At 50.3% G+C, this 103,378-nt stretch overlaps 3 protein-coding genes and 2 long non-coding RNA genes across 20 annotated transcripts; 3 read left to right on the top strand and 2 right to left on the bottom strand.

The window, feature by feature from the left end:
* Nucleotides 1-7,336: 7,336 nt before the first annotated feature.
* Nucleotides 7,337-10,730, bottom strand: LOC144369024 (uncharacterized). 4 transcript variants are annotated; one of them, XR_013428434.1, is made up of 5 exons: nucleotides 10,640-10,730; nucleotides 9,690-10,508; nucleotides 8,445-9,597; nucleotides 8,241-8,334; nucleotides 7,337-8,111 (listed from the first exon to the last, which is right to left on the bottom strand). It is a non-coding gene; the product is annotated as an uncharacterized LOC144369024 (long non-coding RNA). The 4 variants fall into 4 exon arrangements; XR_013428436.1 differs by having other exon boundaries at nucleotides 8,241-9,063; nucleotides 9,484-9,597; XR_013428435.1 differs by having other exon boundaries at nucleotides 8,241-8,562; nucleotides 9,484-9,597.
* A 5,513-nt stretch (nucleotides 10,731-16,243) lies between these two features.
* Nucleotides 16,244-72,024, top strand: LOC144369022 (small ribosomal subunit protein uS5m-like). Of its 4 annotated transcripts, none has more exons than XM_078028089.1 (10): nucleotides 16,244-16,337; nucleotides 55,535-55,615; nucleotides 59,700-59,837; nucleotides 60,450-60,575; nucleotides 62,624-62,857; nucleotides 64,444-64,478; nucleotides 66,271-66,351; nucleotides 68,916-68,973; nucleotides 69,257-69,321; nucleotides 71,022-72,024. In XM_078028089.1, the coding sequence occupies exons 1-9, from the start codon at nucleotides 16,259-16,261 to the stop codon at nucleotides 69,304-69,306; spliced, it is 882 nt and encodes a 293-aa protein (XP_077884215.1). In that variant the 5' UTR covers nucleotides 16,244-16,258; the 3' UTR covers nucleotides 69,307-69,321; nucleotides 71,022-72,024. The 4 variants fall into 4 exon arrangements, with proteins under 4 accessions (XP_077884215.1, XP_077884216.1, XP_077884217.1 ...); XM_078028090.1 differs by lacking the exon at nucleotides 71,022-72,024 and adding an exon at nucleotides 70,526-70,978; XM_078028091.1 differs by lacking the exon at nucleotides 71,022-72,024 and adding an exon at nucleotides 68,623-68,669 and having other exon boundaries at nucleotides 69,257-69,301.
* LOC144369491 (uncharacterized) lies at nucleotides 16,362-26,151 on the top strand. Its single transcript, XM_078029777.1, has 3 exons — nucleotides 16,362-16,395; nucleotides 16,478-17,428; nucleotides 26,016-26,151. Exons 1-2 carry the CDS (start codon nucleotides 16,362-16,364, stop codon nucleotides 17,185-17,187), a joined length of 744 nt encoding a protein of 247 aa, XP_077885903.1. The 3' UTR covers nucleotides 17,188-17,428; nucleotides 26,016-26,151.
* Nucleotides 36,653-49,970, bottom strand: LOC144369017 (uncharacterized). The gene is made up of 2 exons (XR_013428429.1): nucleotides 42,442-49,970; nucleotides 36,653-39,444 (listed from the first exon to the last, which is right to left on the bottom strand). It is a non-coding gene; the product is annotated as an uncharacterized LOC144369017 (long non-coding RNA).
* LOC144369020 (uncharacterized) lies at nucleotides 71,022-103,003 on the top strand. Of its 10 annotated transcripts, none has more exons than XM_078028074.1 (17): nucleotides 71,022-71,158; nucleotides 72,144-72,466; nucleotides 74,514-74,671; nucleotides 74,762-74,848; nucleotides 78,038-78,221; nucleotides 85,810-86,022; nucleotides 90,866-91,053; nucleotides 92,020-92,225; nucleotides 92,462-92,667; nucleotides 93,741-93,855; nucleotides 95,241-95,356; nucleotides 95,522-95,752; nucleotides 96,847-96,961; nucleotides 99,266-99,366; nucleotides 99,533-99,649; nucleotides 100,624-100,738; nucleotides 102,634-103,003. In XM_078028074.1, the coding sequence occupies exons 6-17, from the start codon at nucleotides 85,981-85,983 to the stop codon at nucleotides 102,837-102,839; spliced, it is 1,758 nt and encodes a 585-aa protein (XP_077884200.1). In that variant the 5' UTR covers nucleotides 71,022-71,158; nucleotides 72,144-72,466; nucleotides 74,514-74,671; nucleotides 74,762-74,848; nucleotides 78,038-78,221; nucleotides 85,810-85,980; the 3' UTR covers nucleotides 102,840-103,003. The 10 variants fall into 10 exon arrangements, with proteins under 10 accessions (XP_077884200.1, XP_077884202.1, XP_077884201.1 ...); XM_078028076.1 differs by adding an exon at nucleotides 73,184-73,284 and having other exon boundaries at nucleotides 74,514-74,848; XM_078028075.1 differs by lacking the exon at nucleotides 78,038-78,221.
* The last annotated feature ends 375 nt before the right edge of the window (nucleotides 103,004-103,378 follow it).

Here is a 103,378-nt window from a genome sequence, read left to right as displayed (position 1 = left end):
GCACAGCTGACACGGCTGTTGCAGCCTTGGTCCCCGACACTGACCGGATCCTCCACGTAAGTTTCTCTCCCGAGCCCTGCCTGCTGCTGATGGGAGGCAGGACACGAGGCGGGTCTGGGCTGGGACGCCCTCCAGGCTCTGCCCCCACAGGTGTGAGTGACGAGCACCCCGTCCAGTTTGGAGACCGAGCCGCTGCCCCAGGAGAAGAAGGTCACGTCCCCACCCCCACATGACTGGCCACCGAGGAGGGGCCAGTGTCACTTACCACTGAGGCCCGTCACTCACAGACTGGCACCGCGAGGGCAGCAGGGCAATCCGTCCAGACTCCCAGCAGGAGGGCTTGCCAGGGCATCCACGGCGATCACTGTCCATGCTCTAATTCCAGCAGCTTCCGGCAGGAGACGTGACGGCCCAGAGCCGACCTGCAGCTCCCTCCACCGCAGCTGCCGGGCCTCTAAGTGAGTCCGTAAACACGACCTTCTGGTGGGAGTCTACCTTCATTCACTGCTGTGCTTTTATTGAGCGCCTACTAGGTGCCCCGCAGAGTGAACTGTGCAGGGAGTATCTTCTGGGTCTGCCCATGTGGTCCGGGAGGGAGCGGGAGACTGAGCCTGCTTCCTGTTCCCCTCACAGGACACTGGCAGGGCCAGCTGAGGAGGCAGGTCTCCTCTGGCTCCGGGGTTCAGAGGCTCCAGTGCATATGGTCCCCTTTGCTTTGGGACAGTGGCAGCCTGGTTCATCATGGCAGGAGTGTGGTGGAGGCCTGTCCACCTCAGGGCCGCCTGGAGGAAAGAGAAAGGAAGAGCTGGGGTCTCAATGTCCCCTCCAAGGTCACCCCAATGACCTGACTTCTCCCAGCGGACCCGTGGCCTAAAGCTTCCACCACCTCCAACAGAGCCACAGGCTGGGGACTGAGTCACATGGGTTTCGGGGGACCTTCCGGACCCCAGGAGCTGCTGAGGGTCCCTAGCCTGGTCCTGAGAGCTGGTCAGGGAGGGCTCCCGAGGGGACAGCCCTGTGCTGCAGGGTCTGGGAGCAGAGCCCAGGGTGTGACCGTGAGAGCCAGGCTGCAGGAGCAGGGATGGGAGGCAGGCGGGCGGGCGAGGGCGCGGTGCCCAGCATGCGGCGCCAAGGTGGGCAGTGTTGGCTGAGCATGGGGTCCCTGCCTGTGGGTCAGGGGAGGACACAAGGCTTGCCCCCCAGAAGGCAGAGCCCGGTCGAGAGAAAGTGAAGGCGAGCAGCGGTCTGGCTGCTGGTGAGGATGGCCACGGTGCCCGCGTCCAGGGCTCTTGGAGGCTTCCAGGGGTGGGCAGGCAGGGGGCAGGCAGCAGGCAGGCAGGGCTTCCCGAGCTGTGCTCCAGGGGCGGCAGGAACCGCCTGATGCAGCATTTACACCACGGGCATCGGCAGAGTTTCCTCATCTCTGAATGGGAGCCATGTCCACCCAGGGAGGAGGCTGACCCCTGGCTAGCGCTGACGGAGGCACAGCACGGGACCCCAACCCTTGCACTGAGTGGCAGCCAGGAGGGGCCTTCCTGGTTTCCCCAGATGCAGAAGATCATCTGGAGTGGGCTGTCCAGGAGCAGGGGCAGGATGGCGAGGGGAGGTGACCGCTAATGCTGACCAGGGCAGCTTCAGAAGAACTTGGCCTCTGGAGGAGAGGCCTGGCTCAAGGAGGGTTCAAGTGGGAGTGCAGGGCGGAGGCACAGAAGGTAGCCATGCGGGTGGAGTCCAGAGGAGGTCGCGCCAGCCAGGCCAGGGTGGGAGGGTCCGGCAGGCAGCTGGCAGGGTGAGCAGGCTGGAGGGGCCAGGCTGCCCAGGGCTGGGGACAGAGCAGGGCCTGGGGACGGTGACAGGACTGTTTTTGAAAGGGGCAGAGGAAGGGCCAGGCCAGAACCTCTGGCTCTCAAGGAGGGGCCCACACAGGGAAGGACAAGCCCAGGTCATGGAAGCAAGGGTGGACAGCTAAGGGCAGTCTGCGGGCTCCCCTTGGTTCATGGTGGTGACCGTGGGAGCTGAGAACCTGGGGTTGTCAGCAGAGAGCTTCTCTCCTCTCCAGACCAGCTGGCCATGGCTGCGACCCCCAACACGAAGGTCACAAGAAAGCCCGAGCCTTGGGACCATCCCTGATAACAGACCCCAAGCGCCCGCTAGGGCTGGAGCGCCAAGGGAACTGGCTGAACTTACCCACAGTCCTCTGCACATTTGCACAAGACAGGTTATCAGGAGGGCCAATGCAAGGCATCTTCCTGACCCCATGAGGACCTTGTGTTGAGCAATGAAGAAATGACCAGGTTGCAAATTGGTAGGGCCCCGTTGAAACCCAGCAGAGTGATTACACCCAGATGCTGTGTGGCCTCAGGCTAGTGTGTCTGCTTCTCTGTGCCTTGAGGCCTCAACTTAATATTTACTAACTTGGAAACTGTGGGCAGAATTAAGTGGTCCCCGGAGGACGGTTCGGCCCTGGACGTGGGTCATCTCACAGCTTCCCATGAGCTGCTGCTTGTCTTTCATTTAGTTTGTGTTTTCTTACATTGGTGAAGGTCCCAGCAGAGCTGCCGCCCAATGACTCTAGTAAATAAACCAATTACTACGTCCAGGGACAGGCCAGGCGAGGGGGACCCGGGCACCATGCTGCAGGTCTGGGAAACACATGTCCGTGGGCAGCCCTGGGCGTCCCTCTGGTGTGACCACCCTGCTCTCAGCCAGGAAGCCCAGCAGAGCCAGGGGCCTCCGTGACCCCAAGGTTCTGGTGAAGGACTTGACCACAAGGAAGGCACCGTGTAGGCCCTGGGCTCGCCCAGAGGGGCCCAGCCCTGGTCAGGGCTTCAGGGTGCTACTGGCCAGTGAATCCACCAGGTGGCCCCGGGGACTTACCTGCAGGACAAAGGGGGGCTGTAGCCTTGGTGGGAATGAGCCAGGCTGCCCGCTGCCCGAGCACCGTCCATCTCCCCCTCGCCCACTGTCCATTCTGTGGACAGCTGCTCAGGCATCCCGATGCTGGGCCTGCAGTGACCTCTGAAGCACCTCAGCACTGCCCACGATGCCTAGCCACATCTTCAGGCTGGTCATCCCCCAGGGCCAGGGGGCGGTCCCCAGGAAGGTGCCTGGGCATCAGCAAGGACCTGACGCCAGAGGACAGTTGCAAGTCCTGCCCTGGAGGAAATGGTGGCCCAGGGGGACGAGGAAGAAAGAAGAAAGAGGAAGAGCAGGGGGAGGGGAAGCAAGGTGGGGGAGGGGGATGGAGAGCAGGGGGCAGGGGAGGGGGCAGGGGGCGGGGGAGGAAGGGGGAGAGAGGAGGAGGAGGGGGAGGAGGGGGGTGGGGGAGACCCAGCCAGGGCAGCAGGGAAGGCGAGACTTCTGGGCGGGGGGCAGGGGGGGGTGCGGGTAGGAGACCCAGAGGACCAGGCCACTCTGGCCAAGGACGTGAGAGCAAGGAGGGAGAGCTCCCGAGAGGGACCTGGCCAGCTCAGGGGGACATGGCCAGCACAGGGCCCAGAGCGAGTGAGGGCAGGGACCCTGGGCCGTGTAGGACCCATGACAAGTGTGCAGGGCAATGGCAGAGTTGGGGACGAGGTGCACCGAGTGCAGGTCCATGAGGAGGGGATGAGGGCGGCAGAGAAGGGCCAGGCCAGGTCAGATTTTCACCAAGGAATGACATCACCACACTGTGCCTGGCTGTCGTCAGTTATCAAGTGACCGCTGTATGCCAACGCTATTCCAGGGCAGGCCTGTGACAATCCGCATGGTAGGCACACAAGAGCTGAAAACTTTAGTAACTCCCTTTTATGGAAGGGAAATTGAGGCTCAGAAAGGTTAAGTAATTTGCCCAAGGACACACAGCTGCAATCTCAGGAGCAAGCAAGGTCTGGGCCCAGCAGTCTGGCAAAGCTTGTTTCAGCAGAGCCACTTTGCCTGGGACTTTCGACTGATCCTGCTGCCCTGTGCAGAGGGCGGGCATGAGGGGGACAGAGTGGCCCCAGGATCTCAGAAGTGTGGACACCCACGGTCCCCCTCCTGCTGAGCCTCTGGCCTCAGGGTCTGGCCCCCACTTAATGACACATCCCTTCTCCAGGGCGTCCAGGGCCCATTAACCACTGGGCAGAACCCAGTCTCTTCCACGTGGAGTCTGCGAGCTCCATTTCAAAGGTGGCGCCTTGGTCCCAGGGAGCAGTGTGTCCCCCGGAGAAGCCCTCTTGAAACCCTGGGGGGCAGGGCCGCCGCTCAGAGGGCGCTGAAGGCAGGAATGACGGCAGTGACCGTGACCTCGGGGGACCTGGGGCCTGGTGCAGAGGAGCCTTCTCCTGCCTCTCACCTCCCACCGGGTGAGGCCTGGCCGGAGCTCTGCAGGGTCCCAGCAACAGTGGCCCTGGGACCCAGGACGCCCAGGACCATCTTGGGGCTGGGCCGCCTGTCCATTCCACGCTGCTCTTCTTGGGAGGCGGTCACCCTGTCTGCCCCACTGCGGGAGCCCCTCCTTGGAGGGCAAGTGTTAAGTGTGGAAAGAGCCGTGAGCTCCCGCCACCAGGCCCAGCCCCAGGCTGCGTCCTCCTCCCGCTGCTGAAGGTCAGCTTCCACTTCTCGCTGGGCGCGTGGGAAGCTGCTGGGCAGGCTGGCCGGGAGGGGATCGCCAGATGCCCACCTCAGAGGACCGTCCTGGCCGAGCTGCGGGAAATAAGGGGGAACCCAGAGCAAGGAAAGGCCGGGAGGAGCGGGTGGGATGGGCTGTGCTCTCTGCCCTCCTGTGCGCTCACCAGGGAGAGCCGCCGCGGAGGGACCCTCAATCCCCCGCCTCCGCCCCTTCCCGTCTGGGGCAGGCTCAGGGTGGCAGTGTCCCAGGGGCCCTGAGAGAATGACCTGGGGTTTCCCAGGAGTCTGGGTGCTGAACAAAGGGGAAAAGACAGGCCTGCAGGAAGCTCTGCGAATCCCTGACCGGGTGCCATGGCCGCATGGGCAGCTGTCTGCTGGCCTCCTTGCCCTGGAGAAGCCCCTTCCTGAGCAGGCCTCGGCTGCCGGAGGGCCTGGCTTGGGCTCCGGTTAGCGAGGGGTGCACTGCAGCACACCGGGGTTCCTGAGCTTCAGAAAACCCTCACACGGAGTCTCTACATGGGAGGACAGCGTGACCTTTACCTGCAGCCGGGGGCTCTCTACACGGTGCTGCCTCGGCTCAGGGCGCAGAGGGAATGCAGATGAGGGGACCGCGACCCGGCAGCCCCGCGCGCCCTGCAGCCCCGCACCCCTCCTTCCGAGTTCCTCCTTCTGCCAACCTTGGTTGCTCAGTGTCATTAACCTTTCCTCTGGTTGGGGGACCTACCACCCATGCCTGTTCCTCTTCGTAACTGCTGTCACTGCTGCTGTGAGGCACGGGGCCCTCCCAGGAGTCCGGGCACTCCACGCCCAGAGCGGCCACTTGCAGGCCCCTCCACACTTCCCGGGATTCTGTGCTTCTCTCTCCTTCCTTAAAAGTGGTGGCCTGGTGTCCCTGGGATGCCCAAGCACACGCGGAATCTTGTTTCCTGTGCAGCTTTTATTAGGTAAGGAATCTCGTGCTGCAGGCCGTCTGTCTCGGTGCCTGCGATCCGGTTGTGCTCCACTCTACCTGATTACTTGCGGGCCTGGGGTCCCCCGTGCAGTGCCTGCTCCTGAGCTTCTGTGGGCTGCTCCTTGGGGGTCTCCTGGCCCTCGGGGCCGCTGCTCCTCCATTCTGTGTTGGGGCCACCTCCCGAGCTGTGGCCTGTCTTCCCTCTCTGGAAGGGACTCTGACATCAATCTTACTGCGGCCGACATATCGGCTTTCCTCTTCTGTCAGTGCCCAGTGTGGTTAGTTCAGGACCTGTCCCCCGGGCAGGGCCTGCGGTCTGAGGGCGCTCCACGGCTGCCAGCGGTGCGAGGCGGGGTCCCACTTCACACTCTCCTCCGGGGATCACTGTCTTTCCAGCTTTGCTGATTGGTCACCCTGTCCTCCCCTCGGTCCCCAGCACTGGGTCAGCTGTGACTTCGATGAGCTTCAGCCCTCAGTGTTCAGGTGTTGGCAGGTGAACCCCTGGTCACAGCCTCCCCAGCATGGTGCGCTCCCAGTGCTGGGGACCCTCAGTCCCTCGGGGCCCCACCCCGTGGCCATACAGGGTTCAGAGGCCCCCACGGGGCAACCCTGGCCTCCTCCTGAGCAGCAGGGCACGGAGGCCGCCGCGGGGCTGTAACTCCCACCCCACGGGGATGCGTCCTGCCCGAACTGGGTCAGAAGAGGAGGTGTCCAGATCCGACCCCACTGGCTGGGCCCTGCCACGCCTCTGGCCACCCTCAGAGGTGCTCCAGGTGTCCCCGGGAGGGGCATGCGCATCCCTAACCAGTCCCCGAGACCTGCGCCTCAGCTCTGGGCGCCCACCGGGAAGCATGAGAACGGGGCGGATGTCCCCTCCACAGTCACTGCGAAGCCTTGGCACCAGCTCCACATCCTGCCCAGGACCTGCCCCCGAGGAGGACACAGGCCAGAGCCGTGGAGGCAAGAGGCTGTGCCTCCTGCCCGGGGCCTCTCAAGGGCAGAGTCTGGACAGCAGTGGCCGACTCTGGCTCCCAGGATGGTGATATTCCTGCTTCACCGGGTGCCGGGGGGTCGGTGGCCCCATACAGTGGCTAGTTTGATGGGATCAGCTTGTGCTAATACCATCGCCGTCACCGTCACAAGTGCTCGCCCGCCTTTTGCAGCTGGCCTGGGGCCCGAGGCCTGCCCACTTCGCCCCAGCCCGTGCCCAGCCTGGGAGGCTCCGCTTGTTCCTTGTTCTTCTGTTTTTTATCCATGTTCTCAAATGACGGTTTTTATTGAAAATAACATTTCCAAATTGGAAAGAGGCCGTGCGGGGCTCTGGGCTCCTCTATGCTGCTTCCTTCAACCTTCTGCCATGTGTCATCCGGGTGGAAGGACGTGGAGAACACTCGGCCTCCCTCGTGCACGTAGCTGGGAGCGGCTGAGTGGCGTGGTGGCTTTGGGACGATGGCCGTGCCCCGCCTGGCTCTGCATCACAGGACCGCGTGGCCCTCCTCCAGGTCGGCCACAGTGGAGCGGTGCTGCTGGAATCCGGGCTCATCTCCCGAGGCGTGGGGGTCTCCACACCTGCGTGATTCCCTGCAGCCTCATGGAGTCTGACCCACTCTCTGAGATTCCCCGTTAGACACGCCATTCAACACATGGAGCAGACTTTCCATCCACAGTTAGGTGTGGCCGGCACCAAAGCCAACCATGGAAATCACTGCCAAGAGAAGCTGTACCTACTACCCCCCGCTGTCCCCCAGCCACCTCCCCCGTCCCTGCCAACCCCCTGGGATCAGGTGGCCTCGACCATGTCATCATCTGCAGCTTCTGTCTGGTTTCGTTCGCTCAGTGAGTCTTCAAGTCTATCCACGCCGCAGCCTGGGTCGGATAACACTCCACCACAGGCAGGGACCACGTGCGGCCCACCTGGCCACCCACCTGTGGACACTCTGGTGGTGTCCACCTCCTGGCTCTGGTCAACAGGAGTGCAAGTCTCCTGTGGCTCTCACTAGGCTTCAGACCCCTGTGGCTGGAATCTCTGTGGTGCTGAGGCTTCGCTGCAGGAGAGCGTGGTGGACGGGTCAGGGCTCTGGACCGCACTCACGCTCCCTGACTTCCGTCTGTGAAGCCCTGGGCTGTGGACTGCACCTGGAGACAGGGTCCCTGAGGAGATTACCCAGGCTGAAGGAAGGGCAGGGCCCTCATGGGCAGGGTGTGGCCTCATCACCAGAGGAGGACACACTGGGGTCCCCTGCAGAGGCCAGACCACCGAGGACCCCTGAGAAGAGACCATTTGGATGCCAAGGTCAGGGCTGCGGAGGAGCCCACCTGCCAGGCCTGCTCCTGGGCCCCCAGGTCTGGGAGAAGATAAGCAGCCGATGGCCGAGCCGCCCCAGGGGATTGAGTTACAGTGGCCTCAGAGAGCCAAGGTGGCCCGTGTCCGTCTGTTCTGCATCTCCACGTGCCACGCCCGAGGCCCGGTGTTGTGGGGAAGAGAGGTTTACGCTGCTCCAGGTTCAGAGGCCAAACGTCCAAACAGCAGGGGGCCAGCTCCGGCGAGGGCCACCTTGACCCCATCCACCTGCAGTGAACAGTGTCATGGATGGAACTTGAGTGTGGGGACAGCACAGGGTGAGACAGGAAGCCAAAGAACGGGGGGCCCGCCAGAGCTCCTGACCCCTCCAAGCCAGCCTCCCCGGTGACCTCTCACCAGACTCTGCTTCTTGGGTTCCAGGGGCCACAGAGCCACCCCAGGACCAAGCTCCCAACACGGACCACCTCCAAAACACAGGGTCACTGCAGACCTACGGGCCATGGAGGGATGTTCTGAGAAGTCAAGGGAGGCAGCAGCCCCAGGCAGCATGTCCAGGGTGACCGGAGCCTCCCCCGGGGTCCGTCCCAGACGGGCCATCACCTGAGGCACTGTGTGGCTGAAGCTGCGTGACCCTGGCCTGCTCCAGCAGCAGTCAGACCTGGCGTCCAGGCACAGGATGCCAAGCACTGTCCCATCTGGGTGTGTCCCTGGGTGCTGCCTGTCAGCCATGGTGACAGGAGAGGGCCACAGTTCCTTGACGGGGGCCTTCCCCACCAAGGCCGGTCCCTCTCAGACTCGCCCAGCTGTGGACTGAGCACGTGCCGAGGCCTTTCCTGACAGCATGGCTGCCAGCTCCTTAGGAGACCTGGACCGTGCGTGAGGCATCAGAGTCACCTGGAGAGGATCTCAAGTCTGCAGAGACTTGGCGGGTTCTAGGCGGGGACTCGGGCTTCCCGGGGTCAGGCGACCCAGGGTGTCCTGGACCCTTCCCGGGGGCGACGAGGGGCAGCAGTGATTTCCTCCCGCTTCCCGGAGGGAATCGTGGCCCGTGAGGTGACCCTCTGAGATGGCAGCTGGTAAGCAGTGGGACAGGACGGGGGACTCGCTTCGTTCCCCACCCCCAACACGCAAGTGGCACCAACTCTCCCCGATGCTGTGAGCTGCTTTTGCTGGGGACAAACCCCTGTGCTGACCTCTCCTGTCCTTCAGCTGGGCTGCCCTGGGGGAGGGGAGGGGAGGCAGAGGGGAGTGTCCCAATCGCTCTCCTTGCTTCATGTCCCCTGAATAAGGGGACCCGCCACTCCTTCGGGAGCTGTGGCCTGAGTGAGTTTCTACAATCTGCTCAGACCTGGGGGCTCCCTGCCCTCTCCAGGGCCTCTTCAGGTGCCCCCAGGCCAGATGCCACAGTCCCGTGGGACTCAGCATTGACCTCCTCCTTCAGTGAAGTTTCCCTGAAGATGAGGGTGGGGGCGTGGGGGGGGACCTGGAATTCCTGCCCGATGCGGAAACCGCCAGGAGTGGGTGTGGAGCTCGGAGAGGCAGGCGGGGGACCACAGGGACCTCGGGGACAGCACAGCACCGAGGGGCATCTCCCCGTTCAGACTTTTGATCCCAACCCACGACGTCACAGGGCCCTGACCTTCCTGTCCTGCAGCTCAGGCTCTCGACACACCACTTCCCTCGCAGACCTGCCACCTCATGGTGATGGTCTCCTTGCTCCATCTCCTGCCTCCCCTCTGCATCCCAGGTAGGGCTTGGGAAGGTAAAGAAGGTAAAAGTGTGAGCCAGAGGTTCAGCCCCTCCTTCAGAGTTTGCCAGATGTCCCTCCAAGTCACTTCAGCTTACCACCGTTGGCCATAGCTGCTCTTGAAAAGCAGAGCCTTCCGTGGGTCCCATTTACCACGCGATGTCCCCACCAGTCTTGTTGGCAAGGAGGAGGTGTCGCACTGCGGTGGCAGTGTGTGCCAGGAGGGGTGAATGAGCCCACGTCCAAGGTGAACCTGGGCCAGCTTAACCGAGCACTGGGGAGCCCCCACCCAGCAGCTGGCAGAGTGGCTGGCCCTGCCCTGGGCACACACTGCCATCAGGGTCCCGCTCTGTAACAGACTCAGGGAGCAGGGTGTGAGTGGGGTGGGAGGTGCTTGTCCCTGGGGTGTCCTCCACAGTGCACCTAAAGAGGCCATGACCCCAGCCAGGCCACAGCTGACCCCACCACAGTCTCTTTCCCGCCAAGAGACCTGGACAGCCCTCTTGCACATCAGCAGGCGGTCCCTCAGCCACACCGATCGTTGGCAGACAGCCAGGCCCCGCCTAGCTCCACTCACCCCAACACAGGGTTCCACTCTGACCCCTGGGATGGCTCTCAGTCCAGGAAAAGCGACTGTTGCTGGCCCTGTGGGCATGGCCACCCTCCGCTCCAGAGCCCGCTGTATTGGTGACAAACATTTGGAACATTAGACCCAGCGGGGATGTCACTGCAAAGCCCTCTGGCCTTGCGGAGGCTGAGCAAGACCACACACGCACACCTCGCCCCGAAGACTGACTCAGGGACTGGGCCGAACCGCAGACCTCACCAGGCACTGGGAGATGTCTGTCCCGCATCAGGCTGCTCAGTTAGTGACACATCCCCCTCCTCCTCAGCATGTTCCGGAAGCCTCTTCCAGCCTGAGGATAGAGGCGCAGACAAGGCATCGTTAGAGAAAGTGGCTTTTCCACTCCATTACTCTCTAGATTGGCAGCAAACAGCCCGGATGCCACCAGTGCCCCTGCTTGGGAAGATGGGGTTTGAGAATTACCGGCCCAGAAGGGGCTGTGGAGGGGCAGCTGCTTGCTGGTGCGTGGACAACAGTCCTCTCCACATGGTCTGGGCTCCAGTGGAAGGTGAGAAATTGATGATGGTGATGATAATGATGATGTGGGTAAGGATGATGGGGTGGTGACGGAGGTGAGGATGGTGGTGATGGTGGTGGTGATGGAGGTGAGGATGGTGGTGATGTGGTGGTGACGGAGGTGAGGATGTGGTGATGGTGGTGGTGATGGAAGTGAGGATGTGGTGGTAGTGATGGAGGTGAGGATGTGGTGGTAGTGATGGAGGTGAGAATGTGGTGGTGGTGATGGAGGTGAGGATGTGGTGGTAGTGATGGAGGTGAGGATGTGGTGGTAGTGATGGAGGTGATAGAGGTGAGGATGGTGGTGTTGGTGGAGGTGAGAGTAATGGGGGTGATAGTGGTGGTGATAGTGATGGATAGTGGTAGTGATGAAAGTGGTGATGGAGGTGAGGATGGTGATGGTAACGGAGATGAGCGTGGTGAGGATAATTGATAGTGCTGGTGATGGAGGTGAAAGTGATAATGGAGGTGGGGGTGATGGTGGTGGTGATGGAGGTAAGGGTAGTGGTGATGGTGATAATGGAGCTGATGGAGGTGAGGATGTGGTGGTAGTGATGGACATGATAGAGGTGAGGATGGTAGTGTTGATGGAAGTGAGGGTAATGGGGATGTTGGTGTTGGTGATGGACACTGGTAGTGATGGAGGTGAGGACGATAATGGTGATGGGCATGAGGGTAATGGAGGTGATGGTGGTGGTGATGATGGTGATGATATTAATGATGGATGGTGGTAGTGATGGAGGTGGTGATGAAGGTGAGAATAGTGATGGTGATGGAGATTGGGGGGTGAGGATAATTGATAGTGGTGGTGATGGAGGTGAGAGTATTAATGGAGGTGAGGATGATGGTGTTGGTGATGGTGGTGATGGAGGTGATGGTGGTGGTGATGATGGAGGAGACAGGACAATGGTGGTGGAGATGAGGATGGTGATGGTCTTTTCCTGACTGGTCTCAGCTTCCTCCCTAGATAGAAGCAAAGTGCTGGCCATCTCAGAGCTAGAGGTGGACCACTCACCCCATGCCCACTGCCCTGACCATCTGTCTCTGCTCTCCTGCATGGCAGGCAGGCACCTGGGCAGAGGTGAGCTCTGTTCTGGAATCCCCCAGCTTTGGGTTCTCAGGGTCTCTGTCGGGGCTGCAGGCAGAAGAAGGTCTCAGCTCAGCCCCTGAGGAGAACTTCCCTCCCACAGATCCCATGCTGAGCGGCTCCGGGAGAAGACAGAGATTCTGCTGCGAGTTGCTGGCGTTGGGGAGCATGAAGCCAGCACGGCTGTCCCCAGAGCTGCCTGTCCCACCTGGGGCAAGGTTTCCTTCCTCACCCACCAGCACTGGTTGGCCAAGTGACTTGCTTTGGCCACCGAGATGTGCAGCAGTGGCACACCCCTCCCAGCAGGGCCATCTCCTGACGCCTGTCCTTGGCTGTGTGAGTGACCCAGTGTTCAGCGAGGAAGCTCCTCCAGGTCTGGCTCAGACGAAGACACCAAGGGCAAGGCCGACGGGCTGTCGATGGCTGTTGCCATGCCCATGCCACGGGCCTGGCTGAGCGACACCGCCCGGCTCTGGGCGTGTTTGTTGATACAACATAATCCGGTCCTTGCTGACCTGTGTGGTTCATGAGCTGATCCAGGAGAGATCGATAGTGCAGACTCTGGGCACACTCTGCCTTTTCTGCCTGCAGCCGAGGGTCTCCGGACCCTGTGGGCCTCCCTCACCCTCTGCTGAGAGCCAGCCACGGCCCCTTGGCCTCCTCTCCGCCCTCCTCTGACAGGTCATGCCTGTTCCCAGGGGTCCTCTTAGGGGTCTTTCCTCCAGGCCCTCATCTGGGTCAGTGCCAGAGTGCCTATGCCCCCCTCCACTTCCAGTGGACGTCACAGTGGAGTGAAGGCCATGGATGCTCACCGCCACTTATAGCCTAATAATCTGCCCAGAGCCCAACCGAGAACGGTGTGCAGTCCACCTCCCTGCTGTCCCCAGCTCCAGGGGGCCCTTCCCCCCTCGGCCTTCCTGCCTGGTCACATATCCTAGTCCCTCTTGGAGCCTTCTACCACTGCTGTTGTCCCCTGCTGCTGTCCACGGTCAAGACCCTGCCCCCCTGCTGTAGCACAGGAAAGTTGAAGTCCTGGAAGACTGTGAAGTGGACAGACCGTAACTCCAGCAGGAGCCCTAGATCTGGGTCCTTGTCACAGGTATGAGAAAGTCCCTGTGGCCCCTCCTTGGGATTCCTCAGCCTCCAACTAGGCTTCCCTGTCTTCCTCTGCCCGGCCTCTGCTGGGACGTACCCTCTCCCTCCAGCTTCCTGCCCAGCACCTCTCCAGCAGGCCACCTGGGGCCAGAGAACCACTTTCAAATTGTGCCCCCAACTTCACCAGGCGGATGGGTCCTCCTCTTCGCCCCTCAACCCAGACCTGGGAAAGCCTGGAAAGGAGAACCTCCCTGTGGCCAGGGCCAGACGGAGTCCTCGGGCAGCCCTCCTACCTGCTGCGTGGGAGTCCACCGCCACCCAGAGCCAGCAGCGGCCCCTGGGCCTCCCTCTCCCCCAGGTGGACTCCGGCAGGTCGCAGGGCCTGGAGTGGGCCCCTCGGGTGGCCCTGGGCTGTGGGGTGGTTGTCCTGGTCGGCTGCTTTCTGCGGGGGCTCTCTCAGCTCCTTGCTCTCACCTGTGACCCAGCCAAGGGCAGGCCCCCAAGCCCCCAGCAGCAGCCTCCCCGGGAGGGAAAGCAAGCAGGAGAGGCCGGGGAGACGTCAGCGCGTCAGCGCGGAGGCTGTAAAGAAACTCGTAATAATTTTAATCAGCAATTCCCTCCCATTTAAAACCCAAAACTCTGCTACTTAATCAAACGTCATGCTTAAGCCACATTTACCTCCTTGAGAGAAAAATGAACAATGGCAGCTCAATTTGGCTTTGGATGGGTTTTAAAAATAGTCGAGTCTGTGAAGGCCATTAGGTAAATGGCCTCGGAGAGCCTCGGGGAGGGCCTCCCGTGGGGCCGGCCAGCTCCTTTGTCGAGAAAATAGGAAGGCCAGAGATGAGGCGACCGGCCCACCCTGCCACGGTGGACGGTGGGCCTGGCGTGATGTCTCCCAGGTGGGCACGGCCAGCCAGACGGGCCAGCGGAGCTGCAGGCTGCCTGGCATGCCGGGTCCTCTGAGCAGCTGGCCTTTGTGCCCGCGGAAGCGGGTGGGTGTGATCAAGGGTGCATGCGTGCGTGTGAAGGCATGTGGTGTGCATGTGCGTCGAGAGGGAGCATGCGTGTGTGTGTGCATGGGGGACGCATATCCCCAGGTTGTGTTTTTCATTTCACAATATATAAAACAAATGGCCATGTGGTCATCGAGTCGGTGGGCACTGCCTCGAGGACAGCTGGCCGAGAGCTACCTCGGGAAGGTCCAGCCAGTCCTCCCCACCTGCCCAGCAGTGGAGGAGCCGCCAGCCACGGTGCGGTCCTTCCTCGCCGCCATCCCGTGGTGACTCCTGCTGCCACTTGTCCCTGTTGTTGGTCCCAGAAAAACACTTCATCTGTTATCTCCTTATTCCGGGGACCCCCAGGACCTGGGCGTGGAATTCAAGGGGCCTGTTTAAGCTTGTTTGGGGGATAACAGCATCTTTATTTTTGCTAACCTCAGTGAACTCGATCATGTCCTTCCCTAAGTGTGAGTGACAGATGACAGTGGCGGGACAGTACTCGTGACAGTCTGACCTCGAAACCACGGCCATCTCCACAAGATACTACAGGACCTGCAGGTATCTCCACTCATCTTGGCATCAAAACTGTGGTATTTTGGGATCTGCCAATTGCTTATTTAATGCATTAATAAAGAGGAAAGCTCACTGCCCTCCGCAAGTGTGTGCCCTTAATCTTCCTGGGCCCTGCTGGGGATGGAACCCAGGGCCTCTCTCGCATGCTGTGCACACACACCACCCCTGAGCTGCACCCCGCCCGCTAGGCTGATCTTTTGATAATTCATTTTGATGTCAGTGTCTATGATCTTGTGTGTTGTAATCTGTGCACTTAAAATGTTCTGAAACAGGCTAGCAGCTTCCATGAGGCTGTGGACGGGGTCCCCAGCACAGACCCAGTCAAGCCTGCCCTCTCCCAGCCCAGCTGGCCCCAGACTGTCAAGCCCCGCTCTTCCGGGACCATATTATATTCCAGCTGCAGAAAAGGCCTGTCAGTGCAGCACCCGGCTTCTGCCACCGCTAGGTGGCAGCAGTGCGGGCACTGAGCCTCTGCTGGTGCCCCTGGGTCCAGCTTGTTCTTGGCAGGACCTCCTTGTCTCCCTGGCCGCTTAATAGAATCCCTTCAGATGAGGGTTCTGGGGGAAGAAGACCCGGGAGATCTGGGCACACAAAGTGCTGACTCACCGCTGTCTGTCTGGGGTGACTGGCACACAGACCATAACAGTCACACTGTGTGGGAGGTCAACTCCTTCAGTCCTTGCAAAAATCCCTATGTCGAAGGAAATAGGAAACCATCTTACAGACGGGGAGACTGAGGGTCTGGGAGGTGAAGATAATGGACCCAGGACTCCAGTCAGTAAATGTGCACCTGGTCTACCCATGTCCAGGCTCCTCCCAGCATGCTTCAATGTCACCCGCCACTTCCTAGAAATCTTGGTAGGGCAGCAGGTGGGTCCCTCCTTCCGGCTGGATGCAGGCTGGAAGCCTCTGGGTGAGAGGCCTCCTGGGATATGACAAGTCCCAGCCCAGCTGGCCTGGCTCTGCCTGCCCACTGGCTGCCCCTCCCAGGGAGGCCTCACCTGCAAAGCAGGCTGTGCTGACCGATCCCTCCTGTGTGCGGGAGCGCAGGGGGAGGCCCTAGCTAGACTCTCCTTGTGGTCCTCGTCTGGCTTCTCCTCTACTGCATGTTTCCGTGCTCAGCCTTGATTTCTGAGATTCCTGATTTTGTATTTCCCCCAGCAACATGGAGAGTTGGAAGTAGGCTCTGTCCAAACAGTTCGAGGAGCTGGCAGATCCGGCCTTCAATGGACGGTTATCTCTGACAGAAGGGACCCTCAGAAGCTGTCAGCCTCTACTCACACTCTTGCAGATACAGCTCCCTGGGGTAGACACCAAGGAAGCCCTGGGGTGGGGAAGGAACTGGTGGAGAGTCGAGGAGGCCCAGGTTCCCTGGAACTCTTGGTGGCTCCAGAGTTGGGGCCTGGCCAGGCAGCAGCTGCTGGAGAGCCAGGAGGGCTGCCCAGGGACTGTTGGATAATCGGGTCAGAAACACTAAAGCTCCAACCAGGAACTCAGCGAGTCGGCGGCACACGCAGCCCTAGAACGAATCGCTAGCAGGACCCAACCCAGCCTCCTCGGCAGCCTTCTGCGCAGCGCTCGCTCGGTCAGCTCCCGCGGAAGGAAACTTTTCGCACAGCCCCCGCTCCCCGCTCCACGCGTCAGTCCTCCCTCGAGGACGCCTTTAATCAGCCTCGAGGACGCCTTTAATCAGGAGGACATTTTAATCAGCGCTCTGAGTCCACTGGGCGTACTCCTAACCGGGTCGGAACTGTAACTGCTTCGCATGCCATGCGGTTACCGTGGCAACACCATCCGGCGTCGCCAGCGGTCCAATCGGAGCCTGCGGCCTCTCTCGAGCCTTTCCAAGGTGGGGACCGGGACAAGGCCAGGAATGGGAACGGGGGAGACCCAGGCCCCCCGGCAGAGTCGCCCAGGCTGGGCACAGACCCCCGCGGCGAGCAGCGCTACAGCGAGGCGTGGTGGTGAACTAGAGCCGGGGCCGGCCAGGGGCTCGGCCTCCTGTTCGAGGGGCGGGTAAGGCGGGTGACGTGAGCCCGGCCGGGTGGGCTGAGTTGGGACCGGCTCGAGGAGGCGGGGGCGAGCGCGCGGAGAGGCAGACGCGCGAGGGAGGCGGCCGAGCGGCGCTGGCGGCTCTGCGGAGGGCGCGGTGGGCGCGGGCGGCGGGGCCCCGGGATCCCCGCGCGCCTCCTCCTCGCGGCGCCGCCGCCGCGCGTCCCCACGCCCCGCGCTCCACGGCGCCCTCGCTCCGCGCGCCTCCCTTGCCCGCCTCTTGCCAGCCTCCGGGCCGCGGCCGTCTGCAGAGCGAGCGCTCAGACGGAGCTCCCGGGCAACTTGAGCAGCGCCGGTGGGCGGCGGAGCCCTGGACCGAGCCCCCTGACCCTGAGGCGAGTGAGCGGACTCTCGTCCGCCGGAGTGACAGTCGTCCAAATCAGCGGTCAACGCCGACTCTTCGGCGCCGGGCTCCGGCTGGAGGCAAAGCCGCGCACCGCGAGACTCGTACCGCTCGTGGCGGGGCCGCCGGCCTCTTCCCCGCCGCCCGGGAGGGCGAAGCCGCGCCTTTTCAGACTCTCGCTTCGCAGCTACAGCACCGGAACGCGCCCCGCCTCGCCGCCACCTTCGCTGTGTCGCCCCTGGAGGGGGCCACAGCCCCGCGCCCCGGCCAGAGGATGTGCGTCCCCGCGGGCCGGCCCGCTTGAGCCATGCGCCCCAACGGCGGCGGCGCGCCGGCCGGCATGGAGCCCCGCGCGGCCGCGCTCTGACTCGCTGTGCTCCCCGCGGCCGGCGGGCGGCGGCGGACCGAGAGCCGGAGACCGGCGCCACGGGACCGCGACTGAAGCGAGCGGGCGCGGGCGCCGCGCAGATGGCCGGGGCGAGCAAGGTCTGAGGCTCTGCTCCCCGAAACGTGACCATGTGGATTCAACATCTTTTAGGACTCAGGTGAGCAACCCGGCTGACAACACGGTGCGTGTGGGTGCGTGGGTGACGGGCTGGGCTGAAGCAGCGCTTTCCTCCATGTTGCAAATAAAGAGACACCCCCCCCCCCCCGCGCGCGCTTCCCGAAAGCGGCCAGCTGGGCGCACCGGGGCGGTAGGGCGGCCGCTTGGAGACCAGAGCCCCGCGGCCCCGCAGGGAGCGGCCGGTTTTCCTAGATCCCTTGTGTCCCAGGGTCCGGGCAGCGGCGTTCGCCCCAACAACCTGGGCAGCGGAGCTGGCCGGGTGCGCCCGCAGTTGCCGGCGCCAGCAGCGCAGTGTCCTGGCCGGCCGCCCCAGCGCGCCTCCTCTCCGGAGCCCAGGGCGAGGCATGGGCTGCTGGGCGCGGCGGCGGGCGCAGAAACGGGGCTTCTAGGGAAAGCCAGCGCTCCTGGCTCCCGGGGAGAGCGCTGCAGGTGGAGTCGGAGGAAAGCTGAACCAGCCGCTCCACCCGCCCTTCTCTCTTCCTCTGGCCCGGGACTGAACCGGAGCCTCCTAGGATCCCAGCTGACGACCCAGCTGTGTTTGGGTGACCTCCGAGCGGACTGTCGCACACAGCTGGCGGGCAACTGAGACTGGAGAGCCCCGGGTTCTGGGGGAGCAACAGCAGGCAGCCTTCCGAACCACTCACATGCACACACTCCGCGTGGGTGAGCCAGGGTGCTGGTCTGTGTCCCCGACTCCAGGGCCCGCTCAAACAGGGTTCTAGCCCAGACACTGTGACGGGAGCTTTCAGAAGGACCCTTCTCAGCAAACTTTGCCCACCCACCCGGGTACTCTGACTCCATCGGCCCCTGCTTTGGGGGCCCCAGGGCCAACCAGAACGCACTTGTCCCCTTTAGAGCTATCTTCTACCCCTCTCGCTCCAGCCAGGGTCTCCTGCAGAGCTGGTGCTTTGGGGTCCGGGATGGAGCCCAGAGCCAAGAGGACTTAAGGTGGAGGCGGAGAAAACCTGCTTGCGGTACTCGAGTTTGTCCACTGGGATGCACTGCGCTCCCACGATGGGGCTGAAGGGGGTCAGCAGTTGCTAGAACAGGCTGCCTCCGCCGCCCCCACTTGGCGTGAAGCTGGGGGGAGTGGGGCAAAGGGAGGGAGGACGAGTGCGCGTCCTGATTTTGAGAAATGGAAAGGGGACTAGCCTGCCAAGGGTTTTCTAGCTACCCTTGATTTATGAGTCGATTTGGCACGCAGGGGTAAATGCTGTTTAACACATCTCATGAAAATTGTCAAATGTTCTCATTGGCATCCCTTTGCCTGTCCACGGGACTTAATTGTGGCAGTGGGATTTAAGAGGTTAATCATGAAGCTGATCCTGTGAGGTGCTGGTTGTTGCTGGGCCTGGATCAACTGATTGGTGTGCTTGGGCTAGATAAGGTTTGGGCTTGGGGTGTCGGCAAAAGGGAGCAAGGACAGCTTTGCCCAGATGACCCGGATCCAGGTGCCCTGCCAGCCTGCAGTATGCGCTTCAGCTCTGGATTGTCCCGGGTCTCTGCCAGACCCCATGGGCCTGGTGAATGACCAAACAGTTCTCCACCCTGCCCGGCAGTCGCCTTTAGCTCCTGAATGCTTCCGGAGCTGCCTCCTGCCACTAGGTTGCTGATGGCAACTTACTTGAACAGGCTCAGGCTTTTTTTTTTTTTTATTGCTAAGTTACTAGATTGAAAGATGAATACATTTTGATAAGGGAAGAGGAGAACAAATATTATGCACAGAAACCTCTCTTTTGATTCAAAATTCTCTAAAACAATTCCTTTACAGCATCCCCACCTAAGAGCTTCCTGAGGTTTTGCTTTCAGAAATAGTTCTGTTGGTGATTTTGAAGTATGACCTTTAGTTTTTCCCCATCAATGTGAGCACGGGAGATATTCTGTAAATGTGCCTCTACGGATGAGCCGTCACCTCTCCACGATCTTGATGGCAGAGCTCTCGGTCATATTTGCTAGTGCCGACTCCTGGCTAGGGTGAGAGGCCTGAGCCAGGGGGTCTGGTGGCTGCACATCTCTCTGGAGGCACAGGGGCTGGGAACAAGGGTTTCTTGCTCATGATCTGGAGGTGCACTTTTCCTTTCCAGAAAGCCCTGGGCCTCTGCTTGCAGGTTTGCTGCCTGGCTCTCCAGGTGAGCACTGAGCATCTTGCTACCGAGCTTGGAGGCTGATTCGGACAGGTAGAGGCTGAACCTCCCGTGGAGGCCACAGAAGACAGTGCAAGCTCTGCCTGGAAGAGTCTCCTTTAACCTGGGGGAGGGGCTTCTCAGCTCCAAGGCGAAGTCTGGGCTTGGTTATTTCCTTTTGTGTTGGAGCTGAGCTGTACTTGGAGCCTTGACTTTTTAGGAGAGAGAAGCAGATGGAGTCTAATCGATCTACTTTTCTGGTTGTTTTTTTTTTTTTTTTTTTTGGTGGTGGTGGTGCTAATTGCATCCAAATGCAAAGCTACTTCCCAGCACAGGGAAGGGCAGCCCTTGAAGGAGACTCTGGAGCAGCAGCCCAGAGGGTGTGCTTACTCAGCAGGCTACCCCGAGTTCTGAGTTTGGCTGCCTGGTGGCAAGCGGAGCTTCCCACGTCCATCCCAGCCTGCTCAGGACTGCGACCCCTTGCAGAGGGCCCGTGCTCACTCCCAGGCTGTGTGCCTCGGGGTTACTCGTCTCTTCTCACCCCCGAGGCTCCACTGCCTCTTTCTCTCTGGGCCCCGGGCATGTCTAACCATATAATTCGGTTCCTCAAGTCCTCAGTGTGCCTGCTGTCATGTGCCCGGGCCTCCCGCAGGGACCCGCGGAGCTGGCTCACACTGTCCCTGACTAAAGTCCCCCAGCAGCTGGAGCTGAAGAGCCCGACGGATGGAGTCCAACACTCTGTCCACAGTGCCGCGCCCCCGGTGAATCCTGGCTGGTGCCGACTTCCAGCTGCTGCTACTAAATTGATTGCCACTGGAATCTGTGTAGTGTCAGCCTCTGTGACACCCATCAGGGACAATAATGCTCGAATAAATCACAAATTTAGGAGGCAGCTCAAATCTTCAGCAACATGAGTCCGTCCTCCTTAAGCTCGGCCCTTGTTGGGGATCTGCGGTCCTGCTGGGGAGCAGGGGGGGGGGTGGACCCCTCCCAGCCGCCTCTGGTCTCTGTTGTCTATTTATTTTAATCACTTCGTCCTTTGCCTCTGTGCATTGGAGAGCGAAGCAGGCCAGGCAGCACAGGAGCTGAGCTGAGATAGCTCTGCGCCTCCCTGGGGCGTCTGTCTGTGGGTCCCTGGAGAAGGATCAGCTTGCTTTCCCCTCTGTGTGCCTCAGCCTTCTGGCAGGGGTGGCTCTGGGGATGGCCGTGCCCCACCCCAGACACATCACCCTGGTCCCAGCCTCTGTCTCTGACACAAACTAGGCATGTGGAAGATGTGGCTCTGTGCCCCCTGTGCCCTGTGCCCCTGAGCCTGGGTGGGAGCCCACCAGACACCTGGAGGGTGTGGAAGAAAGCTGCTCCCTGGGTCCCCATGAGGTGGGTGGGCCCAGAGCTCAGCTGCAGTCTGCATGGAGCCCAGAGAGCCAGGGCTCCTCCCGGGGGTGGCGTTGGAGTCATCTGCTTTAAATATGGAGCTGCCAAGTTTTCTTCAAAGGGTTACAAGTCAGTAGAGACCAAATTGATGTAAAGATTAGCTTGGAAAGCCAAATATATCCTTGATCTAGATTTCCACATTTGAAGTCTGGCTTGAGAGGGCTGCTCCTGCCCAGTGCCAGTCAGACAGGAGGGGAAGGTGGGAGCAGGGGCTCGCTGGGGCCAGAGCAGACAAACAGGGTGTGCCTGACCCTGCTCTTTGTTCCTGGGAGACCCCTTCCAGGAATTCAAAGGGACTGGTGACTCATGAGGCCACCGAGTGGGGAGTGGTGGTTACATAACTCAGATTAACTCTCAGTTAAAATGCTGCGAGCAGCAAGTCGGGCCGGAGTGTGCCCATGGCAGAGTCAGGACTTCAGGGTGCCCTGGGCCCTCTGGATTCCATCCCTGTCGGGGCTGTGGCCAGACCCAGGTGGAGGAGGGCAGCTGCTACCCCTCGTCAGGGCCACGACCTGAACCCCACCATAACCAACCAGGGGTGGTGGGTGCTGCTTCAGTGCCAGATCGCCAAAGCCCCTCCAGGACTCAGGCAAAGACGGGCCTGTCCTGCTGCTGGGGAGCTTGGCACCTGCCTGATTGTCGATGGCCCGAGGTAACTAGGACAGGCAGGCACAGAGAAGTGGCCTGAGCGCTATGCCACCCCTCCCCCACCTGCTGGCCAAGAGCTCCTCCAATGACAGATGACAGGACCAGGATCCTACCATTGGTCCCTGGGATCTTAAAGTTGGTGAATATTAACAGTAAAACCAGAGGAGCCCCAGGGGAGCACAGTGTGCCCCAAGTCGTGTGTCTGCAGAGGACCTAGGAGTTCCGACAGCTGGACGGGAGGCCCAGAGAGAGGAATCAGGGCCGTCTGCATCTGTGTCCAGGTGGGAGCTCTGGAAAAGGCCACACCTTTTTTTTTTCTTTTTTCCCCTGTGGTCTAGGGATGGAATCCGGGGCCTGGCACATTTGCAGCAAGCTCTCTACTACGAGCTGCATCTCCAGACCAACTTGGTTTCTTTATCATCCCCCAAAAGTCTGGTGGCTCAAAGCTGAATTCTCCTGTGCTTCACATCCTGTGGCCTGTGCCTTCTGAGCTCACCCTAGACTGCCCTTGTGTGGTCTGCTCCCTGGACTTCAACTGTTCATGGTGCTTTCCCTTGGTACAGGCCCAGGAGGGGGGCCAGGCGGGACCCCACCTGTCTGCCTTCCCGTCTTTGCCAGCCCTGTGGGCAGTTCCCTGAGCCAATGGGCTCTGCTGCCCATTGTCCTAGGGAAGTCACGCTGCTCCCTGACTCTGCTGGCCTGTGACCTCTGGGGCAGCTCGAAGGGGTCGCCACTGCGGCAGCAGCAGCAGGAACGTGAACCTGGCTGTGAGAGCAGGGGCTGTGTTGGTTGGGAACGCACAGGACCTTGGTGCAAGGCTCCTGTTCTGCCCTGGAGCAGAGTGCAGGGTCCCGGCCGAGCGTCCCTGTGGGCAGTGCCATGGAGGGTCTGGCACTAGGAGACGCTGGGGTGTCTGTGGACGGAAAGTGTGTTGCCGTGGCACAGTGCCCCTGTTTCATCGAGTCACGGGTTGTGCCCGGCTGCGCACGGAGATCCAAGAACGCGCTCGCAGCCTCAGGCTTGGGTGCTCTCCTGCCCCAGATAGAGGCTGGCTCTTCAGCCTGGCTCCCTGCTCCGTGCTCTCAATCCTACCCACAGCGACGGCTCCTGGGGCTCGAGGATTTTGTCACGATGAGAGTACAGAGGTGCTCAGGAGAAACCATGCCACCAGCTCTGCCGTCATTGTCAGTTCAGGAGGAGTGACAGTGTCAGACCTTCAGCTGCCTGGAGGGAGGGGGTGCCGTGGGCGGGAACGGGGGGGGGGGTGCGGTGCAGGCCTGGCTGTGGGTGAGGGAGCAGAGCTGCTGCTGGCCGTGGCAGAGGGGGCGGAAGACCCTGCCTGCAGCCCTGGTGGGGACTGGAGCAGTCGCTGCCCTGGGGAAAGGGGTTGGAGGCAGGTCAGGTGCCTCTGAGAGAGAGAGAGGCCTCGGCTTCCATCCTGGGCAGGGAGCGCTGGGTGTGTGTGTCCGACCTGCTCGGGTTTTACTCTGAACTGCCGGTTCCCGGGCCCCGCAGGAGCCTCAGAAGTCACTTTGGACAAGGGGCTGCCCTCCATGTCCCCCGTCCTGGGGACTGGCCTCTGCTCTCAGCCTCATCCTCCCCTGCGTTCTTCCTCGGTGCTCGGGTGGGGGCACCCACCATCCTCAGCAGACGCACGGCAGACGCACGGGCCAGCCGGTCTCTGCCCTCAGGGAGGGGACAGTCTTCCTCCCCGGGGAGAGACCAGCACTCCCTGCAGACAGAGACACAAGCCGTCGGTGCTTCCCAACTCTCAGGAGCTGCATGAGAACACAGATGGAAAAGACTGGAAATGTGTCTAATCTAACCCAATCCCACCCAACTGTGGTCATTTCGATGTGAACCTAGGAGAAACGGTGTTATTGGGCTTGAGTGTCCACTGTCACTCGCTGCCTTGGGATCAGGTGTGTGACTTATTCTTAGAATACATCTGCGTTTCCGGTTTCCTGATTGCCACTCGGGACTGGTGACTGTTGGGTCAGTTCAGACATTTCCGAGGGAAACCCAGAAGCGGTGTCTTTAGGACCAGTGATTTCTTGAGACACCCCCGAGTGTCTGCCTTCAGCACTGTCCCTGTCCAGCGTGGGCGCTGGAGGCCACCAGGGCAGCTTCCTTCCTTACCCGCTGGGGTGACTGTGAGCACCAGTGCTATCCAGGGTGTGCCAGCACCAGAGCAGCACAGCAAGGGGAGCTGTGGCTGCTATCTTTGAGGCCTGTGGCCCAGAGAGCTGTGCCAGCTGAGCATTTGCACCCTCTGGGCACCTCTCCCACCAGTGTGTAAGGAGCATAGCCGCAGGATCCTGGGGTGGGGGGTGGAAGACTGCTCAGTGTAATAGGCTTCCTGAAGTCAGGAGGGAGGGGTCAGGTGGCTGACAGTGAGACCAGCAGGTGCAAAGGTGGGTCAGAGGCTGGGCTGGCTGCCAAAGGAGAGCTGGCCTCTCAGAGGGCACGTGTGCTCCCCTGGGCATCGCAGGCAGCACTGGGCCTGCACTACACAGTTCCTGAGTGGATGCCCCAGGGGTCAGATGTCCCAGGGTCTCTGAGCTTCATCTGCACAGGCTCAGCTTTGTCCTGTCCCCTGCACCCAGCACGTCACAGAGGCCCAGAGACTCCCATGTGGGGCCTCCAGGAGGAGGAGACGTGGCAAAGGGGCACAGAGGCCTGGTTTGAATGTCAGCTCCTGAGAGCCTGCGCCAGGAACTTGGTCGGGCACTTTTTTGTACGTGTGAGTGTGCCCGTGTGTTGTGTGTGAGTGTGTGGGGGGGCAGGTGAGCATGTCGTGTGAGGAGCTGGGGTCTGGGGATGGAATCCGGGGCCTGGCACATTTGCAGCAAGCTCTCTACTATGAGCTGCATCTCCAGACCAACTTGGTTTCTTTATCATCCCCCAAAAGTTTGGTGGCTCAAAGCTGAATTCTCCTGTGCTTCACATCCTGTGGCCTGTGCCTTCTGAGCTCACCCTAGACTGCCCTTGTGTGGTCTGCTCCCTGGACTTCAACTGTTCATGGTGCTTTCCCTTGGTACAGGCCCAGGAGGGGGGCCAGGCGGGACAGGACGGGGGACTCGCTTCGTTCCCCACCCCCAACACGCAAGTGGCACCAACTCTCCCCGATGCTGTGAGCTGCTTTTGCTGGGGACAAGCCTCTATGCTGACCTCTCCTATCCTTCAGCTGGGCTGCCCTGGGGGAGGGGAGGGGAGGCAGAGGGGAGTGTCCCAATCACTCTCCTTGCTTCATGTCTATGGAAGAGGAAGTTTGTCTGGGGCCTTGGTAGCCTAAGAAATTCATAGCAGAGATCCCCACATCCAACCCAGAAGGGATGGAGAACAGGCTTTAGGTTAGAGGAGGGAGACAGTAAAGAGGTGTTCAGAGGAAGGAGAAGCTGGCTGTTGTATTCCCTCACTCAAGGTCATGGCACCACTGGGCCATACACCATGTCGGAGGGAAGCAGTCCCTTTGCTGGTCTTTGGAATCATTGTTCTCAGGAGGGCAGCATTTGGAATGTGGCCTCCATTCTCAGAAGCCTGGTTCACATAGAGGCAGGCTCCACCAACGCAGAAGCGTGGTTCTAATGTGGTATCCGTGCTGGTCAGCCTGTCCTCACTGTGGCCATACTTGAGAATCCTAGGCCTTTTCTCTGGGTTTCACAACTTTCTCTTTGGTTGTGCACTGAGGCTGTCCATAAAGCTCTAGTGTGTGGCAGTGGAGAGCTCCTCAGCCCTTGCCACAAAGGCATAGACTGGGAGAGAGAGAACAAGGCTGGGAGAGAGGGAGAGAGAGAAAGACAGAGAGGAGAAGGAGGACCTCTACTTGGAGAATGAGGATTCAGTGGAGCCAACAGGGACAAGGTACTGTTGCACAGGGTGCACCCCTGTTTAGGTCTTCCTCCAACCATGCTCAACCTTTCTTCCAGTCCCTCCCACCCCCCAGTAGTGGATTTATCTTGAATGAGAATTTCATGTTGACATCAGAGGACTCACCATCCAATGCTTCCCTCCAAACCCACCTGTGAAGATGGTTCATGTAGGGTCTGAATCTTCGGCACAAGAGCCTTTTTGGGAGATTTCAGATGCAAACCCTAGTGGTGTGCTTTGGCAGATGCAAGAGGACCTGGGATGTTTTGGAGTCCAAAGCCTTTGGTAATAACAGATATTAGGTCTGTTGAAGTGCTCTGCCTAGTTTTTCCTCAGGGAGGACTGTGGAGGCTGTCTTGTTGGTATTGGTGCTGAATTGGAGAGCTCTCAGGTGTGTGGCTCAGTTCGTTTCTGGCACAGGCTCTCAGATGTTGGGGTGTCCCAGGGAGCACCTCCTGAGCCACTTTATTTTGTACACCCCTCTCTCCCCAGAGCTGAGGATTCCAGCGCAGGCCAACGTATTTTACGCAAAGAACCCTCACACAAAACCCAACTTCGTGCTGAGGAAAAGGAGCCTCTCCCAAAAGAATGATGAGTGGATCCAGCCTCAACCTCCCTCTCGTCCTGCAAAGAAGGCTCCAGCCCTCCTGAGGATGCTTGCAAAACCATTCTGCTGCTGTGTGCCTGGGCGGGGCTGAGGCAGCCCATGAATATTTACATTGATTACTATTTGCTTCAAAGTTTGAATGTATAGTTTGCCATTGTCTTTGACCTTGTTTAGTAACACAGTTGTTACTCTATCCTGTATTTGTTGTTCCCACTAATATATTATTATTTTAAAATATATATGTTTTTGTTACCTGATCTACTGTGATGATTTGTTACCTGATCTACTGTGATGGTTTTTGATCAAAATTGTGCATTTGATGATAATGAATGCCATGCATTTAGGAACCTGTAGACTCTAGACAATGAATGAGTGTCTACTGTTGCATGGACTGGTCTGCAGAGTCCTGTAGCATTTGAGCTTGTGTGAGGGCTTCATAGGGCTTGCAAAAAGTCCAGGTCAGATGGTCCTGCATGAAGCTTAGCTCCTAGTGGTCTCCTCCACAGCATAAGGGCCAAGGAGAAACCCACTTCCACACAGAAGATGGGAAGCTACCTTATGAAGGTGATCGTAGGTGTGGGACCCTCTTGCTAGGACCCTTTTTCTATTGGGCCAAAACTGTGCTCTGAATGTGCTTGCTGAGAAGAGCTTGGAATTTCCTGATTGAAACAGTTCATGCAAGCTGCTTCCACTTGCAGGAACAAAGTGTGTTCTCGTTGAGCACTTTGGGGTGTCCCAGGTTGCACTAGAGTGTGTCAGAAGCACTTGTAATGATTGGCATTCACGGTTTCACATTGAAGCCTCTGTGCCATCTGTCAACCACTGATGGCTGCAAGTGGGTATCCTGCCTTTCAATGAGTTTTCTGAAAAAGTAGGAGTTTTGAAGAACTGATCTTCTCAGCATTCCCCTTGCCTTCCCAAGTTGGGTGATGTCAATTATACAGGCTTCCTTGGGAGCACACATTTTATATTGAGTTGGAATTGGACTCTGGATGCTATTCCTAAAAATAGCTAGGGAATGGGAGAATGGAAGCTGTTTGCTGCAAGCAGTTTCAATTTGCTTTGTTGATTAACTTTGTTGTAAGTGAGCACATGCTATTTTTTTTTCTGTGGACCTAGAAGAATTCAAAACTGCTTCTTACAGGTGACAGGCATGCTTACACATTGAAGCCTCTGTGCCAATGATAAAAAAACTGTTCACTCATGTGGGCACCTGCACTTCAAGTGAATGTTGTAAACAAGTGTGACAAATGGATGTCAGTGAGACTTTGGAGAACTGATCTTCTCAGCTGGTCCTCTTTTTTCCTGAAAGTTGGTGATGCTAGATTCAAGAGAACTCCTTCCGGCACCCTTCGTGTTTCATGCCTGAACTGTGCTCTGAAAGCTCTTGAGGAGAACAGCTTAGAAGTGCAGAAGTGAAGCTGTTTGTTGAAGCAGCTTCAAGTGGCACAAGCTAACTTGTTCTCAGTGAGCACCTGGGGATTTTCCCTGGTTGAAGCAGCGTGAATGAGAATGGCTTCTCAGAGCTGGTAGGCATGTTTGCATTTGGCAAACTTTGCCATCTGTCACCCAGAGTTCCTTGCATGAAACCTACATTTCCAGTGTTTTCAGAAAGGTGTGATGAGTGGGTTTCCATGGAATTTTTTGGAATTGATCTTTTCAGGCACTCCTCATTGCCTTCTTAAAATTGTTGATCCTGGTGCAAGGGCTCTCTTGTCAGCCAACATTGTATTTTGGGCCTGACCTCGGCTCTGAATGTACTTGCTGTACTTCCCATCTTTCCTCTCTCTGGTCCACTCCTCAGATTTCATCCTCCTTTCAATAGGGCCTCATCCAGGAAGCCTGCCCATGTGCCTCCCACTTGATTTCAACTTCTCCAGTGCACTTATTGTCAAAGCAGGACTCCCAGGAGAGAGTGCTCTCCATTCTGCACACTGAAATTTCTCACCAGGGAGGACTCCTCCATGCTTGGATAGCAGGGCTGCAATCACCTGGAAGGTGGAAATAGGAGGCTGGTGGTGTTCCTAGCCAGGATGCTGGTGACTGCAGTGCATTTAATCTATGGCCCTCAAGGAGGTTTATGCTGCAGATTTGTGTACTTCTGCATCTGTATGCACACAGTTCTTCATGTGGGGAAAAAAGCAATGTTCTCAAAGTTTGCTTTATATTATACTCAACTGGTAATTTACAAACCCCAGTGTCCCATCTTAGCCCAGAGCCATTCCATCAGCCCAGGGCCAGTGGGTGGTCCAGCGGTCAGTACTATGCACAGCTCCCAGGTGGCTCCAGTGTGTAGCTGAATTTGAGAGCCAGTGTACTGTAGGATTTGCCCTTGAGGTTAGAATTCATTGACTTCCTCTTATGTCATTTCACTGGTTCAGGATATTTTTTGTCTCATGAACTATTCTGTGAAATCTTCAAGTTAGCCATCTCTGGTCATTTCTTCCCTTTGATGGCACCTGGTTCAACAGCTTGTTCTTGGGTGGGGTCGGTCATGGGCAGTCCTGGGTCACAGAGAGGAACAGGAAGACCATAATGTGGAATGGTGGTGTAGAGAGTAAGGGTGGGGCCAGAGCCCACACTATGGTTTGGGTAGGGAAGGGATCTGAAGAGACTACCTTGACAGCGAGCTCTGGCTGCAGTTAACCAGGAATCAGGGCCTGGAAATGGAAGCCATGACAGGGCTTCTGACTAGAAAGGACACATCTTTCTGGGCTCAGTTGGAGGTCCATCGAGGCAGAGGAAAATATAGAGGATGCAGGAGAGGGGGATGGTCTAGATCACAGAGCAGCTCCATCATCATATCTTAGACAATGGATTATTTTCTTCCAGTTGTTGTTAAATGCTAATTCATTCACGTGTTACATTCACATCCACCTTGTCCATTGGAAAGGCCGCTCAACCACCACAGGCAGTGGTATCTTGGTGGATGTGTGCATTCTAAAAGGAGGTGAGGTTGGCGCCAATCGAGTGTGTGGGCGCTCAGGCATTGGCAAGCTTGCTTTGGAGAGTGAATCCTCTAAATGTTATTGGGCTGTTTTTGAAAGATCGTGTGGTTTGGCTAGACCTAGAATGCTTCCACACAATTTAGCATGGTGTATATTTTAGAGAGCATGATCACTGAGGGGCAGGTTGCTGGTGTGAAGCCGTGAGCATTAACATCTATCAAGTTTCTCACCTGGAGTTGACTACCTACAACTGGTGACAGTGTTTTGCTCCTACTGAGCAATACTGAACAAGTCTCTGGGCCAGTAATCCATTGCTGAACTACATCACCAACAAAAAGACACTGAGTGAAGGTGAGGACCAGAAGAGCCCGGGAACCACCTGACAGCAGCCCTGAAGTCCTGAGCTCTGGCACATCATATGCCAACTCAACTGGGTATCAACCTCTTCCTGGGCTCATTAGAACTGTGTGCTTCAACTTTCAGAAGCAAATGCAGAATGACAGAATCTTCTCTGAGGACACTTTTCTAAGTCTTGTTTGCAGCACGTGTTCTCTGTCTTATTTGCAGCATGTCTTCACTGGAATGAGTAGTCATTTGGCATTCTGTTGTACTTAAAATTTCATGAGATTCTACTCCTACTTGGTAGGTTCTGTGAAAGTGTCTCGGCCTGAATGCATTTTACATCCCAAAATATGGCTTGTCTTTTCTCCTAAACCTATCAGGGCAATCAGAGCAGCCAAGGAGTACTATAAATTCAGGCACAAAATGGCCAGATAGACTGGGATCACTGTATATCTTTCTAGAACCTTCTTTCATGCTCTGGCTTCCCTGAGGGAAAGTGTGGAGACTCTGTGATCCAGATTTGTTAGCAAGTAGTTTTCTTGGGAGGTGAGTCTAGAAAACTCCAGGTGGGAACAGGAAGTGATTAGGAACTGGAAGACAGGGTGTACCAGCCAGTTGTTGCCACTGAGTGACTAAGCACAATCCTGATAAGGAGTACTGGGGGTCCATGTAGATCATGCTACTAGTAGAAGCCCTCCTAAGGGTGAGAGAGCTGGGGTGTTCTCCACCCACTCCTGTCAGCCATGACGGGAAGATGTTGCTGGCCTTCACTGTAGGCAAATGGGCCATGGTGTTGGGGGCTGGAGGTCAGCTGGGGTATGAAGAAATGGCATAGTGCTGAACAATGTCATCCAGCTTTGAATCCCCAGACTGGGATCTTTAGCAGGGCAAGGTCAGAGACTGTGCTCAGTGCAGCGTCTACTTCTCAGCATAGTGCCAGGCACACAGCAGAGCTTCATCAATACCCGTGGAATTCTCTTGCTCGCCCCAGCCCTTCTCTAGGCCTCTCAGCTGGGCTCTGTCTGCTGATCCTGGCTGTTCTACTATATTCAGCTCTTGCTTCTTCGTATTTCGCTTTCCTGAATTATGTCCTCTTTTTCCACACTCCTGTGGTCACTCTTTCTCTACACTCCTGTGGTCCCAAATGGCTGTGTGGCAGGGCTGTGGCAGAGAGATCTCATTACTACCAGAGATGGAGTTTTTAAGCCAAATAAGACACGTGCTCTGCTGCTAAGGATGGTCTTCAGCATAACGTGAGGTAGAAGGTTTGAAATTAGGATTGTCCTCCCAATCTTAAGGCATGTAATCCCTGTGTGCAGACCAGGAAGTTCCCTGGGAAGAAAGGCAGGTATGGGTTTGGAATCAGAGACCAGCATGAGAAGAACACTTTTACTGCTTACTGGACAATGACCTTGGGCATGTTCTGTAACCTCTTGGGACCTCAGTGTTTGCATATCTGAAATGGGGATAGTTGTATGACTGACTTCAGGAGGTGGGTAGAGAGAATCCTAGAAGTAGAGGAAGAAAACACACAGCGTCTGTGAAGCTCCCCGCCCCCACCTTTAGTCTTTCCATGATTTTCTAAGCGTGTGTTGATTGACTGTTGGTTACAGCATGCCTTTAGATCTACCTGAGGGCCCGTCTAATTTTGCCCAGTTGCCACATTTGCAAGGACACCTTCTAATAGAATCGGATCTAGGAAGCTGGGGTCCCTTTGCAGAACATACAGGATCCACAGCAAATTCAAGCCCCTGAGACAGAGGGCTTCTGCTGTTGTCCTCATGTCCTCATGGGCACTGCAATGCCTTTCTCCACTGATGTTCATTGAGAGCCTGGTCCAGGCCAGGCAGGGCTCCCTCAACACAGGTGACTTTCCCCCTCCCCTCGAGTCATTTGACAATGCCTAGAGACCTTTTGAGTTATCACAAGTCTGGGGTGCTGGTGCAAAACTCAGGTAGAGGCCATGGGTGCTGCTGAATGTCTACACTGCATGAGGAAGACCTCTACAGACTAAGAAGGATATGGCCTGATGGGCCAAGGGCGCCAAGATGAGGAACCCAGTGTGGAGTACAAGCACATGAGCTTGGGTGTGTTCAGGTATGGCCTCGGGGCTTGTTTCAAATGTGGCTTCTGTCAGTGCAAAACTCCAGCACATCTGAGTGGCAGCGTTTCTGACAAGCTCTGAACAGCAGTGTATTCTGAAATTTTTTTGTATACATATAATTTTACCCATTTTCACAATTATTTGATAGGTGTCATGAATGTTTTAATTGTTAGAATTTGTGTGTGTGTGTGTGTGTGTGTATGAGGTTTGGAAACAGGGCATAAAATTGGCCTTCTTCATGGGCCATATTAGTATACACAACTGCTAACAGATGCTTAGCAGTAATTATAAGTCACATTTCCTTCCTTTAATCTTTCCATGAAGATGTGCCTTTTATGTGTAAAAACAAGTGTTTTCAAAATTTTCTCTCTGGACAGATCTTTGGGCTCAGGTGTCAGTGTTCCAAACTGTGCCAGAAAACACCAAATCTGATTTTACAGGCTGGGCTGTCCTTAGCTCTGGCCTCCAAATTCATTCCCCTTCCTGGCTGAACAACCCATGAGACTTGCCAGAAAGGAAGAGCCATGGAAGATTTTAAGGAGGACAGCCACAGGATCCTCTTTGCTCCTAGCCTCTTGAGAAAATAATAAAAACAATCACATCAAGCAAACACATGGTCTAGAACCTTCTTCTGTAAATAATTAGTATTTACCATATTGATATGTGTGCCATGGTCCAAATTGTATTTCAGAGAGAGAGAGAGAAAGAGAGAGAGAGAGAGAGAGAGAGAGAGAGAGAGAGAGAGAGAGAGAGAGAGAGAGAGAGAGAATGTGTGTGTGTGGTTGATTCTGAAGAATCAAAGCCAGAGAACAGAGATAATTCTATTAGCTGCATCTGGATAGCACTTGGCCTCCTTTCCTAGCAGGGAAGGACCTGAAGTCAATGGCAGAGCTTGTTCATGGTGTAGCCAAGTTGTCTCTGCAGCATTTTCAATGCTAGAGCATCTGTTCTGAGAATTTTAGTATAGCACCTAATTTTTTTATCTTTGCAGGAACTTGCAGATGTGGGTGTTGAATGAGGGGTATCCATCAGAGGAGAAAAGTTCTTGTTTTGGAGATGGGGAATGTCTAAAGGCTTGTTAGAATGAGTGGAATGAGGTCACTTAAGACTTCAATGAGAGATAGCAAAAGCAGGGGTAGGGGATGGGGTTATGGCTCAGAGGTAGAGCACTCACCTCACATGTGCAAGGCCCTGGGTTCAATCTTCAGCACCACATAAATAAATAAATAAATAAATAAATAAAGTTATTAAAAAGAAAGGCAGGGGTGAGGGTGGATATACAACAAGCCTCTGAGATGTTCTTTCCATGTCAGGAGGTAGCAGGACATTGGAGCAATGCCTGTGCATCCACTGCTCAGTTCCATCTTGGGGGCAGACCCAGCACTGCAAGCTGATGAGGAACAGGACATAGGAAAGCCATTTACTGCAGATGACACGATTGAGCATCTGGCTCATCCCAGAGGATGGGGGGAGGCAGATGCAAGCCAGGCTTGGAGGACCCCATGGAGTACCACCAGGTGACCAACAGCCAGTTCAAAACTCTATTGTTCCTTAGAAAACTTGGATTAGAACCACCATTTGGCCCAACTACCCCACTCCTCGGTCTATATCCAAAGGACTTAATATCAGCATACTGTAGAAAGGCAGCCACATCAATGTTTATAGCAACTCAATTCACTATAGCTAAACTGTGGAAGCAACCTAGATGTTCTGCTGTGGATACAAAAATATTATCCTATATAAACACAATGGACTAATGTTCAGCATTAAAAGAAAATATAATGATACCATTTGCAGGTAAATGAATGGAGACTATCATGCTAAGTGAAGTAAGCCAATCCCATAAACCCAGAGGCTGAATGTTCTCTCTTAAGAACTAGATGCTGATCCAAAATGGGGGGGAATGTGAGAAATGGAGAAATTTTGATCAAATGGGAGGGAGGAGAGGGAAGGATGTATGGGGCAGGATAGATGGTGGAATGAGATGGACATTATTCCCCCAGGTACATGGATGAGTAACATAGGGTGCAATGCTACATCATGTCCAATTAGGTAAATGAAATTTGTGTTGCAATAGTGTACAGTGAATCCAAATGCATTCTTCCCGGGGTCCTGCCCTAGTGGGGTCCAGGGAATCCTGAACGATGAGTGGCATCGGCGAAAAGATGAGACAGGAGTCGTTCCATTGGAGCAATCTCCAGAGAGAGATGCAGCTTTCTCTGGGTCATCTTTTATTACAATTTTTCTCATCATTATAGATTCAGAATACGTCATTGATTATATAATTTAAAACTTTGCCGAGACATGACATTTCCTTAACCATGATTGGGGGTACAAAAAAATGTAACATTAATTTACATTTTTCCAGGATATGACCTTCAGTTGTGTAATTATTAAAAGTACAGAATCATTAATAAAATACGTCACTAATTTACATTTTTCAGATTTTCCCAGGATTTACTATTTTTCCCGAGATATGTTATATTCTTATTAACTAATGCCAAGCTACGTAACCAGACTCTAAGTCTCCTAACCAATCATTAACCTAAAGTACACTTGTACTTTATTTCTAATCTAAAATTCCCATCTAAAAAAGTCCCTTTAAATCTTATATTTAAAATATCCTAAAGTTTATGAAGCATATGTGAGGCCCTAGGTTTCATCCCCAGTATCAAAACAAATAAAATAAAAATCCCAAAGCCATATACCCTTTGAAAGATGGAGGTGTGGATGTGGCAAGCGGTCATCAGGGGTCACCCCTTATTACACATCAGAGAATTCATACTGGAGAGAACCTTGGGGTATGTGTGTCGGGGGTGGAGCCATCCCTTCAGAAGCCAGAGAGCTCCCCCTGCTGGTTACAACCCTGGAATGTGGACCATGTGGGGAGCCTCTGCTGGCTCTTCTGCTCTTTGTTATACTGGATAATTTGTAGAACAGTCACCTTTTAGGCAAGTGGGTCTATCAAGCTCCTAGTCTACCATGCTAGAAGTTAGTATTATTAAGATTTTTGTTTTGAGATGGGATCCTGCTGTTTTGCCCATGCTGGTCTTGAATTCCAGCAATCCTCCTGCCTCAGTGTGTGGGACTACAGGTGCATGCCATTGTGCCTAACTCTAGAGCAACTCTTTGAATTTGGTAAAACTGAGAAAACACACTAGTATAACTCAGAACTCAACATACATCAATTCTTCACCCCAGAGAAAAACCCTGGGAGCTGAAGGAATGTGAGGAAAATTCCTTTCAGATTTGAAATCCACCACATGAGCTGAAAGGAAGCTGAAAATGGCCTGCCCGGTGCCTTCTACCTGCAGAGGCCAGTGTTTAACTGTGCCTGTCCTTGGTCACCACATCCTGTGGATCACGGGGACTGGTGTCACAGGTGCCAGAGTGACAAGGCTGAGCAGGTGGACAGCCATCAGTGACCTAGCCCAGCCATGATTAGGCTAAGGAGATGGATCTTTAGAGAGCATTGCCCTGCAGACCTTCCTGGGCTGGCCTCCTCCCGTGGGTTCAGCTGTAGTTTGGGGATGAGACTGAAGGCCCTTGACATAGGACACCCTTTGTCCTTGTTTCTCTGTAGCACATTACCTTCTCTGTGAGGCCACAAGTAGTCTGTATCTGAGCAAGAAGCAATTTCCATTGCAACTGCATGCTACTAGATTTGGAATTTTTGGAATGAAATCTTCTTTTAAGATGAAAACCACTAAAATATGGCTGTCATAAAAAATAAAAACCTCAAAAACATTATTCTAAATGAAAGACGGCAGATATCAGAGTCCATATTATATGGTTTTATCCTTAGGAAATGTCCAGAAAAGGACATTTTTCAGAGACAAATGAGATTTAGTGGTGTCCTGAGAATGGCAAATGAGAGTGACCACAATGTTATGGGGACGGGGGGGGGGTTCTAAAACTGAATTACGGAGATGATTCAATGTTTTGGTAAATTACTAAATCTCTAAAGTGTGGAGAGCCACAATGAATGACCACACCTTCCAGAGGTTCTCTGGTCTTGTGATAACCATTTAAGTAATTTTCTGTTCATCATCTCACCACTCTTATCAGTTGCTGAAGGTCATGTCTCATGCTTCCTCTGAGAAGGGAGCTTCCAGTGGGTTCTCACCAGTTGGGAGTTACTTTGAAAAAAGAATTTGACTTTCTCACGTTTTCTCAGTGCACCTGGCTGATTTCATATTTTTGTACTAGTTGAAAAGCTTTCCTTCTAGAAAACTGCCAATTAAACTTTTCCTTAGAAAAATGTAATGGTGCCTCCTGTTTTTCAAATTCAGAAATAGATTAGCATAGTTTCATCTTTAGGATAGTGTGGTGTGTTTTTGTGTGTGTGTAATAGAAATTGAGTGCTTTTAGATTTTGCACTGTAATAGTTTCTGATGCCAACTGCTCAGAATTGGGATAAACTTCATGGGTTAAAAACATGGTAGTTTACAAGGCTGACCTCACAGATTGAGGAGTCCCCAGACCACCTTCACTTCTGAGAGCTGGCTACAAATTCAGGGCTCCCCACTACCCCTGTATGTTAGATAACTCACTAGAATGATTCTCAGAACTCAGGACAAAGGGCTATGTTTTTGTTGCTTGTTTTTGGTACCAGGGATTGAACCCAGGTGTGCTTAACCACTGAGTCACATCCCCAACCCAATTCTTTTTTATTTTTCATCAGAGACAGGATCTCTCTAAGCTGCTTAGGGCCTTTCTAAGATGCTGAGTCTGCCTTTGAACTTGAGAACCTCCTTCCTCAGCCTCTGGAGTCACTGGATCATGGATATGCACCACCATACAATATTACATTGTCATCATAAATTTAATGATAGCTAAAAGAGACCCAGTAGTACCAGCCTAAGGAAGAGATGTAAATTGTGCAAGGTCTAGGAACTTCCAAATGCAAAGCTCCTGTCATTTCCCAGGAGCACATTAGGCTACCTGCACACTTATGTGTGACAATACACAGAGTACTGCCAACCAGGGAGGCTCACCTGAGCATCAGTGTCCAGGGTTTTAATTGGACTTTCATTACACAGATATAGTGGATTCTATCCTTGACCCCTCAGTTGAACCCAGTCACTGTCACGACCCCCTTGCCCGCAAGGAAGACGCGACTCAGGAATCTTCTTTCAGCAGTTTATTCAGGCCCCTGATATTCTTCTAATGATTCTTCTACTACCCGGAATAATAATTGGATGCCCCTCCCAGCCTTAATAAAGCACCTCGAACCCCAATGCAAAGCTGCCACGTGTACCCTTCTCACAGGGTGCTAGAAAATGACACGCCAACTTTCTCTGATAAGGAGCTGGGAACACGCCAACTCTCTTTGATATGGAGTTGTCCTTCACAGACCACAACGGAGCCAGCGCCATCATGTAATGGCGACCACAGTCCACAGGAACGGCTCACCACAGCTCCCCCTTTTTGTTTCACTAAGACAATACAGGCGAGAGTAGAGGTCCTATCCCACTGTGCAAAAGTGGCTGCATAGTATGGGCCAGCCCCAGGGGGCGCCTTCCCCAGACCTGACACCATATCAGCCGACGCCTTTTTTCGTGGGGCGGGGCGGAGACACGTCAAACCCGCATGCAATAGGACATGCTCCCCTTGAGGTCCCTCTTCTCAATGGATCACTCAAGTGCAGTGCCTTGCCTCGCATCCTGTATCGTGACGATGGTGAGTAAGAGGGAATAGCTGAGGTTGAACTGTGGCCATGCAGAGGTACAACTACAAACAAGTTGGCAGCACCCTGAAAGAAAGGCACGGACTTTAAAGTGATAGATAAAGACCAGTGTGGAAACCCTTCTGCGTGCAATGGCAACAAGACCCGCAGAGTGCAAGGGCTTTCCAGCACTAAGAGAAAGACAAAAGAAGGACATGTCGTACCCAGTGCAATGTTATAATAACTTGGGGTGCAACGACCATGTCAAAGGCACTAGTGTAGAAACCCATCTGCGTGCAATGGTAGCAAGACCGGCAGAGTGCAAGGGCTTTCTGACACTAAGAGAATAACGAGGAAAGACATGTCAATCCCAGTGCAATGTTATAATAACTTGGGGTGCAATGACCATGTCAAAAGTTTAGTGCTTAAGATGCGCAAGCCAGACCTGTGGCGAGTTGCCAGTTTCTAAAGCAGCAAGAGCTTGTATGATCATAGCCTTATCTTGAGCACTGCGGGCCTTAAGGCGACAGAGAAACCACAAACAGAGGAACATACCAAAACAACACAGTGCACCAAAAATGCCTACTCCCACCCACTCTTTAAAAAAGGAAAAAGCAGAAGATATCCAATTGGTGAATTGACCCAGAGTCACGGGATCGACACGGGTACTATTCAAGACAGCTATCTGGGTTAGTTGAGACTGGATCATGTCTTCCGCTTCCATGGACCAATTCCCGGCCAGATATCCACCAATGATGTGGGAAGCATTCCTGGAATCATTAAATCTGACAGAGGTTATACATAAATGTGCACGTTGGTCAATGCAGCCTAAAAGTACTAGGTCAGCCAATTCTTCTACCTGAGCTTGAAGAAAATCTATTCTTTGGTTGGTAGCTAAAATCCCTGACAAAATATGTTGATTAATTGCATTTTGCGATTCAAGTATAGTGGACGTTTGTTGAACAACTTGATTAATAGTGGCAGCAGTTTGTACTTGACTGGCCATGGCTACTCCGGCCGTAACTGCTGCAGCAGCAGATGCCGCCATGGCTGTCACTATAGCTGCTGTGATTCCAAAATCTCTGCGGACTCTAAGTAGCTCTACAATAGGAAATTTATCTGGATCCGCAGTGACTGGGATTGGGACAAAAGTTGGAATTTTCATAATTACTGCTACAGTCCAAGAACCATTCCAACACTCAGATAAGAAACAGGTAATAATAGAACAATCCAGCATCCCCGATGAGGTGTGATTAGCTAAAAGGAACAGGAACGGGGATTGGATACAGACCATTGCAGGAGGCAATGTGGCATAATGTAACAGAGAGTTGAACGAAACAGATGTAAGCCTATTACCTCGTTCACTCTCCTTAGTAGTGCCAGAAACATTAGCCAGCCAACTTTTGGCTCCTAGTAATTGAGCCAATGCGGAAATATCGGCTGAAGCCCCCTTCTCATTGGAAATTAGCCATTGAAACCAGGACCAACCTGTTCCTGTAGAGGAGTTGGCATTGTTGTTAAAGTTATAAACATATCTCTTCAGAGGGGGGGAAAAGGAGAAACCTTTAGCAACTTGATATTTCTCCCAAGAATGATCCTGACAAGGCGTAAATGTCGGGGGAAAACCAAAATTAGGGGTACAGTAGGGAGAGGCCTTGAAATGAGTGGCATAGCAAGTACTATTAGAAGAAGGAGGCATTGGGATTAATACCTCGGAGATAATAGCTAAAGTAGTTATGTTTAAAACAGAGCTAGTTGTGGGGGTCCCTGAGCCTGATTGCTTCCCTGAAACTACTTGGCTCAATACAGCACTGAGAATACTCCCTGAGACTCGACTGGACCGCAATGGGTCCTCCCAGTTAGTCAAATTTTTGGTCTTAAGGCTAATACAATTAGTGTTCCCAAGACTGAAACAAAAAACTCCTGTGAGATTAACTTGAGACTGATTAAAAATATTTTCCATGTCCCCTCTAGGAGAGGTACAAGGAGCAGACATCTCACATGAGGTAGAAAAAAGAGTGGGGAGGACACTAGAATTACTATGAACTGGCATTGGCATTGGCCATGCCCGTGCCACTGCCCACCACTGCATTGGTGCCATCTGTACCGTTGGCACCAGCATCAGAGCCAGAGCACTCATCAGAATGAAGCTCCTCATCATGGGGCTGTTGTGGCACCTCCTGCTGCTGGTTAGTAGATCTCGAGACTCTTCTTGTCAGGCGTTCAGGGATCCACAGCGGCTCCGTGCGATCCTGGGGAAAAACACATACAGATCCTCGTGCCCATGTCAGCACGGGGTCAGGGCTGTTCCATTGGCCCGTAAGAACATCCTTCCACTTAACATAGCCAGTAACAGAGGGCTGAGGGGACACATGTCTATCGGCCGCAAAGCGGCCATGAATATCCAAATTCAAAAAATTAATGGTAAAAAGAGCTAAGGACAGGCGTTCTTTAGGAGTGTGGTCAACTCCTATTCCCCCTTTTGTTTTTCTAAGGTTTCTTTTAAGGTGCGGTGGGCACGTTCAACAATGCCTTGCCCTTGAGGATTGTAAGGCAACCCATGAGCAAGTTGTACTCCCATAGTAGAACAAAAAGATGTAAACTGTCTGCCAGTATAAGCAGGTCCATTATCAGTCTTAAGGGATGCAGGTGCACCCCATGCTGCCCATGCCTCTAAGCAATGAGTAATAACATTATGTGCCTTTTCTCCCGATAAAGCAGAAGCATGAATAATTCCAGAGTATGTGTCAATAGAAACATGTACATATTTGAGGTTACCAAAGTCAGGCACGTGAGTTACGTCCATTTGCCAGACGACCAATGGCTTCAATCCTCGTGGGTTTACACCATAAGTAGGAGGATGAAGAAATGTGACACAATGGGGACATTGTAATACTATCTGACGAGCATCTGCTCTGGAGATGGAAAAACGTCTGCGCAGTGTCATAGCATTGACATGAAAGTTGTGGTGAAACAATTTAGCTTCTTCTAAGGAGGAGGCCAAGCATACCAACTGGCTTCTAGTTGCCGAGTCAGCACAGGCATTACCCTGTGATAACGGGCCAGGAAGAGAGGTGTGAGCCCGAATGTGCATTGGATAGAAGGGGGCAGTACGGCTACGGATAAGCTGTTGAAGCTGATTAAAGTAAGCAGACACAGCATGGGTGTCACTAATAGCTCCTACAGCCTCCAGAATTTTGAGCGCCTGCACCACATAGATGGAGTCCGAAATGAGATTGAACGGAAAAGAACACTGTTTAAAAACTTTAATGACAATTTGTAGTTCTACCCATTGTGGATTTCCAGGAGCAAATTGATGCTGGACAGGGGGAGAGTCATTAATCACATAAGCTCCCATTTCAGACTTAGAGCCATCAGTAAAAATATTAACAGCCCCTGGAATTGGAGTGGGTGAAGTTACTTTAGGGAAAATGATAGGATGCTCTTTAACAAAATGGAGTAATGGATGAGAAGGGTAATGATTATCAATATGCCCTTGAAACGAGCAACACAGAATAGCCCAGTTGTCTAGAGTAGCACACAAAACATTAAGTTGAACTTTAGAATAGGGTATGATAAGAGAAGAAGGTGCTTGTCCAAAAAATTGAATGCTCTGTTGAATCCCTCTAAGTGCTAACGCTGCAACAGCATCAGGATAGTATTCTAAAGATTTTCCTGGGGATACATGTGGGTGGATCCATAGTAAAGGCCCATCTTGCCACAGTACTCCAGTAGGCTGCCGCATAGTGGCAAGCACACATAACTGGAAAGGTTTATCACTCTGGAGCCTGCATAGAGTAGCATGTTGTATAGCTTCTTCTACTTTTATAAGGGCCGCTCTGGCCTCTTTAGTGAGGGTACGAGGGGAAGTAAGATCTGGATCACCCTTAAGAATAGCATACAAAGGCTGGAGCACGATATTAGGAATATGTAAATAACCTCTTATCCAATTAATATCTCCCAACAGTTTTTGAAAATCATTTAAAGTTTGGAGATTTTGAGTTCTTATAGTAACTTTTTGTGGTTTTAACACGTCATTTCCAATCGTCGCTCCCAAATACCGAATAGAATCCCCTGTTTGAACCTTCTCAGGTGCAATATGTAATCCATACTGAGCTAACAACTTCACCAAGTCTTTATAGGCCTCATAAACTGACTGTTGTAATTTGGCTGCCAATAATACATCATCCATATAATGAATAATCTTAATGGAAGGATATTGTTGTCTGAGAGGTGCGAGTGCCTTCCCTACATACATCTGACAAATCGTAGGACTGTTAGACATTCCCTGTGGTAAAACGACCCACTCAAACCTTTGATCTGGTTCCTCGTGATTACACGAGGGAAGGGTGAAGGCAAAACGCTGTGAGTCTTTAGGATGTAAAGGAATAGAAAAGAAACAGTCTTTAATGTCAATAGCAATGATATGCCAGCCCTGAGGAACAGAGGAAAGCAGCAGCAGCCTGAAACACCCCCGCCATACGGAGGCGGATCGGGAGGCCGCCCGTTCTTGAGCCCTTGCTTATCTCTGTTCCCTGTACCTAAACTCCCTAACTGCCGAGACAGCGTCTCCAGCTCCTCCTCTTCATTATCTTCTACCTCTGACCCACTTTCGCATGGGGGCGTGCGCAGCACACTGAGATCTGGATACAGTCTCCTCCCGTTCTCCACGCCCCGCACACTCCCCTCTTCCTGAGACACTTCGCTCTCTGTTGTTTCTGATTTTTCTTCATGCAATTGTTCTAAAACCTCCTGCCCTTTAACAAGCGCTTCTTGGCATCGGCCATCCGTAAGACAACTACGGACCATCTTCCAGAGGGGTATCACCCCGCCCTCTAGCATGCCCTGCTCACGAGCAAAGTCAAGGTCTTTGCCTAATTTATCCCAGCTGGGTGTAGTGAGGCTGCCTGAAAATGCAAACCACGGTGCAGCTGTATCTACCCTCTGTAAAAATTTCTCTAAGGTACTGCGTTTCACCTCCAGTCCCTTGGAACGTAAAAGGCCATCGAGGGCTAGAAGGAGTGGACTTGAAGTCACAGCACCCATAACGCAACACAAGAAAACACAGAAATCGAAAGTGAAAGTACACAAAACAAAACGAACATACACAGAAAACAAAAACGAAAATACAGAGTGCAATTGCTATGAGATGTAACGCCCTCTCTTTTTACAGAGGAGCAGGTACCTTTTAATGCTCCCTCTTTATGTATAGAGGAGCCTCCGCTTTTTAACAGCGGGTCCCACCTTACCTGGGACTTACCGGCGCGCCTCCCTGACTGCTGAAAGTTCTGGTTCCTGGGTGTTTCTTTGTTTCTTTTCTCCCGGGTCTCGGCACCACTTGTCACGACCCCCTTGCCCGCAAGGAAGACGCGACTCAGGAATCTTCTTTCAGCAGTTTATTCAGGCCCCTGATATTCTTCTAATGATTCTTCTACTACCCGGAATAATAATTGGATGCCCCTCCCAGCCTTAATAAAGCACCTCGAACCCCAATGCAAAGCTGCCACGTGTACCCTTCTCACAGGGTGCTAGAAAATGACACGCCAACTTTCTCTGATAAGGAGCTGGGAACACGCCAACTCTCTTTGATATGGAGTTGTCCTTCACAGACCACAACGGAGCCAGCGCCATCATGTAATGGCGACCACAGTCCACAGGAACGGCTCACCACAAGTCACCAGCCCCCTTCCTTTCCCTAGAGGATGGACTGATACCACATGGCTCAAAGCCCCAACCCTCGAATCATTTGGTTGGTAATTCTGGCAAGGCCAGGCTGCCACTCTGCATATCATTCATGGTCCAAGGGCTCTCTTGTTGCTCAGGAAATTCCAAGGAACCAGCAACAAGGATCGGTCAAATACTTTATTACATAGCACCCACCTTAAAACAAATCAGTCAAAAATCCTTCTTCACTTATTATTCAACTAAACATGTACCGCAGTCTGTCTGGGCCAAATAACTGGGAGGTGACAAGCAACTTGAAGGTTGAAGCGGGAACTGCTTCATTTCGGGAAAACTCAGCGGGAACTGAGCTGGAACTCAAGATAGTGGGCACCCAAGGTAGTAAGAGCCACTTTATTGCAGAACCTCAGAGGTATACATACCTAACTGATTACACACAGCTCGACTCAATTAGCATTATCTAGATACAACAGTCAGCCAATAAGGAATCCCCACCAACTTAATGGCTTGGTGGCGTTGTCTTACAAACCACTCCTCCTGGTAAACTGCCAGGCGCCATCTTGATTTGCGGTCCCCAACAAATATGTAACAAACATGAAGATTACAGACATTCCTCAATAAACAACTGCAGTGTATCACTCCTGCTTACAGACTCCCTGTTGAGGAGACTGGAAACCAAAGTCTTTGTCTAACACAGCAGGAGTGAGCTCAGCTACAATTACTAAGGAAGAAGAGGGGGACAGGAATCTGTGCCAAATACTCCAAGACATTTGGAGGTCACCTCAATGACCTTCTCTGGGACTTGGTTTTCTTCTCTAGAAGAGGAAGGGCTTTGCCCATGTGGAAATAAAGGCCTTTCAAATAAGAGCAGTCAGAGATGATTCAGAGGTTCCTATAACCAAGTCATCAGCCACCTCCACCTGCAGCAGACATCCAAATGCATGCAGGGAGTGAGACACCTTTACAATGGAAAAAAATAATAATAAAAGGAAGCTCAGGTGTGCCCCAGGTTGACAGCTGTGGGCGTGGAAAACTGGGCTGACCTAGCTGGGAGCAGGACATCTCATGTGGCTGCTTCAGGGAGATATGTGACTTTCCATGGTTGGTCCTGAGTTGGTAGTGGGGGCAAAAGACAGAGGAGCTGCAGTGATTGACCAAGTTCAGGCCATGTCTGAGATGACTGCTGCACACGTCACCTTCTGGCTTCCAGGATGGTTGCTGAAGAAGTGTGAGCCAGACCTGTGGCTCAGTGGTGTGGCTATCTTCCGCTTGTGTGCTTATGGATCCCCCTTCTGCTCATTCTCTTGCTGGAGAGAGGCTGGCCAATTCAGGGACCACTAGAGATGCTATCTTCACCACGTGGGGAATGTTCCATTGTTCATGTACACCATAGCACATGATCTTGTTATATCATCTTCATAATATCTGATAAGAAATGGTAGCCGTGCAGAAGAATGGAGCAAATTGTTCTCTTTAATGTGATGTCTAGCCTGTTCATTGATCCAAGTTCAGAAAGAAGCGCAGATGCCACCACGTCAAGCCAATGAGAAATCCAGAGCAATGCAGCAGCCCATCACTTCCTGTGCCAACGCACAGACACAGATCTGTATCCCAGGGAGAGCTGCTGTCAATAACTTATTCCAGAGTTAGTGATACTTTTGTTAGTGGTTCCTTGAAAGGTCCTTTGCAAGGAGGTTCAACCTTTCCCCTGTGACTCTTAATAGACAAAATCTTGTGGTTTAATGTAACAAAGAGGGTCTTTAGGAAGATGCTGTGGGAAGGATCTAGACCCAAGTCCTTTGCAGTACTTTTCCATGCCTGAGAATAGCAGTGTAGATTTATCATTGGAGGCAAAACTCCTAAGTAAGTGGGCCTTACTGTACCAGTTCTCAGGGGAAGAACTGATGTGTCCCAAGTGAGTGAATCTTATGGCCATAAGGAATTCTGTGAGTAAAACCTTTAGCTAGGAGTTCAAGGGTTTCTGAAAAATTTGCTCATTTTAATTTAAGAATAATGTTGGTTCTTTCAAGCTTTCTGGGAGATTATGTATGGTAAAAACAGTGTCATTTTTAAACATGGGGTAATGCCTTATGGAGTTCTAATGATTCCTGTAAAATATGTGCCTTGATCACTTGATATGAAAGTTAGGAGCCTCAGGTTGGGGGAAAAAAACCAAGCAGCTGCTAGTGGTTGTAAGGACTGTGCATGTTTAGCAAGGAAATGCTTTAGCTCATCCTGAAAACAGATATACATTGGTGCGTACATATTGCAACTCTTTAAGAATGGAAGCTGGGTAAGACCCACCTGAAGGTGTGCAGGGTGGCCCCAGAGGCTTTGGCTCCTGGCCATGCCCCACCTCTACAAGATTTCCAGAATTATGCTGACAGGTGATCCATAATCTGAAAATAACCTGTTAAAAAGCTCCCTTTTAAAAGCTCCTTCTCCAATACTAATTTAAGATAGTGACCAAGTTGTCTGTATTATGATGGGCAACTACATGGAGAAATTTAGATAATATCCATCTGAAATAATCTGATACCAGAAAGCAGCCATTTTGGGACCACTAGAGATTATCCAAGTGAAGGTTATAATTTTTAATATTATTCTTTTTTCAGAACCAGGGTCTTCACGTTGATAATGTGTAAAACTCTCTTTGAATCACTCTAGATTTACTCTTTGGGGTCCATTTAGGAGCATAACTTTGGCTGAGGCTGCTACTTTGGCATAACTGCTTGCTAGAGCATTTCCTTTCACAATCATGGTGCCATATCTCATTCTGACTTTGCATGGGCCACAGCCCTGATGACAGCCGCTCCTCTAAGAAGAAGGAAGCTGCATCTACATGTTCCTTAATTTGTTCATTTTTATGGAGGTTCTAGCAGAGGTTAGGAAACCCTCCTTGTTTTCAAAGCATCCTAAAGTCACATGATGCTGCCACGCAAACCTACTCTCAGTGCACATGAGTTGACAAACTCTGTGTAGTAAATGCAGTACATTTTGCCATCTGGTCTGACATTCTCTCAGGTCGACTATATTCTAAAGAGAATTCAAATTAGTGATCATGTATTCTGCTTGATAACCTCCAGTTTCAGTTCTGAGAGAGGATTCATCAACAAATAATAAGACAGGTTTCTTAATTGGAACTTCTAATAAATCCAAGTGAGCTACAGAGATTCTGTGATTAAGGAAAGACAACTGTGAGTGTCCCCTTCTGTTAAAAGCTAGAGAATGTCAGGATCCAGAGCACTAGAGTGGTAAAAAGAAATGTGAGAGGGAGAGAACAACACATGCCCTAAGAGGCTAATTAGCTACCTGAAAGTGAAAACCTCTTTGTTCACAGATGACATGATTTTGTACACAGAAAATCCTAAGTATCCACTAAAACCTATTAGAATACAAGAGTCCCACAACATTGCTAGAATCAAGATCAATATACAAAAATCACTACTACTTCTGTACATGCACAACGGGCAATCCAAAAATAAAATTGAGAAAACAATTCCATGTATAATGTCACCAGAAAGAACAAAATACTTAGGAATAAAATAAAAAAGGAAGTGCAACATTTATATTCTGAAAGCTAAACACACTGGTTGAAAGAAATTAAAGAAGTTATAAAAGAGAAGTGGAAAAACATCCCATGTTCATGGTCAGAAGACATGCTATTGTCAAGATGACTGATCTATACAGTAAAGCACTCTCTATCAGAATCCCAGCTGTATTATTTGCGGAAATTGACATGTTGATTCTAATATTTACATGGAATTGCTAGATATCAAGAATAGCCAAAATAACTTTTAAAAAGAAGAACACAGTAGAAAACCCCATACTTCACAACTTTGAAACCTACTACAAAGCAACAGCAGTTAAGATAGTGTGGTACAGATGTTGTAGATCAATGGAATAGAATCGAGAGCTCAGAAGTAAACCTACATGTCTATGGATGGCTAATTTTCAACAAGTGTGACAAGACCATTCAATAGGGAAAAAATAGTCTTTCCTTTCTTCTCCTTATCTTTTTCTTTCTTTTTTCCCTTCCCTTAACCAATGATGATGTAACACTTGGAGGGCCTATGCACAAGAATAAAGTTGGACCACATCTCGCCAATATGAACACAAAATAGATTAAAGACCTAAATGTAAGAACTCTTAGAAAAAAACATGGATCAAATCTTCACGACCTCAGATTTGACAGTAAATTCTTAGACATGACACCAAATGCATAAGCAATGGCAATAAAATAGAAAAACACAATTGAAACTCAAGTCTTTATGCTTCAAAGGATACTTATTAAGAAATGGAAATAAAACCTACAGAATGGAAGAAAATAATTACAAATCATGTACCAATAAGGGGCTTATATCCAAAATATTCAAAGAACCAATAAAACTGGATAATAAAAGACAATCAGATTAAAACAGTAATGCTTGAACTCCAAAACTATTGGCGAGAAATCAGAATCCTAAGCATTGCTGGTAGGACTGTAAAATATTGCAGCCACTTTGAAAAACAGTCTGGCAGAGTTACCATGTGACCTAGCAATTCTGCTCTTAGGTACATATCTAAAAGAACAAAAGCATGTTTACACAAAAGTTGTACATGCATGTTTATGGCAGCATTATTTATAATGGACGAAATGCAAAAGTAACCCAAATGTACATCAACTGACGAATGGATAAGATGTAGTATATCCAAGCAAACAGAATGTTACTCAGCCATAAAATGTAAGGAAGTACAGATACCTGCAACAAAAATGGGTAAACCGCAACAATGTTATACTAAGTGAAAGAAGCCAGCCACAATGGACCATGTGTGACTGCGTTGATAGGAATTTTCTAGAAGAGGCAAATCTATAGAGATAGAAAGTAGACTAGCTATTGCTTCAGGCTGGGGTAGCAGATGGGGATCAGGGGAGTGGCAGAGGGTATGGGGGTTTCTCTTTGGAGTGATGAATGTGATCTAAAATTGACAGTGATGATGTTGCACAGCTCTGGGAACACACTAAAAATGGCTCCAGGGCCATGTGGATGGCTGACCACACAATGACAGATGAGCTCAACAGTAGTTTATAAAAGGAAGATACAGAATGTCCCACTGGGCAACATGGGGATGCATGTGGGTGCAGAGTGGACTAGCAGTGGCTGTGGGAGGCACTTTTGTAGAAATGAGGATAAGGGGACCCCTGGCTCCTGGGGGAGGAAGTGACTAGCTTGTCTGAACACTTCTGCAAGCCGACTTCAACCTCACACATCTTACAAAAAGAAAACAAAACAAAATAAAATGGATTACAGACTTAAGTGTAAAGCCCCAAACTACAAAACTTTTATAAATTAACAGGAGACAAGCTTTAGACCATGAATTAGGGATATGGTTCTTAGACATGACACCAGAAGCACAATGCATGAAGGGAAATTAATAAACTGGACTATCAAAATAAAAACCTGTTGCTTGGTGAATGGCCAAGTGGCCTTGCTAAAAGAATGAAAGGACAAACTGTGGATTGTGAGAAAATATTCGCAAATTATCTATTTGAAAATGGAATCGCCTAGAATAAAGAAAGAAATGAACAGTAACTGAACAGTAAAAGAAATCATCAGGGTGGAGCTGTAGCTTAGTGGTTAAGCTCTTGCCTAGCATGTTTGTGGTCCTGAGTTCAATCCCCAGTACTGGGGGGAAAAGAAAAAAAGAAAGAAACAAACAAACAAATAATCCAACTAGAAAATGAGCAAAACATACAAACAGACATTTCACCAAAAAGGATATGCAGATAGATGGTTAAGAAAAAAACACAAGCACGGAAGGAGTTCAGTGTTATTAACTATTAGGGAAATATAAATTAAAGCCATAAGGAAATGTCACTATATACCCGCTAGAACAGCTTTTAAAAAGGTGATAATACTACATGCTAGTGAGCATGCAGAGAGCATCTATCTCTTACACGTTGCTGATGGGAATATAAAATGCTAAGACCACTTTGAAAAAACAGTTTGGCAGTTTTTTTTGTTTGTTGTTTGGTACCAGGGATTGAACCCATGGGTATTTAACCACTGAGTCATATCCTCAGCCCTTTTTTATATTTTATTTAGAGATAGGATCTCACCGAGTTGCTTAGGGCCTTGCTAAGTTGCTGAGCTGGCTTTGAACTCATAATCGTCCTGCCTCAGCCTCCCAAGCCACTGGGAGAACAGGCAGGTGTCACAGCACCCAGCTGGCAGTTTCTTTAAAAACAGAGCATATACCGACCATACATCTAGGAATCTTAGAACTTGGCATATTCCAGAGAAATGAAATCTTATGCCCATGCAGAAATAGGTATGGGGTTGGTATACACTTCAGAGAATTGAAAGCAGGGACTCAAAGACATGCTCATACACGCATGTTCATGGCAGCATTATTCACAATAGACAAAAGGTGGAAATAACCCAATTGTCCCTTGACAAGTGACTATATAAACACCACAGGGATGGAGTTATATATATGCAACAGCTGTATACATGACATATATATGGAGTTATATGTGTGTGCACACGCATGTGCATGCAAATGTTATTGATCTCTAAAGGTCGATTCTGCCAAATGCTACTGAAGCGAAATTAACCAGAAAAAGGAGAAATACTGTGTGACTCTACTTGTATGAGGTACTCAGAGTAGGCATACTTCTTAAGACATAAAGGGGTAAGGTAGGGCTGAGAGACAGGAAGGGGGAGTTAGCATTTGGTAAGTACAGTTTCAGTTTTTCAAAATGTAAAGAACTTTTCCCCCAGTGCTAGGGATTGAATCCAGGGGTGATCTACCACTGAGCGGTATCACTAGCTCTTTTTATTGTTTTTATTTCAAGATGGGGTCTCACTAAATTGCTAAGGCTGGCCTTGAATTTGTGATGCTCCTGCCTTAGCTTCCTAAGCAGCTGGGATTACAGGTGTGCGCCACCACATCCAGCACAGAGGAAATGAATACTATGAACAGAAGGTGATTATGATAGCACAACAATATGGATTTATTTAATACCACTGTTCTGCACACTTAAAATGGTAAAGATGGTAAAGTTTACATGTATTTGCTACAATTTTTAAAGTTTAAATGTCTAAAATATGTACATGAGTGTTTATGATAGCTTTGGTTGGAATAGGCCCAATAAGCCAAATATGCTAGAAAGGGCAAATGGTTAAACAAGTGGCAGTAATAATAAGTACTTAGTAATAAAAGTGAGAAACTATAAAACAACTTGAATAGACATCAACAGTCTAAAAGCCAACTCAAAACATCACACACTATGTGACTCCATTTATTTTTTTTATTTTTGTATTTGTTTCAGTTTAATCTTTAATGAAATACATATTTTATTTCAATTTCTTCTCTCTACATTTGAATGGTATCTATAAATAAATTTTATTCATCTTATGTCAACACATGAATTTCTTCTGTTGTGAGTAGGATGGTAGTAACTAAATGTTCTCAAGTTTAAAAAATTATAGATATGAAGAATAGATTGGTGGTTGCCATCTTCCAGATGGTGGGAGGGTGGATGAGTGTCTCTACAGATGAAAGGAGGGATCTTTGTGGAGACAGAAGTTTTGTACATTGATGGTGGTGGTGGTGGTTACATAAGTCTACTTACGCTACAATTGCATAGAACTCCACACACACACTTTCACAGATGAGTCCATGCAAAACTGATTAATCTGAACAAACTCAGTGGGTTACATCAATGCCAACTTCCTGGTTTTCACATTATAGTTCTGTAAAATATTACCATTTCGGGAAACTGGGTGAATGGTGCATGGGTATCTTTTTGTACTCATTTTGCAACTTCCTGTGAATGTATAATTATTTCAAATGTATAATTATTTAGGTATAAACAACATGCCAACCAAAATAAAAAACAAACTTGCTAGTGACCTTACAGCATCTGAAGGCTTGACCACAACACAGACCAGAAAGTTGCCACCGATCTGACCTGGGCTGTCCATACTGAACTGGCTTGTCTCACTTAGCCACAAAGGTCAGCAATGCACAACAACTGTGTCACTTTTTCTTTTTTTTAACATTTATTTTTTAGTTGTGGTTGGGCACAATACCTTTGTTTTATTTATTCATTTTTACGTGGTGCTGAAGATCGAACCCAGGGCCTTGCATGTGCTCTACCGCTGAGCCACAACCCCAAGCCAACTATGTCAGTCTTGGTCTGCTCTGCCCCGATTTTTACTTTTCTGTATATCTCAACATTCTAACCCTGATCCGATCGATCGTTAAAGACTATCTGAGCAGGAGTGGTTTCTCACAACACATTCCTGCCATCCTTTGTGGCAGGTTTGTGCATCATTTGTGCAAGAACAGACTGCATAAAGCGGAGCCTGAGATGAACGGGGAAAACCCTGGGATACGCGTGTGTGAGGACCACACGTTGGAATCAGAATAAATGCAGAAATGCCTGTGAAACTCGAGCAAAGTACTTCATCTGCAAAACTCCAGGGCTTTCCTGGAGCGGGTTTCAATCTCTCCACCCTGTCTTATCCACCCTGTGGATCCTCCCTACACTTCGTGGGTCCCGGCCCTGGGTAGCTTGGAGAGCTCGCTGCGCCAGCCGGACCTCCCGGGCGCTCACAAGCGGCCGCCTCCAACTCGCCGACCCGCGCCCCGGGCTGGCCCCGCCCCAGCCCCGCCCCCGGGCCCTAGCGCGAGGACCCCGCGGAGCTGTCCGCGGCTACGCCTGACCCAACCTACCCTGTGGCCCATCCGGATAATCCTTCCAACCCGATATGGGCTACGGCGTGGTCCTCGGGTCTCGCACCTCCAGCCGAGGGCTGGGGCCCGCCGTTTGACGAGGAGCCTCGCGGCAGGCGAAGGACCAGCTGCCCCGGAGGGAGGAGGTGCGGCTCGCGCTTCAGCATGGCGGCGGCGGTTCGCGCTGAGGGCCGCTTTCCTGCGCTGTGCGGTGTGTCGACGGGTGAGCGCGGGGAGGGGGCGCGGGAGCCGGGGGTCGCCAGGGCTTGCGGGAGTCCGGGCGGAGGGTCCCATCCAGCCCGGGACCGCTGGGTGACCTTGCGCGCGTTCCCTGCCTCTCTGGGCGTCGGGGCGCTTGGCTGGAAAGTGACCGTGAAGTGCAGTCGGTTCTTCACGGTTGGTTTCGGTGAAGAGGAGGGAACTGGCGAGCCTTGCTTTCCCGGCGGGCAGGCGCGACCCCCGGGGTCACATGGTGATGCCCACCGGGTTCGGGGCTGAGAGGCGCCCGCGGGGCTCTGAAGGTGATGGTGGTTGTCCAGGTGGAGTCGGAGAGCACTGGCCTCCGTCAGCTTAATTCCAGCTGGCCGGTGGCCTCCGTGCAGAGACGGATGACTCGGACGTCAGCCCGCAGTGTCGCCTTTCCTTCCCCCGGGGCCCTGGTGGGTTGTGTGCACCCTAGGAAGGCGCCCTGCTGCTGTGTTGCCTAAGGTTGGCTGCAGGGCCGCTGCGTGGCCGCCGCCTGCCTTCTCTGCCCTATTTTGTTGTTAAGTCCACAGTTCAGCATTTCTAATTCTGGAACTCAAAGCCCCCTAAAACCGTCAAAGTTCTTTTTTTTTTTTTTTTTTTTTTTTTTTGGTAACTCATTTTGCAGCAAAAAATTTCACCAGCAATCTTGGCAGAAAATCTGACCTTAATATTCTTTTCTTTTGTCTTTATGATTGTCTCTTCCCTTTTATTTTTCTTCCCTCATCTCCTAGTATTTCAAGGCTGTCTTCTTTCATGAGTCTAAACTGTGTGCCAGCCACTGTCTTCCTCTGTTCATGCGTTTTCCCTCACTGCCTTCCCAGTCCCTTTATGGAGTAGATTCTGTTATTACACTCTTTATACAGGTGGTGGAGGGAGCCACACAGATTGAGCAAGGGACATAGGTTTTTGCACCCAAAATTCCTGACACCAAAGTGTGTTTCCCCGCCCCCCCTTTTTTGTCTTCTTGTGTATAAGTATTTTTTTTTGTTTTTTTTCCAGCTTTATTGAACTATAATTCACATACCATACAGTTCATCTATTTGAAGTGCACAATATTTGCACAAACCTTTGCACTTATCATTATAATCTAATTAGAACATTTTTATCACTCCAAGAAGGAAGCTTTTTAGCTGTAGCCACCACTGATCTATTTTCCACTCTTCTTAGCTCTCCTGTCCTAGACATTTTATATAAGTAGAACCACATACATGGCTGGCTTATTCAGTGCAAGGTCATCAAGATTCATCCACGTTGTAACATGTATCATCCTGAATTTCTTAGGGCCGAATTGTAACGTGTCCATCACCACACTTTATCTGCTCATCAGTTGAGGGACACTTGAGTTGTTTTCCATCTTTTGGGTATTATGCCTAATGTTGCTGTAAACATCAGCATGCCATGTTTTTACATGTGTGTCTATTTTCTTTTCTCTTAAGTATGTACCTGGGAATGGAGTTGCTGGGTAAAATGGTAATTCCACACTTGAGGGATGGCCAGAATGTTTTCGAAGTACCTGAGGGTACAGTGAGGGTTTTGATTTTTCTTTAGCAACATTTCTTATTATCTGTTCTTTTGATTATAGCCATCCTAGTGAGTATGAAATGGTATTAATTTGAAATTTTGATTTGCATTTCCTTGATGGATAATGAATGTATTTTCATGTGCTTATTAGCCATTTTTACATGTTTTTTTGAGAAATGTCTGTTCAAGTGTTTTGGCTCTTTTAAAATTGGGTTTTCATTTTATTATTTAATTGTAAGGAGTCTATAGGTGTCTAATCAGATGTATGATTTGCAGAATTTTATTCGATATGTTGTTTTTCAACTTTCTTGATAGTTTGTGGGTTTTTTTTTTTTTTTGTACTGGGGATTGAACCCAGGGGTGCCTAATCACTGAGACACATCCCCAACCCTTTTTTATGTATATTTTTAGAGACAGGGTCTCATTGAGTTGCTTAGGCTGGCTTTGAACTCAACAATCCTCCTGCCTCAGCCCCTAGAGCTGCTGGGAATATAGGCATGCACCACGAAGCCTGGCTTGAGAGTGTTTTTTTGAGGCATACAAGGTTTTTGTTTATTTGTTTTTGTAATGCTAGAGACTGAACCCAGGCATGCTGGTTCTTCTACCGCTGAGCTGAGCTTTATCCCCATCCCCGAAACACAGGTTTTAAATTTTGGTGAAGTCTGGTTTATGGGTTTTTTCTTTTTTTTCTTTTTATCACTTGTGCTTTTGGAGTTATGTTTCAGAAACATTGCTAGACCCGAGGTCATGATAATTTACCTCTGTTTTTCTTCTAGGAGTTTTATAGTTTTAGCTCTTACCTTCAGGTCTTTAGTCCATTTTGAATTAAGTTGTACATAAGGTGTGAGGTAGGGCTCCAACTTCATTCTTCTATGGGTTGACACCCTGTTATTCCAACACCATTTTTTGAACACATTCCTTTTCCCCTATTGAATGGTCATGGTCCCTCTGCCAAAAACCAGTTGCCCACAAATGCTGTCTAAGTCTGTCCTCGAGAACCACACTGTATTAAGGGTTGCACAGGGAGGTACAGTCAGCCTGGTGCTGTGGGGGCTCCAGAGGGTGGAGGTTTCACAAGAGCTGCTGAGCCTCCAGGATCTGGTGGATCCAGGATCTCATATACAAAAGTGTATGAGAGCGAATTCAAGACTAACTGTGTGTTTGGATGGCTATGGGGAGGGTGGGGCAGGGGCAGCAGGAGGCTGGTGTGGAAGCCTGGGGCCATGTGGCAGTCCTGCAGGCTGTGCCCAGAATTTGTAACTTGGCAGCAGGAAGCCAGGGAAGGACATGTCAGGGCTGTTAATTGATGAAGCCTCTTACTGTAGAAAGGTGGTAAATACAAGGGGAGAGGTGGGAGACCCATTAAGAAACCTTGAACCTGTGTCTGAGTGATGCTAAGGCCTGAACAAAGAAGTGGCAGCAGGACCACAGCAGAGGTGTGGCCCACGGCAGAGGGATTTTTAAGGTGACTGCCAAGCATGAAGCCTGGTTGATGGGAGGGTGAAGAGAAGGTGCAGCATGATGGCAGCTACCTGGCCAGTGGTCACTAAGCCTGGAAATCACTTGTCCACTTCTCTTAGTTCTTTAATTCTGTGGATGGTATTATTCTGTGAATGTTACTGTTTTATTTATTTTTGGGGTACTGGGCATTGCACCCTATTGTGCTTTACAGAGCCACATCCTCAACCCTTTATATCTCGAGACCTGAATTTGCACTTCCCCTGCCTTAGCCTCCTTGGTATCTGTGGTTGCGGGTTTGTGCCACAGTAGGTGGCTCACCTTATTATTTTAAATGTCCCTCTTCATGTAGGAATGTATCTTTAAATTTTATTTATTTATTTATTCTTGTTGGAGGCCTGTGGACATAGCTAAGTGGTAAAGCACTTGCCCAGCATATGTGAGGCTCTGGGTTCTATTGCCCACACCATAAAACAACTCCACTTTTTGCTGAGTGCAGAGGCCTTCATCTGTAATCCCAGCAACTTGGGAGCCTGAGACAGGAGAATTGCAAGTTGGAAACCAGTCTGGGCAACTTAGGGAGACCCTTTCTCAAAAAACGAAGAGGGGATGTGGCTCAGTGATGAAGCACATGCCTGCAGGCTCCAGGCCCTGGGTTCAACCCCAGCACTGGAACCAAAAAATATTTATTTACTTATTTTTAATTGACAGGTCATTTCTGGTGCTGGCAGCTTTCCCTGAACACCTTTCCAACAGCTTCTGTTTTGGTGCTGAAGACCACTCTCAGCAATGGTGAGATTCATTTGGGAAGTATCTGTTCTCATAAGATTTAATAAGAGTTTCTGTAGATTTGAAAATGTGAATGGACAAGGCATGTCCTTGATGATGGTATTGTACCGTCTTGAGTATTTTTCAAATCTTTTATGAGTGCAGTTGTTGTAGTTCAAGGCTTTAAAAAATAATGGTTGCCATTTTTGAGTAGGTATTGTGCACTAGGCTTGAAACATCACCTTGTTCAGCCCTCACACTGGCTTTCATGAGCTTATTCGCATTTTAGAGATGATAAGGTGAATCTCTGAGAAGCCAAGTGACTTGTTCAAGATCATGCAGCCAGGCCAGGCACAGTAGTGCACACTTGTAATCCCAGTGACTTCGGAGGCTGAGGCAGGAGGTTGCAAGTTCAAGGCCAGCTCTGTCTTAAAATAAAAATAAAAAGGACTAGGGATGGGGCTCAGTGGTTAAATACCCCTGAATTCAATGCCCAGTACCTTCCCCCAAAAAAGAATGAAAGAAATCACACAGCCAGTGAAGCAGGGCTGGTCCCAGAGCTTTCTGGCTGCTGTGATGCCCCCTCCTGTGGACACAGACTTCCTTGACATAGTGCAGGGCCTCTCTTCAGCTGCCTTCTGGGAAGTCCAGGCCAACCTTGCTGTGCAAGGAAGCCTGGCCCTTTCACCTTGAGCTTCTGGGACTCCTGAGTGCTGGGCTTCCCTGTGGGTCTCCTGCCTTTTCCTCTTTAGACCCACCTGTGAGATGCCTTGGAGATCCTGGGAGAAGTCCAGCTGACAGGGCTTTCTCCCTAATGGCAGATTTCCTACGACCTGTCACACCCACTGTGAATCAACCAGTTTGATTTGTTGCTTGGTTGATTCACTCACTGATTTATAAACAGTTTATTTACCCCTTAACATGTGCCAGGCACTGCCCTGACCTGAGCTGGTGTAGGGCCTGATAGGGATAGCTGTCCTCACTGCAGGTTGCTGTGCTATTCCTTAAAATATTAACTTTCAGCCTGGGGGTGCGGCTCAGAGGTTGAGCCTTGCCTAGGGTGCCCAAGGCCCGCAATTGAATCCCCAGCTCCACACCGGAAGTAAAAAAAAAAAAAAACAAAAAACAATTGAGTTTCCAAAAGGTCCTAAAAGGCTCAGAGCTTTCATTCCTAGTCCTTTTCTGCTCCTTCCCATCATCTAGGGACACTAATTCTTTCACCTTCCTCTGGTTATATTTCTAAATACATTCAGTCTTCTTTAAACAACATTGTTATGCTAATTGGAGATGTAACAGTCTATCCTTACCCTTACTTTCTTCCAGTATAGGTAGAAGCCGAGTTTGGACTGAATCTCTGGGCATTGTTTTTGTTATTAAATTATGTGCACATTCAGAGCGGAGCTAGGTAGTATTCTACTGTTACATTTTTTCCTGAAATTCATAATTGCCTGACTTTTAAGAAGTTGATTGCTTTCCTTATCACTCTATTTTTCTAAATGCTGCAACAAATCAGTCAGAAACATAGTAATAAATTTTCTAAAATCTCTCACCAACCAGTTTTCCTAGAAGAGACCCAAGTGAGAAGGAAGGAGTTCTTGGTGTAGAATGTGATGTGTGCTGAGGTAGAACCCTGGGGGCCTCTCCGTCCCCACCTGAGGGGTTGTGGCCTATCCCACTTTAGGCTGCAGGGTTGTTGCTTCCTGAGTCTGGGGTCTCATGACCTAAACTTAATAAGAATTCAAAGGATCAGAACAGAGTTGATAAGTGAGGTGGATTGTGATCTGTAAGTGAGCTTCAGAACGTGACTCAGCCTGAACTACTGAACTTTCTTCTTTAAAAAATCATAACACGGGGCTGGGGATGTGGCTCAAGCAGTAGCGCACTCCCCTGGCATGGGTGCGGCCCGGGTTCAATCCTCAGCACCACATACAAACAAAGATGTTGTGTCTGCCGAAAACTAAAATGTAAATAAAATATTAAAAAAAAATCGTGACACAATGTAAGCAAAACCATTTATACAAGTGTGCATGAAAATTGACTGTTGTTTTGGTGGTACTGAGGATTGAACTGAGGGGCACCCTATCACTAAGCCACATAACCAGCCCTTTTGATATATTTTTTCTTTGTTTATTTGTTTTGATGGTGCTGGGGATTGAATCCAGGGCCTTGTGCATGCAAGGCAAGCACTCTACCAACTGAGCTATATCCCCAGACCTATGTTTTATTTTGAAACAGGTTCTTGCTAAGTTGCTAAGGCTGGCTTCGAACTTGCAATCCTTTGCCTCAGTCTCCTGAGTCACTGGGATTACAGCCATGTGCCATGCACCCAGAAAAAGTGACTATTTCTAATGTGTACAAAGCCCTGGGTTCAATCCCCAGTTCTTCCCTGCCTCCCATTAAAACAAACAAACAAAAAACAAGTGGCTATTTCTAAATTCTAAAGTTGATTTCTTTTTATTTTTGACATTTGGTTTCTTTTAGGCTGGGTACATTATTAGCTATGAGTGATATTTCAGTCTTTCCAAAAAAATCTGTTAATAATTTTTACACTTCTTGAACTACATTAAAGATTATAATGCGGAACAGAGCAAGATGAAATGTTTTAATATTAGATATGTGTTGAAGATGAAGGTGTTTACAAGATAGGCTGTGTATAGCAGAATGAGATTTGTAATGATAAAGTTCTGGTTTGTTAAACAATGAAGACCCAGGGCTGGGGTTGTAGCTCAGTAGCAGAGTGCTTGCCTAGCATGTGAGGCACTAGGTTTGATCCTCAGCACCACATATAAATAAATAAAGATCCATCAACAACTTCAAAAAAAATGAAGACCCAATGTTTTCTGGCTACATTTTATTTGGTAGTTCATCAGGTGGGCTACAGGTCTAGAGGACATCTGTGTGCTAGGTGCGATCTCCCTCCCCACAGGTGAGCAAATCATCTGGAATCGAAATTAGTGTTGAAATCTCATCCAGTCATCCAGTTCCTTGTGGCATTGGCAAATCTATCTCATAGGCCTACATTTGAAACAAAATGGTCGTATTAAGTGCTGTCCAGTAATCAAAGATTATCCCTTTGTGTTTGGGTCTCTGTATTCAGTGGAACTATTTCGATGGCTTCCTACCACCCTTAGATGTCACTCTCCCTGTCCTTACCCGCTTTCTTTCTCTGGTCCTGTGAGTCATGGTTGATGCTGCTGATGAATCTGCAGTTACTGTCCTCTGCATGGCTTCACTCAGACTTGAAAACAGCTGTTGTCAGGTTTTTGTTTTGTGTTTATCAAGCCAATACCCTAAAGGCCACTTTCCCTCCAGGGCTATTTGAATCCTGTCACTTCTCTACTGAAGCACAGAGCTCAAGAATCTGTGCATGCACTGATCTTGCCAGCACTGTCCCACTCCTTCATGACCACCTGTTCCTGTCACCTCTGCCTTCTTCCTCACGTGAAACCGCCATCCCTGGGACTGGTCAGATGGCTTCCTCTCAGACATGGCTGTTCTAAAACCTTTTCTCAAGTAATAGATGCATGTGGTTAAAAAAAAAAAAAAATCCCTCAAAATACAAAAATGCGGGTCTTTCACATCCAGCCTTAAATGCCCCTGTTTTCTTCCACAGAGGCAGCCGCTCCTCAGTCTCTTGCGTGATCTTCTGGAGTTGTCTACAGCATGCCTTCCCTGCTTCCCTGTGTTTTGAACATAAAGGGCAGGGTACCCTCTACACATTGAGTCTTGTTCTTCTGAACAGTTTCACTTGAAGGTCTTTCGTCATCTGTCCACTGCCCAGCTGCATACAGCAGAGGGCGCCATTTGCCCAGAGCAGCCCAGGAGCTTGGGCTGGATAATGCAGGGCAGAAACCCTGGCTGTACAGAGCTTTCTTGAGACTGGGACATCCACTGTGGAAATGAACCATGACCTCTCTAGGAAGGGCATTTAGGTGGCTTTCATTCCTAAAAGTTTGGTTTTATTTTTTAAATAACAATTGTCCTCAAAATATGATTCTTAAAAGATTAGAATTTTTAGAGACTTATTTTCATCAAGTCACAGTTATTTGGTGCTGGCAGCTCCACAGCCAGGGAGCATCTAACTTGGTTTTGTTTCATCTCTCTGTAGGCCCTTTGTCACTGCAGGGAACCAGAGACAGCCGACACTTCACCAGCTTGAGTCATGCGCTACAGACACAGTGCTGTATCTCTCCTCCCACCAGCCGGTCAGGCCAGCAGTACAGACCCTACAGCTTCTTCACTAAATGTAGGTAGACTGGCACACACTTCCACTTCCTGCAACAGGAAAGTAGGGGTGCTTTCCTATCTTAATTTTTCTTCTGTCATAAACGAATTAACATTTTAGTGATTATTCAACTAAAAATGCAACTAGAATTATCTCATGTGCTACAGCTGTATTTGGAGAGCACTAGTTTATCTGAGCCCCTCATTTGGGGCACCCAAGGCCTAGAAGTATTGAATTGTGCCCCAGATACCCTGCTGATTTAGAGTCACACCAAGAAGGCCCTTACTGTTTTTAGCTGGGCCTTTGCTAGGACATATCATTTGGAGAAGTTCAAGAGACGTCACTACTGAGACCTGAGTTGTGATTGGCAGACATCAGGGAAGCAAGTCTACTTACTGGTCAGGGACTTACTGGGATTTAATGTTAGCCATCTTTTGTGGAAACAAAGTGGAATTGTCTCCTCTTCTGTTTTCCAAATGTAATCATGTTTTATGTTCACTGTATGATTTTATTTTATTTTCATTACCTCAGTGACATGGATGAAGCTGGGCTTTCTGGCCTTTCTTATTCTTAGGAGAGTGTAGATCTTTGCTTTACAACTACAGAGTTTTTAAAAACCCCGTTTCCTTACAGTGACAGCAGATGAGCTCTGGGAAGGTGCTTTAGCAGAGACTGGTGCTGGGGCAAGAAAAGGAAGAGGCAAAAGAAGCAAAAAAAAGAGAAGGAAGGATCTGAACAGGGGTCAGGTCATTGGTGAAGGTAAACGTGTTTGGTTGTTTTGACAGTTTTCAGATTTGGTCCTGAACTTGGGGTGGGAAACTGATGATCTTGGGAAGGGGAGAAATAGCAAGCAAGCTGGGTCTGAGGGAGGCCTGGGGGGGCCCAACGGCAAACTTTGTTCTAAAAAGAGTCTATGTGCTTTTAAAGTGTTTTCCCCCGATTTTATGGATATTTGGCAAACTGGAAACATTCTCATTAAGTGCATAAGAATCCATGGTTTAGAGTCCAACCAGGGGGCTTACCAGCTGCCCCAGAGTGTCACGTACTCCATGGGGCACAGCTGTGATAGGTCCTGTGCTGCACACAGCCCAGTGCAGGCAGGTGGAGCTCTCAGAGAGCTGGCAGGCTTCCCCTGCCCAGAGAAGACAGTGACCAAGAGCAGATCTGTAGTCACAGGGCCTGTTGCCGCTACTCAACTGGGCTGCTGTCACACAGAAACTGCCCTGGACAGCGCATGGTTGGACAGGCCCAGCTGTGTTCCGGTAAAACTTTATTTACAAATCAGCTGGTGGGCCGCACTTGGCCTTGGTCCTTCACGTGCTGATGTGATTGTTTATACTTGTGCTTTTGAAAGCAAAAATAGGATAGGTGAACTTGAATTGGCTTATTTTTACTGTTGTGCAGACTCATCGCTTTTGATACTAACAACCTTTCAGAAATAAAGGAAGCACCTTGTGCTGCACTTCTAAGATTGCACATCTGCTTGGGTGCTTTTACTACTTGTATCTTGTTTTAGTTTTTAAGCATTTGTTATTTATTTTTAATAATGTTAATAATAATAATAATTATTATTATTATTATTATTTTTGAGACAGGTCTTGCCATCTGGTCTTGCCAGGCTGGTCTTGAACTTGCAGGTTAAAACCTCCCTCCTGTCTCAGCCTCCCACCTACTGGGACTGCTCACATGCACCACTGTGTCTGGCTGTAATTTATTTTTTCAAATTATAAAAATCGTATGCATACCTTCTCAGTAAAAACGCAGAGTGTAGAGAAAACTAAAAGCCCCTGATGTCCTTCCTGCCGTCCACATTCCCATTGTCTCCCCTGAGGGGCCACTGGTCTCATATTGGTATTTCCTTCAGTTGTTTTTGTGTGTGCTGGTGCGCGCTTTTGTATCAATTCCCTAAAAGAAATAGATATCGTCTTTAAAAAGAAAAGAAAAGAAAAAGATAATTATACTATATGGTACATGCAATTGTATAATCTGCTTTTTTTTTTTTTTTAACCCAATAAGAGGTCTCAGGGCTGGACATGGTGGCAAACCCCTTAACCCCAGCGACTGGGGAAGCTGAGGCAGGAGGATGACAAGTTTCAAGGCCCGCCTCAAGAATTTAGTGAGACCCTGTCTCAAAATAAATAAAAAGGGTTGGGGATGTGGCTCAGTGGTAGAACGCCACTGGGTTCAATTTCCAGAACCAAAAGTAATAATAATAACATGTCTTAGAAATCATTCCACATCAGAACCTGGAGAGCAACGTTTTTTTTTTGTTGTTTTTTTTTAAGAGAGAGAGAGAGAGAGAGAGAGAGAGAGAGAGAAATTAATATTTTATTTTTTAGTTTTTGGTGGACACAACATCTTTATTTGTATGTGGTGCTGAGGATTAAACCCCGCGCCGCGCGCATGCCAGGCAAGCGCACTACTGCTTGAGAGCCACATCCCCAGCCCGAGAGAGCAACGGCTTTTGATTTTGTGCAGGATATGGCACCTGCTGGCTGTGCGTTCAGCCATTCCTCTGTTGCCGACTCTGTTGCCGACCTGCGTTACAGGTCGTGTTTCAGCAGACATCTTAGCGCTCACAGGCCTCACGAGTGTTTCTCTTGGTAAAAGTGAAAATGCGGTCACATGCCTGTAGGGTAGATGTACATAAAACTGTGACAGTGCTAGGTCACCTGCCAAGTGATCGCATCAGCTCCAACTCCACAATACTGTGCTGGTGTCTGTACACGCGTTCCCTGGCATCTTAGCAACATGAAGAGTGAGCACCTTTTAGAAGTTGTCACTTACCTATAATCTTTACCCTTCAGGACGCTCCGGCTTCTTGTGGCCGGGTCTGAATGCCCCTCTCATGAGAAATGGAGCCGTGCAGACCATTGCCCAGAGGAGCAAGGAGGAGCAGGAGCAGGTGGCGGCTGACATGCTCCAGCAGAGGGAAGAGTGGGACTGGAAGCGGAGGATGAAAGTGAAGCGGGAGCGAGGCTGGAGCGGGAACAAATGGGGTGGCCTCAGTGTCGGTCCCCCGGACCCTGGTCCCAAGGGAGGTAGTGGAGGCCTGGTTTGCTTGCCTTTGGTAGAGGACGTATCATCCTACAGTGTTTCTGAAAATAATTTTATTGTTTACTTGTCTGTTTAGATTACCCTTTCTGAAAAAAGAATTTGACCTCTTTGACTAACTTTCCACATTGTTATCCCGGTTGCATTTGTGGGACACTAGAGGCCTGTAACCAGGAAGTGTTCCTCCAACAGGATGGAAAGCCCTGGGTCCCAGTGCCTTAGCAAGTGCCTTAGACATGGTGGTGTGCATTATAGATCTGTAGGACACAGCATTTCCCAAACACGTGGCCTCAGGCTTGGAGTGCTGTTTAATAGCAGAGTTGAGAGACCCCAGAGAGCTGTCACTAAGCCTTCGTAAAAGCAAACATGAAACAAAAACTGACGACACTTAGGCTGAATTAGAAAACAAAGCCTCCCCCTCCCCACAAAGGCAGATTCACCTGAAAATCTTGCTCTTGCCAGTGAGTGGGAGAGGAGGAAGCAAACAGGAGTTTGGCTCAAAGTAGAGGAACGGTTGGGCTGGAGAGGATGGGGCGAGCGTGCAGGAGGGTGGAGGTCTGGGAGGGAGAGGACCTGCCCACGAGCCAAGTCCCCAGTAACCAGATCCAGAGTTTAGACAGACAGGCTGCTGTTAGCCAGCAGGAGCAGGGTGCAGGTTTGGGTGAGCCTGTGCAATGGGGGTGGAAAGGCGGGGAGGTCACCTGGTATCTGGTAGCTTTGGTCAGGAGTCATCAAGCCAGATAGTGGCATTGGTGAACATGGCCACCAGAATATTTCTTGATGAGAAGGTGGCACTTGGCACTGGCTTCACTATCACCCAGTGGGTGGGACCCTGGCAGTGTCCAGGAAAGAAGATTGACTCTTGAGCTGACCGCTTTCAAAGCCGACTGCTGGGTACAGAAGCTTTTATTCTGCTCTCCTATTTTATTTTGTAATTGAGATTTTCTGTAATAAGTAAAAGCAAGAGAATTGGAGAGTGTTGGAAACAGCTGTGGTGGTGAGCAGAGGCTGAATTAAGAGAACTGAAAGCTGAGGAGCCGGGAGTTCGCGAGCGGGTCAGACCCGCAGTTGAGAGTGGTGAGCGTAGGCCAGGCTCTGATCTCTCCCGCAGCAGCAGCAGGCCACTTGTGACCAGACAGCTGCGTGGGTTCTGGCCTGGAGAGGGCGGTAGAGACAAAAGTGTAGGGATTGAGGACGTTGGCGAGATCTATGAGGAGTGAGGGACTTTGGTGTCTCTGAGGGACTTTGGTGAGAGAGGCTGTGAAGACCCCAGGAGACCAGATGGGAAAGCAGCGAGGAAGGCTCTGGAGGTGTCGGCGCTCCAGGAACCTGTGCCTCGGGAGCCGCAGCAGGGAGCTGGAGAGGGGGAGGCTGCGGTCAGAGAGCCGTGGCTGAGCTCATGAAGTCAGGCCAGGCAGTCCCCGTGGATGATGGGAACTGGGGCGCAGCCTGGAGAGCGGCACCAGAGAGCTCAGGTTCTTCCCATTAGAAGTCTGAGGGCACCTGGGAAAGGCTGTCACACGTGAGCAGCGTGGATGCTCTTATCTGTGTGCTTTTTCTTCTCTCCTTGTAGAGACCTATGAGGACTTTGATACCAGGATACTCGAGGTAGGCCTGCCGAGCTCAACTCCCAGGGTCCTCTGGAGAGGTTGCCGGGGTCGGGTGGGCAGGAGGAGCTGAGCAGAGCTGTGGTCACAGTGATCTCTCGGACACAGACTCAAGTTCAGGGAGGAATTAACACAATTTGAAGTTCAGTTCCTTCATGTTGGTGGTCCCCACTGCTGCCTTGGTTTGTGGGGACTATGAAATTGAGGTTTGTGAGGGGCAAATTCAGGAGCAGAATTTGGAGATTATGTTAAGTTCCTTCTTCCTGGAGCTAGAGTGTGCTATCTGGTGGCCTCTTGTGGAGCTGTACACCAGTTGTATCTAGGACACAATCAGAGAACAGGTTGGGAGGAGCAGGGGCAGGGGCAGAAAGCCTCAGGTTATGGCCAGTGTGCAGTTTGACTAGGGCAGTGGTCTCTGGGCTGCTCACAGATCCTGTATCAGGTGTGCTTGAACCACCCTTCCAGGGTGGTTCTCTGATGGCCAGTGTTCCTTGGCGCTGGCACTGTGCATTTAATCAGTGTTTAATAATGTGGAACAGAGCCGGGCGCGGTGGTGCACAGCTGAAATCCCAGTAGTTTGGGAGGCTAAGGAGGGAGGATGGTGAGTTCCACAGCCTCAGCAAAAGCAAGGCCCTAAGCAACTCAGTGAGACCCTGTCTCTAAATAAAATACAAAAAAGGGATGGGGATGTGGCTCAGTGGTCAAGTGCCCTGAGTTCAATTCCCAGTACCTCCCCAAATTGTGGAATAATTTATATATCAAATATGTGACAAAGCCTCTCTGAATATGTATATTATTTCTTCAATATCAGTTATATTATGGAATTTTTAAAATATGTTTACAAGTATTTTATGTTGGTATCCCATTATGTGTTATTCCCCCCACCCCAATTCTAGAGATTGAACCCAGGGCTTTGTGCATTGCTAGGCAAACACTCTGCCACCAAACCACATCCCCAGCCCTTTTTAGTTTTTATTTTGAGAAGGGTCTCACTAAGTTGCCCAGGCTGGCCTTGACTCTGCCTTCTTCCTGCTTCAGTCTCCTGAGTCACATGGATTACAGGCGTGTGCCCCTACACACACCCCAGTTCATAGCTTTTGAAAGTTAATCCCACTGAAAGAGTCTTTCATATGTAGGTTGTTTCCTATAAAATCATTCAAAAGTGTGGCCTCAGCCTCCCTTTTCCTTAAACTTCTTCCTAGGAAGGAAAGGGGACAACTGTCATTTAAGCAGTTTAGTTAATAGTTTCATAATTCCTGGCCTTTAAAATAGGCTGAAAAAATGGGAGATTTTCCTGAAGTTTATAATGAATAGGTGTTTCCAAATTCTGTATTCTTGTTTAAGCCTGATCCTTAACATAGCAGTCCAGTCCTGCGAAGTTTTTTCCTTACATTGCGTTTCATCATTTTTAAGATATTTTAGTACCTTTGATACTGGAATTTGTCTTATAATCAGTGTTAAACTATTTCAAAGTTTAATCCATAGTGTTTTCTTTCCTGTGTACATTTATTAAGATGGGGTATATTGAGTTGTGTAGTTGTAAATTCCTTTAAAGATTATCTTAGTTAACTCTCCTAATAACCCAATGAAATAGGAAGAGAAAGTCTTATTTCCATTGTGTTCCCGAAATGCTTCAGAGGGAGGGTTTGTTTGGGAAGTTTGCTTTTGTACGTACAGACTGGAGGAGGTGCTGGGTCCTGCACCAAGCCTTGTGTGGCTGAGCCAGCAGGTCCTCATCCTCTACCTCAGAGTTTTCTTCAGCTGTCCTATTGATGAAGCATTTTGTCTTTTAGGTCAGAAATGTTTTCAATATGACAGCCAAAGAGGGAAGGAAGAGATCAGTCCGTGTCCTGGTGGCTGTGGGGAATGGGCAGGTGAGTGGGGTGACGCTGGACACAAAGAGGCCTGGCTGCCCGGCTGGAAGCCAGGGCCCTGCTGCCAGTCTCACTTTTTCTACTAATAGAGCCGCCTAGAGGTCTGGGCTCACAAACCTGATGGTAAACCACGAAGCTTCTCAGAGAAAGAAAGAAAAGCTCTTAAGGCCTACATCTGAGGACTGGGTATTTTAAAGGGCTTAAGACACTATTGTATGGTGCATAATAGTGAAAAATTAGAACAAGTTCAATCGGGCCTGGTTACAGGATAGCTGTCCAATATAATATTCTTTTTTTTAATATTTATTTTTAGTTATAGGTGGACACAAGATCTTTATTTTTTATGTGGTGCTAAGGATCAAACCCAGTGCCTCACGCATGCCAGGCGAGTGCTCTCCCTCTGAGCCACAACCACAGGCCTCCAAAGTAATATTCTATAGCCATTAAAGAATTGTGAAAAATTACTTACACAATAAGTAATTTTGGTTAAAAATTTGTCATGTAATCATGATTTTTTTTTAAAGTCATTTATATGCAAGGAAAAAAACTAGAAGACTGTACACTGACTGATAAGTGTTCACTTGGGTTAGCAGGTTTGTCAGTCATTTAAATTTTCTTCTTTAGACTTTTAAAGTTTCCCTACTGAACATCTTGTTTTTGAAATGTGTTCACATAGAACTGAAAAACTGTTTGTTGCTTCCTTTTGAAAATTTCAAAGCAAGAGCAAAAGACATGATAGTGCGTTGCTGTAAGAGACCATGGTTAGCAGTTACTGTTGTCTCTTTTCAAAAATATCTTTTCTGAAATTTTGTGTCCATATTACCTCCCTTTACCTTTTTATCAAAAGCTTAGCAGAGATCTTATTATAGCCATGAATTTGCACCTTGCTCTTCTTGCTTGGTTTTGCCCTCAGAGGTCTTCTGTTAGCATAAGCAGATTTCTGGTATTGGTTTCATAGTGTTCCAGTGTGTGCATAGACATGATTTTTGACCCAATCCCTATTGTTTCCAAATTTGTATCATTTATTACAAACAACAACAATAACATTGACCTTTTTGTACATGGAGCTTGTTGAACTTTTGGAAAAATAGAAATAGGAGAAATGTCTTGAAATTGCTGCCGCACTGGGTGTAAATGTCAAGTATTGCCAGATCTCCTCCTCAAAGGTTGCATCAGTTTATGTCCCTCTGTACCACCCATCCTTGCCCTGAGTAGTATCAGACTTTACTGATTGTCAGTATGATCCCTGAAACGTCTCTTCCAGTTTACACCTGTACTTTCTAAGTTAGGAGAGTGCCGACGCCATTTTGCGTGTTCATTGGCCGTTGCGCTTTCCCTTTGGACATCTGTGAGTTCAGGTGCTTTGCCTATTTTTTTAATTGGGTGGTTTTCTTGTCTTTATTGATTGGGATTAGCTTCTTGTAAGTTAAGGACATGAGCCTTTTTTGTCTTATCATATTTTGACTTAGTTTTGAATTTTTTTCCACATCGAAGCTTTAAAATCCACAGAAGTTTTAAACCTTAACATAGCAAATTTATCAGTCCTAGGTCACTTCTGGTTTGTGTTTTGCTTAGAAAGTCTCCTTTTGAAGATTATAAGTAAGTCCACTCATATTTCCCTCTAGGACTTCCATGGTTTACTTTGTTCTGTTTAAACTAGGAACTGGAATTCAAGCCCTTTTCATCCCAGGCCTCAGATGTCTTGCCTATTTTATTTTCCTGTGTATAATTTTAAAACAAAGTACTTTTTTCAAATTAAATAATAAATGGTGGCAGCAAATAATGGAAGCATTTCTGCAACTTTTGATAGACCTCATTTCTTAGGGTAAAGCATTTACAAATTGGAAACTATTAGGTTTATTTTTCTGGTTAATTAAAATTGAAATTCTACTGAAATCATAGTTTTACTCTATAACAATGTATTTTTCCCCTATCCCTTCTTGTCATTTTAATCTCTTTGCACAAGTGCCCCAAAACATTTGCCTTTTATAAATATAGAGCATACTTAATTTTAAAAATTGAGTATATTTCATTTTATTAGAGATTTATAAAAGGTAATGTTATGTATCTAAATGTCAAGTCTGTAGAATGCCTCAGAACAGATGAGCACATCTCTGGCTTTCTTCATGGCTGGTTGTGCAGAGCAGGTGTTCTGTGGGCAGTTGAAAGAAGGGCGTGAAATGCTGTAGAGCCCAAACTGGGAGCTGGGGAGAGGCACAGGCTGGGTCAGAGTAGCTTTCCTTTTCATAAGTTTTGCTGCTTCTTTTGAAGGTTTTGCCATTGGGAAGGCCACTGAGCGGGTGGATGCTTTCAGGAAAGTACGTGCATGTTTTTCTTTGTTAACATTTAGTAGAAGATGAAAAGCTCTGTGTTCACATGGGGGCACTGCAGGCACACAGTCACGTATCACGAAGGAATCGTCAGTGTATGTGTGATAATGATATTGTGGCTAAGTCCTTATCTTTTAAGGTGCATAGGTGGAATTTTTTATAATAAAATACTTTATAAAATAGTTTTGAAACCCAGCGAGAGATTTAGGAGAATTTGTTCCTTCCTTTCTTCAGGCAAAGAACAAAGCCATCCACTATTTGCATTACATAGAGCAGTATGAAGACCATACAAGTGAGTGTGGGTCTTTTCTTGTAAGATTTGCAGAATGCCACTGTGTCCTGGTGTGTCTGTGACATGCCCAATGGGTGTCTTTGTGTTGCTCTGACTGCATTCTTACAAATGTGCAAAATGAGGAAACAGCCTGGCCTGGGGGGGGGGGGTGGCAAGAGAATGAGTGGGGTCAGTGTCTGTGTGTCCTGTGGGCTGGCTGCTTAGGGCAGCACCCAGTGCTCTGTGGCTTTTGCAGACATTAAAGCCACATGCCTGACCCTCCTGTGTCTGCTTTACCCCCCAGTATTCCATGACATCTCGTTGAGATATAAGAGGACACACACATCAAGATGAAGAAACAGCCCAGAGGTAACTGGAAAGCTCTGACTCTCTGTTGAACATAAAGCAGAGAAAGCTTTATGACCACAGTCCCACCCTCCCCCCTGGGGTTGTTCGCCTCTCCTTGAACTCTTCCTGAGAGTGACAGATGGAAGGCCTGAATTAGGCTGAGGAAGGCGAGGCTCCTGGGGAAGAAGCCAAGGTCGGGCTGCACAGGCCCAGGCCTGTTCCGGGAGTGGCTGAGGCGGGTGGAGCAGGTGGAGGTGGTCTGGTTGGATGAGTGGGCACGTGGTTCCTCCTGGAGCCTTCACCCAGCTGGACAGTGTTCCTTCCTGCCAGTCACGTGCTGTTCCTCTACAAGTGTCGTGGTGGTAGGCTTGTTATTTGGTGCTGGGGATTAAACCAGAGCCCCACACCTGTGAAGCACGCGCTGTCACGGAGCTCCCCCAGCCCCTCACCATTGAGTACTGTTGAACTTCTATGATCTCTATTCATTGAGGCACTGGGTGAGCAGAAATGGCCTTTCTTGTCTTGTGGACAGGCCACAGGCAGTGTTGGTTATGGGGACAGTCACACCCAGTGCACTCTTGGTGCAGAATTCTTAAACATTTGGATTTGCATTTTGCTTGCAGTTCTGTAGTAAGAACCTGTTTCATTGGACTGTAGTTTTTTAAATCTCAGGAGTTCAGGTCAGGAGCTGGGCGCAGTGGTGCACACCTGTAATCCCAGTGACACTCAGAAGGCTGAGATAGGAGGATTGCAAGTTCCAGGCCAGCCTCAGCAACTTAGTGAGGCTCTAAGCAACTGAGCTACTGCCTTGTGCCTTCCTCAGTGCTGTCAAGAGGAGGAGGAGGGCCACCTTCATCAGGGTGGCCAGAGGTGGCCTCTGAGCAGGGGCAGTGTGAGTGAGATCCTGAAGGAAGAGGAGCAGAGGGGCAGGTCTGGGAGAACGTTCCAGGCTGGTGCGTGCCCCAGGTGCAGTGTGCCCTCGTGCACAGGCCATGTGAGGACAGTGCAGTAAGTGGGGTCAGGCACGGTGTGTGTGTGTGTGTGTGTGAGATAATGATATTGTGGGGGGAAGATCCTGCAGATGTCTTTGTTTAATTCAGAGAGCAAAGGCCAGTGAGAGGTTGTGCCCCGGAGCCTTGATTTGCTGAGGATCAAACCCAGTGCCTCACACATGCCGGGCAAGCGCTCTGCTCTATAGCCCCAGCCCTGGCTTGTGTTTTTGAAGCTCTTCTGGAGGAGGGATTGCCGGTGGCCAAGAGCAGGGCACGTGGCTAGAGGGGAGGAGACCACCCCAGCACTGAAGGCCATCAGGGAGGTGAGAAAACACTCCAGGAGCCACCAATTCAGGAGACGCTGCCACTTAGGCCAGAAGGTGTTCCCAGGAGAGGGAAGTGGTGTCGCTGCCAGGGCAGCTGAGTGGTCTAGGAGGGTGAGGACAGGCGTCTCCCTTGATGGTAACCAGGCATGGACACGGGAGCTGGCCTGGGCAGAGGGCCAAGAGTTTTCAGGCACTTAAGTTTTAATGTAAGTAATATCCTGGTTTCCCCCCCACTACGTTTAAGGTAGATGTTCTGTTTAATTTTTGTACATACCATTGAATAAATGTCGTCCTAGAAGTCACACCAGCTGGGGGTGGTGAAGCCAAAATGTCATTCCCTAAACCCAGAGCCACACGAAAGACAGCATGCTGGAAGGTGCTCAGTCCATTTCCTGTTTCCTAGGATACGGCCTGCGCTGCCACAGGGCCATCATTACCATCTTCCGGCTCATTGGCATCAAGGACATGTATGCCAAGGTCTCTGGGTCCGTCAACATGCTCAACCTCACCCGGGGCCTCTTCCATGGGCTCTCCCGCCAGGTAACCTTCCCTGGGGTTTGAGCAGGTCTGGCTGTGCTGCAGACCAAGGTGCTGAGGGTCTCCTAGGGGCTCCCACGGCCACCTGCTGCAGTGACCCCAGGGCTCTGCTGCCCAACCAGAGCTAATCTTGTTTCTCAACATCACCTCACCGAGTCGTTTTGAACCAAATCTCAGGTCCCATTTTATTTCATTCGTAAATATTTCAGTGTATTTCTAAAGGATCAGAATCAGAAACCTGAGAAGTGGTTTCTGATTCTGATCCTTTAGAGGATCCAAAGGATCCGTTTACTTCTATGGTAGAGCGCTTGCTAGGAACACTTAAGGCCCAGGTTTGATCCCCAGCACTGGGGAAAAAAAAATGTCATGGTACCCTTACCATTCCTAAATATCATGACTCAGTATTATCAAGTATCGAATCTGTTCATTCAAATCTATCCATTCGTCCGATTTAAAAACATTTTTTTTTTACACAGTTTTTGATTCAATCCAGTTGAGAAGATGTCAGCACTTCTAAAGTTTCTCCTGTGTCTTTTAAGTCTCTCTTGGTCTGTCCCTCTCTCTTCCCCTCTTGCTGCTGTTATGTTGAAGAAGTCAGGTGTTTTGTCCCATAGTGTTTCCAGGGTTGAGCACCCGTGGGGTCCTTGATGTCCTTTCCCCCCTGGACCTCCTGTGATTTGGTTGTTAGATCTCAGGGCTCCACCAGTTTCAGGCTTGGTGCTTGGCCCAGCAGGCACGTGCTTAGGGAGTTTGGAAGGCGAGGCCTGGCGTACCCCAGTTTGGGGTGGGAAGGTGGGCTGAGGCATCCCCCTGTGACAGCCACTGTGGTTTAACCACCCAGAATCAGCTGGCACTGCTCTTTCCCCCAAGCTCTCTGGTGGGTTCTGCACTCCCACCCCCACCCCACCCCTGTGGTGGTGCCTCTCACTCCTATAGCCACAGGGACCCTCGGAGACCTAACTGCTGTTCTCACTTTGGTCTTGCCCAGGAAACCCACCAACAGCTGGCCGACAAGAAAGGTGGTGGAATTCCGGGAGGAATGTGGCCCCCTGCCCATCCTGGTCGCCTCCCCCCGGGGGGCCTTGAGGAAGGATCCTGAGCCAGAAGAGGAGGTTCCCGACATCAGGCTGGACTGGGAAGAAGTGAAGGCTGCACAGGGAATGAAGCGCTCTATTTGGTCAGGTCTCAAGAGGGCCTCCACCTGACCTTCCTGCCACCTGGCTCCCCCACTGCAACACCGTGCCTGCTGCCCTAGGCGCCTGGGACTCCCCCGTCACATCTTGCTGTGTCACCTCTTTTTTCTTTTTTGAGGTAATTTCAACCTTCTTTATTTACAAATAAATAATTCTAGTTTTGATTTATTGATCACGTGATCTGTGCCAGGCAGTGTGGCAGGGACATTATGTACTGACCTCAGTTCAAGACTACTTTAAATACTCCATGAAACCAGCAAAAGCAAATGGAGCAGGGAGACAGGAAAAGACCCACCCAGGGGTAATGTGCACAGGGACATGAAGGGCTGTGGTGGCTGTGCCCGACGCCCGCTCGGGCTGACCCATCCCTGGGAGGTGACCTCCTGCCCTGTCCCTCACAGCTGCACCCACCTCCAGCAGGGCCCAGGCTGCCCTGGTGGCAGGAAGTGCCTCATTGTTCCAACTTGCACATCAAGTGCCAGCAGCAGGAACCTCTTGTCACACGCTTGACACCTCTTGTGTGGTGTCTGGAGAAATGTCTCTTCACCTCTTTTTGCCCATTTGAAAAATTGAGTTATTTGTGTTTTTATCATTGAGTTGTAAAGATGCTTTAGTATTGTGGACACAGGCCCCTGTAAGGGGTGTGACCCACCATGTTCCTCCTCCGTGGGCAGATCATCATTTCCTGTTTCTTTGAATACTTTCTCTGCCCCCATCCTCCTCCAATCCTCTGCCTACCCAGGTAGGCCCTTGTCACAGTCCCCCAGTTTATTGCCTTTAAGACAATAGAGTAGTTAAAGCACAATTAATGCCAACATTTTTTTTACACATGTAGATGTGCAATGTATGATAACAACACAGAGACCAGGCAGGAGTCCTGGAAATATGCTGTCACCTGATTCTCTCAAGGGGTCATTTGAAGGTGGACTGGTTAAGGTAAAGATGTGCACTTAAACCCTATTGTAAAGGAGTCACTAGCGTGACACAGAGCTGTAGCTATTAAGCCAGCAAAGAGAATGAGGTGCAATCTTAAAAATACAGGTGTGTGCTGGTGCAGTGGCACACACCTGTAATCCTAGCTGCTCAGGAGGCTGTGCAGGAGTTTCCCAGGTTCAAGTGCAGCCTCAGCAACGTAGCAGGACCCTGTCTCAGAAAGGGCTGGGCAAACATACAATGCTCTTGATTTGTTGATTATACATATCCTTTGATTAAAGTCCAAACATAACGAGTCTTTAGAGACATTTTGTATCAGAAAAAAAGAAACTTTTCTTTTGCAAGTTGCTAGATAATGTAGAAATTTGGTACAAAAAAAACAAAATGCAAAAAAATGTGTATGTATTTATACTGAATAGGGTTGCCTGAGGCGCGTAATACTTGTTTATTTAATGTGTGCCCTTGAAGACAATTTTACATGTTTGTATGACAGGACATACATGTATGTGTGAGTGTGTGTGTGTGTGTGTGTGTGTGTGTGTGAGAGAGAGAGAGAGAGAGTGTGAGAGTGTGTGTGTGTGTGAGTGAGAGAGAGAGAGAGAGAGAGTATGTGTGTGTCTTTTATATACAAAAGAGGCTGAAATATCTATCCAGGCAGAATATGTGATCAGACCCAAGCCTGTCCAGGGAGTTGGGTGACCATTAACTACGCTGATCTGATGGGTCACAAGTCCCAATGTGTATCACCCACACTTCAGTCAGCAACAGCAGCCAATCTCCCAACTGTAGCAGCATTAGTTAGTTTCCCTGCACACTCTGTGTTCCTGACATCACAGTGCTGTAAGTTGGTGGCCCTCGTTAAGCAAAGTCATATTTGCAAAATAGCATTATTTGTTTTTAAAGCTTTTAAAGACATGGTTTTCTTGGGGGGGAAAAAAAAAAGGCTTGGGACCCAGCTCAGTGGTGGATTGCTTGCATCGATGTGGGAAGCTATGGGTTCCATCCCCCGCACCACAGAACAAACTCAAAAAACCCTCAATCCAAGAGAAGGCAAGAAAAGAGGAGAAGGGGAACAAGGAACAGGCGGCCCCAAAGAGAAGCCTGGGAAGTTCAAAGCAGCCGTTCCTCGACCGCACTAAGTGCAAGCCCTCTGAACACCTGTGCACATCCTGTCAGCGCACTGTGCTGTGTTCTGTTGAGCTTAACTTTGTCCTCCTGGTGTTCCCCTTCAGGGTCTGTCCACTTCTGGCAGCAGGCTGGTCCCGTCTCCAGCTTTGGTCATGGCATCACCCACCTCTCCTCGCAGTTCTCAAGTATTTTAATGTTCTGCCGTGCAGTGCGTGCTCCCTGAGTATGGTACATCTTGGAGAACTGTCCCATCATCATTCAGGTGGTGTCCCTCTATATGATTGGCAGTTTTCCTTGCACGTAGTTAATATAGTCTGAGCTTCATACAGTGACTACTGCTTTCCTTCACTAGAGTTGGCCCCGTGTTTCCCTCTTCAACACTTCACTCTTAATCTACGGTGGTCCCCTCGTACCCACGATTCAGCTCGCCAAGGTTCAGGTACTTGTGGTCAACTGCAGTCCCAAACTGTTAAGTGGAAAATTCCAGAAATAAAAAAATTTCCTAAGTTTTAAATTATATTTCATTGTGTGTAATGCTATGAAGTGTCGCACTGTCCCCCTGAGGTATGAATTGTCCCTTTGTCCAGTGTGTCAACACTGTATACGCTCCCTGCCTGTTACTCACTCTTGGTAGCCATCTTGGTTATCAGATGGACTGTTGCAGTATTACTGCTGACACTCACATACCCCTGATTTTACTTAAAGCTTAAGGGGAACGATGGTGGGAAGTTTATTGAATTATGTTAAAATTATTCTATTTTACTATTAGTTACCATTGTCAATCTCCTCCTGTGCCTAATTTATAACAGTCATAAGAATGTAGATATAGGGGGAAACAGTGTATATAGGGCTCAGTGCCATCTGCAGCTCAGGCATCCACTGGGAGTCTCGGGATGTATCCCTGGGTGGGGGTACTACTGTATATTTTAAGTGGACTTCTAGACACCAAAGGGTTGGAACCTGTTTTTTGAACCCCTCTGATAATCTCTGATAATTGGTACGTTTAGGCCCCTGACGTATAATGTGATTATTGATCCAGTTGAAATAGCATCTGCTGTGCTTGGTACCGTTCTGTGTAATTGCCCTGGTTCTTTGTGCCTGTTTTTGTCTGTCTCTTCTTTTCCTGCCTTTTGATTCCATCTACTCACATTTCTCAGCACACCTGTTATACTTCTTTTTAAAAACCTTTTTTAGTGGTTGTAGTGTATACTGATAACTAACCCAGGTCCACTTTTGGATGACACTGCCGGGTCGAGACTGGTGTCAGTACCTCACAGCAACAAAGCATTCCTGGTGCTTCTGCCACCCCGCGTCACACTGTCATCTCACATGTACGTGTACAGTTCTCATCGAGGACATTTGTTAATTTTGTTCTGAACAAACTTATCCAAGAAAACTTAAGTTGTTTTTCTTTTTTATGTAAGTCTCTTTCTGGCCGGGATCATGGTCCTTGTCTTTAAAGGACTTCTTTTATCATTTCTTGCCAGGCAGCTTCCTGGTGACACAGTCCCTCCGTGGTGTGTCTGAGAGTCTCTATTTCTCTTCACTCTGAGGCTGAGTTTTCAGGACATGGCTGTAGGTTGGGGGGCTTTCACCTCAACACTTCTAAGTGTTTTGCTCCACGCTCTTCCTTGAATACTTTCTGAGCAGTTGGATATATTGTGTCTCTGTTCCCAGAGGCCGGGCTTCTTCCTCTGGCCCCTTTAGGGTGTGTGTGTTTGATGGTGGTTCTGTTTTGGTGTTGGCTTGGCTTTCTCTTGGTGCTGCAGTTTGGATTTTTGGAGGCTGAGGCTGGGTGGAGTTGTTTTGTTGTTCCTTCTGCTTGAAGTTCTCTGAGCCACTTTGATTTGGTACTAGTTTGGGAAGTTCTCCTCTTCTCTTCCTTGGATTCCCATCTTGTCTACATGACACCTCTTATCTTCCCACAGTTCTTAGATGTTGGTTCTTTCTCTCCCTGTCTCCCTCCCCCTCAGCCTCTCTCCCTCTCCCTCTCCCTCTCCTCCTTTCCCTCTCCATCTCCCTCTCTCCCCCTCTACCTCTCCCTTCTCCTCCCCCACTCCTCTCCATGTCTCCCTTTCCCTCTCCCTGTCTCCCTCTCCCTTGTTGCCCCCTCCTTCTCTCTCTCTCTTTCCCTCTCCCTCTCCATCTCCCTCTCCCTGTATCCCTCTCCCTGTCTCCCTCATCTCCCTCTCCCTCTCCCTCTCCCTCTTCTCCCTCTCCCTCTCACTATCTTGCTTTGCTTTCGTGTTTTGGAAGCTGAGACATTCTTTGCTCAGTGGAGTCCAGTATGTTAATGAGCTCATCAAAGCTCTTCCTCATTTGTGTCCCACCATTTTGTGTCTCCATCTCTTTCTGCCTTGTCCCCTCTGCTCCTGCCTGTTCTCCCTCTTTCCTTTAGAGCCCTTGGCAGGTTAGTCGTGGCTGTTTGAGGGGTTCCTGGTCTGAGGGTCCCAGCATCCCTCCTGGTGGGAGTCTAGTGTCTGTGCTTGCTCCTCTCTCAGGCCCTTGCCTTTTAGTCTGCCTTGTAACTCTAGCACTGGGGAAGGGAGCTCCTGGAAATAGGCCTTGGGGAGTGTCCAGGAGTGGGAGGCAAGCTTTCTGTGGCCCCTCCAGCGGGTCCCTGTCTCCTGAGCTTGCATCCTGGGCTGGGAATGTCCCCAGTGCTTCTCCCTGTTGCCCTCTTAGGTGGAACAGCAGGACTCAGGGTGCTGGAGCTGGGTGCCTGCCTTCCCCCAGGTGACACAGGCTCTGGTGATTCCCAGTTGTTCAGACTCTGATAAAGCAGTTTCTCTAGAGGGCAGCCTTTTTAGGAACAGAATGCTCTGGCCTATGTCAGAAAGGTCCAGAAACATGAGGAACCTGGAGACAGTCTCAGTGGGAACACTGAACTCCTGCAGGTGAAACCCACAAAGGTGGAGGGCCCCTGTGATCTGGCGGTGGTTCTGAGTTTTTCTTTTTTCTGTTTCTTTCTTTCTTTCTTTTTTCTTTTCTTTTCTTTTTTTTTTTTTGTTTTTGGTGCTGGGGGTTAAACTCAGGACTTCACTCTGCAGAACAAGCTCTGCCCACTGGGTTCCCTCCCTGGAGTTTTCAATATTCAACTTTCCTACTGAGCCTCCAGAAATCCATCAATTACAACCTGCCTTTGCCAAGACTAGTATACACATTTTCATAGCAGCTTTGTTTATAGACAAGAACTGGAAACAGTGTAGATGTCTATCAGCAGATGAGTGGATGCAGACTCCCCAGGCCCAACTTAAGAGACAGTTGATCACTCAAAAATAGGAAAGGGTGAGCTATTGGCACTTAACCTTGCTGATGCTCAAAATAATTATGTTGAAAGAAGCCAGATTTAAAAAAAAATAAAACATGCTGTATGATTCCGTTTATTGAAACTTCTAGAAAGTATATAGTAACAAAAAGCAGATCAGGGGTCACCTGGAGATGTGAGGGGGGATGGTGGAGGTGTGAAGGGATTGCAGAGAGGCAGGAGGAAACTTTTAGGGTGATAGACATGTTGTTTATATTGATTGTGGTGCCCTCACAGCTGATGCATAGTATTGGAACTCAGCAGAGTGTGCTTGAAATGTGCAGGTTGCTGCCCTTCATTGAAACTGTTTTTTGAAATTAGCTACAACCAACAAGGGACAGAGAAGCCCCCAAGTGGTCTCTTCCTTTACTGAAGACGATGATGTAGAAATTGATTGCAGAAGAAATCTCTTTCCTGTCCATACAATGTTTTGAGCTTATCAATGCTTACCTGCTGCGTGGCTAAATCAGTCCTGCTTCAAATGCTGGGCGAGATCTTCAGGGGTGTAAGTACCACGTAGGCAACATGATGCTAAAGCGAGGTCTCTGCCCCCAGATGCAGGTCCCTTCCCTCATGCATCAATCCTTTGGGGATTCCAAGGCCTTTGGAAAGAAAGGCGAGGGGTCCCGGGAGCAAAGAGGGTTGGGGATGTGCCAAGGGATGAGTAGGAGGTGCGCACTGGGAGGAGGACACTCCTCACGGGCCTCCACTGTGCACTGAGTGTTCCACGAGGCTGGTTCAGAGCCAGGGCTGCAGGCCAGGCACATCTGGGCACATTGCAGGTTCAGGGGACTCTGCCGAGCCTAGAGAAGGGGATACTGGTGCTGAGCAGCATATATCAGGGAAATCGGTCACTCACACCTGACAGATCCCTTTCCAGGGCAGACTTGGGGCCCTGCTGCAGGGACACCCAGTGAGGATGCTCGAGGAAACCTTTCTGTCCAGCAACGCGGTGGGGCTGGTGAGGGCTGGGGTCCTAGGGCGAGCTGGCTGTGGCTTTTTACCTGAAGTCCCCCTGTCCCGCCCCTTGATGATCCTCCTGGAGTCGGGCCTCAAGTGACTTCTCCCTTGGCAGCCTTTGGGAGGCACTGAGGAACTGTCTGGGGCCCTGTCCCTGAGGGCGACAGGGCTTTCAGTGTTTTCTGACTTGAGTCTTGGGGAGTTTGTAAGGAGGACTCCAGCCCTCCACGTCTACCCGCAAACATCCAGTGGATGCTAAAGGCAGAATTAGAAGGGCAGTATCTCTGCCTCAATATATGGCCCATCCATCCCCTTTGCCTGAGTCACCTTGGATTTGTTACTGGACCCTGCTGGCTGCATCAGTGCCCACCAGCACAAGGAACAGGCAAAAAAAAAAAAAAAAAGAAAAAAAAGAAAGAAAGAAAGAAAGAAAAAGGAAAAAATAAAGAACTTTGATCAAACTGGGGAGAAGCAGCCAGAAGGCTTGGAAGAAGCCCCTGACCCACAGAAGTGGTTACAGTTTATAGAAACAAAACCCAAGTGATCTACATACGTGAATTTCCTTGGCCTGAAGAAAAGCAAAAATGGGAAAAACACAGAAAATGCCTAGGCCTATGGCCTGTGTTCAGGCCTGAGGAAGGGCGGGACCCATCTTAGCTTTTCTGGCTCCTGAGGTGGGCGTGGGGTTGCAGCCCGTCTCTATTTTCAGCAGAAGGAAGTTGCTCTTAATTCAGAATTTAGACCCCCGCCCCCATGCAGTCTGTTTCATGTCCCAGGAACAAGGTCTGATTGATGTGCATCTGAGAGCCAAAGCAGGTGACACAGCTCTCCTGACAAGGCACCACCTGGCCAATCCTGGGAAGATGGACAGACCTCACCTGGTCAGGACCACCTGCTTTGGCAGCTGTGCAAAGCCCAAGCCCTTGCCCTCATTCCCCTCTCTATAAAAGCTCCAAGTCATTGTCACCCCCTGAAGACAGGCTAAGATGTGGGTCCCCTGCCTTTCCCGTGTGGCTGCACTGATAAAAGTTCCTTTCCTGCTGGGCATGGTGGTGCATGCCTGTAATCCCAGAGATTCTCAGGAGGCTGAGGCAGGAGGATCACTTGAGGTCAACCTTGGTGATTTAGTGAGACCCTCAGCAACGTAGCAAGACCCCTTCTCAAAACAAGAATAAAAAGGGTTGGGGTGTGCTCAGTGGTAAGGCACCCGGGTTCAATTCCTAGTCCTTTACCTGGAGCTGAAGCTCTCTGCCTCCTTTTCTTTTGCGGGTTAAAGCTTCCCCTGTGCATTCAGTCTCATTGGACTTGGAGTTACCATTGACCCAACTCAGAAGTTCCCATCTCTGGTATCTCCACCTCCTCTTGGTACTGGGGATTGGACCAGGGGCTCTGCCACTGAGCTACATCCTCAGCCCTTTTAATTCTTTATCTTAAGACAGTGCCTCAATAAGTTGCTAAACCTGGCCTCAAACCCACAATCCTCCTGCCTCAACCTCCGGAGTCACTCTAGCACAGGTGGGTGGCACTGTGCTCGGCCTGTGGTTGCATTTGGATGCAGTCCAAGCTGCTGCAGGTTTGAGGAATGTTCTGTGGGCATCTATATAACAGTACCTGGACGGGGGTGCTTTCTGCAGGGTGCGCCAGACCCTCTCGCTGTTTTTTTTCTGTGGATGTCTGCCTGGCCTGCAGTGGGTTGGTCACAGGACATTCAGGAGAGATCTAGGGCACTGGGCAGTGCCCTCCATCCAGCAGGTGACCTGGCAGGAAGAGCCCTTGCAGCAGGGAAGTGGGGTGGCACTCTGTAGGTGAAAGCACAGAGCTCTCTGATGACTAGTGACTAACACAATGTGAAGCAGAAACATCCCATGAACTTCATGTTCAAGTACAAAGCTGGCTACGATGACTGGGTGGCATTGCAATCTCCTGAAGGTCCTTCTTGGATTCATACAAAAAAAGAGAGCGAGGGACTAAGGGGCAGGAAGGAAACACAACTTTTTCAAACACTGAGATCTGGAGTCCAACTCCTGCCATGTAGTCAGTGAATGAATGGATAATAATTGTTTTTACGGGACCATGTGACCTGGGGCTGGTCGGCTTCCTGTGGGCCCTCAGCATCCCCATCTATAAAGCGGGGTCACAGACCAAGGGTGCTGTCAGCTTTCTGTTGCTGTGACAAAGCATCTGAGAGAATCCCCTTAAAAGGAAACAGGGTTTCTTTTGGCTCATGGCTGCATAGGTCTCGGTCCATGGCACCTTAGCCCTGTTGCTTTGGGCCTGTGGCAGCACAGTAGGACATCCTGGCAGCTGGAGCACATGACAGAGGAGGCTGCTCATCTCTGGGTAACTGGGAAGAGGGTGGGTAGGACTGGTCTGGGTCCCAATATCCCCCTCAAGGTCACACCCCTAATGATCTCATTCCTTCCAGGAGGCCCCACCTACTAAAGTTTCCATTATGTCCCAAGGGCCACAGGCTGGTGACCAAGCCTTTAGCACATGGGCAATGGGGACATTTGAAATCCAAACCACAATACCAAGTGATCATTAGCTGGGGGCTAACCCCTGGTCTCCGGGCCAACCCCTACCCACAGCCCAGGCCTGGGGAGATTGACTGCATTCTGCAGGACACCCACTGCAGGCAGCTGCCTCAGCCAACATGGAAGTCCTTAGCAGAGGCTCTTTTATTTCATGGGGGGTGGGGGGTGGGGGGTGGTACCGGTGATTGATCTCAGGGATGCTTGACCACTGAACCCCATCCCCAGCCCAATTTTGAATTTGATTTAGGGTCAGGGTCTCACTGATTTGCTTAGTGCCTTGCCATTGCTAAGGCTGATTTTGAAATTTTTGATCCTCCTGCCTCAGCCTCCTGAGGTGCAGGGATTCCAGGAGTGCACCACTGCGTTGGCCAAGGGGCTCCTTTTTCGCAGTGGGGTTTCCTTGCGAGAAAGCTGACCCTGTCCTGGGGTCATTAATGATTTGCCCACACAGCAGTGCTTTGTTACTTTTCCTTTTCTCTGGAGGGCAACTCAATTCATAACTAGTAAACATAGCCCCACATGTTCTCTGATTAAGAATAGTGCAGAGCTGGGGGGCAGTGGTGCATGCCTGTAATCCCAGCAACTCTGGAGGCTGAGGCTGGAGGATGACATGTTTGAAGCCAACCTTAGCCATTTAGTGAGGCTCTGAGCAACTCAGTGAGACTCTGTCTGTAATGAAGTATTTTAAAAAGGGCTGGGGATGTGGCTCAGTGGTAAAGCACCCCTTGGTTCAACCCCTGGTACCAAAAGAGAGAGAGAGAGAGAAGTGAAGAAATAAGGGAAATCAAAACTCAAGCTAAGATCTTAACCCTGCAAACGCAGCTGGTAGAGAAACGTGCTGACTTCAGGGCTATGAGGATTCACCTCACCAAGACTCAGGTAGCAAATGCTCTCCAAACCTGTCACCCTCAGGGCTGGGTGAGCTCCGCGGTAGAGCACTTGCCTAGCATGTGCAAGGCCCTGGGCTCAATGCCCAGTGCGGCAACAAAAAGAATTTCAAAACCCTATGTGATCCTCAGGTCCAGGGAGAGCAGTCAGAGCAGCTGTCTGCCCCTGAGACTGGGCCTGGGAGGACTCACTGGGAGGATGCCAGGGGGCTCATCAAAGGTCCGGGGAATTGCCACCAGTGCGGCCAAAGTCACTCCTAGATGGCAAAATGAAACCTGTGAGCCACGTTTTCTGTGACTCTCAGGAATCCCTTCCACACCTCTGTCCTTAAAACAGGGAAGAGTAATAATGTCACTCAGTCCCTTTGTACTGCTGGGACCACAGTGTTCTTTAGAGGAGATCTCATGGCTGCCCTGGGTCACCCCCTGCTTCACATCCCCTTGGTGACCAGTGGTCTCTTCCCACCTGAATGCTGTCCAGACCCGACTCCTGGGGTGCAAGCCTTCCCCTCCACCCTCCATCAGTGCTCACCAGCTGCCCTGGGGCATGGGAGGCTGTGACCCAGGCTTGGGTAGGGCTTCCCCCTTAGCCAGAGCCGTCCTGAGAGCCCCAGGCTGCAGCCCCAGCCTGGAAGTGGCTGCCTGGAACAGAGCAGGAGGTTGCTCCCTATGGCCCCTCTGGTCCCTCTCTTCCTCCTGTTGAAGGAGCATGTGAGGAATGGCTTGTCCTTAACCCTGTGCAGAAGCTTCCAAAGAAACCGCTTCAAAGCCCTGGAGCAGGGGAGGGGGTTTGGAGATGGAGCCATCTTAGAAGAAATGGCAGAACTTCAGAGATGAACAAGAGAGCAGGAGTTCCAAGCCTCTTTCGATGGAGTTTCTAGCAAAACAGGATGTTGCTTGCAGGAGCCAGATGCAAGCCAGGCTCAGATGACCCCATGGAGAACCATCAGGCGACCAATGGCCACTTGAAAACTGTATCGTAAAAGAGCTTCCAGTCCTGAAGCGCAAACTATGCCAGGGGCCTCCAGGCTAAGTGACAGAAGCAGGCACACAATGACACATGGCCTGTGACCTCACTCATGGAGAGTATAATACAGTTGTACCATAGAAGTAGAAAACATTATTGTGACCAATATTTTAATAATGATGATTATTAGGATGGCCTTTCATGTTGGTTGTGATAATTGACAGCTGTCATTTTACAAATAATGTTGATCAAACGCTCCCTCTGGGCCATGCTCTAGGCCAGCCACTCTACCTGCCTTGCCTACCTGATCCTCACAGTGTCCCCAAGAAGCCAACACAACAAACCAGAAAGCACAATGTCCCTGCTAGCAAGTGCAGGACCTAAGTCTTGAACCCAGACACAGAGACCAACCAAATTAAATGAAATATTTACTGGAATACTGGTAGAAATCTAGGAGAAGAGGCTGTGGCCTAGAAATGGGGAGGGTTGGCTTCAATCCTCAAAACCCAAAGCTGTCAAGATGGTTCAATTGACCATCCACGTTAGAAACTACTCTCCAACGAAATATGCCCCAAACATTGTCAAAACAGAGGGACTGATTGGGAGGAAATGGCAACCCAGTATAACAGGAGGCACGAGGAGAAACACAGATGAGCACTATGCATGGGAGGAGGTCACTGGAACACAGCTGGCAAGAAGATGAACACAGGCTCAAATGATGTGTTTTATTTATTTATTTTTTACCAAAATTAAGGATGTTGATAATATGTGCTGGGAGGGGATAGGAAGATAAGCTTTTTTCATACACTTTGGAGGCACATTTAACATTATCCATGAAACTTAAAAAATGCACGAATGCTATGCTCCCTACAACACAGAAATTCAGGTCTTGGGACGTGCCCTGGGAAGCTCCCAGAAGGAAGTTCATTTCAATGCCGTGTTAAATTATAAGACATGTACAATGCAATGGCCATTGGCAGGAAGTCTGTGGCCACAGTGAATAAGGAGGCACGTGCTGACTGCAAGTTCTTAGGACCTGTGGGTGGAAAGAAGACCCTGGACCACATGTTTCAGCTGTGGGACACAGACACAGCCCTGAACATAGGCTGGTCCAGCGGCACTGTGCATCTCTCCAGATCCACACAGTGTGGAAACCGCAGCCATCACTTGGCTTTAGGGACAGTAGCTGAGGTGATTTTCTTTTCTGAGAGATAAGGGACCACGGGTGACTCCCTAATAGACAGATGACCAGAGTCACCTCTGGGGAGAGTCTGGGCCAGGAAGTGATGGGAGAAGAGGAATTCGATCATCTGTTTCCATTTTTCTGTGATTTGGTTCAAGTGGCAAAGCGGTGCTATTTATTAATTAATGGATCAAATAGGTTCATCATTGTTTTAGAGTACAATTAGGTGCCTTCAAACTTTAGGCTACATGGGCACATTTGAGAACGGTTCCAGCCATTCTCTCATCCTTTGGGTCATTCCCCTCCTATGTCCTGTGAGACATTGTCTATGTGAGGCTTTAAGAAGAAGAAGAAGAGAATATTCTGTAAAGAAAACCTTATGATCTGTGCATTATAAAATTGAATGGGTTCATTCAGAAATCAGAAGTTCTATTGAAAGCTATTTGCATGAGGCAAATAAAACTTATTTTTAGGCATCCTGGTGAAGACAAGGTTTTATCTTTATGTCTCATGTCTGTGTTTTTCTTTTTATTTGTTAGAATGAAATTCATAGGTTGGCTGACCATTCTATCAGATGTGTACCTAGATGACATTTCAATTACCCACTTTTACATGGTAGACATTTTGTACATGAACACTGCCTGTCTGCAACTTTTTTTCAAACAGGACTGGGCTCAGGAGCCCAAATACCAATGTTAGCTGGAACATGTTCTCCAGTTTGGCCTATCTGTCAGTATTCCCTGAGGTCACCTGTTCCATGAGCTTCGTTACTCCTGCTCCCTCACCAGCTTTCATAGAAACCACATGCTGTCTATGAGTCAGAGACACCAATCTCACAACATAGCATTCTTTGAGTATCCAAAGTCCCACTTTTCACTTCACCATGCCTGACATTGTCGGTAATATTTATCGGCAAATGTGAGATTTGCAAAGATCCAATTCTATGTGCTCCTTTCTCAAAGAGCCTTAGGCAGGGCTATAGCATACATAAATATGAAGTAAAGGCCTAGTTTTTAAAATGTCATCCATCGAATAGTTGACACATGTCTGAGATATTTTTTATTTTGGAGGAGGAATTATTTAATAGGGAATTCCAACAGCTACATGATAGTGAAATGAGAAGTCTTGCATCCATTTTGTTCTTTGTGATGATTTTGATGAGTAAGGATAAGATACTTCCTTGTTCCAATGAAGATGTTGCCCACTTCTGTGAATGGATGCACCGTGTCACCCACTACTTGCATATCTGCATGTTGTGCTTGACATTAACATCGTACTTGGCAGGTGGCAGAAAGTCAATACTGAAGTTAAGCTCTGGTGTTCTAGCAGCTGTGCTGCAGATCCTTGGTGTGCCACCTTCTGCAATCCATGCTGCTCTGTTCATGTTCCTATTGACTCCCTGGTGATGAGCATCATGGTCTCCTGGTCTTGAGAATGGCCAAGCATTTCTCTGTGAATGTGGAAGGTGGGCATGTGGAAGGCTTCAGGGAGGAGGGATCATTGATCATGTACTCTAATCCATATGCCTGTTTAATGACCTGTTTTTCTTCTTGGGTTTTAAGGGAGACACTGCCCTCAAACACTTCTGTGCAGCTGGGAATGCAGGCTTCTGCTTCACCTTGAAGGAAGCATTCCTGAATCCTTTCCAGAAGACATGAGAAGAGAGAGTGAGCCTCTGGTAACATGCAGGTTCCTTGCATTGCCCATGGGCTAGAGGAGAGAAGAGTTGCTTCATGAGATTTGATCCCCTTTATCCTGAAAAGTTCCACATGGAGGTGAGTCCCCAGCATGTTTAGACATCATTTCAGACATCTTTGTTGATGGAAATGAATCACACCCCCTGATGATGTAGAAGAGCTAAAGATGGGTTTGCTATGAATTTTCTATTTCATTTCTCAGGGCCTGAGTCAAGCCAGCCATTGTGCTGTCAGCGCATGAGCTGCTGGTCAAATGTGAGGAAGTGGTCTTGCTTTATGAAAACACCACCCTGAGTCAGTGAACCAGAGGCAGCCTGGAGTCCCTGTTTTTCTGTAAAGGCAGATTGCTGTGGATGGCCTCTGGCCTCGTCATGCAGCCCTGCTCAGAGTAGGGGATTGAGGGTCCAGGTAGATCCCAGTTCCTTTTGACCTTTATTGCCATTGGGCCGCCCCAGGGTCCTTGGACTCTACCTGGTCTTCTGGCCTGGGTCAGGGGATGTGAGGTTTGGAATCCCCCTCTGTGGCAGGATCCCAGGCCCCCCAGCCACTTGAGGGCAGCACATCCTTCCCTAATTGTGTTAGAGTGGGAGGATATTCCCACCCATCCTCATCCATGCTCATCCCACATTTTGTAGCTTGACACCTGAGGACCTTTATTCATTGACTTACGCTAAGATAAGTCAATCAGCAGTCTCCCAAGGATTTACATTGTGGTAATTGACACCAAACATCCGTTTTGTAATTCAACCATTTTGGAGGACACAGTTGAGTGGCATTAAGCATGTTCATGTTGGTGTATAGGCGTCACCACCATGCATCTCCAGAACTCACATGGACATACTCTTGCCATCAATGCGGAATTCTAGTGCCCTTGAGGCCCAGGAAAAGAACATTGTACTTTATCTTTTTATGAACCTGATAATTGAGAATCTGAGATAAGTGAAATCCTACAAAATTTGCCTTTCTCTGGACACGATCATTTTCAAGGGATGCAGTTCACCCCCACTCGTGGGCATATCAGGTCCACTGCTAACTCTGCGGGTGTTTCAATTGCACTCTCAGTGACAGTGGTGACTGTGTGCACATGAGCTGTGTGTCCAGCTCAGATCCCAGGATCTAGGGTCTTTGGTTCCACGCAGCCTATAGGTTGCCTTTTCCTCCAGGTGTCTGCAGGCCAGTGGCACAAAGGCCCTGGGCCTGGTGGTTTCTTTAGGTGAGTGCAATACGTGTCCACAGTGTCGTGGGACATGATGGACTATAAATAGAAGCAATGCCTGGATACTCCTGGGATCTCAGTAGGCTCAGCCTGTGTGCTGAGAATTGTTGTGACCTCCTAATTAATGGTCCCCCAGAATCCCAGAGAAAAGGGCAAGTCCAGAGCAGTGGAACCTCACTGTCTCTGAGAGAACTTTTGGGGTGGGGGGCCGGGATACATTGATGTGAGGACTCTGATGCAGAGTCACGTTTTTCGAATCCAGGTAGAGGTGCTCAGGAACAGCCTGGGCTGGCACGTGGGTTCCCCACCTCCACACCTGTGGAACATCTTGGGGCTCTGATTAGCACAGCAGCCTGACCACGTGAGGGCATCTGCTGTCTCTGCGTACAGTGAGCTGGGTTTTCTTCACTTCTCTCAACAATTCCACATAACACCAGCTCTGAACCCAGAGTCCTGGGCACTTAGTTGAGGCTCCATCAGCTCCCACCTCTCTGTACCTGACAGAGCCCTCCTGGCTCCCTCTGCACTCATTACATTGAAGATGAAACCCTGGAGGGTGGGACTTCCCGTCATCCAGAAGTTCCCAAACACATTCCACTGTTCCTGGAACTCAAATGGTTGGGGGGGGGCACAAGCACCCTGGCATCCATGTGTGGGAACCATGGTAGTATAATCAAGAAACAGGAAGGAGAGGGGTTGGACTGATCAGTACAGATGGCAGGGCCTAGTACAGAGTGGAATGGAGAGTTCTCACCCGGGGTGATTGTTGTGATGTGCACAAATGCTCTGCTGGTGCTGGGGTGCCCGCATGGTTTCTGGGGTCTTGAAAGGCTACAGATGCCCACAGAGTGTTCTCAGATGCACAGTGGAGGCCCGTTGCAATATGAACATGTGGAAGAAGTAGGAGACCCCCTTAGTGTGGAGGTGCCATCTAGAAGGCAGCCTCACTTCTCTGAAAAAGTTGATTGGAAAAAAAGGGTCCGTACCTGTGCCCAAAGGGCCATATATGCCCCTGGAAGTTGGTGGTGGAAATAGTTCTCCATCCATTAATCACTCCCTCACTCACTAATGTCTTTGTGTCCTTGAGAAAGGCTCTCTCTTTCCTGGTTTTCCTGAATAGAAATCCTCTTGCCTCTTGGGTGAATAGGGTTATGGGTTGTGCAGAGGGTGGTGGTTTACTGAGCATCTTAAAGACTGTCCTTTATGGAGCCTAATGATCCCAACTGGGGAATGAGGCCAGGGTCCTAACTGTGGTTAGTGTGAGGACACCATGGGTTCAGAGAGGGAAAGAAGGACAAGGGAAACTCAGATGTCCCTTCATGGCCCCTGGAGTTAGAGGACTTACCCCTTTGCACCTGGGATCAGGAGACCTCATTTCCTCGAGGACACGCACACTCAGACGTTAATCTTGAGTGTGGGTTCCTTTCTTGGGTCCAGGGCTGTTGTTAGCCACCAGGAATGACAGTGCTCTCCATGCTTAGTGGAGCCAGTTTTTGCCAGGAAAGAGCTTGTGGTCACGCCTTGTGCGAAGCATCCCACGCCAGGGGCTCCCATCCCTACATTCCTGTCCTGAAAGGAAACCACTCAGAGGCAAGGTGGGTCCAACCACCTCCCATGTGTTCACTCATCACTGTGTTCCAGCAGTCACCCCAGTTAACAGTCCTGATGGGATTGGATGTGGCTCAGAATGTCACCTTCATGAGCTCTACCCTGCCACAGCTGCAGTTCTGCAGTGGGAGAAACTCAAAACTTCAAAACACATGCACATGAAAGAAAAGAGCAAGAGCCAGAGCCCAAACAGGGCCACATGTGGCAAGGACAGCTGTAGTGCCTAGGTTGGGACTCAGAATGATGTCAGTGGGGTGGCATTGCTGCTGACACCAGCATGATAACAGAGAGCCAGCCCTGCTCCTTTTGCGGAGCAGTGTGTTGGGGAAGGCAGAAGAAATTGAGAGGCAGGATTGAGTTTGGCCCTAGGAGGAGGTTGGGTAAAAGGCCAGTGTGTGTTGGAGGACCTGGGCAGATAGAGAGAGGCCAGGGCACACCCCAAAGCCTGGAGACTGCACTTGATGTCCAGGGTTGTGAAACACCACCTCCCCTCTTACTCACAACTGAGAGCAAGGGGCATTGATGTGTTCAGTTTGTGTGCGGCTGCATCCAAGGTGGCTCGGCTAGGCACCTCTGTTTCCTCGACTCAGGAGGCTGAAAGTCCAGGCTCCACGGAGGCTCGGCTGGGAGGATCGGACTCTGAGTTTATGCCTGTGTTCCTGGTAGGATCCATGTTGGCTGAGCCTCAGTGTTTTTGCAATGAGAGGATGGGTGACTGTCATGTCTTTATCACAGGACACCCTTGCTAAATGGATTTGTTTGCTCTGGGGAGGAAAGAGAGAGAGGGGAGTGGTGCTGGAGACAGGGATGCAGACAGGGGTCATGGACTTGGCATAACTCAGTCTTGGAGGTGATATCCCATCACCTGTACCCACTTCAATTCCCATGAATCCAGAGGCTGAGCCCCCTTGAGGTGAGGGGTGAACCGGTTCTGGGCAGCAGGATGCTGTGGTACCTCGGAGTCTCTGTGAGACCCCAACACTAGACACACTTGGCCCTTTTGAAATCTTAGGAGAAGCCTTGGGAAGTTGTATGGCAGAGGGGAGCAGCCTCTGCATCTCAGTCCCCTCCAACTTGCCATGGTGTAGAGAGGAAACTGCAGCCACGATGGGACGGACATTGGCCACGTCCCTGTGTGGGACACAGGCCTGATTGAGTTGGGGTGCATTCTTTGTCTCTGCCCTTCTTGTGATTGTCCCATCTCTACATTTGTGCTTTAGCCACCTGTGAGTCCCATCTCTGATTTCAGAGAGAATAGAGGGTGTTATGGGCCAATAGACACAATAAACCCTAGAGATTAGATGCTACCCTACTTTCCAGAAAAGACTGGGCACACCATGAGTTGCACAATGATGGGACCAGGGTCCAAAACCTGCTGAGAGGGAAGGACTGGTTGTGAATGCATTTTTGAAGGCTCCAAGCTGGAACTCTAGTGGCACCAAGCAGGGCAGATGTTGGTGGGGATGTTTGGGTAGTTGTTGGTGAACACCTGCGCACCTGAGATGTTTAGGCATGGAGGAGAAATCAGCAGCTCATAGGGCTTTTGAAAGTGGTCTTATGTGAAAAGAGGCTCAGGTATGGGCACAGGAAATGACATCATTGCCTTGACAATGGATCAAACAGAACATGGAACCCTGGTATCCAGGCACCCACTTAACTGACCAAGCCATCCGAGCTCATTTGGTTGGAGAAACTGGAGTGAGAAGGATGTTCTCCTGTGGTTACAAACAATGCCGAGCCTCAGGCTCCCAGGAATCTCAGGGGGGCCAACTAGCCCTTTTGTGGATGCACTGGGTGAGGCTTCATCTTAGACGCCAGAGCCTCTGGCAATTGTCGCAGAGGAGCTCAAGAGTAACAGTGAGTAGCACAGGGCAGGTGAGCCCAGCAGGCCCTCTAGTCTGATCCCTGATGAATGGCCCAGGACTGCTATTCTGACTGTGTGTGTGTGTGTGTGTGTGTGTGTGTGTGTGTGTGTGTGTGTGTGTTTGTACTGATGGGAACTGTCCCATTGTGCTTTGACTCTAGTGTATTGGCACAAGTCATTTTTCTGTTTGTCACCATTTCCATTTTAAACCAACATTCTTGGTCCCAACCCAGGGTGAAAATGATGAGAACACGGAGGAGCCCTTCAGGGTACAGAGCCTTGAACTTTACAGGCAGGACCAGCTGAGGAATGAGCTCCTGCCTGTCATTTGTGGGAGGAACCTACATTTCAGCAGCAACATGGGGTTAATCTCCTGGGATTCCATCCCCACCCAGCAGGTGCTGGATCTCTTGTTCCCAAGGTAAGCACCAGACCACCAAGCCCAAGTGTGTAGCCCCCTCATGCCTGGGTCTTGGGGCTGCCGTGTACCTCGCAGGGACCCAAAGGTTTGTGATACCTAATGAGATAGAGGACCACACTCATAGTGGAATGTCAGTCCCAAATGGGACGAGTCCTGGAGGTGCCTGCCACAGCCTTGCAAGGGGAGTGAACTCCCCTCTCAGGCAGAGAAACCATCCTGACTCCAGCTGATCCAAAGAGGTCTGTGGAGCATTCCCCACACACTGGGCACCACAGCTCAATGGTGTGCACTGAGCTCATTCCCAGGTGGACTCAGCGAGGCCAGGTGGTCTTTCTTGTGTGATATTGGCTTTGTGAAGAATGTAGATCTGTGCCAGAGGCGTCTCAAAACTCAGGCCTTGGGAAAAGCACTTTTGGGTTAATAAAGACATGTTAATTTCCATAGTGGGACAGAGCATCCTAGCTGGGACATAGCTGGACAGGGGCTTTGGACATGGTGGCTCCCACACCCAGAGATATGTGGGAATCAGCAGTTTGGGCTCATTCACTGATGAACATGGAGAAAGCACCCACTGTGTGAAGATACGTTTCCAGTCACGTTTCATAATTCATTGAAAAATAGGGTGCAAATGACTGCCATTTTGTCCCTTTTCATGGGGGTCAGCCTCAAACCGCAGGTGCCATGAGTACATATCCTACATGTGACTGCATCCCTGACTCCATGGGGAATAACTGCACGTTGTCCTCTTCAGTGACTATGGTGGACCCGTGGACCAACTTCAACATGGAATGGGCTTGGGGTCAAGAGGGTGGGCTCCTGTTTCCAGAATAGGGACCTGCAAGGTGATTTGACTTGGGAAGGCTGAGGAAAGACTGCTCTCCCCAGTGTAGGGTCAGAGGTTTTCTCTGGAGGCCGTGACGAAGGCAAGGCCAGGGTTTTGCTGACTCCACACCTTCCTCCCCACAGTGCCTCACCTTCCTTCCTGGGGACCTGGGTGAACCTCTACTCCGAGGCTTCCCATCAGCCTCCAGGCTTTCTGAGTCTGCAGCAGCTGCTATCCATGTGGCTCCTGCTGGGAGGCTTGAACCTGGAACACCAAGCACACCACCTCCTGGCCGCAATTGAAGATGGCAAATCAAGCCAGGCAAAGCCTGAGAGCCAGGCGGACTGTGGTGAGTACCTAAGGGTATATGAGGAAAGGTCCGACTCTTGTCCCACTGCAGGGAGTCTGTATGCCTGGTGTTGGGCTGGAAATTAGGACAAGCCTTTGTCCATTCAGGAAGTGACCCCAGTCTGCAAAGAGGTCCTGTGTGGGCTAAGGGCCTGAGTTCTTCCTGGCAGCAGGGGTATTGTCTGTCTGTGGGAAGGTCAGGGCAAGGCAGTCATGTTGGCATCTTTTCTCCTCTAGCTACATGCTCAGTTTCTGTCACGGCTCCTCAGCCAACCCCAGAGCCAGAGCCTTCTCCCAGGGAAGGGGCAGAGCCAGAGTCCAGGACATCAGGGGTCTCTACTCGGTCCTCCCCAAGGCCCCAATATAACAAGCGGATGAGAGGCAGGTGCCTCATTCACGTCTACCTGGAAAAGGAAAGGACAACACAGTATAGGAGCATCCTGGTGAGTCTTCGAGCAGGGGAGTCTCCTGGGAGCCCACAGTGGGGAAGACCGAGTCCACAGCAAACACTTTGGACTAGGCCTGTCTTCTTGAACTGGAGCTTCTGGAAGGTCAGGAAGGAGAGCAGAAAGTGAGCAAGAGAGAGGCGGGAGAGCAGCAGCATGCCAGGTCTGGGTGCGAGTGGGCCTGCGTGTTTTGGGGTGTGCAGGTCAGAAGTGCAGGAGTGAGTGCTGGGTTCAGAGGAGGTCAGAGAAATATCGAGGGTACAGGCCATCCTCTACTGACCTTGCTAATGAGGAGGAGTATATTGAACCGTGGAGGTTGAAGCACAGGAGTTGGCAGTCATTTTCTTGTGTGGGGGAGGGGATATGTTGCTGGTTGAAGGGAAGGGAGCCATTGTAGAATGATTAGGGTGGGTAGGTGTGGGTCACAGAGAACTGGGGGCCTTGGAGGGGCCCATTAGTGTCCTAGTTTGCATGTATGTGAATAGAGATTTAGCGGCTCTCTCTGCAGAATTTTCCTGGGTGTGGAGTATCCATCATGAGACTCTGGTGTCCACCTCCAGGGGAGCCATGTTGAACCACTACACCTGCTGGGTCTGAAACTGCTGACACCCCAGCAAGCACTGACACTCTCGAGCCCAGCCGCTTCCATGCCTATCATTAAAGAGTCCTAGTGTGTGTTGTGCCCTGGCTGTCAGGACCAAAGCAACTAGGGTTTGTGCCTGGTCCACACAAAAATGCAGCTGTATCCCAGACCAGAGCAGGGATATGGAAGTGCACTGGACCATTCCACCCATCTTGATGGGACTAGAGTGTGTCTGTACAAAGTCTTTTGGTCCTTATTCCCTTGTCCCTGTAGGGCATAGCAGGTTGAAGCAAACTCTTGTACCAAGATTGGACTAGAGGCTCATAGGAAGACCCCCACATGATCACATGAAGGCCTCAGGTAGCAGGGTATCAAGATGGTTCCCTTGTGTTGAGAGCTCACTTGTCTCTGATTGTCCTTGAGCACTGTCCTCTGGGTAGCTACTCCCAAATTCCCTCTCTGATGAGCTTTCTCCAACCCTGCTCAGGTGACCTGCCAGGACAGGGCTCCAGTCATCATCCGCAGGGCCTTAGATGCACACTTGCTCCAGCAGGAGGACCCAGAAAACTACGAGCTTCTGCAAATTCTCTCGAACCATCAGAGTAAGTGGAACCATCAGAGGGTAGGGAGCAGTGAGTCACAGTGGGCTCACGATAACTGGGAGCCAAAACACAGTGTGCATTGACTCAGTGCCCAGGATGAGTATGGTAGGACTTGTGCATAAAACAAAGTGTAATGATGGGGCATCAATCTGCAGGTTCTTCATGTTCCCCAGGGGCTGTGGACCTGCCTATCATGTGTTCTTTCCCTGGCCTGAGGAGGCATTGCAAAGCTATTATCCACAAGGGGCCAAGAAGAGAGGCTTCTTTGTCTTGTGTCAAAGAAGACAGACAACCACAGGGTGCCTACTTTGGCGACCTTTCCTGACCTAGTTGAGTACATGAGAAAAGCAGTTCAATGAAGAATCATTTCTGGTTTCCAATCTTTCTATTCATTGCAAACTGAGTCCACTTAGGACCAGAGGCCATTTCTAGAGAGAAGAGTGTGGTAGAATAGAACCCTTCACAGCTTGTAAACTCTTCTTGGAGAGAGAGAGAGAGAGAGAGAGAGAGAGAGAGAGAGAGAGAGAGAGAGAGAGAGAGAGAGAGAGAGAGGGAGAGGGAGAGAGAAAGAAGAAGAAGAAAGAGGAGGAGGAGGAGGAGGACGAGGAGGAGGAGGACAAGCATGAGGAGGACGAGGAGAAGGAGGACATGGAGGAGGAGAAAGAGGAGTAGAAAAATGAAAATAAGTTGAAGGAGGAGACCATGAATAAGAAGGTCAAGATGACTTTAAGAAAGAGCATGAGGAGAAGATGAAGAAGAACAAGAACAATAAGGAGAAACACAAGCCGAACAAGAAGTATAACAATAAATTGATTAAAAATGTGAATGAGAATTATACTCATGAGGAGAAAATGCAGAAGTGGGGAACTCAAGAGAAATATATATCTCTGGATGGCACAGCCCTGCTGTGGACATCCTCCACCTACGCTCAACACACCTCCAAACCAGACCCCTCCAATTATTGTAGCCCTGTATGAGTGGATGAATCCACTGGCAAGGTGGAGGCACCCACCATCAAGTGCTTTTCCCCAAACCCACCTGTGATCATTGCTGCAGTGTGGAGAAAACCTTGAACACATGAGTCTTAGGGGACCAATCTAGATACAAAGTGTAGCTGTTTGTCTTTGGTGGGTCCAACGTGAACTAAGAGGGTCTAGGGTACAAGGGGCTATTTCCTTGAAAGGTGTTCCTGTAGGGGACCTCCTGTGCATAGAGGGTCCTGAGGGAGGAATCAGTGGGGAGTCTTTGGTGGAACAGTAGCTGGATTCGGGGGCTCTCAGGTCTGTGTGTGAGACCTGAGCTGGCAGAGGCTCTCAGTTGTGGGGGATGTTGGGTAGTGTATTCCTTGAGTGTCACCTACCACGCCTCTGCCCCTGCCTCTCCAGAGCTGAGGATCCCTGCAGATGGAAACGTATATTACGCCCTGGATGGCAGAGTGGATTATGACTTTCTTCTTCGGGAAACAGCTGCCAGCAAGTTGTTTAAAGTCAAGCCAAAGGAGGTAAACAGCCACCTTCTTCAGTCTTTACTCCTGGTGCCACTCCACATCCTCCAAGGGGACAAGAACCTCAGGTTCTGGATGGATGTTGTAGAATGCCCACAGAGCCAATGCCAGGCTGGGTGGGGTGCAGGTGCTGGGCTTTGCTGATGTTGTCATCCCCCACAGTTCTTGGAGCCTTCTGTGGCAGTGGCATCCAGGATCCCAGCAGCTGTGAGCAGCAGCTCTGCGGTGGCTGCAGGACCATTGCCCCAGGCCACCCAAAGCAATGAGTGGTGCATGAGAAAAGTCACCAATAGCAGCTCCTCACCGCTTCACTCCAGCGAGCAGGTGGAAGACAGCCGCTTTGTCCACGTCCTCCTAGAGGGACAGAGCCTGAGGGAGACAAAGCGCATTCCGGTAAGCCTGACAGCAGGGCTGCCTCCTGGGTGTCCACACAGTGGAAGGCAGGAGACACAGCTAACCCTGGGGCTGTGGTGGGAAATTAAGAAGAGAGAGGTCAGTCTTAAGGGCTTGCCCTGAGGGGGGAGAGCCTCAGCATGCCCAGCTGCAGCGGTGAGTGGGCCTGTGTATTGTGGGTGTGGCAGGCCAGAAGTGCAGACGGACAGATGAAGGCATCTGCTGTGGACAGATGAAGGCAGAGATATGTCCAGGGTGCAGGCTGCAGTGCCTAGAACTTGGTATTCTCAATGAGTGAGGTGGGAGCAGAGGAGCTGGCAGTGACTTGTCACATGTGTAGGAGGGGGTGTGTTCCTGGTAGCAGGGAAGAGAACCTCCTTAGCATGACTAGGTGTGGAAATTTGGGGTCGGATCACCTGGGGGGTCATGCCACAGCTTCGGAATGTCAGCCTTTTCATGTAAGTAAATACAGAACTATAGGGGTTCTTGGCAGAATTTCTATGGATGTGCAGTAGACACGCTAATGCTGCAGGTGTCCAGCTGCAGAGGAGACATGTTCAGTGACTGCCAGTGCTGAGTCAAGTACATCATTAGAACCAGACCCGCACCGAGCTTCCAGAGCCCAGGGCCTCTCCAGGCTATCATGAAGCACTCAAGTGCACACACTTGTATCTGAGTCTGTTTTGTGTAGTGGCAGTCAGGACCAAAATTTTCAGTGCATCTGCCTCTTCCACCCACAAAGGCAGCCTGCATCCCAGAGCACACTTGGTGCACAGATCCCTGGCCCATTGCTGTCATCTCAGTGAGATGAGAGTGTGTCTGTGCATAGGTAGTTTGGTCCTTTGACCTGAGTGAAATGTGGCTCCCCAGGGGGAGGGGAGATGGCAGGTACAGGCAGATATTTGTACCAGGATTGTTCTAGTAGCACGTTGCAAGAAACCAGGGGGTATATGGAGGCCACACTCAGGTAGCAGGATAACAAGATTGTGCCCTTGTATATGTAGCTAACTTTTCTCCTGAATGTTTGACCACAGTCTTCTGGGTAGCTCCTCTAAAAGCCATTCTCTGATGACATTTGTCCCACCCTGATCTAGGTGACATGTCAGGAGAGGGTGACAAGCCTCATCCGCAGGGCCTTGGACCAAAATTTGTTGCAGCATGAGGATGTGGACAACTTTGAGCTGCTGAGAATGATGTCTCTGCATGAGAGTAAGTCAGACAATCAGACAGTGGGGAGACATGATCCACAGTGGGCTCAGGATAACTCACAGCCAAGAGAAAGTGGGCCTTGGCCCTAAAACAGCCAGAGTGTGGTGGGCCTGGTGCAGGAAACCAAGTGCAGTGATGGGCGTGTCCAATGTGGAGGTGTTCAGTGCGGCCCCAGGGGGCTGCTGGACCTCCCTAAACGTGTTCTCCCCTGGACCTGGTCTGGCAATGCAAAGCTAATATCGATGAGGGCAAGGCAGAGAGAGAGGCTCAATCCATCATCAGTTTGGTTTATGGCTCACTGATAAGGATGCCTTCAAATGAAGAGGAGCAGAGCTTGGGTCCTGATTGGATCAGCATTGCTATGGACGGAAGCCGCACAGGTCCCAATCCATGGCCAGGATATGAGAAGTCCTGCCTACTCAAGAATGTCAGGATTGCAGCAGCTGGGAACAGGACTCAGTGAAGAGGAAGTCAAGGCCAGGGGACAGCCTGTTTGGGTTCTATTTGGAACAATTCCAAGTCCTCTGTGCCTGGGTGCCCATCTCCTGGAGATATCAGAATGGCCAGGTTATTATTCCTTCCAGCAACAAAGAAGGGCATCTGAAGAACAGAGGCCACAATGCTGAGCTGTCCACAATGCCAGTGCTCTTTCCTTTCTTGTGAGCCCGACACTCCTAGCCTCCACCATCCCAGCCTGTCCACAGTAGAACCCACCATCTGTCGGGCACGTAAGTGAGTTTTCCCATTTTCACACACCGCCTCATTTGAGTTGGCTCTGTCTCACACATGAGGAAGACTGAGGTGCAAGGAGCTGGGCAAGGGGCAGTGTCTGCGAATCTCAGGGACTTGGGAGGCAGTGCAAGGGGATGGGGATTTCCAAACAGCCTCAGAAACTTCGGGAGACCCTTTACCCAAGCCAAAAGGCCTGGGAATGGTCTCAGTGCTTAAGTGCCTCTGGTTTTATCCCTAGTAAAAAAATAAGCCAGTCAAAAGGAATTACCAAACCGAGAATCTACAAAGGTGATTTTAGAAACAGACTTTCAACCCAAGCATCAGTTGAGAGCAGGCTCCAGACCAGGGGAGGTTTGTGTGTAACAGACGTCAAAAGGGAGGACTCCGGGGGGCCTGGAACCCACTAGGTGTGATGGCATCTATGCCTTATGGCAGGAGGGTGGCAGTGATGCTGGCCCTCTCCTAGATTTTGGAAACCTTGTTTTCATTGGGGAAGCTTTATGGAGGTGGAATCTATTTTAGCAATCCTGGTCCAGATGAGGTGCTGACTACCACAGGTAGAAGCCTATCCAGAATGTGGTGTGTGTTATTCAGTCTTTCCTGACTGTGACAATGACAAAGAAAGGAAGTCACTTGTCTTTGGTCTTGGTTTCACTCCTGGCCATTGATTGAGAACTGATTTCATCTTGGACTACTGAACAGAGGCTGCATCTGGGCAGAAGAGTGTGATAGATTTGAACTCCTCAGGACGCCCCACCATTGCCAGAGAAAGAAGGAGAAGGAGGAGGAGGAGAAAGAGACACTCCTGAGTGGGGAGAGGATCACACGATAAAGAGCAGGAGGCAGAAGAAGAAAAAGAAGGAGGTGAACAGAAGGAAGGGTGGAGGGAGATACACAAGAAGAAGAACAAGAAGGAATCATGTAAGAACAGGAAAAAGACCCAGAAAGAACTACAAGAAGATGCAGGACAGAAAGAAGAGCCAGAAGTAGAACAAGAACCAGAATAAAAGTACCAAGCAGACAGCTCCTGATGAGAAACAAGGGGAAGGAGAGCGATCCTAGAAAACAATAGAGTTCTCCAGGGCACCACCCTGCTGAAGTCCTCCCATGTCCATGCCCAACACACCTCTGATGGATACCACCTCCCCTCCGCGTATTCATCCATGAGTGGATTCATCCAGGGCAAGGGGATGAATTCGCCCACCATCCAACGCTTCCCTGAATGCCCATGTGTGAGCATGGCTGCCCTGGGGAGAAAGGCCTAAGCACAGGAGCCTTTGCCAATCCTGATGCAGATCCTAGCAGTGTCCCTTTGGCAGATCCAACCTGCACTGAGAAGTTCTGGGCCCAAGGTGCTGTTTCCATTGCCAGGTGCTCTTTTGGTTTAGAATCCTGTACATCATCTTCTCCAGGGAAGAATCACTAAGGAAGTCTTTGGTGGCACTGTAGCTGGATAGGAGGGCTCTCAATTCTGGTGCAGGCTCGCCCTGGCGGAGACTCTCAGGGGTTGTGGGTGTTTTGTGGTATAATCCTTGAGTGCCACCTAACAATTCTCTCCACTTTGCTCTGCAGAAATCAAGGTCCCTGACCACTCACTGATGTATCTGTCCATGAATCCACAAATAAAATATTATTTCATCGTGAGGAAACGCCGCGAGGTCAAGGGAAAGGAGGTAAACACCTACCTTATTCAAGCTGTACTTGTGCTGCCATTCCACTCCCACCTGGGGAAATAAGAAGCCCGAGCACCTGGACATATGTGCTAGAAGCCCATAGAGCCAACTGACAGGCTGGGGTGGCTTTCTGTTTCTGGGTTTGCTGATGTTCCATCCCCCACAGTTCTCAGAATCAACCTGCAAGTCCTCCAGGCCGCTTTCCCACAAGCAGGTGGGAGACACCTGCTTAATTCGTGTCCACTTAGAAACACAAAGTCCAAAGATGGCCAAGACTGTTTTGGTAAGCCTGGGAGCAGGGGTGTCCCCTGGTGCTTACACCTGGGTGGGGAGCAGACACTGGTCCAATACCATGAACTACTCATGCCCTCTTGAATTTGGAGCTTCTGGATGATCAGGAGGATAGATGGGAATCAACAAGGAAGAGGTCAGTGTGAAGGGCTGGAGCTGAGATGAGGGAGAGCAGCAGCTTGTCCACCGCCATGTCTGAGGGAGTCTGTGTGTCAGGTGGCAGCATGCAGTCCAGAAGGGCAGAGGCAGGTATGGGTGACAGATGAGAACAGGCCAGGACCTAGGTTGCAGGTTCCCCTGTATGGGATGCTGGCCTCTATGGAGCAGGACACCAGTATGAGGTTCTGCATGTTCCTTGAACAAGGAGCTGAGAGGGTCTCTCTGCAGAGTCAGTATGGATGTGGAGCAAGCACACTAAATGTCCAGGTAACCCAATGACCACCCTTGCCGGATGAGGTGCCCTCGTACACCCCAGCCAGCACTGAGCCTCTGGAGGCCAGGAGCTCTCATGGCTATCTTTTGTCACTCCTGTGTGTGGTCATGTTCCTGGGTCTGATTTGGGCCCTGGCAATCCAGACCAAAGCCTCTCGGTTTTGTGCCTAGGCCATTCCCAATGCCGCCTGCATCCTCGGGCAGACCTAGGATCTTGGAGGCTATTGTCCCATTCCTCCCAACTTGTGGGATGAGATTGCATCTGTATGCAGGTAGTGGGGTCCTTTCACTTGGAGAGAAGTGCAGCTCCACAAAGAGCAATGGCAGGTCCAGGAAGTCCTATGTACAAGGATTGGGCTAGTAGCCTATGTGAAGAGCCCACGCGATGAGCAGGAGGTCAGCCTCAGGTAGTAGGGTCATGGATGTTGCCCTTGTATTTAGAGTGGAGGTGCCTCCAGAATGCCCCTGCCCACTGTCCTTGAGTAGTCACTTCAAGGCCCATTTCCTGAAGGCCTGTCTCCCATGCTGCTCCAGGTGACCTGCCACGATCGGGCTCCTGTCGTCATCCGCAGGGCCCTCGAGCTACACTTGCTTACTCAGGAGAAGCCGGAGGAATATGAGCTGGGCCAAATCATGTCTCACCGTCAGAGTAAGTGGGACAATCAGGTGACAGAGAGCAAGGGTCAGGATGTGGACTCAGGTCAACTCTTAGCACCAAAGAGTAGTCTCTGACCCCCAAGAACACTCCAACAGGGTGTGTTGGGCTCGTGCACAAAGCCAACTGCACTTCTGCTGGTGTAAGCTCTCCAGGTGTTTTGGTATACCCCAGTGGCTAGTGCGGCTCCCCCACCAGGTGCCCTGCCCAGGACATGAAGACGCATGCAAAGCTGACATCATTGAGGAGTGAGGAGGAAAGCCTCTTTCCAGGAGCAGTATGGTTCTGTGGTCTGAGATAGGAGTGGTTTCAGAGGAACATGGGCATGCATGGGCTAAAGATGGAACTGGCATTTTGTGGACTGAAGCAGTAGGATTGAAAGCCTTCTGTGTGACAAGAAAACCACTGCCTGGGCAGAGCATTGCCAAGATTCTAGCAAGCAGTAACAGGATGAAATTGGGAAGAAAACACAGCCTGGGGGACAGCTTGAATCATCTGTTTTTGCATAAATTCCATGGTCTTCCGCACCTGAGTCCACTAGCCAAGGAGTGATCCCAATAGCCAGGTTATGATCCCTAACTAGAGTCAGATGAGGGCTTCCTGAGCACGTAGCCACAGAGCTCATCTGATAATAATGTCAGCGCTTTTTCATTGGTTGGTTGGTTGGCTTTTGTGAGCCAAACACCTCAGCAGCCATTATCCCAGCCTATGGACGCTGAAGACCACCATCCCAATGAGTTCTAGGATCACTTGTCTCCTATCTTAACCTTCTGTTAGGTTAGTAGAGTCTATGGAAGAGGAAGTCTGTCTGGGGCCTTGGTAGCCTAAGAAATTCATAGCAGAGATCCCCACATCCAACCCAGAAGGGATGGAGAACAGGCTCTAGGTTAGAGGAGGGCGACAGGAAAGAGGTGTTCAGAGGAAGGAGAAGCTGGCTGTTGTATTCCCCCACTCGGGGTCATGGCACCACTGGGCCATACACCATGTCGGAGGGAAGCAGTCCCTTTGCTGGTCTTTGGAATCATTGTTCTCAGCAGGGCAGCATTTGGAATGTGGCCTCCATTCTCAGAAGCCTGGTTCACATGGAAGCAGGCTCCACCAATGCAGAAGCGTGGCTCTAATGTGGTATCCGTGCTGGTCAGCCTGTCCTCACTGTGGCCATACTTGAGAATCCTAGGCCTTTTCTCTGGGTTTCACAACTTTCTCTTTGGTTGTGCACTGAGGCTGTCCATAAAGCTCTAGTGTGTGGCAGTGGACAGCTCCTCAGCCCTTGCCACAAAGGCATAGACTGGGAGAGAGAGAACAAGGCTGGGAGAGGGGGAGAGAGAGAAAGACGGAGAGGAGAAGGAGGACCTCTACTTGGAGAATGAGGATTCAGTGGAGCCAACAGGGACAAGGTACTGTTGCCCAGGGTGCACTCCTGTTTAGGTCTTCCTCCAAGCATGCTCAACCTTTCTTCCAGTCCCTCCCACCTCCCAGTAGTGTATTCATCTTGAATGAGAATTTCATGTTGACATCAGAGCACTCACCATCCAATGCTTCCTTCCAAACCCACCTGTGAAGATGGCTCATGTGGGGTCTGAATCTTCGGCACTTTTGTGGGAGATTTCAGATGCAAACCCTAGTGGTGTGCTTTGGCAGACGCAAGAGGACCTGGGATGTTTTGGAGTCCAAAGCCTTTGGTAGGAACAGACATTAGGTGTGTTGAAGTGCTCTGCCTAGTTCTTCCTCAGGGAGGACTGTGGAGGCTGTCTTGTTGGTATTGGTGCTGAATTGGAGAGCTCTCAGGTGTGTGGCTCAGTTAGTTTCTGGCACAGGCTCTCAGATGTTGGGGTGTCCCAGGGAGCACCTCCCGAGCCACCTTATTTTGTACACCCCTCTCTCCCCAGAGCTGAGGATTCCAGCGCAGGCCAACGTATTTTACGCAAAGAACCCTCACACAAAACCCAACTTCGTGCTGAGGAAAAGGAGCCTCTCCCAAAAGAATGATGAGTGGATCCAGCCTCAACCTCCCTCTCGTCCTGCAAAGAAGGCTCCAGCCCTCCTGAGGATGCTTGCAAAACCATTCTGCTGCTGTGTGCCTGGGCGGGGCTGAGGCAGCCCAGGAATATTTACATTGATTACTATTGGCTTCAAAGTTTGAATCTATAGTTTGCCATTGTCCTTGACCTTGTTTAGTAACACAGTTGTTACTCTATCCTGTATTTGTTGTTTCCATTAATATATTATTATTTTAAAATATATATGTTTTTGTTACCTGATCTACTGTGATGATTTGTTACCTGATCTACTGGTGATGGTTTTTGATCAAAATTGTGCATTTGATGACAATGAATGCCGTGCATTTAGGAACCTGTAGACTCTAGACAATGAATGAATGTCTACTGTTGCATGGACTGGTCTGCAGAGTCCTGTAGCATTTGAGCTTGTGTGAGGGCTTCATAGGGCTTGCAAAAAGTCCAGGTCAGATGGTCCTGCATGAAGCTTAGCTCCTAGTGGTCTCCTCCACAGCATAAGGGCCAAGGAGAAACCCACTTCCACACAGAAGATGGGAAGCTACCTTATGAAGGTGATCGTAGGTGTGGGACCCTCTTGCTAGGACCCTTTTTCTATTGGGCCAAAACTGTGCTCTGA

The sequence above is a fragment of the Ictidomys tridecemlineatus genome, chromosome 12, assembly GCF_052094955.1.
Source record: "Ictidomys tridecemlineatus isolate mIctTri1 chromosome 12, mIctTri1.hap1, whole genome shotgun sequence".
Taxonomy (NCBI): Eukaryota; Metazoa; Chordata; class Mammalia; order Rodentia; family Sciuridae; genus Ictidomys; species Ictidomys tridecemlineatus.
Note: the sequence above shows the minus strand (reverse complement) of the source record. Positions and strands in the feature narration are given on the sequence as shown.

Coding starts and splice junctions, on each gene's coding strand:
- LOC144369022 (XM_078028089.1), top strand. CDS start 16,259: ATGCGGTTACCGTGGCAACACCATCCGGCGTCGCCAGCGGTCCAATCG. Junction 60,576..62,623: donor GGGTCAGGTCATTGGTGAAG/GTAAACGTGTTT, acceptor TTTACCCTTCAG/GACGCTCCGGCTTCTTGTGG. Junction 68,974..69,256: donor GCAGTATGAAGACCATACAA/GTGAGTGTGGGT, acceptor TTTACCCCCCAG/TATTCCATGACATCTCGTTG.
- LOC144369491 (XM_078029777.1), top strand. CDS start 16,362: ATGGGAACGGGGGAGACCCAGGCCCCCCGGCAGA. Junction 16,396..16,477: donor GACCCAGGCCCCCCGGCAGA/GTCGCCCAGGCT, acceptor GGGGCCGGCCAG/GGGCTCGGCCTCCTGTTCGA.
- LOC144369020 (XM_078028077.1), top strand. CDS start 85,981: ATGAGATTTGATCCCCTTTATCCTGAAAAGTTCCACATGGAG. Junction 95,753..96,846: donor GGGAGACAAAGCGCATTCCG/GTAAGCCTGACA, acceptor ACCCTGATCTAG/GTGACATGTCAGGAGAGGGT. Junction 99,367..99,532: donor GCGAGGTCAAGGGAAAGGAG/GTAAACACCTAC, acceptor CATCCCCCACAG/TTCTCAGAATCAACCTGCAA.